Consider the following 109,816-nt stretch of genomic DNA (forward strand, 5'->3'; position numbering starts at 1 on the left):
AAGGATGTGCAAGATACACATTGGTGGGACATCAAAGGGGGCTATGCAACTGCCTCTTAATTGCAGTCCACATCTGATTAAGAGAAATATGATTCTCCATTTCCTATAAACTGACAAATATTCAACCAGTTGAAATACACTAGTTTTAAAATGTTTCACCTTAGTATATTGTGGGTTCAACCTTCACTTCACAGACTTGAGCACATGATACAAGCTGACACTTCCAATACACAACTGAGATAGTTAAATTGTGGCTCAATCTTCCTTCTGAGATGGACAGAAATTCCCTTTGGCACTACTCAAAAAAGTGGGTTGGGAGTTCCCCTTGTGCCCTGGCTAATATTTACCCATAACAACAACACACCAATATCTCATTGCTGTCTGTGGAACCATGTGGTGTTCATGTTGCCCGAGTTTCTGTACATTACAATAGTGATGACTTCAGAAGTACATCTCCGACTATCAAGCATTTGGGATATGCTGAAGCCATGAAAGGCGCCTTATAAATGTATGTCCTTTTTGCTTTTATTTACTTCAAAGGTTACAACGCTTTCTTTATAGTAAAAATTATGGAAAATGTTCTTGGTAAATCAGAAATTTTAATTTTTGTAACAATAAATCTATTGTGTTCTCCAAAATACAATACACATGGTGCATTTACGTACAGATTAAATAAAACAGCAATTTAAATGTCAAAACATAGTTGATATTCATTTGAGGTAAATTTTTGACTCATTTTAGATTATGTGATTTACTCTCTGCACTGTTTGAACTGGTCAAGATATTCCTCTTGAAGAATTTACAAGTCAGATTAAAGTATTAATCCCAAACAGTACAAAATGGAAGTTGAATATAGTGATATTTCAAGTATACTGCAATTTGGCATCATTTACATATATTGCCTCTGTTGGTAAACTTTGTGACATATTAAAATACTCTCTGCTGCAGTTAAGTATCACATTTTTGAATGTTCATCCAATTCTCTTACCAGTCCTAACATTACAAAGGAACCTGGCTAATATTGGCTGGCAGAAGAATGTTGCATTTGAGATGTCTCAGGTAACTTGGACTATTTTTAAAACTATAAATGTGTGTCACCTCATCCACTTCCATCATAGATTGATTATATCTGTCAACAGTAAGTGAGTCTTGATCAAATGTAGAGCTTCTCTGTGTAATATCTATCCATTGACAAGAATATTAAGTTTTGGCCTACAATTTCCAAACTTGCAATTTGGTATTTGATTACTTATACCAGAATTACCACCTCAAAAATTATAGACATGCAAAACATTTAAGGGTAGAAATTTGACTCAGGTGCTGGCACAAAACAGGCTGTATTGATTCAGCCACCCATTAAAAGCAGAAGCTGATATTCAATTGCAGTGATTGCAAGTGCTCCACACAACTGGCCATTTTGCATCATCGCCGGAGATGATTTTCTATCCATAGTTTCTTGTACTTTTTTTCCTGTTACAATATAAAATGCAATAAATTTGTAACCATAAAGCTCTTTCAAACACTACAGGAAGAAACGGCCTTGCTTGTTTCCTATGAACATGCAATTTTTTTCTCTTTCACATCCTGGTCCAGCCATATGAATATTTTGTTGTTGGAACTACTACACCATAATGTTTTCACAGAAATGCATGATCAGAGATAATTACTGTAAGATTTCATGCATCATGCTAAAGAGATTTTAGAATATGAAATTGGTGTTGAGGTACCATAGTATTAGTTAGACTAGCACAATACTTTTTGAAAACCAATATTTTACAGCATACAAACATGCAGTCAAAGATAAAATATTACTGGCAATTTCTGTCCCAAGTATACAAACGGTCCATTTCTGTTTTTACATTAAAGCAAACTTTATCATGGATATATAAATTACCAGTTTATTTAGAAGTCAATCTTAGTTACACAAAACACTAAGAAATTATAATGGACCAATGACAATTTAATACAATTGATAAAAATACAATTTCAAACTCAACATTTTTTTCAAATCTAAAAACAAATAAAAAGGACACTCACGAGCTCTGGCGGTCCATTTCTGGCTGCCATTTATAGCTTACAAGTTTAAATACTGGCTCTGATTGTCACTTGAGCTATAAACTTTCCTCAGTGCACATGTTCCATATACTCTAGATGAAACACTTTGCACCAGCAGAATGTTCTGCATCAGGAGAGGTATGATGGAAACAGGACCAGTCCTGCACCACAGAAGCATACCTCATGTTGATCAACCAATTCATGGTCCACACCATCCTGATGGGGAAGGAAATGGGGTTAAATAAATAACAATTCAGTGGCTCAATTCGGCAAAGAACTTAAAATGGTAAACAACACAAAAACCTGGTATCCCAGTCTGAAGAATACCAAAGACATAGAGAAAACAAATTCTGTCCAGGAGAAAACAAATTCTGTCCAGAAGAATCTGAACTCTGATCTGAATAAATTCTAGCCTATGTATGAAAGTTTTTGACATTGTTTTTGTTTTAAAACACATTATTGGACTATTTAGTGGTAAAATGCAGATATAATAAATACAAATAATACTTCCTTTGTTGTAGCAAAAGATCTACATTTTATATAAACTGATATGGTACTGCTTATTAATATTTAAGGTAAACAATCATTATTTTGAAAGAAACCACAGAAACAATAAGCATAAATTGGTAATTGGGAGCTGTAAGAAATCCAGAAGTAATGTTTAGTCGAGTTATGTAGTAGTAGTAAATAGGGAATTGAATCATTTCATGCGAAACCATGTTTAGAATTCTAGACCTTATGTTGTTGAGATCTATTACAATCCCATATTTTAAAAAAATATAAGTATATTTAAGAACCCCTATCCCTCCTCTTCTCTCCAAACAACGGATTCTTAGAATTAAAATAAAATACTGTTTGCGGTTGTTGCAAAGGAACTTCCTGGGCAGAGTGCTGAAGAAGATGATGGTGTGGCATCATCCTTATCCAAATCTAGGCTGGTCACTTGCTGTTGTGACACTTCTGTTAAAACAAAATAAGGCTCTTTCAATTTGGGCAGAGCTTTGAATTACATTTAAAGAATTGGAACCAGTTCCTTGCAAAGTGCAAATTCTAGTTTCCCCTTAACATCCATAATATTTTTAAGAAAATGCTTTCAAAATAATAGCTAAATGCTAAAATTTCAATCATATAAACCTGGAAAAGAAAGTTAACACATCACAGTATCCTAAAGGAATGATAAGATTACTTATGTAAAAATTCAATTTTATCGTTCCGGAAGAAGCTAGATAATTATTCTTAATAAGTAGGAAATTCTGTTTTTATTCATTCTGTTTGCCTCATGCAATTCTTGTGTAGTTTGTCTTATGTTATTCACATTCATCAACTGTGTCATTATTCTTCAAATCCAGTGGTTCTTAGTACAGAGTCTTCTCCCAAAACCCTGCACAGTTCATTCAGTCGCTGTTGCATTTGAGGGACTCCAGCCAGTTGAGACTCAAGTCGCTGCTTTTCTTCAGCCAGTGAAAGTCGAGTAGCAGTGTCCAATTGTTCAAATCGCCAACCACCCTCCCCATCAAATTGTAACAAGTGTGTGTGGTATTTCCTACAAAAATAAATCAAATTAACCATACAAATATTCCTTTCATTCGACAAAAAACAAAACATCCAGGTGAAAATAAAAGACTCAGTTTAACTTTGTTAAAAGCAAAATACTGTGGATGTTGGAATCTGAAGCAAAAACTGAAAATGCTGGAAAATCTCAGCAGGTCTGACAGCATCTGTGGAGCCAATATTGAGAGTCTGGATGACCCTTCGGCAGCTCTGAGTTTCAAAATCCCTCCCATTCAACACTGCTGTGCATTTCTTCCAATGATCTTCTGAACCCAGATATCACAGAAATGTGCAGTGCAGCGTCCACTGGGAACTCCTTTGGACAGAGTTGAGTTGGGGGAAGATAGGAAATGTCCCCTTTTTATGGCTGCTTTTTTAGTTGCTGTATGGTAATTTTAAAGGTCAAGGCTGAATGTTCGTGAATGGTGAAATAACGAATGGGTGAGTGAGTAGGATGGGTGGGTGGGAAGGGTGGGGTGGGTAATGGGTTAAGTGGGTCTGAGTTAAGATGGGTAGTCAGGTTGGGTCAGTGGGGTAGTTGGGGGTAGATGAGTCAGGTTTGGGGAGGAAACGGTTGTAGTCAGGTTGGGTTGGGGTTCGTCGGGTCAAGGGGTTGTCAAGTTAGTTTGGGGGTAGTCAGATTGGCTTATGGGGGGATAGATCGATGAGTAGTCTGATCAGGATGGGGGAGGGTAGTGGGTCAGGTCAGGTCAGAGCAGCTGACTGGTTGTGGATTTATCTAGAAGTTACACTGGGTTTTAATTGGTCTGTATACTTCGGGGTAACTAATCAGTTAAATAATGCAGCACTGTCCATAGTTTGTCTCTGACTTTAGCGCAAAGTCAGAAACATTCGTGCAGGGTCACAGGGAGCAGGACAATTGCCCTTCGCATATTGAAACTTCCCCAATAATTCCCACGGAGGTCCAAGCATCAGGGCTTTCACTGGATCCTGTTACGCACCTTCAGTCATATGTCTGGTCTCTGATGATCTGGAGACCGGAAGATTTGGCTCAGTGTCAGCAACATTAAGCTATGGCCTTCGGCCTGGTACCAGTGCTATGGCCTTGGGCCTGGTACCAGTGATAGGATGATGTGCAGCACCATGTGCCACGGATGACTGGAATATTGGGAAATGAGGGGAGATGGTTGGGTTATGAAACTTGACAACACTTGGTGACAAAAACGCTGGTTCCATGAGGATTTGTGGGGAATATTCAGGGTCCATTGCACACAACAATTTAAAAATAGCACTTGAAGTTGATTTACTGGAACATTTTACCAATGCTTCTCTATATTTTGTGAAATTATAAAATGTTAGGCAAGTTGATTTTCAACTTTTTCTGTTGATGCTCCTTACAAATATTGACACTCTTCGGGAGAACCAGATTTCAAGTTCAAGTTACTCAAAGAGAAATAGTACATTCATTGCACTAAAAAAAGTATATGAATAGAAATAATGCCCAATTAAGTCAACAAATAGAGAAAAAATATCAGCATTTGGTACAATGAACCAGGAATGTAACTTGCAGTTAAAGCTATCACCAACTGTGATTTGAATTTCATTCATTCAATTATCTCCCAAATCAGTAAATTCATGCACATTTAATGTTTGGAACTGAGCTGATCTACTTAATTTTCATGACCTCAAACATATTTTAAGGTCATTTCCTAAAACAAGTTCATACTGGGCATTTAAATTTAATTTACAATATAACTGTTTACTGTCTCAATAAATCTCAAATGAGTAAATTTGTAATTTTGGCTGAGCTAAATTGATTGCGAATTATGATGATGCGTAAAGGGCTACATTTCAGCATTACATTTTCAATACATGAATACATTATACCAAACAGTGGGAACATATTCTAATTCCGATTACAATCGTTAATCCTCTCTCAGAATTTGATATACTTATTTAGATTTGAAAGACTAAAACATAAATTTAATGCATTCCTCCATTACTGTACTATTGTGGTGCTGAATCTTGCAACCGGGTTCTGCCAGCAAGTTTGTTAGTAATGGAAAATATTTGGTGCAAACAGAACATAATGTGTGTAGTTTTCTTTCCAGCTTTTGTAAGGGGATAGGTACTCACCACAGAGATGGCCTGTGAGTAATGGAAAGCAATGAGATCCCAGAATCCTTTGCAGTTTGAAATATTTTGCCTTCAACATCAATGCTTACAGCACTTGTGCATTCATCCAGCAACGCATATTTTGGTCTAAACAAACAGATTAACTAAACTTAGTGTGTACAGAAAATACTGATACATTTTCAATAATACATATATGGATTTTTTTTTGGTTAAACTGTGGTTATTCAGACCAACTCGTCCATGTCATTGTTTATGCTCCAAGAGTGGGCTTCTCCCACTCTTCATCAAATCCTATCAGCATAAACTTTTATTGTTTTCTCCATTGACTGTTTAGCTCTACCTACTCAGATCTTTACCTCACTACTTCTCTTCCCCTTTCCGATTTCCCTACGGGCCTATACACTGATTTATCTTGTCAACTTGATCCAGCTAAAAACAAGTTTGGATGTGATCATTGTGAATTCCAGTCATTGTGAAATTGTGAAGAAGAAATAAGGAATACTTACTTTTAGATAGTGCCTATCACAGCCACAGGACGTCCCAAAGCAATTTAAATACTTTTGAAGTGTAGACATTGTTGTAGTGTAGGAACCATGTGGCCAATTTGCACATAACCAACTCCCACAAACAACAAATAATGACCAGATCCTTTTTTTTATGATGACCGAGGGATAAACATTGACCTTGATGTCAGGGATAACTCCCCCGCTCTTCTTGAAAATATAGCCATGAGATCTATCACACCCACCTGACAGGGTAGACAGAACATTGGTTTAACATCTCATCCAAGAGTCAATGGTCTGGATTTTCAATTGCCGGTGGGAACTGGAAAGGTGTGAGCACAATCTGAAAACTGTGGCAAAAGGGCAGCATTGGATCCTGCCACCTCCAGATCTCTAGGAAAGTTTGCAGTTCTCAAAGAGCCTGCAAAGGGGAGTGGAAAGGGAAATCAGCTTCCTGCCAACTAATGGCCCGGAAGCTTCTCATTGAACTTGTTCAGGGGCCTGTCCAAAACAGAATGGGATTTTCAATCGTTTTTCCCAAACATGACTGAATAGTCTTGCACGTTAACACACAGCTGTCAGAGTTCATAGAATCCTTACAATGCAGGAGACCACCATTCGGCCCTTCGGGCCTGTACCGACTCCCCAACAACAATTCCACCCAGACCCTATTCCCGTAACCCCATGCATTTAGCATGGCCAATCCCCCTAACCTATACATCCCAGGACACCAAGAGGCAATTTAGCATGGCCAATCTACCTAACTTGTAGATTTTTGGACTGTGGGAGGAAACCAAAGTACCTCGAGGAAACCCACGTAGATACGAGGAGAATGTGCAAACTCCACACAGTCACCCAAGGCTGGCATTGAACCTGGGTCGCTGGTTCTATGAGGTAACAGTGCTAACCACTGGTGTGCCACTGTGCTGCCTTGTGGCCAGAGTCTGCACTGTCTCTCTGACAGAGTATCTTATCCAGGCTCTCTCCTCTGCCCTATCCCTGTAATCCCATACATTTCCCTTGGCTAATCCATCTAACCTACACATTTTGAGACACTAGGGGCCAAATTAACATAAACTTTTATTGCTTGTTAACCATTGTGTCACAAGGTGCCGGGGGGGAGGCATGCACAACATAAAAGTTGTTAAAAATTCACTCAAGGGATATGGGCTATGTTTAAGTGGTTGCATTATTGCTTGAAAAGCCGGTCACATCAATTTTCTTTTTGTAATGTCCTAACTATGTTAGGGCTGTGGGTATTAAAAATGTGGTTTGCACACAGATTCAAAATAACAGATATATTGTAGGAGCTGCTCCCTGTACAGAGTAGAAAATTTAACAGGAGCCTGTGAAACATCCCAATGATATCACCAAAAAATCATGTTAATGGCTCTTAAAGCAATCATGCAACCACTTGTATATATAACATGGGAAATGCTGGATAGGCTAGCATTTATAGCCCACCCCTAATTGCCCTTGAGAAGTGGTGGTGAGTTGCACTCCATATAGTTTAGATGCACCTACAGTGCTGACCCACTGCACTCCAGGTACTTTAGGTGCACCTGCATGCTGTTAAGGAGGGTTTTCCAGGATTTTGAACCAGCAACAGTGAAGGCCAACAATATATTTCCAAATCAGGATGGTGAGTGAATGGAAGGGGAACACCAGGTGCTCCTATGTCTCTCTGCCCTTGTCTTTGTAGATGATAATGGGCATGGGTTTGGGTGATGCTCTCTGGGACCTTGGTGAGTTCCTGTCATGCATCTTGTAAATAGTACACACTGCTGCCATTGTACGTTGGTGGTGGAAGGAGTGAATGTGGATGGGGTGCCAATCAAGTGGGCTGCTAGTCCTGGCTGGTGTCAAGCCTCTTGAGTACTGTTGGAGCTGTACTCTTACAGGCAAGGAGAGAGTATTTCATCACATTTCTGATCTGTGCCCTTTAGATTGCAAACAGTTTGGGGGGGGGGGGGGGGGGGGGGGGGAAGGTGTGACAGGACATCTGTTGCCTCTCTTTTGTTTGTGAAACCTGGGAATAAGTGACCCCGGGTCAAGCTCTGAACCTCAACATGGTTACCATTCGTGTCCGTTGCCACTTTGTGCTGTATTTATTGCTCCTGGACTGTTCATGAACTGCCTGCTCACCTTCCAGCATAGCTGCTGTCTGACTTTGCTGCTGAGCTCACCCCCTGCCCAATCAGTCCACATACAGTTAAAATTAGTGCAGCGAGAGCGATACAGTTTAAGCATGAGGTAGCGGGCCCTGAATTCATCTGGGTGTCAGATTCCCAATCCGTCTTTGAAAATCCAGCCCAGCAAATCTCACATTGCAACACTCCCCCTTGTGCTGGATTTGGGCATTTGGGTCCCGGAGTGGGACTTAAAACCAACAACCTTCTGACTAAGAGGTGAGAATACTACCAATGTAATACAGCTGACATAGCAAGTACAAAGATGCACTTAACACAAGCCTAAGCAAGTAATTTGAACCTTGTATCTATAATGTCACATTTGAAATATTTATGTGGTTTTGAAAATCCTGCCTGCAAAAGCTAATGAATGAATTGCAAAATGTTCAGAATTGAGGAAGGACTAATAAAATTTACTTATTTCCATGGCAGAAAATATGAAGAGGAGGAAAACGTAATCCAGATCTTCAAAATGCTGAAAGCCATGATTTGCCAGCAGGTGTTTTAACTTAAAATACAAGTACAAAACTAGGCAACGCCAGTCTTTAATTAAGAAGCTCAAGAGATAGCAATGAGATTCCCCCCTCCAACAGAACAGCAAATTGAACATCCAGAAAGACAATTTATGCTATGTCAATTACCATCTTAAAAGCAAGAGCCAGATGAATATCTGGCCAGAAAGGGGACTCTGTATTGTAATTAAAGGTAGAGTGTAGCAGAATATACTTTGTAGCTCACAGGATCTTTTTTTTAAAAAATGTGAGTCTAGAAGATCACAACAGCACTACAAATCCATTTGGAAGTTCTGGAGTAAGTGAACGCAGACCAATCACATGGAATATTATCAAAGTGTGCAGATGTTTGATGGTGAATGTGGTTTCCTATTTCTACATTTTATTTTTTAAAAACTACACAATTCCACCAAATAATCATGAGCTGAGGATGAACTAAACTAAACAAACTAATTAACGCAAACACCCCAAAAAAGGCTGAAAGGATCACATGTACACGATGCAAATTGTTTCAGGAAGATCCCCTCAAATATATCCCTGCAAAATGGATGGTAAACACCCTATTGCATAGATGCAATTATGCACAGCCTGGATCAACCTGTCAAATGAACTGAGCCTATAGTCAAATACAAAAAAAATCCAGCAACTCCATCTTAAAAAGCTAACATTACATGGAGAATCTGCTACTCCAAACCACTCCATTACATGGTTTTGCCCATTAAAGCCTATGCTTCAAACTCTGGCCAGCAGGTGGCTATGTAACAATGCAAAGGATGAATTAATGAGAAGTATAGGTTGACCACTTAATGGAGTAAAAATCTTTTAATCAACAAATTACCACCACACAGCATCCCCCCATCCCATGTGCAGGTGATCAGGGTGCATTACGCCTCCCTCACAAAACTGACCGAAACAAAAACTAAAATACAATCTGGTCAAATACAAGGACCTTTGACAAGTAACTGCTTTACTCAACCTGAATGGAATCGCTATGCTGCATTTGTTTGCATTAAAAAGACTAAATAACGTCTCAGAAGGCCCACCATTTCTTTTTAATTCAATTGTGGGACATGGGCATCACTGGCTGGTCAGCATTTATTGCCCATCCTTAGTTGCCCTTGAGCAGGAGGTGGTGAGTTGCTTTCTTGAACGATTGATACAACTGAGTGGTTTGCTGGGCCATTTCAGAGGGCAGTTGAGAGTCAACCACATTGCTGTGGCTCTGGAGTCACATGCAGGCCAGACTTCCTTCCCGACAAGGACATTAGTGAACCAGATGAATCTTTAGGGCGGCATGGTGGCACAGTGGTTAGCACTGCTGCCTCTCAGCGCCAGGGAGCCGGGTATGATTCCTGGCTTTGGTCACTGTGCAGTTTGCACATCCTCTCCGTGTCTGTGTGGGTTTCCTCCGGGTGCTCTGGTTCCCACGTTCCGAAGATGTACGGGTTATGTGGATTATTCATGCTAAAATTGCCCCTTAGTATCAGGGGGATTAGAAGAGTAAATACGTGGGGTTAAGGGGATAGGGCCTGAGTGGGATTGCTGTCGGTGCAGGCTCGATAAGCCAAATAGCCTCCTTCTGCACTGTAGGGCTTCTATGATTCAGATGGGTTTTTCCAACAATTGACAATGGTTTCATGGTCATCGGTAGATTATTAATTCTAGATACTTTTTATTGAATTTAAATTCCACCATCTGCTGTGGCGGGATTCGAACCCGGGTCACCAGAACATTAGCTGAGTTTCTGGATAAATAGTCTAGCAATAATACTACTATGCCATCACCTCCTCTTTGTCCCACAAAAAGTATAATCTCACTTGGGGTGATGGAGCACTTAATGCCTGCACTCACACCCCACCAAGTTCCACAACCCACACCAATTGAGATCATGATTCAGACAGTAACTTGGAAGACTCACTGTCCTACCCAACTGACAGTCTTTGCACCATGGGAAATGGCTAATTATTTAGAATTGTTAAATTGCTCTGTGGGAAAGCCGTAATAACAAAGTTCAGCAAATGTTGGAAACAAGAGGTGGAATTCTCCCATCTGGGACTAAGTCCTGTGGTGGGCAGAAACATGGAATATTTCCCGCTGCGGAAGCCAGCGGGACACCACGTGATATCTTTCAGCCCAACCTCATTTTAATTTGGAATGGGGTGTTTTGCACTGTATTCCGTGGTGGGGTAGGCCTGATGACGCGTGGTCCACAGTTGTATCCGGGAGCTATATTGAAAACACACCCAACAGCACTAACCCACGACTGAAGATAGAATATGGACCTCCTGAGAAAGAAGATGGATCTCCAGGAACACTCTTGGAGCTGGAAGATGGACCTCTTTGATTACATTGGCTTTAGATGATCCACATAGATGTTCCACCTATTCACTTCTGTGGGGCTCTGGGTCCAAGGATGCTTGCGGCCTCCATTCCGAACTCTGGACACAGCCCCGGGCATCGTTCAGGTAAGTCCCAACATGCGCACGTCACATTGTTCCAGATGTAATTTGCACCTGCATGTTTTCCTGTTGGTTTCGAGAAGAATCGGGCATGGGTTGACGATTCTAGTCAGGCCTTTATCGGTAACCCATTAGCAGGATGTAAATCAATTTCACACTGGCCTCCAGTGGGTTTCCTAATCCGCCTTGGTGGACACCAGCCGAAGATACCACAGGACATTCACACCGGCGTGAAACCCATTTTTTGCACTCCTGCCAAATTCTCCCCACTTGTCTGCCATTGAACCCGCCGGCAGGGCCATGTTAAGAATTCCACCCAGCGTTCCAGTTCTGACCCATATGGCCATTCGCCCACAGGGCGGCACGGTAGCACAGTGGTTAGCACTGCTGCTTCACAGCTCCAGGGTCCCGGGTTCGATTCCCGGCTCGGGTCACTGTCTGTGTGGAGTTTGCACATTCTCCTCGTGTCTGCGTGGGTTTCCTCCGGGTGCTCCGGTTTCCTCCCACAGTCCAAAGATGTGCGGGTTAGGTTGATTGGCCAGGTTAAAAATTGCCCCTTAGAGTCCTGGGATGCGTAGGTAAGAGGGATTAGCGGGTAAATTAGCGGGTAAAAAAAAAGGGATTAGCAGGTAGGGCCTGGGTGGGATTGTGGTCAGTGCAGACTCGATGGGCCGAATGGCCTCCTTCTGCACTGTAGGGTTTCTATGATTCTATGATTCCAATAATATATGGTATTTCACTTAAAAATGAAATGAAAGCTGCAGGGTTGCAAAAACCCAAGTGCAGTTGGACCATTAAAAACTGAAACAGTCTCTGGGAATGCCCAAATAAAAGATGATTTTAAACCAACTTTGAAAAATTGCTGGACTTTATATAGAATATGCTCGGGATCATTTCAGAAAACTAACTAAATTGGATTAACAGCATTACAACTGCATTTTTAATTTTAATCTCTATTAACAAAGATTTTTCATGAACTATTGAAGTTATCACTGGGAGTGTTAGATCCTGATTTAACAATGATCATCTTTCAATGGAGGTTATCACTGGAATGCAGGTTTAGATGTAACATTTGACCATCACCCACCCCCAATACTGGTGAAAGAAGATTTCTTCTATAAGAAAGAAGGATCTTGCCTTTGCTCACTAATAACAATGTATGACAAACTATGATCTATCACTTTGTCTGATTGCAATATTTAAACTGCACAGAATGACCAAAAGTAAAGTGCAAAGACCTTTGTTAGCAGCAGAACAGCATCATTCAGTGTCCAATGTGACTTCACCACTGCATTTAAACAGACATAAACTGCTGGTGACTGTCTCAAGGGCACCATGGTGAAGGTCTATTCTCAAGTTTCTTGGGCAGCATCATCTTTCATTTGTGAGGATGAATGGAGAGATTAGCATCTGCCATTTACCCCATGTATTTCAGAATGCAGAAAGTAACTTCACAATCAAGACATCAATATATAAATAGGGCTGCACCTTGATAAAGGGCATGATGTGGAGATGCCGGCATCTGGGGTAGGCACAGTAAGAAGTCTCACAACACCAAGTTAAAATCCAACAGGCTTATTTGGTAGCACGAGCTTTCGGAGCACTGCCTCTTCATCAGGACTCACCCAAAGGGGCAGCGCTCCGAAAGCTCGTGCTACCAAATAAACCTGTTGGACTTTAACCTGGTGTTGTGAGACTGCTTGATAAAGGGATTGGAGGCAACTTTCATACTATATGTTGGAAGTAGCAAACAATCGCAGTATTATTTGAACAAATATAAATTAGTTTGACTTATACCATGAAACGTTTCTATATACTTAAAGGACTTTAATGAATCAGATCGTTTTTTACAACAATCGATGATAGATAGTTTTACGGTCACCCTTAATGATATAAGCTTTATATTCCAGACTTCTTATTTGGAATTAAATTCCACCAGCTGCCTTTGTGCAATTTGAACCTGTCATCAGAATATTAGCCCGGGCCATTACTAGTCCAGCTACATTACCACTATGCCACCATCTCCCCTTATTTGCTTGGTGTCATTATAATTCTTTTTGTTCCCGAACTTCCATGTCTTTTTCAAAATGAAGTTCTGTTTTCTTCTTGCTACAGGATGTGCAATCCATCAGGTTGATGTTTCTTCAGACAAGTTAGTTGGTCGTTGGTGTCCACCATATGGCTGAACAAGTGGTGTGGTCTTCTCACTTGTTTACCTGATTTGTATTACCTGATTACAGCTGATTCATCCTTAAGAGGGGCTCTCTAAGGAGATTATGATCCAAGAGATAATTCCTCCAAAACACCCAAATACCCGACGTGTGGAGAAGGAACTTGTAGGAGGTTAGCTTCATTACTATTCCTCTTGCTGTAGAAGCTCAGCCAGCTGCTCACTTCTTATGTCTTTTAGATGGGCAACAGAGTGGGGTAATTCCTTTCAACGTCATCAGCACTCGTGATCTGTGATCAATCCAATGAGTGCCCTTTACTCGTTTTGGTCTGGGAATGGTTTCCTATAACAATGATGTGGAGATGCCGGCGTTAGACTGGGGTAAACACAGTAAGAAGTCTCACAACACTAGGTTAAAGTCCAACAGGTGTATTTGGTAGCAAAAGCCACTAGCTTTCGGAGCGCTGCCCCTTCGTCAGGCGAGTCTCACCTGACGAAGGGGCAGTGCTCCGAAAGTGAGTGGTTTCTGCTACCAAAAAAACCTGTTGGACTTTAACCTGGTGTTGTGAGACTCCTTAGTGTTCCTATAACAAGTCAGCTATTTCACGGATCTCCCAATGATAACTTTCTGCAGAATGATGTGCAAGAAGTTAAGAAGCCATCGATCTTCCTGGTGAATTAGCCATTTCTGTCTACATCTCTGACAGCAAGTCCTAGGCATGTACCACACAGTAGATTCCAATTAGCCACGGCATTTCAGCAGCCAGTTTTGCAAAGATCCCATCTTTTTGGCCAAAGTTGATGGTGGTCTCATCCATACCAAAGCCTATAACATTATTCTTCCATTAGATGCTTTCTCCATGAACAATGAGTTGATGTGAGCCAGGGTACTATCTGGCTTTGTGCACTCAATGTCTTGGATTCCCAAAGGTCTCTTATGTGGGATACCATCATTTAAGTACTTAGATGTACAGCAACTCTTTTTCCTTGCTACTCCTGCCAGTACTGCCATCTGTCAGAATGCTTATATGTGGTGCAGACTGTACTCAAATGTTGCAGCTCTGACGAATATTCTCAGCTAAGAAGTGAGTGAAGATACGCACTTGTGCGGGTTCCCATGTGTGTTTCCAAGATCCACGCCATGTCGTTTCTCAGGATGTCCAAGAGAAGAACTGTAGGTAAACAGGAGCTTTGTTTACCTCCAAATTACCATCAGGGATGTGAACCGATGCATTTGTATAAAAATCACCAAAGTGATTTAGTACATGTACAGAATGAAGTCTACACTAACAACAGAACATCCATCACCTTGATTAATTTTTTTAAAAATTATCTTTTCATGGAATATTCACGTCGTTGGAAAGGTCAGCATTTGTTGCTCATCCTCCTTGTCCTTGACCCGAGTGGCTTACTAGTCCATTTTAGACAGCAGTTAAGAGTCAACCACACTGCTGTTAGTCTGGAATCACTGGCAGGCCAGATCAGGGAAGGATGGCAGATTTCCTTCCCTAAAAGCCATCAGTGAACCATATGGGTTTTTGTGACAATCGATGATGGTTTCATAGTTACTGATAATCAGAATAACTTTATAATCCAAATTTATTCATTGAATTTAAATTCCACCAGCTGCCTCTATAGGATTTGAACCCATTGTCGGGGTCTAGCCTATCTTCCCAATATAACTTGAGGTTCTGGTCCAGCACCCTAATTGGACCAGCTGAAGTACAATAAATATAACCTTTGCTTTTTAAAAGTTCAAGGAAACTTGTGTCTTTTACAGTCACATTACTTACACGGTTAAACACTCACTGAACTGGCAAGCAGGTTTTAAAACTCCTTTTGCAGTCAAATGAAGAATGGGAAAAGTGGGAAGCCATTCCACCTCTCCTCACCTGATTACACATAACACATTCAAGTGAATCCTCTTATAAAGACGGATAAGTCTTTCTTATCCGTTTCCTCTTCCTTTGATGCAATTTTAGTAAAGCTGGAGCCATACTGCTCATTCCCCTGCTCTGACAGGGTGCTCGTGGCGGTTGTAGCCCATGAAGCTACAAAGACTCCCTCATCTCCAGCTGTGCAGAGGCAGACTCAATCATTGAAGCATCTTATGGGCAATTAGAGGTGAGCACTAAATACTGACCTTGCCAGTGATGGCTGCATCCCATGAACAAGAAAGAAACATGTGAGGCTCTGTCTTCAAGGGTGGGGGAACAAGGGATAAGAAGCAAGAATGCTTTGTTCAGAGTGGTGGTGCAATTCAATGTGAGCGACTGTTAAGTGTCAAGTGGCAGTGTGATAACTAATGCTAACAACAGGTCTGTGGACCACCCCATCTCTCCACCGCAGAAACCTCGTGCATTTGCCACCATGGTAATCTCCAACCTTCCTTGCCGAATGGTCAGGGTAGCAACGGCTGCAGGTCTACCCCAGTTCTCTGCTTCTCCCTGAAGTTGTGTATTCTCTTTTCCTGTAAGTAATGTAACTGAGGATGAAATGAAAACATTCCATGAAGGCAACTGTGAGGAAGATGACAATAGGATGAATGAGAGTGTTGGCTTTTCATACTGAAATTTGAGGGTTTGCCCAGAATGGAAAATGTGGAACTGTATGTTCTGCTAGTGAGAGAAGTAGTGATGCATTGGTGAATGATGGATGCCACCTGAAAGTGGTGTGGTACTCACTTTTCCTGGCCTAATGAAATCATTATACCTTTTCCAACGCTGAATTCAGTTCTTGGGCACCACACTTACGCTTCCCAACTTCTAGCTGCGTCCGTTTAGTTAGGATGATTGGCATCTTCCTCCTATCCACAGAAAATAATTCATTCTGGCTCTCTCTGCCTCCAGCTTGAACACCAGTGAAGAGTCAGAGAACCACGCAGCGGCTTTCCCCACATCTTTCTTCCACGTGCTTGTGCCACCATAAGAAGTGGTTGAAACAAAAATTATAGATGCATTTGGGGGAGGGTGGGGGTAGAGGGAGAAGGAAATAGAGAGCTGCAATGATTCATTTCAATGAGAAAAGATGGAAGGAAGCTGAACGGGAGCATAAACGCCAACATGAATTAGTGGGGCATGTTCCTGTGCCACATATCCTATGTCATCCAATACTCTTTACAAGCAAGGTTTCCTGTAGCCATTCTGGCTCCTGTCACCACCCCTCTAACTAGAGAACCTATACTCACAGAGTGTGGATCATCATTATGCCTGCATTCAATGATTGGTTGGGAAACCTGAAAGGGGATGATGATACCATTAGGAGTTAAAGTTAAAGAACCATGGCAAAGCCTGCTGACAGAACAAATGGGCTGCTGACCTGTTACTGGCCTGCCAACTGCATGTGGGTGTGTTCTATTAAGATTCCATCCATGAGTTGCAAAGCCATAGACATTTCATACCAAAGAAAGCAAGTAATTAAGAACATAGAATGTAAGGCTGGACAGATATAAGACATATATTATTGTTTACCTTTGGAAAGAGGAGAAAAGAACTATGCATAATCTTTTTACAGATTACATGGATTGTTTTAAGCTTTCTTAAGTCCTTTGGAAGCATTTTTGCACTAGGCCTTCAACACGTTTTAAAAAATCTGTCTCCCATTCTTTTCTTTCTGTGGCAAAATGAAATTAGACTCCATTATCCAGTACAGAATTGTAAAAAGACGTCAATTAACTGTCTTTCAATCAACTTCATTGGTCTGTGTACTACAAGTAGCAAGCGTGTTTAAGATAATTTGTTTCTAAAGTACTGCAATCCCTATAATTAAGAACTTTATACTGAAAATGTGTTACAAGCCTTTTATAGAGGACCTTTCACAATATCAAGTAAAACCAATTATTTTTCACTCTATATAACTTTCTTTTACATGCTGATTGAAATTTTGAAAATGTTTTGTACTTGGAAGATTTTGTGTGACTAAATTAAGAAATATTCTATTGACATATTCTAATGTTGAGAGAACATTGGCACAATGGAGATACATTTCAATGATTATATATTTTCACAGAGTATATATGATAAAATATTAAAAACAAATTACTATGGATGCTGGATTCTGAAACAGAAACAGAAAATGCTGGAAAACGTCAGCAGGTCAGACAGCATCTACTCCTCTTGCCACACTACCAGAAGGATGTGGAAGCTATTGGACAGAATGCAAAGAAGGTTCACCAGGATGTTGTTGGTCTCGAAGGCGTTGACTATGAGGAGAGCTTGAATAAAGTAGGATTGTTTTCACTGGAAAGGCTGAGGGGAGACCTGGTAGAGGCATAGACATAGTGGATAGTCAGATACTTTTTCCCCATTGCGTAAATGTCAAGGGGCTACAGATTCAAGGTGAGAGGGGGAAAGCTTAAGGGAGATGTGCGGGGGAGGTTTTTCACGCAGAAAGTGGTGGGTGCTTGGAATGTACTGCCAGAGGTGGTGCTGGAAGCAGGCACATTAGCAACAGAGCGGCATGGTAGCACAGTGGTTAGCACTGCTGCCTTACAGCACCAGGGACCTGGGTTGTATTCCCAGTTTGGGTCACTGTCTGTGGGGAGTCTGTACGTTCTCTCCGTGTCTGCGGGAATTTTCACAGTAACTTCATTGCAGTGTTAAAGGAAGCCTACTTGTGACACTAATAAATAACTTTAAAAGGCATCTGGATGGATACATGAATCGGGAAGGAACAGAGGGGCACAGACCGAGTAAGGGCAGAAGGTTTTATTTTAGTTTAGTTAGGGCATCATGATCGGCACGGGCTTGGAAGGCTGAAGGGCCTGTTCCTGTGCTGTACTTTTATTTGTCCTTTGTTTTCACACGATGAGGGGTGTGAAGAGTTGCAGTCAAGGTAGCTGCGAGAGTCGGTGGGCTTGTAATAGATATTGATGGACAGTTTTTCACCAGAAATGTAGACAGAGAGGTCAAGGAAGGGAAGGGAAATTTCACAGATGAACCAGATGAAGGTGATTGAAGGGTAGAAATTGGAAACAAAATTGATAAATTTTTCCAGGTCCCAATGAGATCATGAAGCAATGGCGAAACAGTCGATGTACTGATAGAAGAGATGTGGGAGGGGGCCGGAGTAAGACTGAAACAAGGAACCACATACCCCACTGATGACAAGTCATCCAAGCTTAAAACATTAGCTCTGTTCTCTCTCCATAGATGCCGTCAGACCTGCTGAGATTTTCTAGCATTTTGTGTTCAGATGTTATTGTGTCATCTCTGGAAACATCACTTGTTGAGCTTGGTGATGAACCTGCTCTCAAGCTTCTGCCAATACCGCTCTTGGGCCAAGCTTTAAGCAGAGTGAGAATCGCCTGCAGCGACAGCCTGTCTCATTTATACTCGAAGTGTGATCAGAAACTGCGTATATGTAATTACTATAGAAAATGTTGTAATTGTGTATGGCTCAGCAGAATGAGCAATACTCTGTTGCGAGGAAAACACTTAAATTGAAAAAAATTAATAATGATAAATGTAAAATACATGGCATATTTAACTAGGTTGGCACGGCATATGACAAACATGAATGTAGCGAGTAGTTTAATTTACATGCCATTTAAATGAACATCTGTTATTTCTGACCAACTTCCAATATTTCCCCTACACAACACTCACTTGTGATAAAACATTCGTGCCATGCCCATCCTTTGTTTCTCACCCCCCGACAAGACATCCTTCCAATCAGTAACTGCATCCCATCCTATAGGAACAGGAAATAAACATGTAAAATAAAGAACATATACCATAAGAATCAAATTTCTGACAAATTTAATACATAAGCATTGTTTCTATTTTTCCTTTTCAAATAGAGTAACACTTTCATTTTTTATTGTTGGATTTAGCTTGTTCGAAAGTATCGTTCTGGAATGGAACGCATTTTCCTCCTGCTCATCGCATACTCAAGCCCAGTTACCATTCCAAACCACCAAAGGAAAATTAATCAGGTTAAAAGTAACACTTGAATGTTAAAGTTTATTGATGAAAAATAAGCCAATACTTCCAGGGAAAAACCCCATAACCCTGATTTTACTAAGGGGCAGTCTTTTTCTGGTGAGTTCAAAGCTCTCCTGTTGCGATAGAAGCAAATCGTCAAGATTTGAATGATAATTTCTCACTTGGGCACACAATTAAAAGTTGATGCCAATTCCAGAGAATATCACTGGGTTTGAAAAGCATGTGCTGACAAGTGCCCACCAGCTCTGAGTGCATGGCCTTGCTGCTCAAGATAAAAATACTTGCAGATTAGCTCCTACGGGCCTTAGGAAGGGTAATTTACCTGGTGGGATCTTTACTGCCCAACCTGGCATCCTCCATGTTTTTACCTATTCTATTTATTTATGTTCATGTTTTAGTGCAACTGGTCATATCACCCTTTGTGCTATCTAATCCAAGAAGAACTGGCATCTTCTTTTTCATAGGCACAAATATTAGGTTCCCGGTTTCTGATGGAAAAGTGGCCATAGCATGGTCATTTCCACCGAAGCAAACCTTTTCATTAGAATGGAAACGCATGAGGATTAACATAATTTATCACCCCTTAGAACTAAAGAGATTTTAGTTCTCTAAAGAGATTAAATTTTGGAACAATTAGGAGAGCAAAGAGGGGGTATGAGAAAGCTCTGGCTGGTTTAAGTCGGGAAAATCCCAAGATATTCTACAAGTATATCAATGGGAAGAGGATAACCAGGAAAAGAGTAGGGCCCATTAGGGACCAAGGGAGCAATCTATGGGTGGAGCTTGAGGACATTGGTAAAGTGTTGAACAAATACTTCAGATCCATCTTCAGATAATGAGGATAGTATGGAACTCGGGGAGAGAGACTGCAGGGTTCTTGAGCAAATTGACATAGGGAGTAACAATTAAATTAAGGTGTTGGCAGGCTTAAAAGTGGATAAATCTCCAGGTCCAGATGATACGTCCCAGACTGTTGTGGGAGGGAAGGGAGGAGATTGCAGGGGCTCTAACACAAATTTATAATTCCTCTCTGGCCACAGAGGAGGTGCCAGAGAACTGAAGAACAGCTAATGTGTTTCCACTATTTAAGAAGGGTTGTAGAGATAAGTAAGAAGTCTCACAACGCCAGGTTAAAGTCCAACAGGTTTATTTGGCAGCACAAGCCGCAAGCTTTCGGAGCACTGCCCCTTCATCAGGTGAGTGGGAGTTCTGTTCACAAACAGGGCATATATAGTTACAAACTCAATTGACAAGATAATGCGATTTACAGCGATTAATCGCTGAGCAAAAACTGATAGCCAAGTTCCGCACACGAGGACGGCCTCAACCAGGATCTTGGGTTCATGTCACACTATCTGTAACCCCCACAACTTGCCTGGGCTTGCAAAATCTCACTAACTGTCCTGGCTGGAGACAATACACATCTCTTTAACCTGTGCTTAACCCTCTCTCCACTCACATTGTCTGTACATTTAAGACTTGATTACCTGGAAAGACTCGCATTCCAACCATTATTTTGTAAATTGAGTTTGTAGCTCTATATGCCTTGTTTGTGAACAGAACTCCCACTCACCTATGAAGGGGCAGTGCTCCGAAAGCTTGTGGCTTGTGCTACCAAATAAACCTGTTGGACTTTAACCTGGTGTTGTGAGACATCTTACTGTGCTTACCCCAGTCCAACGCGAGCATCTCCACATTGTAGAGGTAAGCCAGGGAACTGCAGACCTGCAAGTCTTATATCAGTGGTCGGGGAACTATTGGAGAAAATTCTGAAGGAGATAATCTATCCCCACCTGGAGAGGCAATGTTTCAACACAGATAGTCCAGATAGTCCATATGGTTTTGTTAGTTTGGGGGAGAAATTTGATTGAATTGTTTGAGCAGGTGACCAGGTGTGTACATGAGGATAGTACAGTTGATGTAGTTTATATGGATTTCAGCAAAGCCTTTGACAAGGTCCAACATGGGAGACTTCTTAAAAAAAAGGCAAATGCACATGGGATACAGGGTAATTTGATAAGGTGAATTCAAAATTGGTTAAGATGTAGGACACAGGGGGTGATGACTGGAAGTGACTGGAAGCCAGTGTCCAGTGGCATACCACAGGGATCTGTGCTAGGTCTCCAATAATTGATATAGATGACTATGTGGATGGTATGTTTGCAAATGACACAAAGATTGGCCGGGTGGTTAACAGTGGGGCTGAATGTCTTGAGCTACAAGAAGATATAGACGGGGTGGTCAAATGAGCAGATGAGTGGCAAATGGAATTTAACCCTGAAAAGTGTAAGGTGATACATTTTGGAAGAAATAATTTGACAAGGAAGTATTCAATGAATGCATGACACTAGGAAGTTCTAAGGAACCTTGCCATGTTTGTCCACAGACCTCTGAAGGCAGAAGGGCATTTAAGTGGGATGATGAAAAAGGCATATTGGACACTTGCCTTTATCAATCGAGGCATTAGTTACAAAAGCAGGGAGGTCATGCTGGAGTTGTACAGAACTTTGGTGAGGCCACAGCTGAAGTACTGTGCGCAGTTCTGGTCGCCTCATTATAGGAAGGAAGTGATTGCACTGGAGGGGGTGAAGAGGAAATTCACCAGGATAGCGCCTGGATGGAACATTTAAGTTATGAAGAGAGATTGGATAGGCTTTAGTTGTTCTCATTGGAGCAGAGAAAACTGAGGGGCATAGACAGGGTGGATAAGGAGCAGCTGTCCCCCTCAGTTGAAGGTTCAGTCACGAGAGGACACAAGCTCAACATGAGGGGCAGGAAGTTTAGGGAGGATTTGAGGAAAAACATTTTTACCCAGAGGCGGTTTGGAATGCATTGCCTAGAAGGGTGGTAGAGGCAGGTTGCCTCACATCATTTAAAAAGTGCCTTGATGAGCACTTGGCACAACATTCAAGGCTATGGACCAAGGGCATAGCATTAAGTAGCTAGGTAAGTCAGGGGTTTCTCATATGTCAGTGCAGACTCAATGGGTTGAAGGGCCTCCTCTGCAATGAGCGATTCTGAAGGCATCCATCCAAATATTAATCTTTTGCAGGTGTACGTACGTTCATGTGTACATTTCCAGCATTTATTGTTTTTGCATGGACTCCCTTAACACCTGTATGCTATTTTATTTGCACATTGTTGCAGATTTGAAAGCCATATATCAAATGTATCCATCTCTGTCCTGTGTGTTCTGGAGGTTTATGGAAATACTTTGATTTATTCTAATAGTAAAATTCACCCAATAAGTCCCTTCTCACTCCAGAAATATCCACATATTATGAGATGTTTCAAGTGCAGCTGATTCTGCACGGAATAGCTGTAAGTGGATGAAAGAATCTTTCTGAACTTTTACTTTCCCTTTTCACTTAGACACCATTACTCAAAAGAAAAGAATCGCTGGATAACTAGTTATGACACTATAACAAGTCATCTCGGGGGAAGAGCCCAGGTTGACTTGCCCGACTGAGAAGCAGATGGTCTCCACAGTCCTCTCAGCAACCATTGCCCCACTGAGCTCCCACCCACTAGCACCAGCTGAACAGAGATCAGGAAATTGCTGGACAATGAACTGCAGGCCTGTATCTAACTATACGTTGAATTGTTGCATCACCAGTTAGCCCTGAATTAATGGAACTTGGAATTATTTTGGCAAAATGCAGCTTTGTTTTGGAGTAAGATTTATGTAGGACTTTGAGAATAATCAAAAGGAGGAAATGCGGTTTTGAATTGTACATGAATTCTGGATCTACATATTTTTACTATGCCTGGTTTTGACATCATTCGCTGCCATTTTTAAGAGCCCACAAAAGAAGTTAATTAACTGAATTTCCTTTAAAAACACACTTACACGGACACAGTTGCTTTTTTTCCGACACACACTATTGGTTGATCTTGCAACATTGAATTGAAGTTGCTAAATCTAAACTACAGCAAAACATTTTTTATCCTTTTGAACTAATGACTGCTGCGAAGTTTTTGCGCAAGTAAAGTGAACATTTTGTTGTGTGTGGATACAAATCAATGTGCTGAGATGGAAATTTATTTGTTCCAAACAGAACATTTTCTTACTATAGAAAATACTGCTTTAAAAAACGAATTTCTTGTAAACTAGAGACTCTGGGCAGAATTTTATAGCCTCTCCTGCCAGGGAGATTTTCCAGTACCGCTCAAGCCAATGGGCTTCTGAATGGTTTTCCAGACTTTACAAGCTTGCCCCAAGCCACAACAGGTCTGTAAAATACCACCCTCTGTCACTGAAGTTTTTCACCTTTTCATCAGCGTCCTTGGGCTATTTTACTAGCAATCTTCCCTTTGTATCATTTCTGGAAAGACCCATGGCTGGAAAAATCTATTTCCATCAGGCCTTGTTCTGGATCACCTCCTCAGAACGGGTAGTTACACAGTTAGGTACGGGTAGTTACACAGACTCGGTGGACAAGAGCTGATGCAAATAGGGAAAGCAGCACTGTGATCTCTGGAAATATCTTTGCTTGTAGGCCTTTTCAAAAAAGTAAATATTCACTTTACTTGCGCAAAAACTTTGCAGCAGTCATTAGTTCAAAAGGATAAAAATTTTTTGCTGTAGTTTAGATTTAGCAACTTCAATTCAATGTTGCAAGATCAGCCAATAGTGTGTGTCAGGAAAAAAAGCAACTGTGTCCATGTAAGTATGTTTTTAAAGGAAATTCAGTTTGAAACTAAGTGCCAGATTCCACGGTGATGTTCTACTAATCGCAACAGCGGAAAATGGCACCCAATTCTGTGCTCAGAAGCTCATTAATTATGCACAGATAAGTCGCTCTCCAAATCACCTGACACGTGATTCACCCACCCTGCCATTATCTGGAAGGAGTCAAAGGTTTGATGTGATTTGATTTATTATTGTCACATGTATTGGTATATAGTGAAAAGTATTGTTTCTTGCACATTATACAAAGCATACCGTTCATAGAGAAGGAAAGGATGTAGTGCAGAATGCAGTGTTACAGTCATAGCTAGGGTGTAGAGAAAGATGAACTTAATGTAAGGTAGGTCCATTCAAAAGTCTGATGGCAGCAGGGAAGAAGCTGTTCTTGAGTCGGTTGATACGTGTCCTCAGATTTTTATATTTTTTCCCGACGGAAGAAGGTGGAAGAGAGAATGTCCGGGATGCATGGTGTCCTTAATTATGCTGGCTGCTTTTCCAAGGCAGCGGGAAGTGTAGACAGTGTCAATGGGTGGGAGGCTGGTTTGAGTAATGGACTGGGCTTCATTCACGACCCTTAGTCCTGGGCACTATATTCAAACGCCACCCGAGCACAAATATCTCACTCTCTCCAGTCCATCCGTTTCCAGGACACACAGGTGTCTGGAAATAAGACGAAGGAGGATGCTTCAGCCCCAACACCCTCAAGGACTTGATTTGAGGAATGCAGCAGCATAGGGATTTGCTGTACCCGGCCAAGGGACGGCTCAAGAAAGCATACCAACCTCACCTGGGTGGCCATAGCAGAGCCTGTCCATGCCCAGAATGCTATCCAGTGCAGGAAGAGGATGAATGACCTCATCCGTTCCGCCAGAGTAAGTAATCATTCAGCTCCCTTGACTATCAAACTATCATGGCATCATCCACTCAAAGGGCTACATTCTTCAGGGATCTCACACAACCATTAACCAAGGACACACATGATCACTGATATAGAAGAATCACTACAGTGTAGAAGTAGGTCATTTGGCCCATCAAACCTGCATTGATAACAATCCCACCTAGGCCATATATATCCCCGTTACTCCATGTATTTACCTTGTTCATCCCTCTGACACCAAGGAGTAATTTACCATGGCAATCCAACTAACCTACACATCTTTGGACTGTAAGAAACTGGAGCACTGTGGAGAAACCCAAGCAGACACGGGGAGAACATGCAAACTCCACACAGTCACCCAAGGCTGGAATTGAACCTGGTCCCTAACCACTGTGCCACCATGAAATCATAGAAATCATAGAAACCCGACAGTACAGAAAGAGGCCATTCGGCCCATCGAGTCTGCACCGACCACAATCCCACCCAGGCCCTACCCCCATATCCCTACATATTTTACCCGCTAATCCCTCTAATCTACACATCCCAGGACACTAAGGGGCAATTTTAACATGGCCAATCAACCTAACCCGCACATCTTTGGACATCACTACCATCTCATCGATCATGGTGCTCACACTCCATCCTCAGCCCTGGCTGGGGAGAGCTCACCATACACAGTGGGCATGCATGTTTCCAAACCCAAGCTCCATGCCTTCTCATCATATTCCTTTCTTTTGCCTTCATCCAGGGCAAGATGGCCCACAACAGACGGAAAAGATCCCAGACTGGAGGAGCGACAGCCCTCATTATTCCTCTCATCCAGTTTGAGGAGGATGCTGCAGAGCTGGCTGGGGAGATCGCTCCTGTGGGCTTGCCTCAGAAACCTCGTACAGTTGAGACCTCCATGAGTCCATCACATCTGACATTCACAGTGAGTAACATGCAATTTTGTATCCTGCTTGCTCATGAATTAGTACTCTCTTCTTTCCATTATAGACCCAGCAGGCACACGAGGAGACCCAACATAATCACCAGCCCACCTTGGTTGAGGAAGCTACTGAGGAAGAATGATTACTGTGTGCTCACCCACACCCTCCCTCAGTGCAGGCACACATACTTTGGAGGGGCATAGCTCTAGACTAGGATCACCTACTGCGGAACACCTCACTGACGCGGCTCTGAGCCTTCAGAAGCAGGTACAACTCAGATCTCCCAATCTCAGAGGACATCTGGAGACCAGCCCACCGCTAAGTCAGAGTCAGATTATGAGCCTCTGTGAGTGACTGCCAGCACATCGCTGGAGGTGCAATGACAGGCAGCAGGACATCAGGGCGGCATGGCGGTACAGTGGTTAGCACTGTTGCCTCACAGCACCAGGGACCCAGGTTCAATTCCAGCCTTGGGTCAGTGTCTGTGGAGTTTGCCCATTCTCCCCATGTCTGTGTGGGTTTCCTCCCACAGTCCCAAGATGTGCGGGTTAGGTTGATTGGCCATGCTAAAGAGAGCCTGCTAAATTGACCCTAGTTTAAAGGGGGATTAACAGGGCAAATACATGGGGTTACAGGAATAGGGCCTGGGTGGGATTGTGGTCAGTGCAGACTCGATGAGCCAAACAGCCTCCTTCTGCACTGTTGGGATTCTATGACTCTATGATCGATGCGGTAGTTATAGAATCGCTACAGTGCAGAAGGAGGCCATTTGACCCATCATGTCTGCACCAACTCCCCAACAAAACATCCCACCCAGGCCCACTCCTGCGCCATCAGCATACCCACACATTTACCGTGACTATTCCATCTAACCTAACTTGGGAGACTAAGGGGCAATTTGGTATGACCAATCCACCTAACCTGCACATCGTTGAACTGTGGGGCGAAACTGGAGCACCCGGAGGAAACCCACACAGACACAGGGAGAATGTACAAACTCCACACAATCATCTCAAGGTCAGAATCAAACCCAGATCCCTGGCGCTGAGAGGCAGCAGTGCTAACTATCAACAGACTGGAGCAAATGATGAAGGAGTCCACCCGCGTTATGTCTGATGTCGTGGCTCCAGCATGGCACACCTCAGGGACACCATGAGAACCGCCATGGAAACATTGGTCAGACAAGTATTGCTAGATTTGCGCGCGGCCCCAGACGCCATGGCCACACGTACTGGTGGACACCATCAATGTCGAAGCAAGATGGGAAAAGGTACCTTGACCTTCCTCCGGGTGCCCCTTCTCCTCAAGGAGCTAGGGAGGGGCCCACAAGCACCCACAAGGAGGATGAGCATCAGCCAGACACCTTGGGAGCTTCTACTCAGAACACCCCAATATGTCGAGCTACTCTGAATCACCCCTGCTTGTGTCTCCATCCACACCGCTGCATAGATTATGAGGGTGTATTTTCCTCTGAGCAGGAGACCCTCATCAGGCTGGGGCCCTACAGGTCTCAGGCCAAGTAGTGTCCACTCAGGTAATCACTGCATCAGGAGTCGCAGTCAGAAGGTTGCCTCCAGGCTGCAGATGTTAGAAGGATAGGAAAACAAAGAAATATTGAAACCACTTTTGGGTCATGAGTATGCAACCACTGTAAAACTATTACACTTCAGCTAATACATTTGATGGCACAAACATGCATTATGTGCTTCTGATGATTGCAGTCCAATTGCACATTAATGGAATAAAAGCCTTTATAGTTTATAAACATTAGGGGCTGCTACCTTGGTATCCTTAAAGCCACATGGGTGCAGTCTATTGTGCCCTGTACAAAGAACAAAGAACAGTACAGCACAGGAAACAGGCCCTTCGGCCCTCCAAGCCTGTGCCGCTCCTTGGTCCAACTAGACCAATCGTTTGTATCCCTCCATTCCCAGGCTGCTCATGTGACTATCCAGCTAAGTCTTAAACGATGTCAGTGTGCCTGCCTCCACCACCCTACTTGGCAGCGCATTCCAGGCCCACACCACCCTCTGATATCTGAGTTATACTTTGCCCCTCTCAGCTTGAGCCCGTGACCCCTCGTGATCGTCACCTCCAACCTGGGAAAAAGCTTCCCACTGTTCACCCTATCTATCCCCTTCATAATCTTGTACAGGGAGCTGGATATAGCAGCAAATCTGTTGAAATTTGCAGTCTTGCTATCTTTACTGAGCGCAAACTTCACAGAGATGTGTCTTGCTGTAGAGGGTATCTGTTACCTCCTTGATGCACCTATGTGTGGTTTACTGAGAGAAACCACATAGGTCTCCTATGGTTCCCTGGAACGATCCTCCAGCAAAATCGTCGAGCATGATGACCGCCTTCAAGGCTACTGGCAGGAGATAGCCTCCGACTCCATGGGGTGCACTGTGCTCCTGAAGGATGCGGCAGATGTGATCTACCAGAGCTTGGGACAAAATACTCGTGTTCCACACTAACAAATACCACCACACCTCACCCCCCCATTCCTATTCTGGAGACTGCGTGCATCCCCTTCCATTCGTACTTCTGGCACCTGATCCAACCATTTGTTTGTCAGCATCTTGGTTTCCGTTGCCGAGCTCCAGCCGCCAATCCCCCTCCTTTCCCACCTCCTTGAAAGCCTGCCTACCCCTTTGCCGTATGTTGTTCCACCTCCCCCAACACTTTTCAATGCCTTCCTGCCACTTTGCCCTGCGTATGTCCATTATCCTTCCCGAGCCAAAATATTGGTCTCTATCTAAATGCCAGTCCTGCCTGAATACTGCTAATCAGTTCTGTCCTTCTGCATTACAGAGGCACCCATTGGGAGCAGATGAACACTACATCCCCAGCGGTGTGACATTATGAGACTCATGAAGGGGGGATTGGGTGTGGGAAGCAAGACAGTGCAATATTCAGTCATGAGGGCAATGGTTAACTCATTGACAGTCAAAGTCCTTGGTCTGGGGCCAGCAGGTCAGAGTCAGAACAGAGGTACTCCTTGGGCTCACTGTCAGGAGAGGGTACAGATTGTCCTTGGGCTCTGTGGACCTCAGTCAAGAATGATAGAGAACAGGCAGTCCTTTGGTGCAGCGGGCCACGCTACATGGCTATGCATGGCACATACGTTGTATTCCCACTCCAGGGAATAATGCTCATATGGGATCATGCACAGTTTGGCTCTACCAAAGAAGACTAGCTTATTTGCAAGTGAGTGAGAGACAGTGTGGCCTCACAAGATCGGTGCAATGTTGTGGGAGGTAGGCTATGAACGTAGCACTCATCTCAAAATCACAAGCAAAGTGAGGTCAGATCACTGTACGCCACCCTTTTTTGAACATGATTCAGACCGATGTGATTCCCCACTGGCATGATGCAAGATTGGAAGGTAGCATGTGACTCCGAAAGCAACAGGTTTAATGAGCATTCATGAGACAGTAATGAATAAAAATGGCATTCACACCACTTGTCAGTGGGATATCTGACTTGCCATCGAGGAGAATTGAGAATTGTTTTCACACCAGTGGGATTCCAATTTTTTGGTACTTGCTACATTCTCCACTTCCATGCACCAGGGAACCTGCCACAGCAAGATGAGAAATTTCTGCCCATTGTTTATTGGGACCGACAAAAAAAATGATGTACACAGTATAAATAAAATTCTAGTCACTTGATAGCAGATAGAGAAGAAAAGGAAAGCGTACAAAAGGCTCAGAGAGCTTGGCGAAGATAGGGATTTAGAAGAGTATACGGCTTGTAGGAAGGGACTAAAGGAGGAAATTAGGAGAGCCAGAAGGGGTCACGAGAAGGCCCTGGCAGGTAGGATGAAGGAGAACCCTAAGGCGTTCTATAAATATGTGAAGAGTAAAAGGATGAGACGTGACGGAATAGGGCCTACAAAAGGTGAAGGCGGGAAAGTCTGTACGGAACCAGTAGAAATGGCAGAGGTGCTCAATGAGTATTTTGCCTCGGTTTTCACAGAGGAGAAGGACCTGGGTGGATGTACTGCGGGCGTGCGGTGGACTGAAAGGATTGAGTATATGGACTTTAAGAAAGAGGTTGTGCCGGAATCTTTGAATGGCATCAAGATAGATAAGTCGCCGGGTCCGGATGGGATGTACCCCAGGTTACTGTGGGAGGCGAGGGAAGAGATTGCAGAGCCTCTGGCGATGATCTTTGTGTCGTCGATGGAGACGGGAGAGGTGCCGGAGGATTGGAGGATTGCGGATGTGGTTCCTATTTTCAAGAAGGGGAATAGGGATAGCCCAGGTAATTACCGACCGGTGAGTCTAACCTCAGTGGTTGGTAAACTGATGGAGAAGATCCTGAGGGACAGGATATATGAGCATTTAGAGAGGTTTAGTATGCTCAAGAATACTCAGCATGGCTTTGTCAAGGGCAGATCGTGCCTTACGAGCCTGGTGGAGTTCTTCGAAAATGTGACTTAACGCATCGACGAAGGGAAGGCGGTAGATGTGGTTTATATGGATTTTAGCAAGGCGTTCGATAAGGTCCCCCATGCAAGGCTTCCCAAAAAAGTGAGAGGGCATGGCATCCAAGGGGCTGCTGCCCGGTGGATCCAGAACTGGCTTGCCCAAAGGAGGCAGAGAGTGGGTATAGATGGGTCTTTTTCTAAACGGAGGTCGGTCACCAGTGGTGTGCCTCAGGAATCTGTTCTGGGACCCTTGCTGTTTGTCATTTTCATAAATGACCTGGATGAGGGATGGGTTGGTAAGTTTGCCGACGACACGAAGGTTGGTGGGGTTGTGGATAGTCTGGAGGGATGTCAGAAGTTACAGAGGGACATAGATAGGATGCAAGACTGGGCGGACAAGTGACAGATGGACTTCAACCCAGATAAATGCGTCGTGGTCCATTTTGGTAGGTCAAATGGGATGAAGGAGTACAATATAAAGGGAAATACTCTTGGTACTGTAGAGGATCAGAAGGACCTTGGGGTCCGGGTCCATAGGACTCTAAAATCGGCCCCGCAGGTGGAGGAGGTGGTTAAGAAGGCGTATGGTGTGCTGGCCTTTATCAATCGAGGGATTGAGTTTAGGAGTCCAGGGATAATGATGCAGCTATATAAGACCCTCGTCAGACCCCACTTGGAGTACTGTGCTCAGTTCTGGTCGCCTCACTATAGGAAGGATGTGGAAAAGATTGAAAGGGTGCAGAGGAGATTTACAAGGATGTTGCCTGGATTGAGTGGCATGCCTTATGAGGATAGGCTGAGGGAGCTCAGTCTTTTCTCCTTGGAGAGACGAAGGATGAGAGGAGACCTAATAGAGCTGTATAAGATGTTGAGAGGCATAAGACCATAAGACCATAAGACATAGGAGCGGAAGTAAGGCCATTCGGCCCATCGAGTCCACTCCACCATTCAATCATGGTTGATTTCAACTCCATTTACCCGCTCTCTCCCCATAGCCCTTAATTCCTCGAGAAATCAAGAATTTATCAATTTCTGTCTTGAAGACGCTCAACGTCTCGGCCTCCACAGCCCTCTGTGGCAATGAATTCCACAGACCCACCACTCTCTGGCTGAAGAAATTTCTCCTCATCTCTGTTCTAAAGTGACTCCCTTTTATTCTAAGGCTGTGCCCCCGCGTCCTAGTCTCCCCTGTTAATGGAAACAACTTCCCTACGTCCATCCTATCTAAGCCGTTCATTATCTTGTAAGTTTCTATCAGATCTCCCCTCAACCTCCTAAACTCCAATGAATATAATCCCACGATCCTCAGACGTTCATCGTATGTCAGGCCTACCATTCCTGGGATCATCCGTGTGAATCTCCGCTGGACCCGCTCCAGTGCCAGTATGTCCTTCCTGAGGTGTGGGGCCCAAAATTGCTCACAGTACTCCAAATGGGGCCTAACCAGTGCTTTATAAAGCCTCAGAAGTACATCCCTGCTTTTGTATTCCAAGCCTCTTGAGATAAATGACAACATTACATTTGCTTTCTTAATTACGGACTCAACCTGCAAGTTTACCTTTAGAGAATCCTGGACTAGGACTCCCAAGTCCCTTTGCACTTTAGCATTATGAATTTTGTCACCGTTTAGAAAATAGTCCATGCCTCTATTCTTTTTTCCAAAGTGTACGACCTCGCACTTGCCCACGTTGAATTTCATCAGCCACTTCTTGGACCACTCTCCTAAACTGTCTAAATCTTTCTGCAGCCTCCCCACCTCCTCAATACTACCTGCCCCTCCACCTATCTTTGTATCATCGGCAAACTTGGCCAGAATGCTCCCAGTCCCGTCATCTAGATCGTTAATATATAAAGAGAACAGCTGTGGCCCCAACACTGAACCCTGCGGGACACCACTTGTCACCGGTTGCCATTCTGAGAAAGAACCTTTTATCCCAACTCTCTGCCTTCTGTCTGACAGCCAATCGTCAATCCATGTTAGTACCTTGCCTCGAATACCATGGGCCCTTATTTTACTCAGCAGTCTCCCGTGAGGCACCTTGTCAAAGGCCTTTTGGAAGTCAAGATAGATAACATCCATTGGCTCTCCTTGGTCTAACCTATTTGTTATCTCTTCAAAGAACTCTAACAGGTTTGTCAGGCACGACCTCCCCTTACTAAATCCATGCTGACTTGTCTTAATCCGACCCTGCACTTCCAAGAATTTAGAAATCTCATCCTTAACGATGGATTCTAGAATTTTGCCAACAACTGAGGTTAGGCTAATTGGCCTATAATTTTCCATCTTTTTTCTTGTTCCCTTCTTGAACAGTGGGGTTACAACAGCGATTTTCCAATCCTCTGGGACTTTCCCTGACTCCAGTGACTTTTGAAAGATCATAACTAACGCCTCCACTATTTCTTCAGCTATCTCCTTTAGAACTCTAGGATGTAGCCCATCTGGGCCCGGAGATTTATCAATTTTCAGACCTTTTAGTTTCTCTAGCACTTTCTCCTTTGTGATGGCAACCATATTCAACTCTGCCCCCTGACTTTCCTGAATTGTTGGGATATTACTCATGTCTTCTACTGTGAAGACTGACGCAAAGTACTTATTAAGTTCCTCAGCTATTTCCTTGTCTCCCATCACTAGATTACCAGCGTCATTTTGGAGCGGCCCAATGTCTACTTTTGCCTCCCGTTTGTTTTTAATGTATTTAAAGAAACTTTTACTATCATTCCTAATGTTACTGGCTAGCCTACCTTCATATTTGATCCTCTCCTTCCTTATTTCTCTCTTTGTTATCCTCTGTTTGTTTTTATAGCCTTCCCAATCTTCTGACTTCCCACTACTCTTTGCCACATTATAGGCTCTCTCTTTTGCCTTGATGCATTCCCTGACTTCCTTTGTCAGCCATGGCTGCCTAATCCCCCCTCTGATAACCTTTCTTTTGTTTGGGATGAACCTCTGCACTGTGTCCTCAATTACTCCCAGAAACTCCTGCCATTGCTGTTCTACTGTCTTTCCCATTAGGCTCTGCTTCCAGTCGATTTTTGTCAGTTCCTCCCTCATGCGCCTGTAATTACCTTTATAGATCGGGTGGACTCTCAGAGACTCTCAGAGGCTTTTTCCCAGGGTGGAAATGTCTGCTACGAGAGGACACAGGTTTAAGGTGCTGGGGGGTAGGTACAGGGGAGATGTTAGGGGTAAGTTTTTCACAGAGGGTGGTGGGCGAGTGGAATCGGCTGCCGTCAGTGGTGGTGGAGGCGAACTCAATAGGGTCTTTTAAGAGACTCCTGGATGAGTACATGGAGCTTAATAGGATGGAGGGTTATAGGTAGGTCTAGAAGGTAGGGATGTGTTCGGCACAACTTGTGGGCCGAAGGGCCTGTTTGTGCTGCAGTTTTTCTATGTTCTATAAAGGAATAAAGTCAGTATTTTGAATAAGGAGAGTGATCTCATTCAGTGAGGAACACGAAGCCACAGCTAGGTAATGCAACATACATCCTCATTTATTTTTCCTTTACGTTTAAGATAATAGTGCAACAGCAGTGAGTAGCTCTGTTTAATTTCTGGGCTAACCTAGAGTGTAAAATACACTTTGATCAGTAAAAGAAGCTTGATCTGTGTAGCCAAAATTTCCAGATGAAGTACAACAGAACTACCCATATCGGTCTCAGAAGTGAGCATGTTTTAAATAAAATCATTTACAATATCCTGGCTTGAATTACATGTAACAAGCAACATTCGCACCACACAAGTGCCAGGCAATCACCATCTGCAACAAGAATGAATCCAACCATCGCCCCTTGTCATTCAATGGCATTGCCATTGCTGAACCTCCCACTATCAATACTCTGGGGGTTACCATTGACCTGAAACTGGATTGGACTCACGATATGAATACTGTGGTTACAAGAGCAGGTCAGAGGCTAGGAATACTGCGGCAAATAACTCACTTCCTGACTCCCCAAAGCCTGTACACCATCCACACAGCACAAGTCAGGAGTGTGATGGAAAACTCTTCACTTACCTGCATGAGTGCAGCTCCAACAACACTCAAGAAGCTCAACACCATCCAGGACAAAGCAGTCTGCTTGTTTGCTACCCCTTACACAAACATTCACTCCCTCCATCACCAACAAACAGTAGCAGCAGTCTGTACCATCTACAAGATGCACTGCAGGAAACTTGCCAAGGCTCCTTTGGAAGCACCTTCCAAACCTACGACTGCTATCATCTGGAAGGATAATGGCAGCATAAACACAGAAACATCACCAGCTGGAAGTTGCCCCCACATCAATCAGCATCTTGCCGTGGAAGTATACCCATCAATATCGCTGGGTCAGAAACTTGGAACTCCCTTCCTAACAGCATTTTGGGTGTATCTATACCTGCAGCAGTTCAAGAAAGCAGCTGACCACCACCTTCTCAAGGCAATTAGGGTTTGGCTATAAATGCTGGCCAGCCAGCGATGTCCACATCACACCCTAGCCAGGTCATTAATATGTCTTCAATTCCAAGAGTTTCAGCCTTCATCTACAGGCTCTTCGAAAAATTTTATTGAATGTCTGTTGAAGTCCATATAAATGACTCTCATAGATATTGCCTTGTACACTACTTTAGTCACCTACAAAAAACATGAAATTGGGTTTATCAGGTATGACTAACCCTTTAGAAATTCATGCTGGCTCTATCGTGTCATCTAAAATTTTTCAAGGTGTTCAGTTGCTCCATCCTTAATTACAGACAAAGGTAATTTCTCAACAATAGATGTTAGGCTAACTGGTCTATAATTCCCTGGTTTCCTTTCTCACCTTTCTTAAATAGCGAAATGACATGTGGAATTTTTCAATCAAAATGAATGGTTCCTGAATTGAGAGAACTTTGGAAAATCATAGTTCGGGCACCTGCAGTGCTCTCACTTTCTTCCTCTAAATCCCTGGGATGAAAACTATTGGTAAAAGTACTGTGCATTGCAATATGCAGGAGGTACGCAACAACAACAAAAAAAATCACATAGGGATCACTGACTAAAATTACATTTACTCTCAAGAGAAATGAAAAGTAATCTGTTCAAAATTTTGGAAGTGGTCTTATAATAAAGGGAAACGTACCATATGCATGCCAAAATTTTTCACTTCATTATTATCAATGAAGCACTGAACTGGGGAATCATGTTCATATAGCTCACAATGTTCCATCTATTAAATTTAATGGCTAGAAAATCATGGGTGGCGTGAGTTCATAGAAACCATACAGTGCAGAGAGAAGCCATTCGACCCTTCGAATCTGCTTCGACTCTCCAAAAGAACATTCGACCTAGACCCACTCTCCCCGTTCTATCCCCGTAATCCTGCGCATTTACCATAGCTAATTCACCTAACCTCCACATCTTTGAACTCTAAGGGGAAAATTAGCATGTCCAATCTACCTAACCGGCACACCTTTGGACTGTGGGAGGAAACCAGAAGAAATCCACGCAGGCATGGAGCGAACATGCAAACTCCACACAGCCAACCACCCAGGGCCGGAATCAAATCTGGGTCCCTGGCACTGGGAGGCAGCAGTGCTAACTATTGTGCCAATATGTCGCACAGTCAACAGGTAAATGCTCTTGGTTGTAGTTGACATGTACTCTAACTGGCCAGAAGTGGTGGTGGAGAAAACCATTGAGAAACTGCAGGAGATTTTTGCAAACTTTGACAAATTGTCAGTGACAATGGGCCACAGTTTATATTGCAAGAACTTGAAGATTACCTCAAGGGGAGTGCTAATCACTGTGCCACCATGTCTCCTTGATTAATTTAACCATTTGCATTCCCAATGGGCAAAGTTCTCCATTTGGATTACAAAGAGAATAATTTTATTCCACTCCTTAAGCTTTGTGCCAGTAAATTGGTAGTCCATCAAAAGCAACTGCTCAAGTATCTGTCCATGTCTGCAGTAGAATATAATTTGCTGATGTAAAGTAGTACTGCATTGCGTCTGCATTGTGTCCAGACTCTCATTAATTGCCTGTCAATCTTTTTTCATAATGGAAAATGTGATTCAACATATAATTGGCACATGATTCAATATAAAAACTCAGGTCAATGCTCCCTGGAAATAAATTACAGAGTAGAGAACATTATAAAATGTGACATGTGAAGCCAACAGAAACCATACCAGTGACTATTCCTTCAAAAACTAAGTGACCAGCTATGTAAATCTATTCTTTGGAACTGGGTAACACAAATGTCAGGGAACTGGGGCTAAGCGCTCTCAGAGGCAATAACAGCTGCATAAATTTCAGCTGATAAGTTTAATGTGGATAATTAAGAAAGGTTTCAAAATTTATAATTACTGCAAACTGAAACAGAAATGGCAAAGGAAGCTGATAAATATGCAAGAATTTCAAAAGGTTTTATATATATTTTCTGTTCAGTAGTGTAAAAAACTAAGGCAGATTTCAAAGCACAATAAAATCTTTTGTCACCCAACATGTTCAGAAAATGGGAGGTGCTGACTGGTTAATGGGGACTTATTCTGGACACAAGACAAGGTGCAGTACATCTTTGTTCAGGCACAACAACCAAAAGCGATTTAATAATTTCCATGCAAAGCCCAAGAACAAATCATGCAGATTTACAATCTATTGTTATTCTGAGTTTTTTAAAAAAATATGCATTATCTGAACACAGTGATCAGCTTTTAAAACAAAAAAAATCTGTCAGAAATTACAGTTATTGAAAAATACCAGTTAATGGAGTGGCAGATAACACAAAGTTTACTGTATTTACAAATTTTACAAGTATTCTAAAAATACTTTGAGTGAATGTATGTCTCGTAAAAAATAATTCACATATAATCCTGTGCAATCAACTTTTATGTTTGCTTTGAATTCATCACGTACCATCAGATTCCTATAGTATTACTAATGATAAATTGGACAGAACACTGTTTTCTAACTATTAGTGTGAACGGGTACTGACTAAAGCTGTGACTATTAGACCAAATCCATCTACGAAGTCCAAACTTGGAAGCAAGATTAAATGATGGGTTTTGAAAATTAAAATAGCATACAGAAATGCTTTCTAGTAAAATAGTAGTCATTTGTCGTACCTCCCTCTCTCTGTACTATGTGGTTCAGGTGAACAATGTCTAGGATATGCTCCAGATCCAGATCGGTGTACTCTTTCTCACTCATGTCTTCCACAGAGTCCGGGTAGATAACCTGATCTCGTAGAGTTCCAACAGACATGTAAGGCCTGTGAATCCAAATGAAAAAAAATAGTTAACCAATTGATAAATAATTTGCAATTATAAAAGTGTAAATGGTTGTGGATTGTCTCAACGAATGCACAAATCATAAATCAGACCGAGGTCTGCATGTCCAATTTCCAGTGTTCCAATGAACAGAAATCTGCACACCCCATTCCCCCATCATAGAAACGTAGAAAAACTACAGCACAAAACAGGCCCTTCGGCCCACAAGTTGTGCCGAACATATCCCTACCATTTAGGCCTACCTATAACCCTCCATCCTATTAAGTCCCATGTACTCATCCAGGAGTCTCTTAAAAGACCCTATTGAGTTTGCCTCCACCACCACTGACAGCAGCCGATTCCACTCGCCCACCACCCTCTGTGTGAAAAACTTCCCACTAGAATTTCCCCTGTACCTACCCCCCAGCACGTTAAACCTGTGTCCTCTCGTAGCAGCCATTTCCACCCTGGGAAAAAGCCTCTGAGAGTCCACCCGATCTATGCCTCTCAACATCTTATATACCTCTATTAGGTCTCCTCTCATCCTACGTCTCTCCAAGGAGAAAAGACAGAGTTCCCTCAGCCTATCCTCATAAGGCATGTCACTCAATCCAGGCAACACCCTTGTAAATCTCCTCTGCACCCTTCCAATCATTTCCACATCCTTCCTGTAATGAGGCGACCAGAACTGAGCACAGTACTCTAAGTGGGGTCTGACGAGGGTCTTATATAGCTGCATCATTATCCCTGGACTCCTAAACTCAATCCCTCGATTGATAAAGGCCAGCACACCATACGCCTTCTTAACCACCTCCTCCACCTGCGGGGCCGAATTTAGTGTCCTGTGGACCCGGACCCCAAGGTCCTTCTGATCCTCTACCGTACTAAGAGTCTTTCCCTTTATATTGTACTCCTTCATCCCATTTGACCTGCCAAAATGGACCATTACGCATTTATCTGGGTTGAAGTCCATCTGCCACTTCTCCGCCCAGTCTTGCATCCTACCTGTGTCCCTCTGTAACTTCTGACATCCCTCCAACCTATCCACAACACCACCAACCTTCGCGTCGTCGGCAAACTTACCAACCTATCCCTCCACTTCCTCATCCAGGTCATTTATGAAAATGACAAACAGCAACGGTCCCAGAACAGATCCCTGGGGCACACCACTGGTGACTGACCTCCATTTAGAAAAAGACACATCTATACCCACTCTCTGCCTCCTTTGGGCAAGCCAGTTCTGGGTCCACAGGGCAGCAGCCCCTTGGATCCCATGCCCTCTCACTTTTTCTAGAAGCCTTGCATGGGGGACCTTATCGAACGCCTTGCTAAAATCCATATAAACCACATCTACCGCTTTCCCTTCGTCAATGTGTTTAGTCACATTTTCGAAGAACTCCACCAGGCTCGTACGGCACGATCTTCCAATCAGAAGTTGAATTTCCAGAGATTTCTTCATGAGAATATCAATACGCGGGCCAGGACATTAAATATATAAAATTTGAGGCTTTTCCTTGAAGCATAAATCTTTTCTCCGTTTTTGAGATTCAAACTATTAGTTCCTCCTGACACAGCAGAAAGCTTTTAGAGTCCCACTCATTTTGTATCAATCTTGATATGTCATTATACTTATGTGCATGATTAAGGGCAGAATTGTATATCCCCACTATGGTTGGGGTGTGGCCATAAAACAGTGAGCTATTCAAAAGTTCATTGATGTCGGTGGGACCGGGAAATCCCATTGGCGGAAGAAAACGTAAAATTCCACCCTAAATTGTGAATCTTTAGAGTAGCTATACTAACTTGCTTCTGAGCCGCAATATTCGATACTATATGTTTTCCAAGAATGCTCCAAGATTAGACAGTATAACAGATTTTTAACTGATGCTGTAACCATATCTAACATTCATTCACTTGCACTGGAGGAAGAAATATCTGAAAACACAACATTGGTGATGCATTTGTAGGGAAACCAACAATATTTTGTTTTTGAAATCATTAAATAGAAAGACTAAGAATTTATGGACCCTACACTGAGGCATGCAAATTCCATGAGGTGCTCTATTTCATCTGTATCAACTGTGGTGAATACAGAGGTTACATCATTGTGATCTAAAGGCAGATTTTCACTGAGAAAACATAAATGGGATGCAGCACAAACCCATACAACAAAATGAACTGTTGCCTTGTGCTGCATCAAGCTTAGGAATATATAATGAACAAATGAATTTTGTGAGACCCAAAATTGACACAAATATTATGAGCCTGTACAATTTTAAATATTTCATGGGATCTGGGTCTCGCTAGCAAGTTCAGCACGTGCTGCCCATCCCAAATTGCCCTTCATCTGAGGGGATTGCTGGGCCATTGCTGAGGGTAGTTAAGAGTCAACCACACTGCTGTGGATCTGAAGCCAGATCAAGTAAAGATGACAGACTTCCTTCTCTAACGGGCATTACAACAATTGACAATGGTTTCATGATAACTTTCACCAAGGCTAGTTTTTAATTCCAGATTTATTAATTGAATTTAAACTCCACCAGCTGCCACAGTGGGATTAGAACCCATTGAATCCCGACAGTGTAGAAGCAGTCCCATCAAGTCTACGCTAACTTTGACGTGCACCCCATCCACCACATTTTTACCTTGCTAATCTCCCTAACCTACACATCTTGGGACACTAATGGGCAACTTAGCATGGCCAAACAACCTAACCTGCACATCTTTGGACTGTGGGAGGAAACCAAAGCACCCAGATGAAACCCACGTAGACACAGGGAGAACGTGCAAACTCCATACAGTCACGCCGAATTGAACCCAGTTCCCTGGGGTTGTGAGGAAGAATGCTAACCACTGTGCCACTCTCCCTGTGCCATGTCCCCAGAACTATAACCTGGACTTCTGGACTACTCATTTAGCGACATAATCACTGTGCTACCATCTTCGCCACCCCTATGTTTATAAAGGTGAGAAAAAACACAATAAAACTAAGAATATTTGCAAGTTGAATTATTTTGAATAATCTGGAGTAAACCAAAGAACTATAGACATCTTTGAATTGAAATAGCTTCCATCACGTTGTTAGTTTTTAGTTTGTATTAAAAGGTATAATGAAATGTTACAAATCTAGAACTAAAAAAAAAGTGAAAAGACAATTTCTGTATCGTAAGCAAGTAACAAGGGTTTGTTTTTCCATTGTTCCTCATTGCATTTTATACGTTACAGCTATCCACGCTTTGAAATGCTTCAGATATAGCTTATTGAACACCTGCCAACCTAGAAACTTTGCAAAAGCTGACCTACAGCTTAATAAAAAGCTATTACAGCCCCAACAAACTGATAACTCAAAAAGCCCTAATTAGAAGGCTGCGATATGGAAAAATAGTTGCTCATCAGTTACAGTTCATAGAGGCACTCTGTCCTCTCCGGCTCAATTCCTAGATACACTGGGTAGAATTTTAATTGCACTAACCTATAGTGGGGTGGGGGCAAGAGTTGGTCAGGGGCCAGGAGCTGTCTGGAAATCAGGTTGTGATTGAAGTTTGCTTTGCTGTAGTTCCTTAACTCAGCCATGACATTAACAGCCTGCTTCCAAGTTTCCTGTCCAATCACAGAGGACAGGCACAATGAAATCTCACATGCTATTACTGAAAGGATATCTAGTTAAAGGGTGCCCAGCAGAGGTCAGAATGACCATTCTTTACAGATTCAGCTGACACAGGAATGGAAAGACTCTTCCCTCAAGGTTTTGCAGTGGGATCTGAAGGATTGGTGCAATGCTATTTCTCAGGATAAGAGGTAGGCTGTTTAAGACTGAGATGAGGGAGGTGAATCTTTGAAATCCTCAGTCCTAGGGGACTGTGGAAGCTCGATCATTGAGCATGGTCAAGGCATAAATCATCACGGGGTATGACGATAGTGCAGGGAAGTGGCATTGTAGGAGATGATCGACCATAATCTAATTGAATGGTGGAGCACGATCCGAGTGTCCCAGTTCCTCTGCTTTCACCTCTGTGTCCCAGTCTCACTGTTTTCACCTTTCAGTGCCGCAGTCTCCCTGTTTTAACCTCTCTGGTTTGAAGCCTTGCTGTTTTAAGCCCTCACTGCTGAAATCTTGCTGTTTTTTACCTCTCAGTCCCAAAATCTGCTGGGCCCCAGTTTGTCTTGACTCGTGTGTGAACCAGGATTTTATCTTTCACAGGGTTTAAATCCATGAGCCTCTGACGAGAAGCAAGTGTGTTACCACAACGTGCAAAATTCACAGCTGTCTTTTGGATGGGGTGTTCCTGGATGACTTAAATAAGGCTAAAGAGTTTAAATGGCTCCGGTCTTATGCTGAATTCCCCATAGATGATTCCCTCGTCTTCTGCTTCAAACATGCCCACAGTAAGAAAACATTATTTCCCATTCTTCCAAAAGACTCTGATTACACAAAGATTAAGCGTGGTTCTTTGATTCCCTGCAGATTCCTTATTGACAAGTCATATGATCCCCGTAATAGAAGAACAGATTTAGGCCCTTTTGGAAGGAACATCTTACATCAAGAAATCTAATTATGGGGTAATTTGATAAACTTAATTATTTAAAACTTTACGATCTCACAACCAGCCAACAGAATTGAAAAATTATGCAGTATAATTGGGAATATTCTTGAAGTCAGACAACACAATCATTACCTAACATATCATTGAAGCACATCTCTAAACATATCTTAGCCCCAACATAGTATTCACACTGGGTGGAACAAAGATCAACTGATCTGAAAAAGACTGACTGGGGTGAAACTAAATAATCCTCCAGTAATATCATTGCATGAACAGAAGGATAAAGTTGAGATGTTCATGCCAAAAATGCAGACTTTACGTCAACATGCTAATGCTACAGATTATTGAGTGGTGCCAAACATCATGTGCGGTTCTTACAATTTTAGGTTAAGACCAGGTCCATTTTGATTCTGGTGATCCCAGGGGAATCAAACACTGTTTAGGTGTTTACAAGGCAACTATTGTATCAGGAAACTGATAACATTTGCACCAAAGAAAGGAGGTAGAAAAAGAGCACAAGAACATTGCCTGAAATGGTTTGGTTTCTGTTCTTTCTTCTATGAGAAGCATTTGCTGACTGCTTATGGTTGATTCGATTGTTTCTTATGCTCTTAGTTCCTCCTTATAATTATTTTTCTACTTGCTTGCCTCTCATTTCATACACCCCCTTCCTCCAGTTGTGTGTTGTTTTACAAATCCAAAATGTAAATTAATCGGCTGAATGCATTAATGTGCATAAATTAATGTAATGGCCACTATACAACACGTTGGACAAAATGCAAAAACTATATTTTTTAAAAAGATGCAATATCTTATGGATTAATGAATATGAGTTTAGTTAAAGCATGACAGGACTGTCTCTAGTTTGGAGACGTTGCTTGTTGCCCCAAATATATTCTAATCCTATTGAAACCAAACCACTTTTTATTAAATAATAATTGCACTTTATACAGCAAACCACTTGCATAACTTGTGGGAAGGATGTATATTCAAAAAATGTCTTGCAACAGTCACATTTTAAAATTTATTCAATAGTATACAATTTCCAGATTTAATTATCCATAGAAATAGGATGTTGACAAATTGACAATGCTCACAGGAAAACAGAATTCTAAATAGATAGAGGAAATGTATTTCTTTTCAAGATAATAAAAATAAAAATTGTTTCAATGAAACTGAAGCCCTCACCTCTGAGGAATATAGAACATGTGTTGAGGAGGAGGCTTGTACAACACCCCTCCATATACGGGCCACAGACCGCTCAATATCCTGAATAAAGAACTTTTCCCACAACCATTTGGACCGGTAATAAGGAGATGCATGTCTTCATCAACCTGCAAAATAATAATCATATAGAAGTGCAAATTATTGTTCATGTTACTGCATGCAAATGATGCCTTCGGTGCAAGATTAAGTATAGTTCACAGAAATGTTTTAAAAATCTGTCCGAAATATGGTTTTAATGCATCATATTTTGTGAATCTTCCAAATAACATGTTGATAATGGTTAAATTATCCAATACATGTTATAGAGTCATAGAGGTTGACAGCATGGAAACAGGCCCTTTGGCCCAACTTGTCCATGCCGCCCTTTCTATTTAAACCCTTAAGCTAATCCCAATTGCCCACATTTGGCCCATATCCCTCTATACCCATTTTACACATGTAACTGTCTAAATGCTTCTTAAAAGACAAAACTGTACCCGCCTCTACCACCACCTCTGGCAACTTGTTCCAGACATTCACCACCCTTTGTGAAAAAATTGCCCCTCTGGACACTTTGGTATCTCTCCCCTCTCACCTTAAACGTCTTTAAGTCTTTCCTTTGTGAAGCTCAATAACAGTTGAAAATATAACAGTTCCCTCAAATTGTAAATAAATCTAATTTGTGATTGGTGCTTGTGTTCACTTCCTTATAGAACTTATTAATATTGCAATACAGAAATTACACTCATTCCAGTGGCAGCCTTCCATGTCATGAGATGCTGGTTTGTGCCGTGGTGGTCATCTGTGTTACACGTCACATGCTGTAGCTCAGCATGAGCCCCACTCTGGTGTGGAAATCTGTGCCCCATTTACTGTAAAGGAAGACAACTGTCTGAGAAGGTGCAGGGTTCATGCCCTTATTTTTCTTTGAGTCCTCTTCCTGGCCAGTGGAGCTTTTAATTTCTGCTCACCTCTTCCAATGCCCCTCTCCAAACAGTTAGCCTCCAGAGGTCACAGCTGATGGTGATTATCGCCTGGTTGTCAGCGTCAATGCCTGCCATTTTCATATCTCATTTGCAAGTGTCCTTGTAGCAGTGGTATGGATACCCAGGAGGATGTGACCTAGTGGTCATTTCGCCACACAGAAGGTCCTTGGCATACGGCCATCATCCAGCCAATGAGACAAAAACAGAAAAATGCTGGAAAATCTCAGCAGGTCTGAAGGGCTTTAAGGCCATCCGGGTGGGGAATGGAGTTGTAGAGAGATTGGACATCCATGATGAAGAGAAGGCAGTTTGGGTCGAGGAACTGGAAGTCGTTGATATGGTGTAGGGCATCAGAGGAATCATGGATATAGATGGGAAGGGACTGGATAAGAGGAGAGAAAATGGAATCAAGACAGGAGGAAGAGAGTTGGTGGGGCAGAAACAGGCTGACACGATTGGCTCGGTTTGTGGATTTTAGGAAGGAGATAGAAGCGGGCTGTCCGGGGTTGGGAGACTATGAGGTTAGTAGCTGTGGAGGGAAGATCTCCAGAGGAGATTAGGTCATTGACGGTCCTGGAAACTGTGGCTTGATGTCCGTTGGTCGGATCATGGTCCACAGGGAGGTAGCCAATGAATATGGCCAAGCCAGCACAGATGTTATTGGTTTAACAATACGATGTAATTAGCATGTTCTAGGACCTCTGAGTTGATGATCTCATCCTGCCAAGAGATGCTGAGGATACATCTGAGATAGCGAGGATGGAAACTGGTCAAGCCTTTTTCTCTGGACTAGCATATGTTGTTCAGGCCTCACTACTGTACAGGAGTGCACTGAGGTTGCAGATTTGATGGACTCTCAGTTTACTGTCCTCAATCAAGTTGTTGTTCTGCACACTCATATTCAGCTTACATATAACAGTTGCATAATAAACAGTGAAATTGGTAGCACAGAGCACAGAGTCAGGGCTGTCAATCAAACAACGTGTTTTTTATGGATCAAGTGTTTTAAGTACTCTAATGGATGTCTGGGATTTCTGCCAAGAATACACAATGAGATTTGATTGAGCCCAGAAATCCATGAGCCTTTTGAAACACCTGATGATCTGAAGGTCGATGACAGCAACAAAGGGAAGAATATGCAAGTATTCTCTAATTTCAATGCAATGGATTTAATAAAATTGCGAAGTCAAATTGAGAATCTTAAGAAATATCTGGACAAGTTAAAAGCAAAGAAGGGCATTTTCAGCACATAAGAACATTATTTGAAGATGTAATTATGTATAAAAATGGATTCGGGGAAACAGAAGAGAGGAAATGAAAGAAAAAAAATAATTGACAGGCAAAGGTACGCTGAAAATAAAACATGAATGCATAGGTACATCTGTGAGGTGGAGGCCAGTTTTAACTGAAGCTCAACCAGGATTTTCCGCTCCCATTCATGTCGGGTGGCTTTGGTGACAAGAGCAGAAAATATTGAGAAAAGGCCAAAGTCGTGTTTCATCTCAACATAGAAGCAGGAAGTGATCTCCCCCTCCCCCGTCAGTGACAGGTCACTTTTCCCACCATTCAACATTGGGAACTTCATTGTCATAAATTAGCATCTCATTACCAGGAAACAACATTATGCACCCATTGCAGTGTGATGTCAAAACAGCGCAAAGCACAACTGGCCTCAGAAGGCATTCACCTAGCCAGCAGTATCCCCGGGAGCTCAGAGTTCAGGGCAGCGCTTGGAGGGGGGGAGACTGCTGTCATTGCTAGGGTAATGCCAGTCGGTGCCAGGGTGCTGCTGGGTGTGTCAGTTTTGTGCCTGGGTGGTGTCAGGAGTTGTACCTGGGTGAGGATTGCTTCCTGGTGGGTTCACTGTGTATTGGAATAGCCAAATCATTTTTCATTCAGTCAATGGTGGGTGAATCAGACGCTGCCCGCCAGTGATTTAAAGACCCGCACTATATAGTGGAAGAAGCCACAATTGTCAAAATCGCTTCAACCCGCTTTTGCCACCTGACTTTGCCAATATCAGAGAAAATCTCACCTTCTGATTTTGTGATGTTAAAGAGATGAAGCTGCCAGCTGACATGGCTTTCCCTTGCTATCATATGTGTTACAATCCTTGTGGAGAAACCGTAAACCAAAATAACCAAGTGCACTGAATGACCTCCAAAATAAGAGATTACCAACAAGATGCCACTTTGTGCAGCTTTCACTTTAACATTAATGAAGAGGCAAATGATACTTCAAAACAAGAGTAAATTTCACTTTAAATAGTTGATAAAACTAAGATATGCATTTCGAAAACCACAAGTAGTCACGTCAGTTCCCACACAAATACAACAAAACAGAACTACACAGCTCCACAATGTGTTGTTCGTTATTCATGGAGGTTAGGTCAAGAATCTCATTTGACAATTTCTTCCCCCTTCGAGGTTCACAGATATGATCATCACTAAGACAGTTCAATAAACGCCTCTCCCTCAGGTCACAACAGTCCTCATGGCGTAGCTTTCCAGAATTCCTTTTCTGCTGACCAATCTATAACGAACTGGTCCTCTAACACAAACCCTCAGCTCTTTTGCATGCCTCAGATGTGCACACTACTTTTGAGGATTCAGTCCCTTTCAGCTCACCATCACAAGACGTAGTTGAGGTAAGTAGAATGGATGTATTTAAGGAGACGTTAAACAGAAGAGGGAGAAATAAATAAAAGGATGTACAGATAGGGTTAGACAAAGTAGAAGAAGAGGCTCATGTGGAGAATAAACACCACCCTGTCTGTGTGCTGAAAATTCAATCAAAATACAGAAACACAGAATTAGAAAACCCGAGTCCATCTGATACATTGGTGCAGAGCCACCTGGTGGCCAATGTGTGAGAGCCACTAGAGACTAAAATCATCACATTAAAAAATTCAACGCAGAATCGATGGCTATTGAGCAGTAAAGTCAACTGATTATCATTCCATGGATACTAACTGACTCGCGAAATATTTCCAGCATTTTCTACTTTTATTTTTGCTAGGAGAAAGGTTGTTTTCAGTAATAAGGATTAATAGTTGCAGTTCTTCCTGGGCTGCAACATGGCTTAGAGATGGAGGACAGGAAACAAAAAGGGGAAGCTGTGCACAGATGAAGGAAAAGCAGGATTCTCAGCAGAAGGCCCTACCAACCAATGGTCACAATAGAGTGCTTTTTCTATTTCCACCTCAACCAGGAGCATTATCTGAGGCGCCTTCTTTTCACCAAAGAGATCATAGAATCCTACAGTGCAGGATGCTGTTCGGCACATCGAGTCTGCATCGACCACAATCCCACTCGGACCTATCCCCATAACCCCATGCATTTACCTTAGCTAGTCCCCCTGACACTAAGGGGCAATGTAAGCACGACCAATCCACCTAACCCGCACATCTTTGGACTGTGGGAGGAAACCGGAGACCCGGAGGAAACCCACGCAGCCACAGGGAGAACATGCAAACTCCACACAAAGTGTCCCAAGCTGGAAATCAAATCCAGGTCCCTGGCGCTGTGAGGCAGCAGTGCGAACCACTGTGCCGCAAGGTAGTGACTGAAGTGTGTCACATTCAGCATCTGGACATGCAATCGTAAAGCAGGACAAGAACGGTACTGCCAGTGTGAGTGAAGATAACTATAACCCTCAATTTCTATGCCAGCAGATCCATTTAGGCGAAGCAAGCAACATATTCAACAGGCCAGTCAATGAATCAAGTATTTCTGACTGCATGCTGATCAGTGTTCTCCTGTACATTTCCCCATCAAAGTCCTCTGGAGTGGTACTCATTTATGACCTTGCCCTCCGAGGAGGTGGTACAGGCTCAATCCTTTCCTTTGCATTGGCTGCAGCCCACTGGTGCTCAGTGGCTCACCATGTGCTGCTCCCAACTTTATATTACCCTCTAAGGTACAAGCAGTAACAATATCAGAGCTTGTGAATATTGGATCAAGTGATAGTATTTCTTCATTAAAGATCTGGTGTTGCAGTTCTTCATAGCAAGACTGCGCTAGCAGGCCAGGAGGCAAATCATGGGAATCTGAAAGCAAAAATACAGAAGGGGGAAGGTTGGGATGAGAAAGGGGTGGAAAGCAAGAAATCCATGGTCACACTGTCTGCAGCTGCACTGGTTGTAAGATGAAGTTGAATTTGAGAAGTTGCAAAAGATAGCAACATATGGTCATACTGAATGTTCTTGGCCTCGCCAGATACAATGTCTTCAATCACACTCAACCACAATTAAATCATTCAAAAAATGTAACTTATAAAGATTGCAGCGTGTGCCTCTCCCTTCCGAGGGTGGTCCTTGAGCACCTCCACAGAACTGAGACATTTCTCCTACTCATCTCCAGTACTAATGCCTCTAGCATCACCTTTCTCACTGCCACAGTGTTCACTTTGCCATCATTTGAACTGCAGCATTATTCTACATTTCCACTTTCCTTTAAGAGGGACAACCTGTCATCAAGAAGGGCACGCCGACTGCACCAAGTGATTTCGGAACAATGCTACTGTTCCCCTGCTGAGCCCAGAGCAGCTGGCAGCGTTAAAAAGAATACAGTGGCACAGGACCTCTTGGCCAGGAATTGCAATCCTGCAGAGTAGTTAGCTACACCAAACTTTCATCTTGCTTACCCCAACCTGATCGAGCACAGGCAGGTTGTGAATCACAATCAGCATGCTAGACCATTCATTCTCATATTCCAATCCCTTTGTGTTAAGGACTGACATAGACATAGAACATAGAAGAGTACAGCACAGTACAGGCCCTTCGGCCCACGATGTTGTGCCGAACCTTTTCCGAAACCAAGATCAAGCTATCCCACTCCCTATCATCCTGGTGTGCTCCATGTGCCTATCCAACAACCGCTTGAAAGTTCCTAAAGTGTCTGACTCTACTCTCACAGCAGGCAGACATTCCAACCACTCTCTGACTAAAGAACCCACCCCGCACATCCATCCTATACCTCCCACCACGAACCTCATAGTTATGCTCCCTAGTAACAGCGACATCCAGCTGAGGAAATAGTCTTTGAACGTCCACTCTTTCTATCCCCCTCATCATCTTATAAACCTCTATTAAGTCGCCTCTCAACCTCCTCCGCTCCAGAGAGAACAGCCCCAGCTCCCTCAACCTTTCCTCATAAGACCTACCCTTCAAAACAGGGCAGCGTCCTGGTAAATCTCCTCTGCACTCTTTCCAGTGCTTCCACATCCTTCTTATAGTGAGGTGACCAGAATTGCTCACAATATTCCAAATATGGTCTCACCAAGGTCCTGTACAGTTGCAGCATAACCCCACGGCTCTTAAACTCCAACCCCCTGTTAATAAACGCTAACACACTATAGGCCTTCTTCACAGCTCTATCCACTTGAGTGGCAACTTTCAGAGATCTGTGGATATGAACCCCAAGGTCTCTCTGTTCCTCCACATTCCTCAGAACCCTACCTTTGACCCTGTAATCCACATTCAAATTTGTCCTACCAAAATGAATCACCTCGCACTTATCAGTGTTAAACCCCATCTGCCATTTTTCGGCCCAGCTCTGCATCCTATCAATATCTCTTTGCAGCCTACAACAGCCCTCCACCTCATCCACTACTCCACCAATCTTGGTGTCATCCGCAAATTTACTGATCCACCCTTCAGCCCCCTCCTCCAAGTCATTTATAAAAAGCACAAGTAGCAGAGGACCCAGCACTGATCCTTGTGGTACACCGCTGGTAACTGGTCTCCAGTCTGAAAATTTTCCATCCACCACCACTCTGTCTTCTATGAGATAGCCAGTTACTTATCCAATCGGCCAAATTTGCCTCTATCCCACACCTCCTTACTTTCTTCATGAGCCGACCATGGGGGACCTTATCAAACGCCTTACTAAAATCCATGTATATGACATCAACTGCTCTACCTTCATCGACACACTTAGTTATCTCCTCAAAAAATTCAATCAAATTTGTAAGGCAAGACTTGCCCTTCACAAATCCGTGTTGACTGTCCCGGATTAAGCTGCATCTTTCTAAATGGTCGTAAATCCTATCCCTCAGGACCTTTTCCATTAACTTACCGACCACCGAAGAAAGACTAACCGGCCTATAATTACCAGGGTCATTCCTATTTCCTTTCTTGAACAGAGGAACAACATTTGCCACTCTCCAGTCCTCTGGCACTATCCCCGTGGACATGTCAATTTCCCTATTAATTGCTTGCTGTAACTGCATGTTAATTTTCTGTCATATAGGCCGGTTAGTCTTTCTTCGGTGGTCGGTAAGTTAATGGAAAAGGTCCTGAGGGATAGGATTTACGACCATTTAGAAAGATGCAGCTTAATCCGGGACAGTCAACACGGATTTGTGAAGGGCAAGTCTTGCCTTACAAATTTGATTGAATTTTTTGAGGAGATAACTAAGTGTGTCGATGAAGGTAGAGCAGTTGATGTCATATACATGGATTTTAGTAAGGACTTCCAGGTCCATCTGAACACCAAAACTTCCCAGTCTCTCGTCAGTTATAAAATATTCCACTTTTCTGGTTCATCTTCCCAAGGTGGATAACTGCACCTTCCCACATTATATTCCATCTGCCATGTTCTTTCCCTCCCCCTTCACTTAACCTGCTTATATCCCTTTGCAATCTCTTTACATTCCTCTCACAGCTTACTTTCCCAAAAAACTTTGTATCTTCAGCACACAGATTTATTGCACTTGGTTCTCCCATATAAGTAGTTGATATAGCTTATAAATAGCTGAGGTCCAATTACCAATCCTTGTACTCCCTTGCCATGGATGACTTCTTCATTGTGAGATTGTGCATTCAGATATAACGGACTAGATTTTCATCACCGAGGAGACTAGCAGGAGTTGGGAAACTTCCTGGCGTGGCTTGTCCAGCGCGCGAGAAAGTGCCCTCAAAGGCAGCATCTTCAGTGCCAGGGGGCAAGCTGGAGTCAGGCCAGCCAACAAGTTCAGAGGCAGCCACAGGGGGTTACTGAGTGCCGAGGAGCACCTTGGTTATGTGGGATTTCATTCCAGTTAAAATAAAAATGGAAACAAAAACAGAGAGGTACTCAGACACTTCCCATGCCTCATCCACATTCCATGGTCTCTCATGCCCCATATGCTAAGCTATGCCCTTCCACCCAACCTCCCCATGGCCCCTCAGCCAAGCTAATTCTCACTGACCCCACTATACACTGTATAGATCCAATGAACCCTCTAGTGATAGTTTGATGTGTAAACAACAAACTTATTTTTAAAAAAGTAATTCATTCATTGTTCCTTGAGATTCAAATAAAGGAATGGTTCTATGAGGAGATGGCAGATAGTTCCATAGCAGTAATGTCACTGGACTAAGAATCCATAGGCCCAGACCAATGATCTGGGGACATGGGTTCAAATTTCACCAAGGCAGCTGGCGGAATTTAAATTAATTCAATTAATTAAAATCAGTAACGGTGACCATAAAAATCCATCGAGTTCACCAATGTACTTTAGGGAAAGAAATCTGTCAGACTTACCTGGTCTGGTCTACATGCGACTCCAGGCCACACGTTAATGTGTGGTTGGTTCTTAACTGCCCTCTGAAATAGAAACTAGAAGCAGGAATAGGCCATTCGGCCTTTGAAGTCTGCTCCGCCATTCATTTTGATCATGGCTGATCATTAAATTCATTATCCTGATCACCCGTTCCCCCATATCCTTTGATCTCTTTACCCCAAGAGCTATATCTAATTTATTCTTGAAATCAGACAACACTTTGGCCTCAACTATATTCTGTGGCAGTGAATTCCACACATTCACCACCTTCTGGGTGAAGAAATTTCTCCTCACCTCAGTTCTAAAAGGTTTACCACTTATCCTCAAACTATGACCCCCTTGTTCTGGACTCACCCACCATTTAGGACATTCTTTCTGAATCTACCCTGTCTAACTCCATTAGAATTTTATAAGTTTCTATGAGATCCCCTCTCATGCCTCTAAACTCCAGTGAATATAATTCTAACTAACTTGGTCTCTCCTCATATGACAGACCTGCCATCCCAGGAATCAGCCTGGTAAACCTTCGCTATATTCCCTCTATAGCAAGGCTAGCCTTCCTCATGTCAGGGCACCAAAACTGCACACAATACTCTCGGTGTGGCCTCACCAATGCCCTATACAATTACAGCAAAACTTCCCTATCCCTATGCTCAATACACTCAAATCATCTTGCTGTGAAGACCAACATTGCCTTCTTTATTGCCTGCTGTACCTGTGTGCTTTCTTTCAACGACTGATGCACGAGGACTCCAAGGTCTCATTGAGTATCCACCTCGCTCAATTTACACCTATTCGAGTAATAATCTGTCTTCCTTTATTGCTACCAAAGTGGATAACCTCATCTATCTACATTATACTGCATCAGCCATGGAGATGCCCACACACTCAGGCTGTCCCAATCGCCATGAAGCATCTCTGCATCCTCCTCACAGCTCACCCTCCCACCCAACTTTTGTATCATCTGCAAATTTGGAGATAACAAATTCAGTTCCCGCTTCCAAATCATTAATATATAATGTCAGCAGTTAGGGTCCTAACCCAGATCCCTGCAGAACCCCACTAGTCACTGACTGCCAATCAGAAAGACACATTTATGCCAACTCTTTGCTTCCTATCTGCTAACCAGCTTTCAATCCATCTGAAGATATTATCTGCAATCCCATGTGCTTTAACTTTACATAGTATTGTTATGTGAGACCTTGTCGAAAGCCTTCTTTAAGTCTAAAAAACCACATCCACTTGTTCTCCTCGGTCAACTCTATGAGTTACATTCTCAAAAAATTCCAATAGATTTGTCAAGCATGATTTCCCTTTTGTAAATCCAAGCTGATTATACCCTTGCCTTCCAAATGCAGAGTTATGAAATCCTCGATAAGAGTCTCAAGAAACTTTCCCAGTAGCGATGTTCGGCTCACTGATCTATAGTCCCCTGTTTTCTCTCTACCTCCCCTTTTGAATAGCAGGCTTACACGAGCTACCTTTCAATCTGTCGGAACGATTCCAGAGTCCAAAGAATTTTGGAAAATGACCAATGGATCTACTATTTCCAGGGCCACTTCCTTAAGTACTCTAGGATAAAGATTATCAGGACCTGGAGGATTTATCCACCTTCAATTCCATCAATTTCCCCAAAACCATTTCTCTACTAATGCTGATTGCCCTTCAGCTCCTCACTAAAACATATAAATGACCTCGAAAGCCACTCAATTCAAAGGGCATTTCTTATAAAAGCAAACACGCATTCCATGTCAGAAAAATTGAAAGACAGATAAGTTGACTATTTTAGATAGTTGTTGTATAGAAGCATCTGCAGTTGTGTGTCCACACCCAATATTTGATAAAGAGGCAAGGTGTAAGTTTAATGCATCAGCCAACTGCACAATGGAAGTTATATGGGCCACAATGGAATCAATCCATGTCACATACATTGGTAAAGAGAGATACACAAGACCCCATTGAAGTGTTTATACATAGCATCACAAATTTGAGTACAAATTAGGCAATGCAACATGACTAAATACAACACAGCCAATAGGAGAGGCTATCAGGAGCCATCGAGCCCTTGCTCATTGCATCCGTTGCTCGAGCACGTTGTAGATCTTTCTTCTCTCGGAGGGAGCTTGGTATTATTCACAATGGGGAAATTGGCAGTAGCAATAAGGTTGCTAATCCTTTTGGGCTCGCCAGATGCCCTGGTAGTAGCAGACGCAATATCAGGAATTAGAGGGGGTGGTTCGTCTTGAGGTGGTTCTTGCAAGCCACTGTGGGCAGCCAGCAACTGGTCGGCATGGCATCTCCAAACCAGTTCACCTCAGTTTGGACCATGTATAATACGGGGCCAGTTTGAAACAAGACAATTGCAGGTACCCACTCTCCCCGTGTTGTGTAGCTATGTGCCAATGCTCACTGCCCTTGGTGAAACAAGCATCATTTAGCACTCATTTCTCTCCTGGTTACTTGCAACTGTTGGTTTTGTTCTACTATCACTGTTTTCTCTTGGGGTAATAAAGATCAAATGTCATCCTTAGCTTCCTCTTCACGAAAAGCAACGCGGATGAACTGGGTGGTTACATGTGTAGTACTCCTGTAGGATGACACAAAGCTATTAAGAAGTTGGGTTAACAATCCTTGGTCTTGCGAAGTTTTCGGTACACGTTTCTGCTGATATGTGGTCTCGGGGATGAAAGATATGACGGCATCTGTGCCAATTTCCATTTTGACCAGTATGATTTCCCCTTGAATTGAATACACGTTCAATCTTAGCTCCTCAATGTACTCCTGAAGCACATCTTCCTGACTTCCTGTCAGCCAGGTTTAAAAATTATTTTTGCTGAATTTGTCATATTCCTCTTTTTATGCACATCTGGGTTCTTTTCAAGGAACCCTGATCCCTTCCAAAAAGGTCCTGCAACATTGCCACAATTTTGCACCGACTGCTTTCACTCATCCAGTGAATGGTCTGTTCTGGTACATGATCCAATGTGGTACATTGGTCGCACGCCTGTAGTTGGGTAGGTTTCCTCTGGGTGGCACCCATCCTATGGACTCATGCTGGTTTCCGATTGTGAAGCCTCTCCAGCTGCGAGCACAATCGAGACTGCAATTTGCAGAGCTGTTCTTCAGCTCACAGTATGCTCAGAGATCAAGTGTTACTGGATTGCCTAATTTCTTCACCCACAGACCAAACAATCTAGCAGAACGTCATCCAATGATTCACCAAACTCTCAATATTCGGCAAGATGCTTAAAGGAAGCTATAAACTGTGGCATATTCCCATCCTCAAATTGATGTAGAATCATAGACACCCTACAGTGCAGGAGGTGGCCATTAGGCCCATCAAATCTGCAACAACTCTCCAAAAGAGCATCCTCCCCTGGTCCCCGCCTCGGCCCTGTCCCCGTACCCTGCACATTTACCATGGCTAATCCACCTAACCAGTACATCTTTGGACTGTGGGGGGAAACCAGAGCACCCGGGAGAAATCCACGCAGACACAAAGAGAACGTGCAAACTACACGCAGTCACCCAAGATTTCTTCGATGAAACCTGAACCGTTCCGCAATAACCAATGGTTTCGGTAAATAATGTTCCTCGAGGGCTTTCATCAATTGCTCGAGGGTTTTGGTACCAGATGGCTTTGGCTGGACAAAACTGCAGAGTAACCGAAAGGGTTTACTTCCAATAGTTCTGAGAAAGGTTGGGACCATGAGTTGTGGTGGAATTTTATTTGCCTGTACATAATAATGGAACCTTTCTGCATAGGAGCTCCAACATTCGAGTTCCTCATTGGAAGAGCTTATGGCGCCAAAATGACTCGCCATTTTCCTCGGGGGTTGAGGGGAGCTATGCAGTACCCCTCTCGGTGGCTTCTCTTTCGTTCAGTTAAATTGATAATTGGAGTATTTAACCGGATTTCCACAGCGCAGGAGATTTAGGCATCATATAGTGATTAGTTCCCGGACTATTGTTCTCCTCACTTGTTGTGTGCAAGCTCCGTAGCTTCCCCAACCATGTGCACAGATTGTATCGCCTGGGGCTTACATGCTTTGTCCTCGGGTAAGAAGTCATGATTTTTTTTTCTTGATGCGCCTTTGCCCCTGACTGGCACCCTTGACTTTGTCGCGGATTCTACCCAACGTCCAGGTTTCAAGCCATTTTTAAAAAAAATACTGTCATTCTTTCTTTTGTGATCCCACCACATCTCCAGCTTACTTGTTATGCTGCCCGAGCCCGAGGGGTGCGGAGACCGATTCCATTTAGGTGGCCCATGAAGGTTTTAATAGAAACAGCAAACCTTTTTTTTTAAGGTGTGCATGTTATAGGCTTCAAATCCCTAATTGCCGACTGTCTATGGAGGACCCGATAGTGTCACGGGGTGACTATGTGACCGTCCTCTTAAAAAAGCCATGCCACACACACCAACTCCCTAAAGACATAGCAGTTTTAAATTGAATTTCTCGTTGTCCACACAGAGCAACCAATGTTGCAACTGGCTTAAAAAAATCAGAACCAGAAAGTTTCAATCTTTCTAATGTTGGTCCGTCAGTGAAAATTTCACTGAGTTGCTGCACCGCTGCTTCCGATCTTTGGGCAGCTTTGTGGGTCTGATTTTTTTTAAACGTTCGCCAGAATACTGAAGTTGCCCCGAAGGGCAGCAACTCCTCTTGCTTGATTAAATAGTAAGTGAAACCTCTGCAATTTTAGAGTTGAACAGATGTGGTGTTTGTGGGCAAGGATGGAAGGAGAGGAAGGTTAGAGGGGAGGTTCAAGAAAGATTGAAGGGGAGATCTAAATACGGGTTGGGGAAGGTTACAGGGGTATTAGTGGGGAGGTTGGAGTGGGGTTAGCAGTGTTGGGGGAAGGAGGTCAGAGTGGGGTGAGGGTTGTGGGGAGAGGTTTACGTATGTGTTGGGGGAGTTTAGAAGGGGGTGGGGGCTACAGAGTTGAACTGTTCTGTAAATGCAGTGACTTCTTTGCAGCATTTTTCCAACATCAGTTGATTGCTCAGTGCCTCCAATTTCACCATTGTTATAGTCATTGTCTTTTGCATTCAGGTGTAATGAAAGAAAGAACCACATTTATACAGCATCTTTCATGATATCCCAAATCACTTAACAGCCAAATAAGAACCTCTGAGTTATGACCACTAGTATAATGTAGATAATGTTACTAAAATGGTACCAAACAGCCTATGTCTGCTCACAATACATATGTTTGTATGTCATCGTGGGATGGAGAAGATGAACTAAGCTGGATGGCCTTTGTCACCCATAATTACCTTGTAAAGAGAGGGTGGAATCATGACTGGAGTTCTGTGCATTTTGTTGTTAACGAGAGTTAAATATGAGCAGGATTTGTCGGATGAGATTGCCAGGGCAGAAGTATGTAATGGGCTCACAGTGAACCTGTTTTACACTGCACACAATTCACAGGATTATTTTCCATTGACTTCTATCTTGTTCCTTTGTTTACTCATTTATTATTCCACTCATTCTTGGTGATTTTTGAGTTTTTTTTGAGGTATTAAGATAGTGTGAGAAAGTGGTGTTGCATACTCGATGGTGAAAATATATTGTAGCAAGAAGCATCAATCAGCAGTGCTTTCAGGCTTGCTGAGCAAGAAAACACATTTTTGAACCATTCAGTCTTGGTGCACTGGCCTCTTAAAAGTTGTATTGCACAGAGACACCTGAGGGCTCCATTGCTTCTCAGTGAAGACTGATGATGCTCAATCATTGCATTACATTGCTCAGGAGTCCTTTGATCTTTTCACCCAGTGAGATTACTGACAAAATAGAATCCAATTATATTGAATATCATGCACCCAAGCAGGAGAAAGCCTTCTACTTTTACAGAATAGAAAAGATCTTGTGCAGTTCATCCGAGTTGCATGTATTGAATTTTTCCCCCAGATATAAATTTGTCACAGTGCCCATTTGGTGCAATATGCAGAACATGTTAATGGGACGGCACGGTAGCACAGTGGTTAGCACTGCTGCTTCACAGCGCCAGGGATCCGGGTTCGATCCCCAGCTTGAGTCACTGTCTGTGTGGAGTTTGCACATTCTCCCCATGTCTGTGTGGGTTTCCCCCGGGTGCTCCGGTTTCCTCCCACATTCTGAAAAACGTGCTGGTTAGGTGCATTGACCCGAACAGGCACCAGAGTGTGGCAACTAGGGGAATTTCACAGTAACTTCATAGCAGTGTTACTGTAAGCCTTACTCGTGACTAATAAATAAACTTTACTTTATTGAGGACTAAGGCCGTCACCAAAATCAATGTTATTCCCTGCACGGTGTAAAAATGGGATAGTTTACAGTTAAATTAATATAGCACAATGCTGTTAAAGTAAAATTTGTACTTCCTGGTTTGTTTACTAGTTATGGTGGGATCACCTATAGATGTACACAAACTAACACTACAATATGTCATTGCTGCTTTCAATATTAATGGCCCATACTTCATATATATTGGATGATACTTGCAACAAGATGCCAACTATAGGTGTCATCATTTTACTCAGATCTTTCTGTGATTGGTTGGTGAATTGATTGGTGAATCTTGAAACGGGTAAAATATATCACGCATATTTGGGCGACATGGTGGCACAGTGGTTAACACTGCTGCCGCAGTGCCAGGGACTTGGGTTCAATTCTGGCCTTGGGTCACTGTCCGTGTGGAGTATACATATTCTCCCCGTGTCTGCGTGGGTTTCCTCTGGATGCTCCGGTGTCCTCCCATAGTCCAAAGATGTGCGGGTTAGGTGGATTGGCCATGCTATACTGCACTGGTGTCAGGGGGATTAGCAGGGTAAATATGTGGGGTTATGGGGATAGGGCCTGGGTGGGATTGTTGTCGGTGCAAGCTCGATGGGCTGAAAGGCCTCCTTCTGCACTGTAGGGATTCTTTGATTCTCAATGATTGAGGTGGAGAGTTAAAGTGGCGCGGATGGGAGAGGGGGGCTCTGGTGAAGGAATAAGGAGTCTGGAAACAGGAGAAGCACCAGGGCCCACAATTTCTTTCCCTTACCTTAATAGTCATCACAAGAGTGTTTTAGTTATACACACTGGAAAATTTTCATGTGATATTTTTCCTCCTCTCCAAAAAGTAGTACAGCTCAAAATAGGGACCATTTAAAGAAGTCTATGTATAACTCCCAAATTTAGATTTGTACAATTGTTGGCTGTTGCAATGACAGAAAATGTATCAAGCTTGCTGCACCGGAGTCACAGGTGGACAGTGTGGTGAAGAAGGCATTGAGCATGCTTGGTTTCATTGGTCAGAACATTGAATACAGGAGTTGGGACATCTTGTTGAACTTGTACAAGACATTGGTAAGGCCACACTTGGAATACTGTGTACAGTTCTGGTCACCCTATTATAGAAAGGATATTATTAAACTAGAAAGAGTACAGAAAAGATTTATTAAGATGCTACCGGGACTTGATGGGTTGAGTTAGAAGGAGAGGCTGGATAGACTGGGACTTTTTTCTCTGGAGCATAGAAGGCTGAGGGGTGATCTTACAGAGGTCTATAAAATAATGAGGGGCATTGATCAGCAAGATAGTCAATCTCTTTTCCCAAAGGTAGAGGAATCTAAAGCTGGAGGGCATAGGTTTAAAGTGAGAGGGGAGAGATACAGAAGTGTCTAGAGGGGCAATTTTTTCACACAGAGGGTGGTGAGCATCTGGAACAAGCTGCCAGAGGTAGTAGTAGAGGCAGGTACAATTTTGTCTTTTAAAAAGCATTTAGACAGTTACATGGGTATAGAGAGATATGGGCCAAATGCAGGCAATTGGGATTAGCTTAGGGGTTTAAAAACAAAAGGGTGGCATGGACAAGTTGAGCCGAAGGGCCTGTTCCCATGCTGTAAACCTCTATGACCTATTTTGATACCCAGAATATGGATTTGTATTGGTTTGGCATTGACGATTGAGATGGCGGAATTGGTGAAAAGGCAGGATTGCTACCAAAAAGCCCAAATACCTACCTGTTCACAGACTTTTTTTGCAGCAGCCTCTGACAGCAGCCCATCAGGACAAGCCCACCAACAGAGTTCCACAGCAGCCCTAGCAGTTTATGACCCCAAGATTTAATTTCACAATCCTATTGGAGATCAAGACCCATAGCTTGGGAAGCCCTGGCTTAGAAGGACAAAGGCCAAAAGTGCATGGAAGCACCACCACCTCCAAGTTTCTCTCCAAAGTCACGCACCATCCCTACCTGGAAACATATTGACATTCCTACATCAACGCAAGGTCAAAAGGTTGGAAAGTTTCTAACATCCCATGGGACTACCTTCACTACACAGGGTGAGGTAGTTTAAGAAAGCAGTTTACCACTAACTTTTCAAAGGCAATTAAGAGATAGGCAATAAATTCTGGTCTTGCCAGCAGTGCTCACTTCACATGAATAAATTATTAAAATGTGAATGATAATCTTTGCAGCCAAGTGTTTCAACAAGATCTCTCAAGCCACTTATTCTGAAAAATAGCCATTGAATTTACTTCTGGATAACTAGTTTGTTGAAGATGAGATCTACAGTATAAATTATAAATTCAGTGTGCGTATAACATCACGCTTCATTGGAATATCACATTTCATCCATTCTCCTGTGTCAAAACATAATCTGATATCAACAATGGAAATGTCAGCATGTGTTCCTGATTTGCAGTTTAATCTGATGATGATATATTGCCTGTCCAAACACACATTGTCTAATTTTGCGTTTGTTTCTGAACTAATTGGAGCACTAACCACATCAATGAGTCCTCTAATCAGGTTATTAACATTGTGAGTAGTTACACAATCATGGGTCCAGGGTCAGTATTCTCTTCTGCTAGAGTCAAAGATTACAGTATCAAATTTATTATGAATCTTCCAGACAAGTGATTCTGAAGACTAGAAATTGGAAGCCCATGTATAGATTCTTAATGATCCTCCATGTCTTTGAACAGTGGACAATGTTTTGCAGAGATCACTGAGCAATCCAATTCAACTATGTAATTCTAATGTAGAATCTGCAATCATGACCTGGGTTCGATTCCCGGCTTGGGTCACTGTCTGTGTGGAGTTTGCACATTCTCCTCGTGTCTGCGTGGGGTTTCTCCGGGTGCTCCGGTTTCCTCCCACAGTCCAAAGATGTGCGGGTTAGGTTGATTGGCCATGCTAAAATTGCCTCTTAGTGTCCTGAGATGCGTAGGTTAGAGGGATTAGTGGGTAAATATGTAGGGATATGGGGGTAGGGTCTGGGTGGGATTGTGGTCGGTGCAGACTCGATGGACCAAATGGCCTCTTTCTGCACTGTAGGGTTTCTATGATTCTATGTGGAACCTGACAGCAGATAGAGGATAATATATATATTATAAAGTCATCATAGTCCCAGAAGACCACAGTTTGCTCCCCGCATTGAGGGGAGAGCTGACTGGTGGTGATTTAACCTGAGCATCACCACATCTCAAGCGAGAGGTAAGACTGAGAAGGCAGGCCTTCATGAATAAGCTCAGCTGGTACAGAAGTTAAACACACGCTATTGGCGTCACTGTGCATCACAAACCAGCTGTCCAGCTAACTGACCTAACCAACTCCCCATACACCGTACACCCCCCCCCCCCCCCCCAACCCCCATGATATATATGCAATATACTGGTCGAACCCTGCATCATACAGTCCAGTGGAAAATTGAAATAGCTTTAACATTATCCAACTGGAGAGATAAGATGCCACAAGAACATAAGAAATAGGAACAAATTAGGCTATTGGGCAGCTTTGCCATTCAATAACATTATGGTTGATCCCGCAGCTCAATTCCTAATTCTTGCCTGACCCCCATGACCTTGATTTCCTGAGAGACCAAAAATCTTTTCATTGCAGCCTTGGCTAAAGTCAAAATGAAGCATCCAGAATCTCCTGGGACAGAGAATTCCAAAGCTCACAACACTCAGAAGAGGGTTGGCACAGGGGTTATCACTGCTGCCTCACAGAACCAGGGACCTGGGTTCGATTCCTGGCTTGGGTCAGTGTGGAGTTTGCACATTCTTCCCATGTCTGCGTGGGTTTCCTCTGGGTGCTCCAGTTTCTTCCCACAATCCGAAAAATGTGGTTAGGTGGATTGGCCATGCAAAATTCTCCCTCAGTGTACCTGAACAGGTGCTGCAGTATGGCGACTAGGGGATTTTCACAGTAACTTCATTGCAATATTAATGTAAATCTACTTGTGACTAATAAATAAAATTTAACTTTAAGAAGTCTCTCCCTATTTCAGTCTAAAATTATCAATCCCTTATCTTGAAACTATGCCTCCTGGTTCTAGATCCTCCAGGCAAGTCAAACAACCTATCAGCATCCACCCTGTCAAGCCTTCTCTGAATCTTTTAAGGTTCAACGAGATCACCTTTCTGTCTTCCAAACTCCAAAATGTATCGACCCAATCTACTCAACCGTTCATCACAGTGCAACCCTCTCATCCCAGAAATCAACATAACGAACCTTCACTGTAGCAGCTCCGAAATAAGTACATCCTTCCTTCGATGAGAAGATCAAAACTGTGCAGGTTATGCCATGTGTAGTCTCAGCAAACCCTGCACAATTGATAGCAGAACTTGCTTAAACTTCTACTCCAGGCCCCTTGTAATGAAGACCAACATGCCACTTGCTTTTCTTAATGCTTCCTGTAAATATATGCTAATTTTCTCTTCAATTTTGATTCGATTTATTATTGTCACGTGTATTAGCATACAGTGAAAAGTATTGTTTCTTATGTGCTATACAAAGCTTATCGTTCATAGAAAAGGAAACGCGAGTGCAGAATGTAATGTTACAGTCTTAACTAGGATGCACAGAAAGATCAATCTCAATGAACATTAAAAAGGTTCCCACCATTTAAGAAATGTTCTGCTGTTCTATTCTTCCCAACCAAGTGAAGAACCTCATATTTTCCCAACACTGTATTCCATCTGCTGCTTTGTTTATCACATGCCTAATCCCAGTATATCACTTTGAAGCCTCTGTGTCCTTTTCATAGCTTACTGTCCCACCAGCATTACTTTGTCAGCAAACTGGGTACATCATTCTCTGTCAATTCGTCTTATGTCATTAATATAGACTATAAATAGCGGAGGCCACAGCAAAGATCCTGGTGGTAATCGACTGGTTACAGCTTGTCACATCGAAAATAACCAGTTTGCCACGCCTCTCCACTTCCTACCTATTAATTAATCCTCTGTACATGTTAACATGTTACTGAAAGCCCCTTGAGCCCTCACCTAGTATAATAATTTTTACGCCTTTTGGAAATCCATATATTACATCCACATTTCCCTTTATCTACTTTGTTATATCCTCAAAAACTGTACTGAATAACACATGATTTCCTTTTCACGGTGGCACAGTGGTTAGCACTGCTGCTTCACAGCTCCAGGGTTAGATTCCCAGCTCGGGTCACTGTCTGCGTGGAGTTTGCACATTCTCCTCGTGTCTGCGTGAGTTTCCTCCGGGTGCTCCGGTTTCCTCCCACAGTCCAAAGACGTGCAGGTTAGGTTGATTGGCCAGGTTAAAAATTGCCCCTTAGAGTCCTGAGATGCGTAGGCTAGAGGGATTAGCGGGTAAATATGTGGGGGTAGGGCCTGGGTGGGATTGTGGTCGGTGCAGACTCGAAGGGCCGAAAGGCCTCTTTCTGCACTGCAGGGTTTCTATGATTCTATGATTCTTAAACCATGCTGCTTCAATCTCACCTTCTAATGATATTCAAAGTGCCCAATTCCAGTATTTTCCTGATGGGTGCTTTTAGGTTAACTAGCCTGTTGTTCCCTGTTTTTCCTTTCTCTCTCCCTGCCTTCTTGAACATTTCATTTGCTTCCTCCTAAACAACTGGGACCGTTGTAGAATCTAGGGAATTTGAAAGATCACAACCAATGCCTCCACTATCTCAACAGCTACTTCTTTTCTCACTGTCGTGCTGTCATAAACCTTTCAGAAAACAACTGTTCCATCTGAGAGACCAGGTATATCTTCCAAATTTTCAACTGGTCTGTCAGATTAAAACCATGAGAGAAAGTCTGTCTATATGTACATTATCAATGCCTTTCCAAGAATCATTTAATTCATATAGCTTTCACATTGATAGCAAGAGTACCAAGAGTGTGAAATAAAGTTGCAACAGTTAATTAACTTCTCATTCTCATTGTTTGTACATACAAGAACGTAGCTGGTGGTGTATGCTTAAAATGATACAACACACATTGCTCAAATGCACAATAATGCAGTAGTATTGTCTAATCAACAGTACATTAAAAATGCTCTATTTTAATCCTTAATCTTACCTTGAAGTTTAAGCTGGAAACAACAACCTCTCCACTTGGGGTAATAATTGGGACATTTTCACACACAATTCCCACATCGACGTCAATAACTTGCCCTGACAGGTAAAATAAATAATGAAAGAATTGTTCAAAATAATTCAGAAAACCATTCAGACCATTATGCTTGTATCTCATTAACCGTGCTGGACTTGGCTTCAATACCCCTTGCAGTGAAGTATTTCATATCCATATCATTCCTTGTTTGAAAAATTCCTACTAATCACCCCCTTTGTTCTTTCAGTGCTAACCATGTCTCCTTTTTTTTAACCAATTTATCAACCAATTAAATAATCTTTCAGTTTCTTAAACATTTGAATAATTTAGCACATGTCACTACAATTTTCTTTTACCTCCATCTCTTTGATGGATATGTTTTTAGAAAACTTCCCACCACAGCTTTGCTTTAATCCCTCATATCACTCTTGTGAATCCCATTCTATCTTTTTCATTAACTGATAAACATATACATGATGTGGTATCCAGAACTGCATAGGATTACAACTGCCATCTAACCAAAGCCATCGAGAGGTTCCTCATAATTTCTAAGCTTTTGTACGAAATTCTTCAATATTTAAAATTCAATATCTAATTTGCCTTGATATGCCAGCTTTCAATGCCCCCCCCCCCCCATTTTTAAAGGTCAGTTTGTAATTAGAAATTGCACTGTTCCTCTTCCACTGAAAATTGAATTTTAAGCGAATAATTACAGGTTCTTCTTTTTTTTCCTCCATATTGTACTTCTTCACATTTGTCTGTTAAATGATATTCGCTGGTTCAAAGATGGACATCTTGCCATGAACTTTTGCATATGGCCATCGCAAATAGGAATTTGCATTGCAAATGAATGCTAAGGGAAAAGCGGTTTTGCATTTACTGTGCATGTGATATTATATGGGGAGGAGGTCAAGGGCATTGGTGAGTTCACATTTCAAAGACAAAATTAAAACTTTAACTTTCAAGACATCCACTTCCAAATTCAGTCAGATCTGGCAAATAAATGGCTAACCCAGTTGTTTTTCATTCCATTCAAGTTTGCATCCCCTGAACATAAAGGAGCAAAGATGAGGAGGGGTCTCAGGAGAAATGGCGAAGGTTAGAGAGAGCAATGATTTTAATGGGGGCGAGGGCACCAAAGGTGGTGAGGGCATGGCTGAGCAGTTCAGCAGCTGCAGAAATCTCCTGAAGAATGGCTGGCCAGTTGGGTTTTGAAGGTGAAGTAATGAATGAATTGAGAAGGAACTTATTCTCAGGGTTGACACCAAAGGCAGAAGGGTTGGAGAGGGTGGTGGTGAAAGAGTGATGTTGATGGGAAGCAATGCCATTAAGAGGTCCCCTCTGTCAATCCAATATCCTCCACCACCTGCACCTCCCCCCACCCCCAATTTCCTGACCTTTGTCAAGCAGATAGAAGAGAACTGGCAACAGGGAGGAAACATGCCGAAGGACACATTCCACAGTCTCTGGCCAGACACATGTGCAGCCTCAATATCATGTACTCTTGCACATCTCTAATTGCAAGGGGGAAGGGGGAGGAAGCATGGGAGGAATGGGGTGTTAGTGATGTGTGCTGCTGAGACTTTGATTCATTCTCCAGACATCATGCCAGCAATTGCAGTGATCAGTTTACTGAGGCTAGCACAGGAATTATGTGGAATATCTCAGACATGTATGAGAGGCATTAAAGCTAAAATTCAAGGTCATCGTTCAAAAGCAAATTACTGGTAACACTAGTGGGAAAATATATTCAGATTAGCAATTTAATTCTTACATATTTGAATTAAAATATTCACAGATTTTAAATTCCTAACACAGATCTGAAACCTAATATTTTGTTTGAACACTATGGCCACTTATTACCTTTTTGTTCCAAATGACCTTCAATGTGTAATCCATGTTTAATCACTTTGTTGCAGTCAGTTTCAATTTCCTGATTGATCATAGATCTCTTATATATTCCCCTCTGAACTTCGTCAAAAACAGAAAATAAGTTGTGCACTCGAGCTGTGTAGCCTGCCAATTCAGTGATCTACCAAATTAAAATAAGAGAAAAGAATCAACACAGTCACTTTCTCATTTGGACAATTTTAAATACAGTGCATGATTTAATGAAGAGTTTTCTTTGTTTCTGGATCCACAGGGGAAGAAATTTGTCTGTGTACTGCCACATCTGGCAATGTTGCACAGACTTGCATCGATTCCTGCAGGCTGGTCGCTCCATGATATTGAAAAGTACACATAAAATAATACTTCAAGATAAAGCCACACAAATGACTTTTCTCCCATGTACTAATAACATTTTAACTAAATTTATACATGCATTTTTCTGTGAGCTGAGTTGCCTGCAGGGAAATGCAGTGAGTCATGGGCCTAGATCGTCTCATCAGGATTGGTAACCCAATAATACTGCTTATTTCTTCTGGGATCTTCTGATTAGAAATAGGCAGCAGAGCGTATCAAGGGCAAGCCCAATGAGCGCATTGAAGTAGGGGGAAGCAGAGGACATGACAGCTACTTCTGTGCAAGGGGGCATATTCAGGTAAGCTTTTAAAGATCCAGTTTATGAGTGAATAAGTAATTGTGTGAACGAGTAAGTGGATGGACGAGTGAATGAATGGCTGAGGTGGGTGAGCAGGTAGTTGGGTTCAGGGAATTGTAGAGTTACACAGCTTTTAAGACCAGGTTTTAAACCGTCTAACATTTCCAGGACCAGTATACAGTTCAGTCCCATGCATCCAGCCTAAGCTTCCATCCTGAGCTCAGGGTCGGAGACATTCATGGAAGGTCCTGGACAGCAGGGACACAGCACGTTGGAAATGTAAACTTTCTGGGAAATTCCTACAGATGTCCGCACGTCAGGACTTCCACTGGCATCTGACGCACATCTTCCAATGTACATTCCATCGCCAATGATACAAAGACAGGAAGGTTTGGGCAATGTATACATAACATTTACTGTTTCAGCTTGGGAACTATGACTAAGTTTTTTGAGACTTGACTCATAAGATTTAGTTGGTCCTTTTAAAATAAATATGGATTATTAAGACTAAGTTAATTGCATTATCCCTGTGAGCAATAATTTATCCATTAATGATTTTTTGTTTTTTTAAACACAAGCATAAAAGTAAATTATCAGCTACTCAAAAAAAATGTTTGCAAACATATTATTGCCATGGTGTCATAGTATTATTACACAAACAATTAGCCAATGTGTTAGTAATACCAAAAAAATGTGCAGAAGAAATTCAGGACATTGATAGATATCTAAAGGTAATATTCCCAGCTTCACTGCTTATATAGTTTTAGGCATAAGGCAGTTCTTTCATTGGACGAGTGAAAATAAGTTACACCTCAAGGACATTGGCATTAATTCAACTAAATATCAGTCTTCACACTTGCAAGTATTTTTCTATTGAAACAACTTGTGGTGTTATAAGATAACAAGCATAGCTATGTTTTAAACACAAATGGTTGTAGAATGATTAATTCCATCATTATGACATAACTTTTACAAAAGACTAAATGTGAAATAACATATCAAGCAAATAGTGTTTTTGAACCCAAATGATGTTATAAATGAAAGTTTTGAAATGCTACAAACATAACAAAATACACAAACATCTTGAAGTTAGTCTTTCTCACTGATGCTTGTGCCACTGCAATTTTTTTGTCAAACAAATGCCCAAGTATATGCGAATGTATTGCAACTACACAAGAAAAGGCTACTGATTGGTTCGTAAGTCAACTCGCCAATCATTCACATTCTGTGTAAATTGTTGCTCCCTTTGAAATTTGGCATTCTTGCATCTGTCCTGATGAGTGCAAGACAAAAAGCTTCAACAGCATGTCTCTTTCAGCAAAACTCAAGTCCTGTGCTATCAAGCAATTACCAATTTTAATGTCTGGCAGAGACCGAGTTTGAACCGGACAGAAATTGTAAACTTTTTCCAAAATATGAATATTATCTTATTCGAGGAAGAGTAAATTTTACTCCTTGAAATAATTTTGAGGAGTACTTTTCACCACCCCAAGCCAGTAGTCACAGAGCAACAAGCATTTAAATAGTACACGTAATGATGTCAAATGTCTTACAGTGCTGTGTAAATACAACACTGAGGAACACAATGATCCACAAGACTTTAGACAGGGAACTGCTATTCACAATTTATGGTGAGCATCCAGGTAAATATCACACAATAAATACTAAAATCTGATTTACAATAATTTGTTCTAATTACAGACTGTTATAACATAGTGTGCCTTTAAAAAACATGAGCGTGTTTCCCAGAGGTATAATCACCTTCTTGCCTGGACCTAAAGCCATAAATAAGTTAGGTGCATCTGATACTCTCTGGAAGCATCAAAATAAAACATGACTCGAGAAGGTGGGCTATGCTAAAGATAAAAATAATTAGACTCAAACGCAGCATACTGGTTGCAAAACCCATCTAATACATGATGAGTTTTGCAACAAAAACTATATTTTGGCACAGATGATAAATGATACACCAATAAGCTTCGCAACCGCCTAATAACTCATTTAACTCATGCATAACAAAGATGCGTGACCAAAATTTACCCAATCTTAGCTCTCTTGTAGGTCAGAAAATAGCTCAAGGATTGAAGGCTAATTTTGAAAGAAACATAAGCTCAGAGGAAATATGATAAAATCTGTTTTAAATTATGAACGGATTAGATACGATGTAGTCTGACAGGCTATTTAAGACTGTAAGAGTTTTAACAACACCAGGTTAAAGTCCAACAGGTTCATTTGGTCGCAAATACCATTAGCTTTCGGAGCGCTGCTCCTTCGTCAGATGGAGTGGAAATCTGCTCTCAAACAGGGCACAGAGACACAAAAATCAAGTTACAGAATACTGATTAGAATGCGAATCCCTACAACCAGCCAGATCTTAAAGATACAGACAATGTGAGTGGAGGGAGCATTAAGCACAGGTTAAAGAGATGTGTATTGTCGCCAGACAGGACAGCCTGCAAGTCCAGGAGGCAAGCTGTGGGGGTTACTGATAATGTGACATAAATCTAATTTATGTCAAATCCGATTTATGTCACATTATCAGTAACCCCCACAGCTTGCCTCCTGGACTTGCAGGCTGTCCTGTCTGGAGACAATACACATCTCTTTAACCTGTGCTTAATGCTCCCTCCACCCACATTGTCTGTATCTTTAAGATCTGGCTGGTTGTAGAGATTCGCATTCTAATCAGTATTCTGTAACTTGATTTTGTGTCTCTGTGCCCTGTTTGAGAGCACATTTCCACTCCATCTGACGAAGGAGCAGCGCTCTGAAAGCTAATGGTATTTGCTACCAAATAAACCTGTTGGACTTTAACCTGGTGTTGTTAAAACTCTTACCGTGTTCACCCCAGTCCAACGCCGACATCTCCACATCAAGGCTATTTAAGATGCATAGCAACGGTGGGATCTGGGGGGAGTCATGTACAGAAAATCCACAGGAAAAGATTTTGGTTAGATGTTTCTGAACAGTAGGTATTTGTCCCTGGGATAAACGATTGAAGCATGTGATGATGAGCCATACAAGTTACTGCGAGAGGCAGACCTTTCCAATTATGAAAGCTATGTTGTGGGTTAACTGCAAAAGCAGCATTTATGGATTTGTGATTAAATCGGAGCTTTGTTCGAGAGAACTTTCTCATGCTTTTTAAAAATGTTGGTCTTTTTTGCCTTTTCATTGCAGAACTACGGGAGTGGGCGAAGTTGTACAAGGCTTCCCAGAATCTGGTGATCTCTCAGTATGCTTTTGTCAGTTTGTACAGGCCAGTTTATTGGGAATGACAATGTTCCTGCCACTATAATAAAGTAAGAAGTTTAACAACACCAGGTTAAAGTCAAACAGGTTTATTTGGTAGCAAAAGCCACACAAGCTTTCGGAGCTCTAAGCCCCTTCTTCAGGTGAGTGGGAATTCTGTTCACAGAGCATATAAAGGCACAAACTCAATTTACATGAATAATGGTTGGAATGCGAATACTTACAACTAATCAAGTCTTTAAGAAACAAAACAATGTGAATGGAGAGAGCATCAAGACAGGCCAAAAAGATATGTATTGTCTCCAGACAAGACAGCCAGTGAAACTCTGCAGGTCTAGGCAACTGTGGGGGTTACAAATAGTGTGACATGAACCCAATATTCCGGTTGAGGCCGTCCTCGTGTGTGCGGAACTTGGCTATCAGTTTCTGCTCAGCGACTCTGCGCTGTCGTGAGTCGCGAAGTCCGCCTTGGAGAACGCTTACCCGAATATCAGAGGCCGAATGCCCGTGACCACGGGCATTCGGCCTCTGATATTCAGGTAAGCGTTCTCCAAGGCGGCCTTCGCGACACACGACAGCGCAGAGTCGCTGAGCAGAAACTGATAGCCAAGTTCCGCACACACGAGGACGGCCTCAACCGGGATATTGGGTTCATGTCACACTATTTGTAACCCCCACAGTTGCCAAGGCCTGCAGAGTTTCACTGGCTGTCTTGTCTGGAGGCAATACACATCTTTTTAGCCTGTCTTGATGCTCTCTCCACTCACATTGTTTTGTTTCTTAAAGACTTGATTAGTTATAAGTATTCGCATTCCAACCATTATTCATGTAAATTGAGTTTGTGTCTTTATATGCTCTGTTTGTGAACAGAATTCCCACTCACCTGAAGAAGGGGCTTAGAGCTCCGAAAGCTTGTGTGGCTTTTGCTACCAAATAAACCTGTTGGACTTTAACCTGGTGTTGTTAAACTTCTTACTGTGTTTACCCCAGTCCAACGCCGGCATCTCCACATCATGACTATAATAAAGCACAGTCGCAATCAGTTACAGAGGTCAGCAACCCTTTTACCCCCGTAGAACCTTTTAAAAAAAAGCCCAAGATAAAAACAATTGGTAGCTGCAAGAAGAAACTCAGATTTCTAAACAAAATAATTGGCAAGATGTGGAGATGCCAGCGTTGGACTCGGGTGGGCGCAGTAAGAAGTCTCACAACACCAGGTAAAGTCCAACAGGTTTATTTGGCATCACGAGCTTTCGGAGCGCTGATCCTCATCATTCAAATGAAAGCTCATGACACCAAGTAAACCTGGTGGACTTTAATCTGGTGAAATAATTGGCAAATTACCAAGTATTTCTGGTAAAAAGACATAATTTGCAAATATAATAAATGCATATAATGAATTTAGGCATCAATAGCAAAAAAAAATAGATAAATCTCACTCTGAATTAACCCTTATTTTACTTTTTTTTAAACTATAATTTTGCCAACAATGTCATCTTTAAAACAAACTTTAACAACATGCAAAGAATTAAGACAGTTTTTCAGTGGTTGATTCTGGTGATTAAAAAAAGCTTCCAATAGCACATTTAGAATAATTTATCACAGCTATATCCAAAACAATAATGGTAGGGATCGTAAACCTGTTGCTCGAACCAAAAGCGTCATCTGTAAAGATGGTGTAGCCAAACCACGCCAACAGTTTCAGAGCACAATGATGTTTTTCGTTAAAATAATTATTTGAAACCAGAAAGTGCCTCATAATGGTTAGCTTTTTAACCTTACAATAAAAATTCAGCCCTTACTTTTCCAGTCTAAATTTTTTAAGGGCTTTGTTTTGTTACTGCCATCCAACCGGAAAAGCTTGGGAGCTGCAAATGAAATGTTATATCGCCACATGTAGCTCTGAAGCTACAGGTTGCAGATGTCTGACCAAACAAAATGTGACAACGAGTGTCTGGAAAAACATGATAACACGAAAAATCAAGGAAATCCAGTAACTTGGAAAGTATTCTGCTGGCTGTTTAATGGTAGGGATAAGTTTGGCTCGGTTGTTCCGGTTTTATTGGAACAGCGCGGGAGATGGAAAAAGGCAGAGGTAAAGGTGGGACTGAGGCTAAAAATCGGACGGGTGGGTCGGAGCGATGATGGTCACCTTGCCAAGCAGGGTGGAGGTCAGATTAACGACCGTTCAGGATGGACCTGGAATCTCCCGGATACTGCTACATGCAACACCCAGGAAAAGAATCCAGGGAATATTTTTTTTTAAAGTTTCTTTTGAATGCTTCTGTTTTGATTTGATTTATTGACACATGTATTAACATACAGTGAAAAGTATTGTTTCTTGCGCGCTATACAGACAAAGCATACCGTTCATAGAGAAGGAGAGGGTGCAGAATGTGTTACAGTCATAGCTAAGGTGTAGAGAAAGATCAACTTAATATATGGTAGTTCCACTCAAAAGTCTGATGGCAGCAGGAAAGAAGCTGTTCTTGGTGTGATTTGAATTCAATAAAAAAAAATCTGGAATTAAAGGTCTATTTTAGCTATATAAAAGCTTGGTTAGGCTGCATTTGGAGTATTGCGTGCAGTTCTGGTCACAACATGACCAGAGTTTGTGGGGGCTTTCGGGGGAGTGTGGGGATGGTTTGCCGGGATGTTGCCTGGTTTCGAGGGTGTTGGCTCTGAGGGGAGGTTGGAGAAACTAGGATTGTTTTCACTGGAAGGAGGGAGGCTGAGGGGAGACCTGATAGAGGTCTACAAAGTTATGAGAGGCATAGACAGGGTGGATAGTCAGAGGTTTTTTCCCCAGGGTGGAAATGTCAAATACAAGGGGGCACAGGTTCAAGGTGAGAGGAGAATGTTTAAGAAAGATGAGCAGGGGAGGTTTTTCACGCAGAGAGTGGTGGGTGCCTGGAACCTGCTGCCAGAGGAGGTGGTGGAAGCAGGCACATTAGCAACATTTAAGAGACATCAGAATGGGTAAATGAATAGGGAGGGAATAGAGGGATACAGACTGAGTAAGGGCAGAAGGTTTTTTTTTGTTTAGTTAGGCCATTATGATAGGCATGGGCTTGGAGGCTGAAGGGCCTGTTCCTGTGCTGTACTGTTCTTTGTTCTTTATTTGTTCATGAGTTGGTTGGTACATGATCTCAGACTATTGTATTTTTTTCACCGACGGAAGAAGGTGGAAGAGAGTATGTCCGCGGTGCATGGGATGCTTAATTATGCTGGCTGTTTTCCCGAGGCAGCGGGAAGTGTAGACAGAATCAATGGATGGGTGGCACAGTGGCACAGTGGTTAGCACTACTGCCTCACAGCGCCAGGAACCCGGGTTCAATTCCAGCCTCGGGCCACTGTGTGGAGTCTGTATGTTCTCCCCGTGTCTGCGTGGGTTTCCTCCGGGTGATTCAGTTTCCTCCTACAGTCCAAAGATGTGCGGGTTAGGTTGATGGCCGTGCTAAATTGCCCCTTAGTGTCAAGCAGGGTAAATATATGGGGTTATGGAGATCGGGCCTGGGTGAGATTATTGTTGGTGTAGGCTCGATGGGTCAAATGGCCTCATCCTGCACCTGTAGGGATTCTATACGTGATGGACTGGGCTATGTTCACAACCCTTTGTAGTTACTTGCTGTCTTGGTCAGAGCAGGAGCCAAACCAAGTTTGTCCAATCTCTTCTCATCGCTAATACCCTCCAGGCCAGGCAACATCCTGGGGGGGCCTTTTCCGTACCCTCTCCAAAGGTCTCCCACAACCTTCTAGTGTGACGATCAGAACTGTATGCAATATTCCAATTGCGGCCTTACTAAAGTTCCTATATTTTTGATTTGATTTATTATTACATGCATTAGCATGCAGTGAAAAGTACTGTTTCTTGCATGCTATACAGACAAAGCATACCGTACATTGAGAAAGGAGATGGTGCAGAATGAAGTGTTACAGTCATAGCTAGGGTGTAGAGAAAGATCAACTTAATGCGATGTAGGACCGTTCAAAAGTCTGATGGCAGCAGGGAAGAAGCTGTTCTTTAGTTGGTTGGTACGTGACCTCAGACTTTTCTTTGTATCTTTTTCCCAATGGAAGAAGGTGGAAGAGAGAATGTCCGGGGTGCGTGGGGTCCTTAACTAGGCTAACCGCTTTTCTGAGGCAGCGGGAAGTATAGACAGAATCAATAGATGGGAGGCTGGTTTACGTGATGGACTGGGCTTCGTTCACGACCCTTTGTAGCTTCTTGCGGTCTTGGGCAGAGCAGGAGTCACGCCGAGTTGTGATACGCCCGGAAAGGATCCTTTCTATACTGTGACTGTAAAAATTGGTGAGAGGCGTAGCAGATATGCAGAATTTCCTTAGCCTCCGGAGACAGTAGAAGCGTTGTTCTGTTTATCTGCTTTGATGGGTGGGTTGGAAGTATCATGTCATGAGAGCACTTGGAATGGCTTCAGTCAGAGTTGACAAATCTGTGGAGATATTCGGGCCACCTCGTCTCGGTTTGGTTTTGTGGTGTATTTACTTCAGTCACGAGAATAGGTTTAAGATGTTGGGACTGTTGTCCTTGGAGAGAAGAAGGTTGAGAGGAGATTTGATAGAGATAGTCAAAATCAGGAGGGGGCTGGGACAGTGCAGATGGAGAGAAACTGTTCCCCCTTGTAAAAGGATCGAGAAGGCACAGATTTAAAGTGATTTGCAAAAGAAGAAAATGTGATGAGAGAGGACACTTTTTCACACAGCGAGTGGTTGGGGTCTGGAATGTTCTGCCTGGATGTGTGGTGGAGGCAGGTGCAATCAAGACATTCAAGAGGGTATGAGATGATTATTTGAATAGAAACAGTGTGTAGGGAGTACGGGGAAAGGGCAGGGGAATGGACTAAGTCATGATGCTCATTTGGAGAGCCAGGGCTGGCACGATGGGCCAAATGGCTTCTTTCTGCACCGTACTGATTCTGTGGAGTGAAGGCCGCTCTATAAGTGGGGTATAGTGTGCAGAAACATAGAAGATAGGAGGAGGAGGCCATTTGAGCCTGCTCCACCATTCATCACGATCATGGCTCATCGTCCAACTCAACAGCCTAATCCTGCTTTCTTCCCATAACCTTTGATCCCATTTGCCCCAAGTGCTATATCCAGCCGCCTCTGGAATACATTCAATGTTTTGGTATCAACTACTTCCTGTGGCTATCAATTCCACAGGCTCCCCACTCTTTGGGTGAAGAAATGTCTCCTCATCTTCGTCCTAAATGGTCTACTCTGAATCCTCAGACTGTGACCCTTGGTTCTGGACACACCCACCATCGGGAACATCCTCCCTGCATCTACCCTGTCTTGTGCTGTTAGAATTTTATAAGTCTCGATGAGATTCTCCCCCTCATTCGTCTGAACTCCAGCGAAAACAATCTTAACCTCATCAGTCTCTCCTCATACATCAGTCCCGCCATCCCCGGAATCAGCCTGGTAAATCTTCGCTGGACTCCCTCGAGAGCAAAAACATCCTTCCTCAGAAAAGGAGACCAAAACTGCACATAATATTCTAGATGTGGCCTTACCAAGGCCCTCTATAATTGCAACACATCCCTGCTCCGATACTCGAAACCGCTTGCGATGAAAGCCAACATACCATTTGCCTTCTTTACTACCTGCTGCACCTGCCTGCTTACCTTCAGCGACTGGTTCACAAGGACACACAGGTCCCGCTGCATGCTCCCCTCTCCCAATTTACAGCCATTCAGGTAGTTATCTGCCTTCTTACAAGGAAGACACATGTCAACTGGAGTGGTGCTTGGGGGTCCCAGGATGGAGGTACATGAGTTCTCGCCCCGCCCAGCATTGGGGCTGATGTTGTATCATCAGATGTGAGGGGATGAGTGCAGGAGGTGAAAATGTTGGGAGAACGAGCAAAGAGGGGCCACTGCAACCTGAGGGTGGGCATGCGTTTGGAGGGGGTAACGAGTAGGGATGCAATGGTATATTGGCCCGGCAGATATAGAAGGGACTGGTTTGGGGAGTGAGGATTCCGGCCTTGGGTCACTGTCTGTGTAGAGTCTGCACGTTCTCCGTGTCTGCGTGGGTTTCATTCGAGTGCTCCGGTTTCCTCCCACACTCCAAAGATGTGCGGATTAGGTGGATTGGTCATGCTAAATTGACCCTTAGTGTCAAACAGGGTAAATATGTGGGGTTACGGGGATAGGGCCTGGGTGGGATTGTTGTTCATGCAGACTCGACCGGCTGAATGGCCTCCTTCTGCACTGTAGGGATTCTATAGTTATGTAGGAGAGAGGAGGACGATATCTGCAGCCAGGACATATCTATCTAAAGCATGAGCTGTGGTAAACGATATAATAAATATATCGGATATCGTGATTTCTTTACCTGGCCCTGGACAATTAAAAGTCCTCTCTTTCCAAACACCGACTGTCAAACTCTCACAGTTTAATCATTCTTCATGCTGCAACTGCCCCTATTGTAGTCCCCAGTGTCTCGGTGAGTATCACTTTAGCCTTTGAATAAGGAGGATGTGGGTTCATGTCCCTCTGCAGACACATCGGACCAAATATCCTCCACTGAGGGAGCGCCGCACTGTCAGGGGGCCGGCGCGGAGGGAGCGCCGCACTGTCAGGGGGCCGGCGCGGAGGGAGCGCCGCACTGTCAGGGGGGCGGCGCGGAGGGAGCGCCGCACTGTCAGGGGGGCGGCGCGGAGGGAGCGCCGCACTGTCAGGGGGCCGGCGCGGAGGGAGCGCCGCACTGTCAGGGGGCCGGCGCGGAGGGAGCGCCGCACTGTCAGGGGGGCGGCGCGGAGGGAGCGCCGCACTGTCAGGGGGGCGGCGCGGAGGGAGCGCCGCACTGTCAGGGGGGCGGCGCGGAGGGAGCGCCGCACTGTCAGGGGGGCGGCGCGGAGGGAGCGCCGCACTGTCAGGGGGCCGGCGCGGAGGGAGCGCCGCACTGTCAGGGGGCCAGCAGGGAGGGAGCGCCGCACTGTCAGGGGGCCGGCGCAGAGGGAGCGCCGCACTGTCAGGGGGCCGGCGGGGAGGGAGCGCCGCACTGTCAGGGGGCCGGCGCGGAGGGAGCGCCGCACTGTCAGGGGGCCGGCGGGGAGGGAGCGCCGCACTGTCAGGGGGCCGGCGCGGAGTGAGTGCCGCACTGTCAGGGGGTCGGTGCAGAGGGAGTGCCGCACTGCCAGAGGCATGGTCTGTTTTCTCAAATGATCCTGAGAGACTATTTCACACTGGTCAATATTTCTTCCTCAACCAACATCACTGAGACCGATGCTGTCATTATCACACTGCTGTCTTGTGGGATCTTGCTGTGTTGCTAATTAGCTGCTGTACTTCCAACCTTACAACAATGACGACACTTCAAAAAATGCTTCATTGGCTGTAGGGCCCTCTGGGAAGGTCCTGAGGTTGCGAAAGGCGCTGTACAAAACTCTGGTGCGGCCGCACTTAGAGTGGTGACCAGAACTGTATGCAATACTCAAGTGCGGCCGCACCAGAGTTTTGTACAGCTGCAACATGACCTCCTGGCTCCGAAACTCAATCCCTCTACCAATAAAAGCTAACACTCCGTACGCCTTCTTAACAACCCTATCAACCTGGGTGCCAACTTTCAGGGATCTATGCACTGGACACAGAGATCTCTCTGTTCATCCACACTACCAAGTGTCTTACCATTAGCCCAGTACTCTGTAACCCTGTTACTCCTTCCAATGTGAATCACCTCACACTTTTCCGCCTTGAACTCCATTTGCCACCTCTCAGCCCAGCACTGCAGCTTATCTATGTCCCTCTGTAACCTGCAACAACCTTCCGCACTGTCCAGAGAAGCACGTGCGAATCACTCCTTTGGAGAAACAAAAAGTTTGTTACAACGCAGCAAATTGGCACACGAGATCTTACAGGGAACCTGGCCTGCAATTACTCACATCACTGAAGACTGTCCCCTGACAAAGTTCAGCGGAGGGGTCAGAGAGCTCCGTTTAGCCTTTGTGGAAACTATTGCCTGGCTTGGTGATTACAGCATACTAAAAGAAAACAGCAAGAATAACTGTTTGAACTACCAGCGAGGTGTGTCTGTGAAGGAAGCCTTCTTGAACAACCAGTTGTTTTGCCCTACATGCCAAGGAACCCCACCAAATAAAAGTGCCTGGTGTGGTAACTATTTCTAGATGTTGCTTATAGCTTTTAAAAATCTACAAGGTGTTGTGAGGCGAAAAGTAGCTCTGAACTTAGAGAAATAAGGTGGTTGAAACTGGGTAAAGTTAGGGATACTGTGTATAGCTATTGAGTTAGTTAAGTGTGCTTCTAGTTGTCTTTGTTTATTTTCTTGTTTAATAAACATTTATATTGTTTAAAATAATTATAAAAGCATCTGGGACATCATTCTATGGGTTTCCAAATCTTTCTTCACATAATATCAAATTGCAAAATACAGTTGAGGGCAAGAGTTTCAAGTTTCCCTTCTGGGATTTGGCACACCTTGCATTTACCATTAGCTGTGTCCTCAACAGTCGCCACATCAAGCTATATTAGGACAGATGGTATAAAAGGTAGGTTTCAAGGAACACCTTAAAGGAGAAGAGTGGTTGACAGATAGGCAGGTTCAGGAAAGGAATTGAAAAAGTTAGGGCACCAATGATAAAGTTAAGAAAATTGATATTGCTTAAGAGACCAGAATTGTTGGAGTGCAGAGATCTCAGAGTTGTAGGGCTGGAGGAGGTTACAGAGATAGGGAGGGGTGGGGTCACAAAGGAATTTGAAAATAAGGGTGAGAATCTTAAAGTCAAGGCTTTGCTGTACGAGGATCAAATTTTGGTCAGCAAGTCCAGGGGTGAGGGGTGAGTAGGACTTGGTGCAAATCAAGATATGGGTAACAGAGTTTTTGATGACCTCAAGTTTCTGGAAGATAAGGTGTGGCAGTTGGGGCAAATGTGCACTGAGCTACTAACATTTATCGGTAAGCTGAGTGAGTGACAAAAACAGGGAATGTGACAGAGGAGGAAGTAGGAAGGCTTGGGAATGGAGAGGACGAGGTCAGAAGCTCAGCTCAGAACCAAATATGACCCCAAGTTCGCAAACACATCTGATTAACATAAAACCAGGAGCAGGAGGAAACCATACAGTCCACTGAGCCAGCTCCTTCCTTCAGTAAGATCATGGCAGATCATTAACTTAATCTCCACTTTCCTGTCTGCTCCCCATATCCCTCAATTCCCTGACAGAACAAAAATCTGTCAATTTTAACCTTAATTATATTCAATGATGGTGCAGCTACAACCCTCCGAGGTCGAGAATTCCAAAGATTCATATCCCTTGAAGTGAAATTTCTCACCTCAGCTGTAAATGCTCATCCCCTTATCTTGAAACTGTCCCGCCTTATTCTGGATTTCCTCAACCAGGAGAAATAACCACTCAGTAACTACCCTGTAAAGTCCCTTCATAATCTTGAATCTTTCAATGGGATCACCTCTCATTCTTTCAAACTCGAGAATACAGGCCCAATTTATTTATTCAGGGACCAATCTAGGGAACCTCAGCCTCACACAGCAGCTGGGGAGTTATGTGGAGTTGGCAGTTAGGGAACAGAGACCTGAAGACAAAGGCTTCAGTCTTTCTAACATTAATTGAAGGAAATTTCTGTTCATCCACTAGAAAACAAGACGACGGCTGCATAATTCAGTCTGTTCATTTCTAAAACAATATCAGTACCAGTGAAAATGACTATATTATCTTTCTCTGTCTCTGCATGGATCATTAGTGGGGCCTTTCGACAGAGCACAATTTAGAGAGAGACAAAGGAAGAAGATTTCTTCCATGCCTTTTTTTAAAAAAATCTACAAGTTGCAAACTTATGTAAAAACAGGGCAATCATGTATTTTTTCTGTGCTGTTAAAAATATTTTGACTTGCTTCCGCATTTAGTGGACAAAGCACTTTTGCAATGTTAACGTAATTGCAAAACAGCAAAGTGAGCTTTCTCATTATTTTCTGGACAGACTAGATCTCCTCAAAACACTGCTTTTCCTATGAAAGTTCAACTTAAAAATTATATAGACTGTACTTAATAAATACATGAATAAAACCACCTACATAAATTATCAGTTATTGTGGAAATAGACTTGAACTTCATTAATTCTCTTGTGGTGCACAATACCTCTTTGTATGAAGACATAATTCTTTCAATCGCATCAGCTCCAGCAGCCAGCAGATTGCGCGCAGTGGTGAAAGCTTCAGTTCGTTCACTAACCAAACTTACTTGCTTGTGTCCATCTTCTGACTCTTGAAAAAAATATTATACATATTAAATTGTATTTTATGGAACATAAATGTTTTATTAATCATATCAGCTTTATATATGTAATTTTCCTGTTACAGAATAAAGCAGCACTATAATAGTGAGCAGAATCTAAATGCAGGACAATGCTTTGATGATCCAAACCATTGGGTTTTAACTGGAGAAATCGTGTGCAAATTGGAAACCAACTAAAACAAAATACTGTCATTTTCAAGATGTTGATGCTTGTAAAACATTAATGTTGCTTGACTTGAGCACCTGATTAAAGTTGCTACATAACAGACAAACAAATTATGTTATAGAATCTCTTAAAATGAACAGCTGTAGTGATAAACTTATACTGCGAAACAATCAACTGTTTACATGAAAAGTATACTTATTCTTTATGATCAGGTGAAACACTGGACGAATAAATAAAACAAAACAGACTTGAATTTATATAACTCTTTTCATGACCATCAAATGTCTAAAAAGCAGAGCAAATGTAGTCACTTGTAATGGACAGAAACAGCAGCAAACTAGCACACAACAACCTCCCACAATCTGATGATCAGATAATGTCTTTAGTGATGTTGACTGAGGGAGAAATATCGAAATAAGAGCAACTCCCTTGCTCTTCCAGTTCTATGGAATCTTTTACATCCAGGTGAGAGATCAGACAGAGCTTTGGTTTAATGTTGCTTATGAAACACATTGCAGCACTCCCACAGTACTGCACTGGAGTCTCAACCTTAATTTTTGCGTTCTCGTCCTGGAGTGGGATTTGAACCCAGAAGCTTATGGCTCCAGAGGTAGAGAGTGCTACCCACATGGTTAATTCCTGATTACCTCAGTTATATTTCAAATGAGACCAAAGGAATGAAATTCAATTTCTCTTTTTTGTTATGATGCAGCCATTTGGCCCATCATGTCTGCACCAGCTCTTCAAATGAGCATCATGACTTAGTGCCATTCCCTTGCCTTTTCCCCCATATCTCTGCACATTGTTTCGAGTCAAGTAATCATCCACTGCCCTATTGAATGCCTCGATTAAACCTGTGTCCAGCACAATTCCAGGCACTGCGTTCCAGACCTGAACCACTTGTTGTGTGAAAATGTTTTTTCTCACATCACATTTGCTTCTTTTGCAAATCGCTTTAAATCTTCACAGCAAACGTTTTGAGTTGAAATTGTATAATGAATTGCTAAACACCACACCTCCAATTTCATCATATTTTAATTTATTTGTGACGCTAAACTCAAGACCACGAACATCTTTTGGGCAGTGAATCTCTAGCATTATTAATACTGACTTCTGGTTCTGTATTGAGATCCACAATTTTCAAACTCAAAGATAAAGCAGTTGTGCTGAAAGACAAGGGCCAAAATTCTCTAACCGTGCCCATGTCTGTGATTATCCAGTCCCACTCCTGAGAACGGAGATTTGGCAGAGTGCCAAATTCTCCATTCTCACTGGCAGCAGGGTGTGCGAGACTGGAGAATTCTGGCCAAGGATTCTAATTTGCCCACATTAAACACCAGAAACACAATTAAAAAATCAGTAACTCTCGTTATACTAAATATATTAAAACATCGTATTTTTAAGGGAACTAAAAAATTCAAGAACAAATAGTTGAGAATTTGAATATTAATCCTGAATTTGGTTCAGTGTAACATCACTTCTTTCTTTGGCTAGATATCTAAAAACTGGACAGATGACTTGGTATCAGATTCAGACCTTGCAAAGTCCTCTGCACTAAAGTCTGGGAACTAGTGCCAAAATAGGACGAGCGGTCCCATGGAATAATACAGTCACGTTCACAGAAGCATATCTTTCAGCCAATATCCCAGATTGCTCCATCACTATCCTTGGTATTTCCTTTCCCACTAGCAGGATAGATCTCTGGAGATGGTGGTAGAGAGGGATACCATTTGAGGGAGTGTCCCTAGGAGTCCTGGACATTGACTCTTGACCCCATGAAGTCTCATGGCATCAAGTCAAAATTTTGTAAGACTCCTTTTGATTACCATAAGCTGTCCTTACGCAGTTGATAAACCAGTGCTCCTCCATGTTGACCATCACTTGGAAGAAGCAACGAAGGTGGCATACAGCACATGAAAGAAAAATTAAAGAAGCAGAGGTATTTGGACTTGCTGTCAGTTGATTTTGCCAGCCTGTTTGAACTGGCAAGGTTTGAGTTCAATGGACATAAAACATAGTGGGATGTATAAAACACCTTTTACTGAGGAAGCTGGCATGGTCAATCATTATTGGAAGCTGTAGAGATCCACCGGAATTAATAAAATTTCCACTGAGACATAAATACTACAACATCTGTCTAATTAATTATTTGTTCCATAGATCCTCGATATAACAGCTCCTAAAAGCTCAGTTCCGTTTCTAGCACTGCACATTCATAACGTCGAAAGAATTATGACTTTTTCTTACTGGGGTTTATTCTTACAAATCTTTAGCACCAAATAACATTGAGCAGTACCAGCACTATCAGTCACCAGCATGTAAATGGGAGCAGCAGAAACACCCTTTTTTTTTGCTATTGTGGAATGCTTTCCCATAATAGCTTTAGCAATCATTAACCAAGCATGTAATTCATGGGTCCTAACATTCTGGGGCTCAATACAAAACCAAGTTTTTAATCAATTGTCAAAATTTTGCTTCATTACCATTGTCTGCAAAACCTGTTGCTGTGATGATGGGTACTGCTACCATCACTAATCCACTCCCACTCCACACATACTTCATTAGAAACTGCTCCAACATAATGTACCAAAGTCTTTTGGACAAAATAAGATTCATCTGCGCAGCAAGTGACTTGTAGCTTTTCTGAAGCTGGTTCATTTCCACCTAAGAAAACAAAATAGAAGACAGCAAAAGTATAAATGTTACATATAACCAACATTATTTTAAAACAGCGAAATATACCAGTGTAAATTTTCAAACACATGCATTAAATGTGTAGAGCTGCTGGAAATTGGAACAGTAACTTAAACTTTGTAAACAATAACACGGAACAAAATAAATGACTGCAGCATACGGATGGAACATTTCTGCCAGCTCCGTAATAAAAGCAAAATCATCCTTTACCAAGGATTCCCCTCAACCATACCCAACTTATTTCCTGCACTTCTACTCTAACCCCTTCCTCTCTGAGCCTCCATAGGTTTTTGCTGCTCACAATGCAGTCTTCGACATTGGGGAGACCAGAAAACAAATTGGGTGATTGCTTGACAGAACAGCACTGCTCAACCCATAACCATGACCCAAGCTTCCATTTGCTTGCCATTTTAATTCATCACCTTACTGTCACAGGGTCATATTCCTGTCCCTGGCCGATGCTCAATGCAAGCTTGAGGAACGGCATCTCATCTACTGATTAGACATTTACAGCCTTTTAGATTCAACACAGGCTTCCAATAGTTTCAGACTATGAACTTGTCCTCCACTTTGATTTTGGCCGGAATTCTCCAGCTTCCCATCAGCAGGTTTCTCAACAGCGAGATGCTGGACGCTGTTTGCTAGTGGTGGGGTCTTCTGCTCCTGCCACTGTCAATGAGATTTCCCATTATATCCACCCCACCACCAGGAAACCCGCGCCAGGAGGTGCATTGCTGGCAGGACCAGAAAATCTGCCACTAGCAACCAACCAGAGAATTACGGCCTCTGTTTTCTTTTGCCATGTGAGGGCCTTACCCTTGTTTTTCATGTCTTTGCTTTGGAGAAGAGCTGTTCATTATTTTGCAATTCACTCACCCTAGACAAATGCTTTGTTTCTTTACTAAAATCATTGCCACTCCCTTTAGCCTTTAGTTCCATGACAGCATTGCCATTTTCATCTCTCCCTTTCTAACCTATCTCCAGACCTTCCATTTTGTTCTTCCTCCCCCCTCCCAAGAATAAAATTCATCAGGTTTCGACCTTCCTTTAGTTCTGAAGAACAGAAGTTTCAACTCAAAAGTGCTCTGTTTCTCTACAGGTGATGTTAGCCCTGCTGAGTATTCCCAGCACTGTATATATTTGGCATATAAAAACAATGTACATCTTGGAATACAAAACATGGAAAACATAATTCTCAACAGCAACACAAGGAATTGTTTTCCCAAAATGTCTCAGCATACAAGTCAAACCAAAGCTCAGATTTTCCCCATAACTAAGGGCTTCTTTGTTGTGGTGAAAATAGTGGAAGTGGCTGAAAATCCTAAGTCCCACTCCTAAACATGGCACTTCCCATTTTAATGGGGAAGTTCACATTTTACGCATGCTTGGTTTCGAGAGGCAGCTGGCCATTTAAACCATCAGCTGCCTATAATGAAGTCAGATTTTCATAGCCCAGAAGTATGAAGCCCAAAGTGTGCAGAATAGACTTTGGTAAGAGCACGTCTAAACTTTGTGGATTCATTTGCATAGCCAGGGTACCATTTAGGAGAGATAAAGTACCCCTTTGGATCTGATCTCGGGGTGCTTGAGGAAAGTCAGGCGCCCTCTACAAGTTAACAAGTAGACACTGACATGCATAAAAAGTGTATAAACTCTAACTGTCATGCTCATTGGAACACAAGAAGAACATAAGAATTAGGGGCAGGAGTAAGTCATGTGGCCCCTCGAACTGCTCCGCCATTCAATAAGATCATGGCTGATCTTCTCGTGGACTCAGCTCCACTTACCCGGCCGCTCACCATAACCCTTAATTCCTTTACAGTTCAAAAATTTATCTATCCTGGCATTAAAAACATTCAATGAGGTAGCCTCAACTGCTTCACTGGGCAGGGAATTCCACAGATTCACAACCCTGCAGGTGAAGAAGTTTCTCCTCAACTCTGTCCCAAATCTGCTCCCCCTTATTTTGAGGCTATGCCCCCTCGTTCTAGTTTCACCCGCCAATGGAAACAACCTCCCTGCTTCTATCAATTCCCTTCATAATTTTACATGTTTCTATAAGATCCCCCCTCATTCTTCTAAATTCCAATGAGTCTAGTCCCAATCTACTCAGTCTCTCCTCATAAGCCAACCCTCTCAATTCCAGAATCAACCTAGTGAATCTCCTCTGCACCCTCTCCAGTGCCAGTACATCATTTCTCAAGTAAGGAGACCAAAACTGTATACAGCTGCAACATAACCTCCCTGTTTTTAAACTCCATCCCTCTCGCAATGAAGGACAAAATTCCATTTGCCTCCTGAATTACCTGCTGCACTTGCAAACCAGCCTTTTGTGATTCATGCACAAGGACACCCAGGTCCCGCTGCATAGCATTTACCATTTAAATAATAGCCGATTTTGCTGCTATTCCTGCCAAAATGAATGACCTCACATTTACCAACATTGTACTCCATCTGCCAGACCCTTGCCCACTCACTTAGACTATCTATATCCCTCTGCAGACCATGTGACTACCTTAGCCAACTCGTCCCTTATTCTATTGTAGTCTCCTTTGTTTAAGCACAAGACACTGGTATTGGATTTACCTTCTCATCTTCCATCTGTATTTTAAATTCAACCATGTGGTGGTTCAACCATACTATCGCTCTTTCCGATTGGATCCCTGACTGTGAGATTATTAATTATTCCTGTCTCATTACACAGGACCAGATCCAAGATAGCTTGCTCCCTTGTAGGTTCCATTACATACTGTTAGAGGAAACCATCGCGGATACATTCTATGAACTCCTCCGCAAGACTGCTTTGACCAAACTGGTTTGAGCAATTAGATTAAAATCCCCCATGACAATCGCCATACCATTTTTACATGCATCGGTTATTTCTTTGTTTGTTGTCCGCTCCACCGTGATGTTATTATTTGGTGGCCTATAGACTAGGCCTATCAGTGACAATTTCTCCTTACTATTTCTGATTTCCTCCCAAATGGATTCAACCTTTATCTCCTTGGAACCTATCATCTCTCATTACCGCCTTGATGTCATCCTTAAATATCAGAGCTACACCACCTCCCTTACCTTCCTGTCTGCCCTTCCAAATAGTCTGAAACCCCCGGATATTTAACTCCCAATCATGACCACCCTGCAACCATGTCTCTGTAATGGCCACTAAACCATACTCATTTGCGATGATTTGTGCCATCAACTCATTGACCTTGTTTCGAATGCTACGAGCATTCAGGTAAAGTGTCTTTATGCTAGCTTTTATATCTTCTTTTTGAATCTTAACACCTCCATTAATAACATTTCCTGAGTTCTCCTTCCTTTTAACTTTTTTCATAATTTTCCATGTAATCGAACCCTCCTCCCCACATGCTAACATGCTGCTTTGCTTTTCATTAACCGTCATACTTCCCGTAGTTTAACCCATTCCCTTGCCCCAATTGCAAATTTAAATTTCTTGCGACCATCCTATTTATCCTTTGCGCTAGAAACTGGTCCCAGATCGGTTTAAGTGAAGACCGTCCCACCGGTACAGATTCCTCCTGTTCCAATACTGACGCCAATGCTCTATGAAATGGAATCCCTCTTTCCCACACCATTCCTTTAGCCACGTGTTTACTTCCCTAAGTTTCTCATCCCTATGCCAATTCGCTCGTGGATCGGGTAGTAATCCAGAGATTATAACCCTTGAGGGCCTGTTCTTTAATTTAGTTCCGAGTGCCTGATAATCCTCAAATAGGTCCTCTTTTCTAGTCTTGCCTATGTTATTAGTCCCAACATGGACCACAACAATTGGATCCTCCCCTTCCCACTCTAATATCCTTTCAAGCTGGTCAGAGATGTCCATCACCCTGGCACCATGCAGGTAATATATTATGCGGGATTCTCGATCCTGCTTACAAAGGATGCTATCAATCCCCTTAGTTATAGAATCCCCTACAACTACCAGTTGTCTTTTTGCTCCCCCCCCTGGCCGTTTGAATGACCTCCTGTACCACGGCTAGCACTCTTTCCTCATCCACACTGGGACCAAGTACCTCATACCTGTTGGACAAAATCAAGAGCTGAGTCTCCTCCATTCCTGAATTCAGGATCCCTCCACCTGCCTCACTTGCAGTCACACCCTGTTCTCCCTGAACACTGATCAAATTAGAGGTACTTAATGTACTGGGTGTGACCGCCTCCTGAAACAAAGCATACAGGTAATTCTTCCCCTCCCATGCACGACGAAGCATCTGAAGCTCAGATTCCAGCTCATCAATTCCGAGCCATGGTTCTTCAAGCAACCAACACTTGTAGTCAACAGTCCTGTCAATATCAACTGTTAAAAGCACCTGTCAAGAGGATCTATTGATTGTGTCAAGGAGAGCTGTCGAAAAGTCAAGAGGAACTGTCAAAGGGAAATGTCAAGCTGTGATAAACACTTTGAAGTGGGACTATGAATACCAGTGCTTGTTGCTTTAAGGGATTATGCATTTGAATGAAATGTTTGTTGTTAGAAGGGTTTATGTAGTTTAAGGAATGTTAATGAAGTAAGTGGGTCTTTATGAAGGTATTTTTTCACTATAGTGAAGTCTGCAGTTGACACTTAGAATTCTATTTCATAGAATATTGGGCACAACTCTCCCAAAAGATTTCTCAGGTGCAATTCATCCGTTTGCAGTCTAATTGCTACCGCCAATGGTCAACAGGGTGTTTCCCACTGGCGTTAGCATCGCCTGCAAGGTGGGGTTTTCTCACATTCAGCATTTAAATTTATGCATCCCGGGAATCACACCAGCCAGTCTGCTTTATACAAATCTGGGTGTCCTTTTTAAAAGGCACCCTGATCTCAGTCCCCCCCTCCCCCCAAAAAACAACAACCACTAAAAGAACAGGTTGACCAATCCCCCTTCCACACCACTCGGGCATGGGGGTGGGGTGAACTGACCTGAGCCCAACAGCACTCCACTCCCATCCCTCCCCCCTCCCAACCAACCCACCCATCCCCCCCTCAGCTAAGCCAGAGGCCTCGACACCCCCCCCCCCCCCCCCCCCCCCCATTCCCGGCAGTGACACACTGGCCCGTGCCTTGCACTCTGAGGAATGACAAGGAACTAAGTGGTGCACATGTTCCCCTCTGCTGCTGCCAGGCTGCAGAAGGAGGGTCCCCCAAAGGACTTGGGTGGGCTTGGGATTTGGGGGGTGGGTGGGGGGGCCGGGGGGGAGAGCCTTGACCTCTGGACCCTCCTCTGGGATGGGAGTCTAGTGGTTGCATGTGTCTCTGTTGCCCTGGGAAAGGCATTGTTCAGTTTCAGGATGGTGAATTCTGACAGCATTCTGGGGTAAGATATTCAATGTAGCCTCTGTCCTTTGAAACGCCCTGGCTACTTTGACATCCATACCCCTTGGGCACCTGGATGCCTTCAAAATCACCACTGCACTCCATTCCATAATAGGGATTAGCCCAGGTATTAAAAACCCTCTTCAGGACTTCCTGGGAGAACCCTTTGCTTTCTGTCATAACCCACAGCAGCTGTGAAACCCCTTCCAAGTGCTTTTATGATCAGTTTCATTGGGGAATACCCTTTTAACATTGGAGGGTTAGCATTTGGTGTCTGCACCTTTTTGATGTGATTTGATTCCTGTGCATTACTTACCGATTAGCAAAGAAACTGGTTTGCTATTCTTTCCCTTCACACTTGAATGCATCTTGAGAGCTTTGTAAATATTGCATTTAGAACAGAGGAAGTTAAACCTCATAAAATATGCAATCCGACAATCAAAGTGAAACATTTTGTTTGGTTTCATACATTACCACAGTGGGGCAGGGAGAATCCCCACTAAAACTGCATAATAGTCCCTCTCAGAAGATTCTCCAGCCATAATGCGATTTGCGCCTGGGTGCGCAGGGCTGGAGAATCGATCCCATTATTTCTATATAGGCTTTGATGTTGGCCCATGGTGCACACAGGGTGAGTTGGCATGGTAGGTGTCAGAACAAAGGGTGGGAGGCATGGATTAGCATAGGATCTATAAATGGCCATGTAGTGGGTACAGTAGCACAAAGTGGTATGGGTTGGCATGGGAATTGTTTGGAGATGAGGGGGGTATGAAGGGTGAAGGCTCGAGTAATGTTCTATACTTTTTTTTACTCTTTGGGCACAGTGCTGGGGCTCAGAAGCAGGCGTTCCGCCCAACATACCTGCACACCCAGCAGCCTCCTCACTCCTTCCTGGGTCACCCACCCCAACTTCTAATCGAGTCTGCACCTTCAGACCAAAAATACTATGCCCGGCAGCAATTTTTAAAGGGGAGGTTCGCAAAGCCAGGAATTCTCCCAGCTTTGCACACCTGACCTGCGAGTAAAAATCTTGGCCTCATATTGAAGACTTACAAGAAGAACTGTAATTTCAACTTTCCTGATCTTTGGATCACTAGTACTTAAAATCATTTAAAAGTTAATTAGTTGGAAAAGCAGCATCAAAGGGAAACAATATTGGCAACCTTTGTGTGAGATGCAGTTTCCATCGAGCAGCCTGTGGGGCAGATTCCATCTTGTAAGCCGGTCACAGCTAGCATGCCAGAAGCAAGAGTGCAGAAACCTTGCTGAACCAAGAAGAAACATTTCCCAGAATAACTACTCAATCGTACATAGTGTGTTAACTATAAGCTGACCTTTACTGATAGATTTATTGAATTGGATGTTGTTTGGAAAGAGGGAAGTACTGAAAGAGTTCAGATCTTGTAAGTGTACTTTGGGTCAAAAAAGGTAATTTCTACATACCCTGTGTCCCTGTGTGGGCCTATTAGTAATTGTTATACGTAACTGTCTTAGATTATTACAGGCCTGTTCGTGTACGTGTGTCTCTTTTATGGTAATAGATAGTCTTTAATAAGTGTTATACTACAACTGGGTTGGTTACTGTTACCACTGGGTCTGACACATGGATCTTCACATTGCTTCTGCAAATAAAATTATACACCACCACGAACTGGTGTGACAGTTAGGACACCCTCACAGATTACATTAGCTGGGGTCGCAACATCTCCTAAATTGAGATGGCAGGCTGATGCCTGATGGCCACGATATTATGGGAGGGATAAGAACTATTTCCTTGAAATCTGCTTATTATAATTTCAGCACCTGTCATTAAAGAAAACAGTTTCCTCACTAGCAATCTTGTTCAATGTCAAAGTCCTTGTTTAGGATTCAAATTTTGTTGCACTACCATGTCCATCGATACCACATGTACTGTTCTATCATCATCGAGCTTCTCTGTTACTCATCAAACTCAATCAGGTTAGCCATACTCAATTTGCCTTACTGGCCCATCCTTTTCTAAATTAGTTAGTTTTGTCCTTGGCAATGATCACCCACCATTCGTTTTCCCACCACTGATGTTTATCTGATTCTCTTTGGGGAGGCAGTGGCATAGTGGTCTTGCCGCTGGACTTGTAATCCAGAGACTCAAGCAAGAGCTCTCGGGTCCTGGGTTCGAATCCCACCACGACGGATGGTGAAATTTGAATTCAATAAAAAAATCTGGAAGTAAAAATCTCCCGATGACCATGGAATGATTGTCGATTGTTGCAAAAACGCATCTGGTTCACTAATGCTTTTTAGGGAAGGAAATTTGCCATCCTTACCAGGTCTGGCTTACATGAACCACAGCAATGAGGCTGATTCTTAACTTCCCTCTGAAGTGGCCGAGCAAACCGCTCAGTTCAAGGGGCAATTAGGGATGGGCAATGAATGTTGGCCCAGCCAGCGATGCCACATCCCATGAAAGAATAAAAAAGTTACTCGATTTATCTCTCCCTTATTTTAATAGGAGCATAACATTTGCAATCCTCCAGTTTTCTGGTACCACTCCCAGATCCAAGTTATTCTCTTCTTCTGTGAGTAGTTAACATAAACTTCTTGTAAGAAGTATGTAAACAAGGAAAAGAACAGTCACATTCACTTCCTTGCAGGGTTGTAAAGGATAAACGGTCTTTGCTTCAATGTAAACCATTTCTGTCCCTATCGGACATCAAACTTTAAGATTAAAGAATGTGCATTGGACAATTTTTAACTTTTCTCAGTTTAGCACCCAAAATAGAAGTAATTGTATTTGTTCGAACAGAGACAAGTTGTGAAAATACATGTGGACTAACGAGTGAAAATTAAATCTTACATCTCTCAGTATCAACACTAAATTTCAGCTCCAGCAGTAGGGCACTACAAATGGAAAAATTTAATTGCTCCTGCAGGAATTATACTGGGTTAGGGTGCAGTCATACTTAGCTATCAATCTTCTGATGATAGCGACAAAATTCATTCACAACTTGCAGTGCATTGTTACACTAGCTGGTTGTAATTCAAACAAAATACTTGTTTTTTACATATATAATTAATTATTTGAATTAAGCAATGCTCCCAGCTCTCATTCTTGAGTATATTTAATTAAGCACCAATTGAGTTTACACAGCATAACGTTATAACAGAATTTCTTATGAACCAGTTTCCCGTTACACTGAAATTGCATGGTGCTAAACGCAAACATTTCGTCCTCTGGCAGTCCAGTAAGCCACAGTGCTTCATCTCTCTCCCACCCTCAAACTTCATGGATGCGTTCTTGAAGAGATGGCTACTTATTCCTGGATTGGACCCTAAGGCAGATGCACAGAGGTGCTGCAACTGAAACCACCTGATCAGATCACCAACAACCTGCCCTGGTCCCCCCATGCCGACACTATAGTAAGGAAAGCCCACCAACGCCTCTACTTTCTCAAAAAACTAAGGAAATTTGGCATGTCAGCTACTCTCACCAACTTTTACAGATGCACCATTGAAAGCATTCTTTCTGGTTGTCTCATAGCTTGGTATGGCTCCTGCTCTGCCCAAGACCACAAGAAACTACAAAAGGTCGTGAATGTAGCCCAATCCATCACGCAAACCAGCCTCCCATCCATTGACTCTGTCTACATTTCCCACTGCCTCAGAAAAGCAGCCAGCATAATTAAGGACCCCACACACTCTGGACATTCTCTCTTCCACCTTCTTCTCTAGGGAAAAAGATACAAAAGTCTGTCATCATGTACTATTCGACTCACGAACAGCTTCTTCCCTGCTGCCATCAGAGTTTTGAATGGACCTACTTTGCATTAAATTGATCTTTCTCTACACCCGAGCTATAACTGTTAACACTACATTCTGCACTCTCTCATTTCCTTCTCCATGAGCGGTATGCTTTGTCCGTATAGCACACAAGAAACAATACTTTTCACTGTATACGAATACATGTGACAATAATAAACCAAATCAAAAATTAAACCTGCATACAGGGGCCACCAAACAAGCCACTGGACTTCTAAAGATGCCATTCCAGTGGCTGAATAGCCATGCAGTACACTCCTGCAAGAGTTTTATGCATTATGGTGGCCTGTGGTACCCTCCATATCATGACCCTCCATGAAGGAGTTGATCTTGAAAGGGGTGTGGGGTGACACAGCTTATCAGAGGAAAAGGAGGAGGAGGACTTGGAAGAGGATGTAGAACACGGAGATGCCACAGCTGCAAAGGGAATTGGCTGATAGTGCAGCACTCGAAGGTCTTGCCAGGAAGCTATCAACGCAAGTGATCTTCAGACCACGGTTGTTTCAGCTGAGCCTCTCTGACCCAAGTCAGCATGATCTGGAACTCATGTTGGGATGCCTTTGTTAAAACATTCACTAAAAACCTTGGAATAGGCCCACTCTTAGCACTAATGAATGATGCACATCTGTCCAGAGATGTCATTGTAGCCATTCAAGGATCCTCCCTCTCCTTCACCACATTAAATGCAGCAGAGGCATCCCCAAACGTTGCTGCACGGGTGTAACTGCAGGGGTAGTCGCCATCACAGGGCCATGTGAGTCAGAGAGGCAAAGGAGATTGATGATGATGGTGATAATAGCACCCTGTGAAAGGTGACATCCTCATCCTACTTAGCAACTGCTTCATCCTTGGCTGGTGCTCTGGGTGACTAGAGGAACCCCAGTTGGGGTGCAACAAGCATCCACTCCAAATGCATCTGCACCAGTAGCCGCACTGACTGGTTCATGCTAAAACATGTGGCACACATTGAGTGTGTGCCAGTGTACAGATCCTGCAAGCACGCCAAGTGCTGTGCATCTTATTTTCCATGCTGTTGACTAACCTTCTCCAACGGAGGAGGTCATACACTCAAAGCTCTAAGCCATGGTGGCACACATAAGCTGAATGGACTCCTCCATTCTCAGCCCAGGACCCAGTAGTGTGTCTGGAAACTCTGACATATGGTGACACATCAGTTGCTGCTGATCAAAGCATAGTCTCCTTTCTGGCGACTCTTGAAACCCTGCACCTGCGCCCAGCTGAGCAAGGTTGCGTCTGTCCTCCCTGATGTAAAGGGGACTGCCCACAGCTGCCTTCTTCTGCTCACTTGTGATATGCTTATTACACCTTGTTACCTTACTTAATCATTCGTGAGAATCTACTGACTGCAACTGCGCACGTGGAGGAGATGCTTCTAGGAACAAAAGAAATAGGAGCAGCAATGAACCACACAGCCCCTCCACCCTGCTCTGCCATCTTTCATTCACACAATCATGGCTGACCAGGCACATAAGTTGCATTTTTTTTGCCTATCATTTTTTTGCATATCATTCATAACTTCTGGGGGTGGGGAATTCCAAATCTGTCAGCCTTTTGAGTCAAGGAATTTCTCCACATGAGTGTGGAATCATTGGCCATTTATCCTGACACTGCGTTCCAGGGAACTAACCCCTTAGTATCTACCCTATCAAGGCATTTTGATAATCTTGTATTCAGAGAGAACAGGCCCAATTTATTCAGTCTCTCATCATAAAACAATCCTCTCATCCCTGGAACCAATTCAGTGAATTTTCACTTTGGCGTCTCCTAAGGCAAGTAAATCATTCCTTAGATATGGCGAGAAAAACTACACACAGTACTCCAGGCATGATCCCAAAGTCCCATACAATGGTAGCAACATTTTCCCATTCTTGTTCTCCAATCCCCTCGTAACAAAGGCCAGCATGCCTTTTTAATTGCTTGCTGTACCTGCATGCTAACTTTCTTTGTTGCTTGTACAAGTGCACCCAAGTCCCTCTGAATATCATTTTTAAATTTCACACCTTTTTTAAAAAAACTTCGACTTTCCTAGTCTACCGAATAGGAGCGGCACGGTGGCACAGTGGTTAGTCCTGCTGCTTCACAGCATTAGAGACCCGGGTTCAATTCCAGCCTTGGGTGACTGTCTGTGTCTGCGTTGGTTTCCTCTGGATGCTGCGGTTTTCTCCCACAGTCCAAAGATGTGCAGGATAGGTGGACACAAACTCAATTTACAAAATAATGGTTGGAATGCAAGTCTTTACAGGTAATCAAGTCTTAAAGGTACAGACAATGTGAGTGGAGAGCGGGTTAAGCACAGGTTAAAGAGATGTGTATTGTCAACAATGTGTAGACAATACACAATATGTGTAGACAATACACATCTCTTTAACCTGTGCTTAACCCTCTCTCCACTCTGTACCTTTAAGACTTGATTACCTGTAAAGACTCGCATTCCAACCATTATTTTGTAAATTGAGTTTGTGTCTTGATATGCCCTGTTTGTGAACTGAACTCCCACTTACCTGACGAAGGAGCAGCGCTCCGAAAGCTAGTGGCTTGTGCTACCAAATAAACCTGTTGGACTTTAACCTGGTGTTGAGAGACTTCTTACTGTGTTTACCCCAGTCCAACGCCGGAGTCTCCACATCTTGGAAATATACTGCAGTATCTTCATTGTTGCTGGATCAGAATCCAGGAACTCCCTCCCTAACACTACAAAGTGGGTACCTTCACCACAAGAACTGCTGCAGTTCAAGAAGGTGGCTCACTAGGGATGGGAAATAAATGCTGGCCAACGAGGCCACATCTGTTGAATGCACTGACTGAACTGCAACTTTATGTTTCTGGCATTCTGTGTTTTGGATTTCCAGGATCTATAGCATTTTTCTTTTTATTTCAAAAGGAAAATGTCTCAAAGTGGGGTTTCATTTAGAATGAGATCCGTAGCAATGTTTAATTCAGTGACTTTTTTATTCTTTTGAGATTTGCAGTAATCGTGATTGCAAAATGCAATGTGCTAAACTTTTATGGTCTATCTCAATTATTTGAAGAAAGAATCTTCCTGCTTTAAAATAATTTTTCGTCGGAATTCATTTTATTTTGGTCAGTGCCTGCAGCAGAGGTTTCTATGTGCCATAGTCGAGCCTCCAACCCATACATTTCATTATCTGTGTGAAATCTTATTTGGTATTATTGCAACTGGAGGTAGAATTATTACATTAGAAGAAATTGGGATGAACTCTCTATTCAATAACAGAAAATAAGATCACTCTCTGACATACAAAGCTGATTTTTCTTGGCCTGATGGTGGAGAGGTTTGGCAGCCAGTGGTGGTGACTGTATGTATGTGGATAGCTGGGAAATTAGGAGGGAGCCATTTTTGGGGTGTTTATACATTCCTGCCACCAAGAATATTTCCCAGGGGTGCCTGGAAAGCAAATAATTTGTCATGTTGCTAAGACTCCAATTAGGGGCATTTTTTGTAGCTTCACCATTATTTATCGATTGTGGGGGCTGTCAGTGCATTTGCAACAGAGCCATGAGCAGGAATGGCCCCATTTGCAGCACAAACGACACTGTCAGAGAGTCTTCCCTCTGAGGATCCAAATAGTTTTGGCCTTGGTAAGGTATTATTTGTACCATAATTCCAAGGGCACTGCCATCCGATTGGACTGCTGAGGCCCAAGAGCTGCTGGCTCTGTAATTGGGCATGCAACATTGACAGCACATTGTCCTTCATAGGGTAGCGAGAGAGTACAGGAAATCAGGAGGTCAACCTCTGGAGACTGTGCCACCAGTCTCACTATTGGCAAGCGTGCCAATAGTGAGACTGGCAGCATGGTAGCAGTGGTTAGCACCATTGCTTCAGTGCCAGGGACCCAGCTTTGGGTGGCTACATATGTGGAGTTTGAACGTTCTTCCTGTGTCTCTTGTGGATTTCCTCCAGGTGCTCCAGTTTGCTCCCACAGTCCAAAGATTTTAGGTTGGTGGATTAGCCATGGTAAATGTGTGCAACTTGGGGAATTGTGCTTGGGTAAAATGCTCTTTTGGAGAGTCGGTGCACACTCAATTGGCCAAATGGCCTCCTTCTGCACTGTCGGGATTCTATGGTTCAGTGGCTCCAAAGTCTATACAAATATTCAAACCCTAGAGTCTGTGTCAAACATTTTCAATCAGGTACAATATTTTCTTGATACAAGTTGCCTAGACTGCATCAAAATGTGCCTTTGCCCCAGTGTCACTCAGCATAAGCTCACCACTGTATAAATGCAACATTTCGCACTAGCTATCCCTCCGATTTCTCACAGTAAGAATTCTAAGTTTGGGCGGGATTTTAAGTAAGAGTTTTAACAACACCAGGTTAAAGTCCAACAGGTTTATTTGGTAGCAAAAACCTGTTGGACTTTAACCTTGGTGTTGTTAAAACTCTTACTGTGTTTCCCCTAGTCCAATGCCAGCATCTCCACATCGGGATTTTAGGGCCTTGTTCGACCCGAGACCAGAGAATCCCGCCTGAGGTCAATGGACACTTGAACTGTCTGCCCCTCGCCTGCTCCTATTCCGTGGCAGATAGAGCAGTAGAATTCCAGTAACAGTCTGTAATCATGACCAGTTTTGTGTACTCAACACGAACTGGGGGATTCAGAATATCCAAATTCTCCCCACATAGGATTCTGATATTCAGCCTTACAGTTTGTTCAGGATTCAAACCTGGTATTCTAACCCACTGTGTCATATGGTTTCCCCTACAATCAAAATAACTGCTATATTTCACAAATTAGGAAATTACCACCAATTCAGCCAGCCTCTAGAGTCAGAGTCCAATCATCTGTCTCTGGATTAGGAAAACGAGGTCAGACAGAAAGACATAATAGCCATATCTACTCAGCCTGTCCTGTAAAATGTGATTCCAGTCGATAGGCACATACACGTGTGTGTGAAACACAGATTATGCTTTTTTCCTTAATAATGGGCCCGAGGTCACAGCATAGCAATGTGACAGTAAATTTTGAACCAAAGGCTACAACTATATCTGGTATAGGAAACCCATATCCTTGTAATTATTCTGATGAAAGATCATCAAGTTAACTCTGTTTCTCTCTCCATTATGTCTGGCCTCATAAATATTTCCAACTTTTTCTTCTTTCATTTCAGATTTCCAGCACCTGCTGTTTTTGCTTTTGCAACACATTTAGATAGTTACATGGGTACGATGGGTATAGAGGGATATGAGTCAAATGCAGGCAATTGGGATTAGATTAGGGGTTTTTAAAAAGGGCGGCATGGACAAATTGGGCTGAAGGGCATATTTCCATGCTGTAAACCTCTGACTCTATAAGACACCAATTCAGTTGACGATGTTCTTCGAAGGAGTGGAAAAGAGCAAGTTTGGGTCATGTCATTGCAGCAGTGCAGATATAACTTGACCCTGATCAAGTCCACACTACACCTGACTGTATAATGCTGTCAGGCAAAGAAAAAGCAAAATCCTTCCACTTTAACATGCACATAATTGGCTGTCATTGGTAAGATCATAACAATTATATTCTAATCTTAAATTCAAAAACTATAATTTAATATCCAAAACAAATCTCTAGAGGGGGATATGTTTTCATAAAACTTTACTGCCCTAGCTTTCTTCTGGGCCATATTACAATCTGAATTTACCATCACTACAGAAAGGGAGGGCTCCTAACTTGAAAATGGAAGTCACTGGGTATTGTAAACATTCTGAAGTAACAGATAGGAGGAGCCCTACCACCTTAAGCAAAGTCTGCTTCCGTGTAAAGTTCATGAATCTTTAACAGAAACTGAAACCAATTCAGCATCTTTTTTTAAGAGGTTGTATAATTTGTCCAGGTTTTCAATCAGGGATTGCAGCAAAGCATATTACACCTATCATTACAACAGAGAGGCAGAAAGCATACACTTTCCTAAAATGTTTTCGATCACATAAATAATCTATTTACTACCTCTCATGTTTGGATTCAAGGTATTAGAGTAAGGTGTCAAGTGAAATCTAAAACAATAAGCTAATGGCTTCGGTGGTACCATCTTTCACTGTCCTGACAGCCTTTGAACCATCAGTTTAATGAGCTCCAGTTTCACTGTGAAGAGTCCTTACCCTGTGTCCCCTGTAAAAAGCAATCTCTTCTGCATTGGCTATAATACGCGAATGGATGTATCTCAAGTATCCCTTCCTCTGGGCTTCTTCGGCCACCAGCTTACCGAACCTGGGCGAGAAGGCTCGCAGCACCCTGGCCGTGGCGTACACCACAAGCCCCGCCAGCAGCGTGGGTCCGATGGGGTTGGCGCCCCGGGAAGTGGCGGTCTGGATCAGGGTGTAGGAGGTCAGCATCACGTCCAGGATGGGCTTGGTCAGGTTGGAGTAGAGGTGCGCGATGGACTGGGCGAACATCATGATGTCCTCGGTCAGCGACTGGTCGGGGTTCTCCAGCCTCCCGTCCATGTTGCTGACCTTGTAGTAGGTCTGGTCGGTGAAGTAGGTGCGGTAGGCGTGATCCACCAGGCGGGTGCGGAAGGCCAGCGCCAGCTTGCACTCCAGGTAGCGGATCATGCTGTTGACGAAGGTGGCCGGGATGGCCACCAGCAGCCACTTGACCAGCTTCAGCACGAAGCTCCGGGGCTTCTTCTCCACGATGGTCTTGACGATCTTGCCGTCCAGGCCGGCCACGTAGATGGACAGGAAGGTTCTGGAAACCAGCGCCAGCGAGTGCAGGCACAGCAAGCCCAGCTCCCGGCTCAGCAGCCGGGGGAAGAGGATCCGGCCCAGGCCCACCAGCTGCTGCCAGAAGTCGGCGTCGACGGCCGGCGATTTCTTGGCGGCCCCGCGGGCGCCCGGGTGGCGAGGCGCCGGGGGGGCCCGGGGCTGCCGCTTGCCCGCCAGCTGCTGGCACAGGAGCGGGTACAGGCGGCGGGCGCCGTAGGCGGCGGCCAGCAGGAGGGCGGCTCTCCGGGCGGCCCGGGACTTGCTCCATTTCACCCCGGCCGCGACACGCAGCAAGTGGGACATTGGCGGCACCTTGTTCCCGGGGGGGGAGGATCAGTCCAGCCGGCGCTGCGGGCGGGAAACGGTGTTGGCGGAAGGCGAGAGGTTAGCCAGTGTCATGGTGCAGAGCTCCCGGTCCCGATCCGGATCCGCACTGGACACGGCGCTGCGGCACCGCCTTCACCTCCGTCACTCAGCGCGAACACGCCTGCGCGCGCGCCCCCAGGGATGCGCGAACCCGCCTGCGCGCGCGCCCCCAGGGATGCGCGAACCCGTCGTACAAAGCGCGCGCTCGTCATAGAATCCCGACAGCGCAGGCGGCCATTCAGCCCATCGAGCCTCTCCCACAACAATCCCACCCAGGCCCTATCCCCGTAACCCCACATATTTACTCTGCTAATCCCCTATACTGGACTCACTCAGGGTCTACTTGCTAATCCCCTATACTGGACTCACTCAGGATCTACCCTGCTAATCCCCTATACTGGACTCACTCAGGATCTACCCTGCTAATCCCCTATCCTGGACTCACTCAGGGTCTACCCTGCTAATCTCCTATACTGGACTCACTCAGGGTCTACTCTGCTAATCCCCTATAATGGACCCATTCAGGGTCTACCCTGCTAATCTCCTATAATGGACCCCTTCAGGGTCTACCCTGCTATTCCCAATAATGGACTCACTCAGGGTCTACCTTGCTACCCTATACTGGACTCAGTATATATACTATAATGGGCCCACTCAGGGTCTACCCTGCTAATCCCCTATAATGGACTCAATCAGGGTCTACCCTGCTAATCCCCTATACTGATTCACTCAGGGTCTACCCTGATAATCCCCTATACTGGACTAACCCAGGGTCTACCCTGCTAATCCCCTATACTGGACTCACTCAGGGTCTACTCTGCTAATCCCCTATAATGGACCCACTCAAGGTCTACCTTTGCTAATCCCCTATACTGGACTCACTCAGGGTCTAATCTCCTATAATGGGCCCACTCAGGGTCTACCCTGCCAATCCCCTATAATGGACCCACTCAAGTTCTACCCTGCTAATCCCCTATACTGGACTCATTCAGGGTCTACCCTGCTAATCCCCTATTACTGGACACTCAGGGTCTACCTGCTAATCCCCTATACTGGACCCATTCAGGGTCTACCCTGTTAATCCCCTATAATGGATCCACTCAGGGTCTACCCTGCTAATCTTCTACACTGGACCCATTCAGGGTCTACCCTGCTAATCCCCTATACTGGACTCATTCATGGTCTACCCTGCTAATCCCCTATTACTGGACACTCAGGGTCTACCTGCTAATCCCCTATACTGGACCCATTCAGGGTCTACCCTGTTAATCCCCTATAATGGATCCACTCAGAGTCTACCCTGCTAATCTTCTACACTGGACCCATTCAGGGTCTACCCTGCTAATCCCCTATACTGGACTCACTCAGGGTCTACCTGCTAATCCCCTTTACTGGACCCACTCAGGGTCTACCCTGCTAATCCCCTATACTGGACTCACTCAGGGTCTATCCTGCTAATCCTCTATACTGGACGCATTTAGGGTCTACCCTGCTAATCCCCTATAATGGACCCACTCAGGGTCTACCTGCTAATCCCCTATAATGGACCCACTCAGGGTCTACCCTGCTAATCTCCTACACTGGATCCATTCAGAGTCTACCCTGCTAATCCCCTATACTGGACCTACTCAGGATCTACCCTGCTAATCCCCTATAATGGATCCACTCATGGTCTACCCTGCTAATCTTCTATACTCGGCCCATTCAGGGTCTACCCTGCTAATCCCCTATACTGGACCCATTGAGGATTCACCCTGCTAATCCCCTATAATGGACCCACTCAGGGTCTTGCTTTATACAGGGCTCAGTATACGGGTTCCACCTGGTTGGCGATTTACCAATCCCCAGGGAGCTCATATTCAATGGGCCCACCTGGGAGGTCAAACAATGATTCCCCTTGCAGAGCATGGAATTATCAACACCCCTTCACCCATACATTTTGGGACACTAAGAGACAAATTAGCATGGTCAATTCCCCCTAAATCACGCATCTTTCGACAATAGGAGGAAACTGGAGCACCCAGAAGAAACCCATGCAGACATGGAGCGAAAGTGCAAATTCCACACAGTCACCCGAGGCTCGTATCAAACCCAGGTCTGGCACTGTGAGGCAGTAGTGCTCACCACTGTACCACCCTGCCGTGTCCTATCCTTTTGGCATCAATCGCCTTCAACAGGCATCATCCCTTCATGTTGGTATGCGTGGGGTTTCTTTTTTTACTTTTGGAAGCTGAGTGTATGCAACTGCAGAAAACAAGAGTCTGCCTGTGGACTTCTGGACGATTTAATTTGCATGTAACCAGAGTGTAACAGCAGAAAAACATAAGTCAACATTTAGCTTCTGGAGGATTTATTTATTAGTGTCACAAGTAGGCTTACATTAACACTGCAATGAAGCTACTGTGACAATCCGTTAGTCGCCACACTCCGGTGCCTGGTGGGCTACGCTGGGGGAGAGTTTAGCATGGCCATTGCGCCTAACCAGCACATCTTTCAGATTTTGGGTGGCAACCAGAGCACCCGCAGCACACCCACGCAGACACGGGGAGAGCGTGCAGATACTGCATAGACAGTGACCAAGCCAGGTTCAGGCCCCTGGCACTGTGAGGCAGAAGTGCTAACCATTGTGCCATCATGCCGATTTAATCAAAACCTGGAAATAAGCAGAAAGGTCGATCAAGTAATTCAATTTTTCATGATAAACAATTTCTTGGAGAGTAAAGTAAAGTTAAGCAAATTCATATTGAAATGCAAATTATTCAATTGAAGCAATCCAAGTGAATAAAAGAATCAACTAACGATTAAAAGCAGACTGTATGCAGCTACCAACCTCAAGAAATTACAAGAAGATTTTGTTAAAGACTTTAACAAATCCATGCTGATTTATTTATTGGCCCATACTTTTCTGAATGCTAGTTTATTTTATCCTGGTTCACTGTCTCTAAAACTTTCCCCATTACCAACCCTCTCCATGTTTTTTTTTTATGGGTGTAATATTTGCAATCCTTCAGTCCTCTGCCACTATTTCCACATCTAAAGAGGATTGTGGCAGAGCATTTGTAGTTTCCACCTTTATTCCCCTCAGCTACCAAGGTTGCATTTCATTTGGATGAAATTGTGTAATAGCGTGGCACATTTCAGACATTGTCAAGAGGCTTCAGACATTGTTGGAAGAAAAGGTATTTATTGATAATGAGAAATATGTACAGGAGGCTGTAGCCTTAGGCTGCCTAGAGCAGCGCTCCAGCTTTTACATGCCTGTTACATGGCTGGAAGGAGTATTCTGCCCGAGAGAGGACTTCATCCCGTGGGATAATCACTCACTCTCAGTTCCCATTGGTCCTTCAAGTCAGGTGACCCACTTCTGTATTGTGTTAAAGAGACCGGTATAAATATACAACATCCCTCCCCCTTTACCTTTGTACAATTTTCAAAAGTGATTTACTCAACCCACATTCTAAATAAATATTATACATACAAGTTAGAATTTTGAAGATTCATGTAGTGATTGATCAATGGCCTTATCTTGAGGCTTGCAATCAGCAGGACACTTCTCGAAAGCTTCAACTGTGCACAATTCTAAATATAGTCTTGCATGGGATTCTTCCATACTTGCTTTCTGAGTTCTGTCCTAGATTGTGTACTGACTATGGACTACATACCTTACTCTGCAGATGGTGTCACTCTCCAATCGTTCATTAATCCATTTCTCTGTCTCTACGTTATTCTGTAATGCATGCGGATACCATCATCACAATACAACACAGTCTTATGTCTTGACAGTTCTTGCACAATCTCAATTTGTCACTTGTGAAGGAAAAGGTCATGGTACTCTATTTCTGGTACTTAGGTCATATGACAAAGTTTCTTCTCTTCCTAGCATTTCTATTTTGCATGTTTTCCATCAACCATGATATCATATTTGTGCTTGTGAATTTCGATCAGTGTGACTATTTCTGCAATCGTGTTCTGGCATGTAATCTCAGTTTCCTTTTCTGATTGAATTGCTGCTTTGTCTGCTTCTTTCTAGCACATCTTCAGATGAGTGGCTTAATTTACAAATCTCTTCCTACTGACTATTGCATCAATCTATCTTCTGTTTAGATCCAAATTGTTCTTTAGTTCAGGCATCCACTTCCTCCTGACTCCACCAGCTGTAGTTTCATCTAAGCCCATTCTCGCTCAATCTCCCACAGTTCTTTTTTGATAATTATTTTCCTTTCATTCTTGATATCCCTTGAAAGTGCTCTTAGGTGAACTGACAACTTTATGTGGCTCCTCTTTGTTAAAATAGTTCCCTTCAGTGATTGTAGTCTTCAACCTGTTTCTGAATTTGTTCCAACTCAGCTTTATTTCCCAATTGTTAGCTTATCGATCTCACTCAATTGAGAGCTGATTAAGCTGTTCTTGTTATTTTTATTAGACAATTCTCCTGAATTGCTCACTTTCCGTACCCACTGGGCACCGCAGGGATGGGGATGTATTATTGACCCCTTTAATCACATTTTAATTTGATGTTTTAAGTTTCCTTTCCACATTGTTTTTTGTTTCGGGCGGTTCCCCTCCTTTTAGGGAGCTGCCTCTTTTGAGTTGGCCCTAAGTTAATTTGATTTTGTTTATTTGGTTGGGGGAAAAAAAAGAGTTCCTGAATTGCTTACTGATTCCAACAGTTGTGTTCTCTCCTTGGGTCTGTCCATTGCTATGCCCGCCTCAACAGAAAAGTTTCTGCCTCTCCACAGAATGGCAGTTTCTATAGCTCATTTATATATTATGCATGACTGACAGTTTGATCATTTGGTTGGATCGTTAAAGGATTCCCAATAATGATTCTGGTGAATGATAGTTCTTCTCTAAGTTCTGCTCAACAGCACAGTGGTCCTTGCAATAGATGAAACGGGATGTCCTACATGAATGGTATGAATCAAATCCGTGATGTGTTTCACTCTGAGACGAGCAGGTCTCTTGTCCAACACAAAACTGATACCGCCATTACATGGGATTTCCTTGGCTCTCCTTGAGTTCCATGCTGTGACCTCTTATGTTGAGTTTTTCGTGCTTTTTCTCGCAACCATTTTTACTCTGTATTCATATCTTCATGCTCTAACTCCAGTTCCTTCACCATTTGCAGGTGAATATTGTGCTGTTTCTTCCTGGTCTTAAGAGATTTCTTAGTTACTACTACCATTTCAATGTCCTTGTTTTTCCCTTTGACTTTGATGTAGCTGGTCACTTCTCAATTAGATTAGTGTCACCAACTTTTACCTCATTTCCTATTTGCTGTGGTTCTCGGTTAAATTTATCCAATTTTTTCCACTTTCAGTTCTTCTGCTGTGGCTGGTCTTATTTTCTGATTATTTACAGCTTTATCTGCTTGCAGTTCGTTGCTAGAACTTCCAAAGAACCTCTCATTACAATACAAAAGGATGGGACACAACTGAGCTTTGTTGTCTTCAGCTCCTCATTTAGTCTACAAGGGCATTCCATTGCCCTCTTCCTGGGCTCTCCATGTCTGCTCCACCGAGGGCTTCCAATGCTCCCCCCCCCCCCCCCCCACCTTCTGCGTTTTCAGTGCTTACCCCCTCTTCGGGATTCCTCAGTATCCCCCTCTCAAGGATTTTCCAGTGCTCCTCCCTTCTGAGGGATTTCTCTGTAGCCCCTTCTCAGGGGTCTTTTACTGCCTAATCCAAATCTGGTGTTGCCTCTTCCTTGAGGGTTTATTACCGACTCTGAGCTCCAGCATTGCCTCTTACTTGAGGTCTTAATTTCTTCTGCTGAGGTTTTGCATTGCTTACAGACCCTCTTTTTCAAGTTATTCTCTAATAGGGGGTTTTCTCTAATTTTCCTGTACCTTGTCCTTTGTTCCTTTTTGTGGTTGTTGCATTAAATATTGTACAACTTTAAATGCATTACTGCTTTAAGGATGTCAACTTCCTTTTTTTTAACTGCCAAAGCAGCGGTTTCTCTCTATCTGTGCTTTTCCTGCTCTTTGGAGTTTTGGCGGAAAACTACAGCAGTTCTTATTCAGAGCCTTTTTTAGACTATCAGTGGCCACAGGGATTGTCAATAGATCTCCCCTTGAGCCTCCTGGAATATGAACTCCCCTATTTAAGGCGAGTGAAGGCTCGCACAATAGGGAAGGAGCGGCGGGGACGGTTCAGGTTCAGGTTCAAAACCAGCTGGCTCCATTGAGGCCGGCAGTCAAAAGACTTCAGGGTTGATCTGTATACTGCAGTCGCTGAGCGGCAATTTGGGCACGTGAACCGAAATGAAGGATGATAGTGACAGAAGACTGGCCTTGGTAAAATTATCACAATCAGCTTCTCTTTTATTCTTTTAGTAAACTTCCACAACAATTTCTGCAATTTACTTAATTCTTCTGGCTGGTTGGGGAGTCATTTCTCTTTCCTACTCTTGATGCTGTTCTTTTGTTAGTTTCGGCAGTGGCTCCTGCATTGTCTTTTTTAAAAATTCTCAATTTATTTTGTTTTCTTTTTAGCAAGTACAGGACTTCTCGTTGAAAAACTTTAAATCTTCACTGCCTGTAGTCCCTCAGTAAGAAGTCTCACAACACCAGGTTAAAGTCCAACAGGTTTATTTGGTAGCAAATACCATAAGCTTTCGGAGCGCTGCTCCTTCATCAGATGGAGTGGAAATGTGCTCTCAAACAGTGCATAGAGACACAACATCAAGTTACAGAATACTGATTAGAATGCGAATCCCTACAGCCAGCCAGGTCTTAAAGGTACAGACAATATGGGTGGAGGGAGCATTAAACACAGGTTAAAGAGATGTGTATTGTCTCCAGACAGAACAGCTAGTTAGATTCTGCAAGTCCAGGAGGCAAGCTGTGGGGGTTACTGATAATGTGACATAAATCCAACATCCCGGTTTAGGCCGTCCTCATGGAACTTGGCTATCAGTTTCTGCTCAGCGACTCTGCGCTGTCGTGTGTCGTGAAGGCCACCTTGGAGAACGCTTACCTGAAGATCCAAGGCTGAATGCCCGTGACTGCTGAAGTGCTCCCCCACAGGAAGAGAACAGTCTTGCCTGGTGATTGTCGAGCGGTGTTCATTCATACGTTGTCGTAGCGTCTGCATGGTTTCTCCAATGTACCATGCCTCGGGACATCCTTTCCTGCAGCGTATCAGGTAGACAATGTTGGCCGAGTTGCAAGAGTAGGTACCGTGTACCTGGTAGATGGTGTTCTCACGTGAGATGATGGCATCCATGTCGATGATCCGGCACGTCTTGCAGAGGTTGCTGTGGTAGGGTTGTGTGGTGTCGTGGTCACTGTTCTCCTGAAGGCTGGGTAGTTTGCTGCGGACAATGGTCTGTTTGAGGTTGCGTGGTTGTTTGAAGGCAAGAAGTGGGGATGGCCTTGGCGAGATGTTCGTCTTCATCAATGACATGTTGAAGGCTCCGTGCTCTCATCCCACGTACTCCACGCGTTGGAGATGTCTACTGCCTCCCAAAGATACACAAGGCAAACACACCCGGCCGTCCCATTGTTTCAGGCAATGGAACCCTGTGCGAGAACCTCTCCGGCTATGTCGAGGGCATCTTGAAACCCATTGTACAAAGAACCCCCAGCTTTTGTCGCGACACTACGGACTTCCTACAGAAACTCAGTGCACATGGAGCAGTTGAACCAGGAGCACTCCTCATCACAATGGATGTCTCGGCACTCTACACCAGCATCCCCCACGATGATGGCATTGCTGCAGCAGCCTCAGTACTCAATGCCGTCAACTGCCAGTTTCCAGATGCAATTTTACAACTCATCCGCTTCATCCTGGACCACAATGTCTTCACCTTCAACAACCAGTTCTTCATCCAGACACACGGAACAGCCTTGGGGACCAAATTCACACCTCAATATGCCAACATCTTCATGCACAGGTTCGAACAAGACTTCTTCACCGCACAGGACCTTCAACCGATGCTATACACTAGATACATCGATGATATTTTCTTCCCTTGGAGTCATGGTGAGCAATCACTGAAACAACTATATGATGACATCAACAAGTTCCATCCCACCATCAGACTCACCATGGTCTACTCTCCGGAATCGGTTGCATTCTTGGACACACGCATCTCCATTAAGGACGGTCACCTCAGCACCTCACTGTACCGCAAGCCCACGGATATCCTCATGATGCTCCATGTCTCCAGCTTCCACCCTAAACACGTTAAAGAAGCCATCCCCTACGGACAAGCCCTCCGAATCCACAGGATCTGCTCGGATGAGGAGGATCGCAACAGACACCTCCAGACGCTGAAAGATGCCCTCATAAGAACAGGATATGGCGCTCGACTCATCAATCAACAGTTCCGACGCACCACAGCGAAAAACCACACCGACCTCCTCAGAAGACAAACACGGGACACAGTGGACAGAGTACCCTTCGTCGTCCAGTACTTCCCCGGAGCTTGGAAGCTACGGCATCTCCTCCGGAGCCTTCAACATGTCATTGATGAAGACGAACATCTCGCCAACGCCATCCCCACACCTCCACTTCTTGCCTTCAAACAACCACGCAACCTCAAACAGACCATTGTCCGCAGCAAACTACCCATCCTTCAGGAGAACAGTGACCACGACACTACACAACCCTGCCACAGCAACCTCTGTAAGACGTGCCGGATCATTGACACGGATGCCATCATCTCACGTGAGAACACCATCCACCAGGTACACGGTACCTACTCTTGCAACTCGGCCAACATTGTCTACCTGATACGCTGCAGGAAAGGATGTCCCGAGGCATGGTACATTGGAGAAACCATGCAGATGCTATGACAACGGATGAATGAACACCGCTCGACAATCACCAGGCAAGACTGTTCTCTTCCTGTGGGGGAGCACTTCAGCAGTCACGGGCATTCAGCCTTGGATCTTCAGGTAAGCGTTCTCCAAGGCGGCCTTCACGACACACGACAGCACAGAGTCGCTGAGCAGAAACTGATAGCCAAGTTCCGCACACATGAGGACGGCCTAAACCGGGATGTTGGATTTATGTCACATTATCAGTAACCCCCACAGCTTGCCCCCTGGACTTGCAGAATCTCACTAGCTGTTCTGTCTGGAGACAATACACATCTCTTTAACCTCTGTTTAATGCTTCCTCCACCCACATTGTCTGTACCTTTAAGACCTGGCTGGCTGTAGGGATTCGCATTCTAATCAGTATTCTGTAACTTGATTTTGTGTCTCTGTGCACTGTTTGAGAGCACATTTCCACTCCATCTGATGAAGGAGCAGCGCTCCGAAAGCTTATGGTATTTGCTACCAAATAAACCTGTTGGACTTTAACCTGGTGTTGTGAGACTTCTTACTGTGTTCACCCCAGTCCAACACCGGCATCTCCACATCATGTAGTCCCTCAGTGCAGGGATCACTATCCGGAATTCCTACAGACTGTTCTCATCGCGAGCCCTGCAAGTCTCAGTCTCTCCACTTTCCTGCATTCCTAGCATAGGTTTTGCAACTCCCCAGGGCATTTTTCACCCTTTCTCTCTTTTAAGCTTTTGAATTTACTTAACAGCAGCAAACATCTGCCTCTTTTTTACTTCGAAACTGCTGTTTCCCGTGTCTTCCTCTTTTCCAGAAAAAAACTTTAGCACAAGTTTTATTTCCCTTGCTCCTCAAGGCTAATTTCTCCTCTTTTCAGTTTTCTATCTCTTTCCAAACCTCTTGACTTGCCTGCCACACTGGGTTTGTAACTTCTTCTGTCCCTTGGGGTCTGGCATTACCTGACCAACTTCCTTTGAGTCCATTTATGCAAAACAGGCACCCAGGTGAGTATCCCTTTTTTTCTAGAATTTATCTGCCTTGGTGCCAATATGTAATAGTGTGGCACACATCAGATGTTGTCAAGAGGCTTCATACTTCATTAGGAACAAAAGATATTTACTGATAATAAGAAACTATATATAGGAGACTGCAGCGCTCGGCTTCCTGGAGCAGTACGCCAACCTTTATATGTCTACTACATGACTTGCAGAAGTATTCTGTCCAAGAGAGGACTTCACCCTGTGGGGTGATGACTCACTCTCAATTCCTATTTGAGCTTCAAGTCAGGTGACCACCTTCTGTGTACTGTCTTAGAGACAAACACCACATACACAACAGATGACTTTGCTATTCTGAGGACTGACAAATTTTTCTTATCCTATCCAATATCACTATGACCACCATCTTTAATGCTACATTGGCAGCATCCTCTTCTCTAGTAAGTGCAAAGTAATAATTTCGTACCTCAGTCATGCTCTCTGCCTTCACAAGACTAACTTCTTTGCACTGAATTTGCATAAATTTATGGCAAACATCATTGGGACATATTTTCCTGTTCTTGATTAAATTGGATCACCAA

The 109,816-nt window shown here is 43.4% G+C and overlaps 1 protein-coding gene across 6 annotated transcripts; it reads right to left on the bottom strand.

The window, feature by feature from the left end:
* Window positions 1-579: 579 nt before the first annotated feature.
* LOC144507909 (ATP-binding cassette sub-family D member 2-like) lies at window positions 580-99,553 on the bottom strand. 6 transcript variants are annotated; one of them, XR_013500163.1, is made up of 12 exons: window positions 98,469-99,548; window positions 83,013-83,193; window positions 80,208-80,332; window positions 66,141-66,309; window positions 64,245-64,339; window positions 43,373-43,518; window positions 37,497-37,642; window positions 19,143-19,227; window positions 5,704-5,829; window positions 3,371-3,598; window positions 2,038-2,271; window positions 580-1,470 (listed from the first exon to the last, which is right to left on the bottom strand). XR_013500163.1 is itself a non-coding variant. In XM_078235395.1 (11 exons), exons 1-10 carry the CDS (start codon window positions 99,375-99,377, stop codon window positions 3,388-3,390), a joined length of 2,193 nt encoding a protein of 730 aa, XP_078091521.1. In that variant the 5' UTR covers window positions 99,378-99,548; the 3' UTR covers window positions 580-2,271; window positions 3,371-3,387. The 6 variants fall into 6 exon arrangements, 3 of the variants coding, with proteins under 3 accessions (XP_078091521.1, XP_078091520.1, XP_078091522.1); XR_013500164.1 differs by lacking the exon at window positions 580-1,470 and adding an exon at window positions 17,007-17,148 and having other exon boundaries at window positions 2,037-2,271; XR_013500162.1 differs by having other exon boundaries at window positions 2,038-3,598.
* Between the last annotated feature and the right edge of the window lie 10,263 nt (window positions 99,554-109,816).

The sequence above is a fragment of the Mustelus asterias genome, chromosome 19 (assembly GCF_964213995.1).
Source record: "Mustelus asterias chromosome 19, sMusAst1.hap1.1, whole genome shotgun sequence".
NCBI classification, from domain to species: domain Eukaryota; kingdom Metazoa; phylum Chordata; class Chondrichthyes; order Carcharhiniformes; family Triakidae; genus Mustelus; species Mustelus asterias.

What these genes read in the sequence shown, in the direction of transcription:
- LOC144507909 (XM_078235394.1), bottom strand. Translation starts at nt 99,377, where the DNA reads ATGTCCCACTTGCTGCGTGTCGCGGCCGGGGTGAAATGGAGCAAGTCC. An exon ending in AGGTCATTTGGAACAAAAAG is followed by an intron (nt 64,340 to 66,140) that starts GTAATAAGTGGC and finishes TTTACCTGTCAG; the next exon opens with GGCAAGTTATTGACGTCGAT. An exon ending in TTTCCAGCTTAAACTTCAAG is followed by an intron (nt 43,519 to 64,244) that starts GTAAGATTAAGG and finishes ATTATTTTGCAG; the next exon opens with GTTGATGAAGACATGCATCT.